Source organism: Dermochelys coriacea, chromosome 26 (genome assembly GCF_009764565.3).
Source record: "Dermochelys coriacea isolate rDerCor1 chromosome 26, rDerCor1.pri.v4, whole genome shotgun sequence".
NCBI classification, from domain to species: Eukaryota; Metazoa; Chordata; order Testudines; family Dermochelyidae; genus Dermochelys; species Dermochelys coriacea.
Window position 1 is genome coordinate 1,132,671 of NC_050093.1, and position 144,179 is coordinate 1,276,849.

The following is a 144,179-nucleotide window of genomic DNA, read 5'->3' on the forward strand; positions in this document are numbered from 1 at the left end:
GGGGTTTTTGGGCAGGAGGGAAAGGGAAAAGCCTCATGTTTAATTATCAATTGCTATTCACCAAACAGAGAGTCAAGGTAAGTGAGGTAGTATCTTTTATTGGACCAACTTACCTTGGTGAAAGAGACAAGCTTTCCGGCTTACACAGAGTTCTTCTTCAGGCCTGGTACCTGAAGAACCCAGAGCTGAGGAAGAGCTCTGTGCGAGTTCAAAAGTTTGTCTCTTTCCCCAAGAGAAGTTGGCCCAATAAAAGATATGACCTCACCCACCTTGTCGCTCTCGTATCCTGGGACCAACATGGCTACAACTATACTGCAAATATCCACCAAGGAGTAATAGATGGGGACACTGGGGGCAGAGATCGGGAGGGGAGGAAATTCCCAACTCCTGAACTGCACATTTCCAGCTCAGATGCAAGATGCTGTCTCTACAACACAGTAGGGAAAGTTTCGGGTAATGTTAAAAGTATATTTCATTGTAAAATATTAAATATATTTTGCTTCACTGGACAGATAAGTAAGTTACCAAACTGTCTGGAAATAGCATAAATTGTGCCGAACAAATGGTTATCTGTCTCCCAGCTGTATCTATAATGAGCCCTCCTGTTGTGATGCAGCATTGCTCCTTTGCCAGGGTAACAGCTATGGTACATTCATGCAGGTCCCTTCTTTTTTTAGCACCTTCTATCACTTCTCTGCATGTGTTTACAGTGAGGTGGCTGATCGTATTAATTTCATAAAACTGTTGAAAATACACAATCCTGTGCACATCGACTGGTGCCAGACAGGCTCAGGAAAGTGTCTGCTATGGAAACAAAGAACAAAACTGATGCATAGGAAGTAAGACAGCAGCAGCTGCCAGGCAGACACACGCATTTTCTTGTGAAATAATTTTGCTGTGAGCAGTGTCAAACATACCTCTGCCCCCTTAGAGCTTTTGTTCCTACTTAGAACAGTAATTATGTTTGGTTGCTTTAGGACATGTGGCATGCAACCATATAGCACTCCTGAAATGCTCTTTGACTAATTTTTTCTGTTATATAATTGATGAAATACCTCCTTCCTCGTGAATTAGTAATTCTTTTCTCGTGGGTTTGGGGGATTCTCTGGAAAAGATGTGATTTCTATAGTGCTGCTCATGATATTCATGGTATAATTAAGTCTTGAAATTATTAGACGTCCTGCTGCTTTACATATTAATAGGAGTCTGGTTTCTAATTCATATTCTCTCTGTCCTTGCAGAATAAATAGTTCAGCCGCATCCCTGATTCTATCATGCCTTTAAAACTATGGCATTCTAGTTATCTTAATTTGTTTTGTCTAAGGAACAGTCAAGTTTGTACTTAGCCCTACAAAATGAACCCTATATGTTAGAAATTGAAAGTTCAGCTCCTATAACTCATCCTGTAGTCTCCCAGGACCCAGATCAGGGCCTTGAGGGCTGAGGTGCTTGTTGTCATTTATTATGGGCTAGATTGAGCCTCCAGGCTCAGCCCCTGGAATATAGGGCAGGGCATAGCTGGGCTGCCCCAGGAGTAGCTCCTGGAGGGAATCGTGACTCAAAGGGTTAGTCTCTAAGGTGCCACAAGTACTCCTTTTCTTTTTGTGAATACAGACTAACACGGCTGCTACTCTGAAACCTGTGACTCAAAGGGGTAGATCCCGTTGCACTGCTCCAGTAAAGCTGCCCTAAGGCAGCAGCTGGGGATGCCCCTAATGTAGAGGATCCTGAGCTGACATAGGAGTACCACTTGAATCCCTTTGGCCCCTATTTCAGGAAAAGGGGCATTCTGGGATGGAGGCATGGTAGAGAAGGACAAATAAGGGCTGGACCAGAGTATGATGTCCCTCCAGAGATCAAGGCCATTGGAAGAGCCTCTTGCAGACTATTATCTGCTGGCACAAGATAGAGTAGCTCCCAGGATTGGAGAGGACAGAAAGATGAAATAAAACCTGCAATGCATTCACCTCTACACATGTGCCATATGTATGCAGCCTGTGCTCTTCCCATACCTTAACGATTCTTCGGATGAACTAGGCCTGTGTTTGGTTTTTTATAAATAGGCAGGTAACTTTGGAGTAGCTTTGAATTTTGTAAGGAACATTTTGCACAGCTTTCCTTCATCATAAGTCTGCTAAAGCCTAGGCAATTTGTGATCTCTTATACTTAAGGAACTAGCTGAAACAATCTTGGAACCATTAGCAATGGTCTTTGAGAACTCCTGGAGGATGCTGAGAAGTTACAGGGAGTTAGAGAAGGGAAACATAGTACCTGTCTTTAAAAAGGGGAACAAAGAGGATCCAGGGACTTATACACCAGTCAGCCTAACTTTGATACCCCTGAAAAGATACTGGAACAAATTATTAAACAATCAATCAATTAAACACATGCATCCGACGAAGTGGGTATTCACCCACGAAAGCTCATGCTCCAATACGTCTGTTAGTCTATAAGGTGCCACAGGACTCTTTGCCGCTATTAAACAATCAGCTTCTCAGCACCTAGAGGACAATAGGGTTATAAGGAATAGCCAGAACGAATTTATCAAGAATAAATCATGCCAAACTAACCTAATTTCCTTCTTTGACAGGGTTACTGGTCTAGTAGATGGGGTAGAGCAAACAGATATAATATATTTTGATTTTAGTCAGGCTTTTGACAGTCCTACATGGCATTCTCATTAGCAAATTGGGGAAAAGCAGTGTAGATGAAATTACTGTAAGTGGGTGCACAACTGATTGAGAGACCATATGCAAAGAGTAGTTATCAATGGTTCATTGTCAAACTGAGAGGTGTTATCTATTGGGTTCTTGAAGGGGTCAGTCCTGGGTCCAGTACTATTCAATATTTCTGTAATGACTTGGATAATGGGGTGGTAAGTAGGCTTATAAAATTTGCAGATGACATAGAGCTGGGGGTGTGTGGTTGCAAGCACTTTGGGGCACAGGATTAGAATTCAAAACGATCTTGACAAATGGGAGAATTAGCCTGAATTTAACAAGATTAAATTAAATAAAGACAAGTACAAAGTACTTCACTTTGGAAGGACAAATCAAATGCACAACTACAAAATGGGGAATAACTGGCAACGTGGTAGTACTGCTGAAAAGGATTTGTGAGTTATAGGGGATCACAAACTGAATATGTCAACACTTGGATGCAGCTTTGAAAAAGGCTAATATCATTCTGGGATGAATTAACTACTCTATGTACTACTCTACTCAGTACTGGTGAGGCCACAGCTGGAGTACTGTGTCAGGAGCCCCACTTTAGGAAATATGTAGACAAATTGGAGTGAGTCCAGAGGAAAGCAACAAAAATGAAAAAAAGGTTAACAGTCTTCAAATATGTTAAGGGCTGTTATAAAGAGGATGGGGATCAGTTGTTCTCCATGTCCACTGAAGGTAGGACAAGAAGTAATGGGCTTAATCTGCAGCAAGAGAGATTGAGGTTAGATATTAGGAAAAACTTTCTACCTATAAGGGTAGTTACACTCTGGAACAGGCTTCCAAGGGAGGTTGTGGAATCCCCATCCTTGGAGGTTTTTGAGAACAGGTTGGACAAACGCCTGTCAGGGGTGGGCTAGGTTTACTTGGTCCTACAACTGTGCAGAGGGCTGGACTTGATGGCTTATGAAGGTCCCTTCCAAGCCTACATGTCTATGATTCTGTGGTTATGACTGTAAGATATCGCAGCCCTATTAGAGAGCATTGGCACTGCTGCCTGTATTGCCAACCCCAAATGCTGAAAAATCATAAGTCAGGCCTCCAGAAATCAAGAGATTTACAAATAATAATTTTAAGTTCTTTTTAATTTTGTTTCTGGGCCTTTAGGATGCTTGGTGAAATTTGAAGCCAACATGGGGGCTAGGACCCCCCCCCTTTTTTTTGTTTGTTTGTTAATGAAAGCCAAGATTGTCACAAAATCTCACTTATCCCCAGGAGCTGGAGCTTTCAGTAAAACAGCAAACATTGCGAGGCTCATGGTAACATCAGGAGCGGTCGCAATCCTGGGCTGTCTTTTGGCAGTAGGAATATGAATATTCCTAGCCAATAAAAATCTAAAATGAGAAACCAAATCAGTTCACTTTCCATGCTTCAGAGCTCCCAGCATGAATTGTAATCACGGATTTCTTAAAAATACACATTAAATTTTTATCCGTTTCTTCTCCCACAGAAATATCCTGCTATGGTCAATTTTTCAAAAAGAGCTTCTTTGAAAATGAAGTTTTAACACTCGACACCAGCTGCCTTTGTTTAACAATCCCTCTGTCTTTAAAATATTACCTAAAAAAGAACCACAGATAAACTGTTCTCTTTTTAATTTTTAACTGGTGAGTCATATCTTAAACATTCAGAAATTGAGCCTTGGGCATTTAGAATTTCTTTAAAAAAAGAAAACAACTGGGATCATAAAACAAACATGTTTATGGCCAGGAAATGAAGACGAGGAATTTATATGTATTTACCATACAATGGGTGATATTTTTTATTTTCTCAAAAATTATTGTGATTTAGCCAGAAGGATTCCCCTCTCTTCATCTCCTGAGATATACCGAAGAATAATTAAAAGTTTCTCTGTCGTGAGAAATGGGTACCCAAGGACCTTCTGAAGCTACTATGTGTTTGAAGCGTGTGCATGGAAGAGAACCTTGACAATATGTGTGTGTGCATAGATGTATGGCAGTGAATTATAATGTAATGAAAGGTACTGGAGCTACAGCTTGTAGAGAATGAACTTCCTTATTTATCCTCAGAACAGGTGCGGCAAGCTGCATTCTTCTGGCCTAGGCTCTGATTCAGCAAAATACGTAAGCATGTGCTGAAATGCTTTCTGAAGAGGGGTCAAACTTAACCACATACTCAAAAGTGCTCCCATACTTTGTTGAATCAGAGCCTACACCTCTGTGCATGGACTGCCAACAAGGGTACCAATTAGGATTCACTGTGATTGCACTTTTGGTTGTTTTAAGAACTGAGACTCCTATATTTCCCAGAGATCATCAAATGGATGTCAGATGGCTAATTATTTTGGTCTCTATGGACCTATGTCAGCTGTAAAGCAGTGCTCTGGCAATGAAAGGTTCCATGTCCCATTGCCATTCCCCTGAGCCTTCCTGGCCTCCACTTGGCCAAAGCAGCTGTTCAGTTTATATATTTTTCATGCTGCAAAACGAAGAATAGTCCATGCAGTTTTAAAAGTACATTTTAACTATGTTCAGTTTCTCATGGAAAACACACAAAGGATCTTCATTCAATAACTTCTATTAATAGAAAGCATTATGAATATTTGAAAAATTGCTGGTGCTTTAGACATTTGAGCCATTTCTGGCTTTTTCCCATTGCAAGCTTATTTACACCATGATATTTATTTAACCTCAGAGTCACTTACAAATTTTTTTCTTCTGCTTCCTCCTCTCCTGTGGGCTGAAGGATCCTTGCACTGGTTAGGGTATAATGAATACAGCTCTCAATATGCTTGTTTACTCTCAGTCTGGGGAGTGAATTAAAGAGGTGATTCTCTCCAGCACAGAAACAGCTGTGAGATTACAGTACGGTTAAAGAGGAGCCAGCTCATAATGTTCCTCTCAGAATCTTAATCCCAGAGAATTAGTGAAATGTCTAGGTCATGTGAATAGCTATACCTGACCTGACTTTTCACCTTCCACCTAGTACTTCTGACCTCTGGCACAAGGCTAATGCAGTGTTTGCTAAATGACCTCACCTTTTACAGTACAGGCCTTATCTGATTTGTAATAGACCCTCTGAGAGGTCATGTCTGCAGCCTCAGAAAGTGTATTTCCTGCTTTTTGCCTAAAAAAAATTAGTGAGCCAGAGAAATAAGGGAAAAGCAACAAGACACCAGAATATTTCCAGCAGCTGAGTATAGTGTCTGACTAGACTAGGGTCTGGCATGCAGTCAGACACCTCCATCAGGGGAACTCTTAGAATGAGAGGTGATATCTGGGGTGCACAACCAGTTATCCAGGGAATTCCCTATTGTGACGGTGCAGATTTCCCAACTTTGTGGCATATATTATTAGCAGTGCATGCCATAATATACGAGCACCTCAGGCTATGTATACATGACAACTGACGTCAGTGTAAGTTATGTAGCTCAGAGGTGTGAATAAACCATGCCACTGAGTGACATAAATTACAGTGACCTAAGCCCTGAGCGTGGACAGCGCTATGTCAGCAGGAGAGCTGCTCCCAAGGACATGACTACCGCCACTCGCAGGGGCCTGTGTGATTAAGTTGATGGGAGAGCTCTTTCCCATCAGCCTAGAGTGTTTGTACTAGTGCAGCAGAGATGCTGTAAATTCCGTAGTGTAGCCACAGTCTCAGACCGAACCCAGCAGGGATACCACATGAATAATCCTTCCTTGCATGCCCCCTGGTCTCCATCCCAGGGAGATGGGGTTCCTTTGAACATTGTAAGTGTCTATGGTTTATTCACCAGGAGGGGTACAGTGAGGATTTGGGTCTTTAGGGCTGTCAAGTTAGCGCCTTTCAGGAGCAAAACATTCATCCAAAAACAGAAGTGAGAGAGTTTGACTTTGGGCGAAGCGGTCTACTGTCTGAGACTCTCCTGCAAGTGGAAGAAACCTTAGTCAAAGAGGCAAAGTACCAAAGTGCAAAGAATTATATATCTTTTCAGTGACTTGTTTTGCCAGTCTAACTCCAGGTGGCTGAGCTGGCTCCTGACCCCATTTGACTAGGCTTCTGAAGAGATTCTAGTTTAGATGCACAGCAATAAGGTGACTTATTTTAATTGTAGTTTTGCACCAGCCCAATTTCTAGAAAATGAATGATTTATCAGCTCAGTTCCACAGATGGTACCGTTCACACAACTGATTTGAAATGGGAGCCAGAATTAAAAACTAGTACGTTCAGTCATGGGAAGATATGATTAAATTTCAATCCTTCTGTCATAAAGGGAAGGGTAACCACCTTTCTGTATACAGAACTATAAAATCCCTCCTGGCCAGAGGCAAAACCCTTTCACCTGTAAAGGGTTAAGAAGCTAGGATAACCTCACTGGCACCTGACCAAAATGACCAATGAGGAGACAAGTTACTTTCAAAGCTGGAGGGGCGGGGGGGAAACAAAGGGTCTGTCTGTCTGTGTGATGCTTTTGCTGGGACCAGGTCAGGAATGCTCTTCAGAACTCCTGTAAAAAGTTAGTAAGCAATCTAGCTAGAAATGCGTTAGATTTTCTTTTATTTAATGGCTGGTAAAATAGCTGTGCTGAATGGAATGTATATTCCTGTTTTTGTGTCTTTTTGTAACTTAAGATTTTGCCTAGAGGGATTCTCTATGTTTTGAATCTGATTACTCTGTAAGGTATTTACCATCCTGATTTTACAGAGGCGATTCTTTTACTTTTTCTTCAATTAAAATTCTTCTTTTAAGATCCTAATTGCTTTTTCCTTGTTCTTAAGATCCAAGGGTTTGGGTCTGTGTTCACCTATGCAAACTGGTGAGGATTTTTATCAAGCCTTCCCCAGGAAAGGGGGTGTAGGGCTTGGGGGGTATTTTGGGGGGAAGACGTCTCCAAGTTGGCTCTTTCCCTGTTCTTTGTTTAACACGCTTGGTGATGGCAGCATAGGGTTCAAGGATAAGGCAAAGTTTATACCTTGAGGAAGTTTTTAACCTAAGCTGGTAAGAATAAGCTCAGGGGGTCTTTCATGCAGGTCCCCATATCTGTGCCCTAGAGTTCAGGGTGGGGAAGGAACCTTGACAACTTCAATTTCAAAAAATAGCTTAATAGAAAAAAAAACAGCTACCACGAGTCCCTGTTCAGAACTTTTTGTCGTTTCTACCACCTATGAAAACATAAATTAAATAGAGACTAGCTGCTAAAACAGCTATTGTTATAACAATTATATTCTGCCCTACTAATTTTGCTCTGTGATGTCATCTCACAATTAAAAAGAAAAGAGTGATTTGTTAACTTAGTCACTATGTAGTTCAGTGGTTTGAGCAGGGGATGCCTTTGCTAGTGCTGCCATTGACTCAGTCGGTGTCTGACCCTGAGCCTCATTTTCTCCACTTAACATTGTCCGTGGAGCGGTTGGCACTGAGAGCCTTTAATCACAGCCCCTCCAAATATTACGCAAATTCTAATTCAGCAACAGCCTCTTTGAGTGACTCAAAAGCTGGATTCTCATTTTCTCTAAAAAGCAGTCACAGCAAAAGAGGAGGGCAAAAGAAAAGCAACATGAATTAAAGGTGTTTTTGTGCCAGTAGCACAGCGAAGGCATAGATGCCTCTATGCAGGTCAGCTTCTACTTAACGGATTTACCTTTGAGGATCTTGGCCATGAGTAGATTTGAGGTTCGGGGCCATGTCCTTTTACCTGCATGATTAGTCCCATTGAGATCAATGCTTCTTAAATCAGCGGAAATAGAGTTACTCATGTTTCAGAGTAGCAGCCGTGTTAGTCTGTATTCGCAAAAAGAAAAGGAGTACTTGTGGCACCTTAGAGACTAACAAATTTATTAGAGCATAAGCTTTCGTGAGCTACAGCTCACTTCATCGGATGCATTTGGCATCCGATGAAGTGAGCTGTAGCTCACGAGAGTTACTCATGTGGTGTTTGTAGGATCGGGCCCTTGGACAGCTCATGGCCAGTGAATGATTGTGTCTCCCATGTAAGGCAGGAAATTAAGCTTTCTAAAGGAGGAGACTTTTAAGATGTTCCCGGAGTCTGACATCCTAGCAACTAGCAGAAGAACCTTGTGGCCCTAGGCATGTTATATGCATGCTGCACTTTGCATCATGATTACAGGGAATAATGAAATAAACAAACCAAAGGATGGATAGGAAGCCTATAAAAGTGCCCAGGCTCTATGATTGCAGATGCCAGAATTCTAATGTGAGATGATGCCCTTGCTGTCAAGCCCTGCAGAGATTTTGGATTTTGGCTTCCAGTGGCTTTGCATGCAAGTCAGGAGCTGGGGTGTGATATTACAGGGGTGCATATAAGACATATGTCCTTTAATGAGAGGCCTATTTGCATGGATGAAGAGGAGATGGAAGCTTTGCAGTATACCTTCCTCCTTGAGTAATCAGAATAAACCATGAAATTTAGTTTGTTTTCTTTCTTAAGGCTTCTGTTTAACCAAAGGAGTTAATCATGTAATAAAGCAATGAGAAAAGCAGAGCATATCAGAGGTACATTTGGGGTCTCACTGAGAATTAATAGTTCTTCAGTTGGCCAAACTGGACAGTCTCTACGTAAAAGAATGAATGGACACAAATCAGACGTCAAGAATTATAACATTCAAAAATCAGTTGGAGAACACTTCAATCTCTCTGGTCACTCGATCACAGACCTAAGAGTGGCTATACTTCAACAAAAAAGCTTCAAAAACAGACTCCAACGAGAGACTGCTGAATTGGAATTAATTTGCAAACTGGATACAATTAACTTAGGCTTGAATAGAGACTGGAAATGGATGAGTCATTACACAAAGTAAAACTATTTCCCCATGGTATTTCTCCCTCCCACCTCACCCCCCACTGTTCCTCTGATATTCTTGTTAACTGCTGGAATTAGCCTACCTTGCTTGTCACCATGAAAGGTTTTCCTCCTTTCCCCCCCCCCTGCTGCTGGTGATGGCTTATCTTAAGTGATCACTCTCCTTACAGTGTGTATGATAAACCCATTGTTTCATGTTCTCTGTGTGTGTGTATATAAATCTCTCCTCTGTTTTTTCCACCAAATGCATCCGATGAAGTGAGCTGTAGCTCACGAAAGCTTATGCTCTAATAAATTTGTTAGTCTCTAAGGTGCCACGGGTACTCCTTTTCTTTTTACGAATACAGACTAACACGGCTGCTACTCTGAAACCTCTAATAAATTTGTTAGTCTCTAAGGTGCCACAAGTACTCCTTTTCTTTTTGCATATATTCTCTGTTAACTGTCCTGTCATTGTGAGTTAATAATGCAGTACATGACATGATGAATGGCCAGTTACTGTAAGTAAATTATGCTCAGTTTCCAGGTTGAGAAACTGAACAGAAACTTATGATATTTTAAGAATTTTAACACACCGCTCACACACATCAGCCCTGCATGCAACAGATCTAATTAAAACCTGAAGAAAAGAGCAGTCTTGAATCTGCTTTCAGAACAGAGGGCTCATTTTCATAGACGCTCTGGTGATGGGGGCTGTATAAATATCTGTATAGATAGATTCTCCATTTGCTTTCTGTCCTCTGAAGCTTCATGTCCTTCAAAATACCAAAGAAAGCTTGCTTTGTCATTCTGCACACTTGAGTAAATAATATCCACTTGGAATAAGTATCAGGTAAAACAATATCAGTCCAGGGCAATAGGTCTGGCTCTGACCACACAGGGAATGCACTGTGGGATAAAAAATAAAATGCAAAGCTATATCCAGCCTGGAGGTATCTCCATTGCATGTTTGTGTTGCAGTAGATTCTTCTCTTCTTGGACAAAATGTTGTGTTTATGATTTGCAAGAGACAGAGGCGGAACATAGACTCAAACTGAGGAAAAGAGAGAGAAGCCTACATTGGAGAGTATGCTGAGTATGGAAGAGGAGCTGTGCTCATGGTGTTTTCTTTCACAACTTTCCTGGGTTTTAACGCTGCTGAATGTGCAATGGCAGAGCATACAGTGCTATATAATATCATATATGCACACCTACACAGAGAGCAATTGAGAGAGAGAGAGATTATTTTAGAACTGAATTAAGTGCCCATCCTAAGAACTGCTGAGATGCTGCATACAATATACAATAATTTAAACAATTCTGGCTCCAACAGTTCCAGAGCAACCAACCTTTCTTACCTTCAACAAAAATAATGAAATAAAAGAGAAGGCCTCCCCTTTTCAGGGACTTTCCTTGGGAGGTTATAAGATGGTTGAAGATGGACTGACCTGAAGAGGAAGGCTTTAAAGTGAGCTTTGCATGGAGCAAGACAATGATGAAGATCTCGCAGGAGGGCAAGCTGCAGATGGGAATTGGAACTGAATTGGAAAAGTTCAGCTCTGCCCCGTTCTAGATGGAAGCTGAGGCTGAAGAGCAAGGCTGTCCAGTCAGTCCCAAGTGCCGTGTGGGACACAGGGGGAAAGAGGGTCTCTCAAGCAACTTGTACATGAATGACCATAACAACCCCTGAAATGTTTGTGGCATTCTGCTCTGTTGCAAACGTTTCTAGCAAGGAACTCATCCCAGGTCTGAATGTTAAGAACAAGTGTCCCGAAGAATATTCCTTACAATAACTTCATGCAGGTGCACCTTCTAGAAGGAAAGAGAGAGTTGTTGACATTTCTCTAGACGGAGCATCTTCTGGTCCTGAAATAAAGAACCTCACATCTCAATCCCATCTGTGCAGCAGACCCTCCTCTAGCTGATACTCTGTGTTTTCCCCTTCAGGCCCTAACTGTATTAGGGTTGTGTTCAGCCGCCATATTATTATTTGCATTACAGTCGTGTTCAGAGGCCCCAACCAATCCTAGGCCTTCATCATTGTAACAGTTGTATAAACACATAGTTCACAGACTAACTACACTAGGCGTTGAGGTCGAATTTAGCAGCATTAAATCGATTTAACCCTGCACCCGTCCACATGACGAAGCCCTTTTTTTCAACTTAAAGGGCTCTTAAAATTGAATTCCTTACTCCACCCCTGACAAGGGGATTAGCGCTGAAATCGGTCTTGCTGGGTCGAATTTGGGGTACTGTGGATGCAATTAGACGGTATTGGCCTCCGGGAGCTATCCCAGAGTGCTCCGTTGTGACCGCTCTGGACAGCACTCTCAACTCAGATGCACTGACCAGGGAGACAGGAAAAGGCCCGCAAACTTTTGAATTTCAATTTCCTGTTTGGCCAGTGTGGCAAGCTGCAGGTCACCATGCAGAGCTCATCAGCAGAGGTGACCATGCAGAGCTCATCAGCAGAGGTGACCATGATGGAGTCCCAGAATTGCAAAAGAGCTCCAGCATGAACTGAAGGGGAGGTACGGGATCTGATCGCTGTATGGGGAGAGGAATCTGTGCTATCAGAACTACGTTCCAGTTTTTGAAATGCCAAAACACTTGAGAAAATCTCCCAGGGCATGAAGGACAGAGGCCATAACAGGGACCCGAAGCAGAGCCGTGTGAAACTTAAGGAGCTGAGGCAAGCCTACTAGAAAACCAGAGAGGCGAATGGCCGCTCCGGGTCAGAGCCCCAAACATGCCGCTTCTATGATGAGCTGCATGCCATTTTAGGGGGTTCAGCCACCATTACTCCAGCCATGTTGTTTGACTCCTTCAATGGAGATGGAGGCAACACGGAAGCAGGTTTTGGGGACGAGGAAGACGATGATGATGAGGTTGTAGATAGCTCACAGCAAACAAGTGGAGAAACCAGTTTTCCTGACAGTCAGGAACTGTTCCTCACCGTGGACCTGGAGCCAGTACCCCCCAAACCCACCCAAGGCTGCCTCTCGGACCCGCCAGGCAGAGAAGGGACCTCTGGTGAGTGTACCTTTTAAAATACTATACAAGGTTTAAAAGCCAGCATGTTTAATGATTAGTTTGCCCTGGCATTCGTGGCTCTCCTGGATATACTCCCAAAGCCTTTGCAAAAGGTTTCTTGGGAGGGCAGGCTTATTCCATCCACCATGGTAGGACACTTTACCACTCCAGGCCAGTAGCACGTACTCAGGAATCATTGTAGAACAAAGCATTGCAGTGTATGTTTGCTGGCATTCAAACAACATCCGTTCTTTATCTCTCTGTGTTATCCTCAGGAGAGTGATATCATTCATGGTCACTTGGTTGAAATAGGGTGCTTTTCTTAAGGGGACATTCAGAGGTGCTTGTTCCTGCTGGGCTGTTTGCCTATGGCTGAACAGAAATGTTCCCCGCTGTTAGCCATGCAGTGGGGGGGAGGCAAAATGCGACCTTGTAACGAAAGCACAAGTGCTATGTATGTAATGTTAACAGCAAGGTTTACCGTGGAAGAGTGTACCCATTGTTCTATAAAATTTGTCTTTTTAAATATCACTGTCTTTTTTTTTTTCTCCACCAGCTGCATGTGTTTCAAGAATCACAGGATCTTCTCCTTCCAGAGGCTAGCAAAGATTAGAAGGCAAAAAAAAAATGCACTCGCGATTAAATGTTCTCTGAGCCCATGCTGTCCTCCCACAATGACAGAGCACAGACGAATGCATGGAGGCAGACAATGTCAGAGTGCAGGAAAGCACAAAATGACCGGGAGGAGAGGTCGTGGGCTGAAGAGAGGGCTGAAGCTGAAAGGTGGCGGCAGCGTGATGAGAAGAGGCAGGATTCAATGCTGAGGCTGCTGGAGGATCAAACTAATATGCTCTAACGTATGGGTGAGCTGCAGGAAAGGCAGCAGGAGCACAGACCGCCCTGAGTAACCAACTGCCCTCCTCCCCAAGTTCCATAGCCTCCTCACCCAGACACCCAAGAACGCGGTGGGGGGGCCTCCGGCCACCCAGCCACTCCACCCCAGAGGATTGCCCAAGTAACAGAAGGCTGGCATTCAATAAGTTTTAAAGTTTTAAAGTGCTGTGTGGCCTTGTCCTTCCCTCCTCCACCACCCGTCCTGGGCTACCTTGGTAATTATCCCCCTATTTGTGTGATGAATTAATAAAGAATGCATGAATGTGTAGCAACAATGACTTTATTGCCTCTGCAAGTGGTGATCGAAGGGAGGTGGGGAGGGTGGTTAGCTTACAGGGAAGTAGAGTGAACCAAGGGGGGGGGAGTTTCATCAAGGAGAAACAAACAGAAGTTTCACACCGTAGCCTCGTGAGTCACGAAACTGGTTTTCAAAGCTTCTCTGATGCGCACTGCACCCTCCTGTGTTCTTCTAACCAGTCTGGCTGTGTGTAACCAGCAGCCAGGCGATTTGCCTCAACCTCCCACCCTGCCATAAACATCTCCCCCTTACTCTCACAGATATTGTGGAATGCACAGCAAGCAGTAATAAACAGTGGGAATATTGGTTTCGTTGAGGTCTAACCAAGTCAGTAAGCTGCGCCAGCGCGCTTTTAAACATCCAAATGCACTTTCTACCACCATTCTGCATTTGCTCAGCCTGTAGTTGAACAGCTCCTGACTACACTCCAGGCTGCCTATGTATGGCTTCATGAGCCACGGCATTAAGGGGTAGGCTGGGTCCCCAAGGATAACTATAGGCATTTCAACATCTCCAACGGTTATTTTCTGGTCTGAGAAGAAAGTCCCTTCCTGTAGCTTTTGAAACAGACCAGAGTTCCTGAAGATGTGAGTGTCATGTACCTTTCCTGACCATCCCATGTTGATGTTGGTGAAACGTCCTTTGTGATCCACCAGTGCTTGCAGCACTATTGAAAAGTACCCCTTGCAGTTTAGGTACTCGCTGGCTTGGTGCTCCGGTGCCAAGATAGGGATATGGGTTCCATCTATGGCCCCACCACAGTTAGGGAATCCCATTGCAGCAAAGTGCATCCACTATGACCTGCACATTTCCCAGGGTCACTACCCTTGATATAAGCAGATCTTTGATTGCGTTGGCTACTTGCATCACAACAGCCACCACAGTAGATTTGCCCACTCCAAATTGATTCCCAACTGACCGGTAGCTGTCTGGCATTGCAAGCTTCCACAGGGCTATTGCCACTCGCTTCTCAACTGCGAGGGCTGCTCTCATCTTGGTATTCTTGCGCCTCAGGGCAGGGGAAAGCAAGTCACAAAGTTCCATGAAAGTGCCCTTACGCATGCGAAAGTTTCACAGCCACTGGGAATCGTCCCAGACCTGCAACACTATGCGGTCCCACCAGTTTGTGCTTGTTTCCTGGGCCCAGAATCAGCGTTCCACCGCATGAGCCTGTCCCATTAGCACCATGATGCCCACATTGCCAAGGCCCATGCTTTGAGAAAAGTCTGTGTCCATATCCTCATCACTCTTGTAACCGCGCTGATGTCGCCTACTCGTCCGGTTTCGCTTTGCCAGGTTCTGGTGCTGCATATACTGCTGGATAATGTGTGTGGTGTTTAATGTGCTCCTAATTGCCAAAGTGATCTGAGCAGGCTCCATGCTTGCCATGGTATGGCATCTGCACAGAAAAAAGGCGTGGAACGATTGTCTGCTGTTGCCCTGATGGAGGAAGGGGCGACTGACGACATGGCTTACAGGGTTGGCTTACAGGGAATTAAAATCAACAAAGGGGGTGGCTTTGCGAGAAACTGAACAGCCGCCTCAAGGATAGAACTCAAAACCTCAAGGATAGAACTCAAAACTGGGTTTAGCAGGCTGTTGATTTCACAGAGAGAGGGAGGAGAAAATAAATAAAAAACAAATCTGGTCTATTTCTTGTTTTGAGCCACTTCATCTATCTTCATCTATCTATCTTTATATATCTTGCTGGCAACAGACTGTGCAGTACGACCGCTAGCCATCGTCACCTCCTGGGTGCTCGGCAGAAGACAGTGCAGTATGACTGCTGGCCATCATCTTCTGCTGGCTGCAGATTAAAAGACAGTGTACTGCTGGTAGGACTCAATCGCCATGAGACGAAACAAGGGAAATGACCTGGCTGAGTCACTCCCATGTTTGCCCAGGCGCCCGTTTAAAAGAGCACCCAGGACTATGTCGACGATAGCTACCGGTCATACTGCACTGTCTGCTGCCAAAAGGCAATAAACTGCTGCTGTGTAGCAATGCAGTACCACGTCTGCCAGCATCCAGGAGACATACGGTGACGGTGAGCTGAGCGGGCTCCATGCTTGCCGTGGTATGGAGTCTGCACAGGTAACTCAAGAAAAAAGGCGCAAAACGATTGTCTGCCCTTGCTTTTACGGAGGGAGGGAGGGAACAGGGGCCTGATAATAAGTACCCAGAATCACCCACAACAATGTTTTAGCCCCATCAGGCACTGGGATTTCTACCCAGAATTCAAATGGGTGGTGGAGACTGCGGGAACTGTGGGATAGCTACCCACAGTGCAATGCTCCGGAAGTCGACGGTTGCCTCGGTACTGTGGACACACTCCCAACTACATGCACTTAGAGTATTTGTGTGGGGACACACACAATCGACTGTATAAAAACGCTTTCTACAAAACCGACTTCTATAAATTCGACCTATTTTGTAGTGTAGACATACCCTAAGGGAAGGATTTTCAGAATGCCTAAGGGCATTAGGCATCCCCCTCCCAAGCCCCATTAACTCCCTTAGGTGCTTTTGAAACTCTGCCCCCCCAAATGGACACGGCAGACAATCTTTGCCTGCCCCTTCAGCAGTGTAATGCTATTTCCATAAGCACCAGGGAAAGCTTATGTTAAACCATGTGCTTTCATTGACCCTTTCCATGCAGGTCAGCAAAGGCTGGGCATGGCGAATGCAACGTAACTTTAGAAGTGAACACACACTTTTTCCTATCTTTCATGTTGAATTTCCTCTATGACCTTCCTGGTGGTTTCTGTGTATTCTTCCCTGCAAAAAGGGAAAGGCAGAAATATCTCCAGTTGTCAGACTGCCCATTGTCTGGTGTAGGGGAGACAGACACACAGGAAATCCTATTTTCTGCTTTGGACATTGCTATAGAGCGGATAGCGATTGCATTCTTGTAGCACAGCCCACGTGCAACTGCACCAGAGACAGAGACCAGGTCTCAAGTGTCCCCATAAGTCAGGTCACATCGCTGCGAAATGGCTTCCTTCCCTATATCACCAGCTCACCCTAGGAGTGCACAGACTGTGCAATTTGTGTCCATTTGGCCATTAAGAGCAAGGCAGCCCTTCTTCTTTAATCTTCCTCTGGAAGCCAAAAATGCTATAACTCAGGCCTTAATACAGAAAGTTCTGATGAGCCCTCATTGTGCTGATGGCCAAGGAGAACTTACCATAGACCATATTTATCAAATAGCTGCAATTCTGTTGAACCGCTTAAGAAAGCAAGCAGTTCTGTCAGGCTCATCTCGGTTTCCCAGAACAGCCTATACATGAGAACATAAGAGTGGCCAGACTGGGTCAGACCAAAGGTCCATCTAGCCCAGTAGCCTGTCTTTCAACAGTGGCCAATGCCAAGTTCCCCAGAGGGAATGAACAGAACAGGTAATCATCAAATGATCCACCCCGTCGCCCATTCCCAGCTTCTGGCAAACAGAGGCTAGGGTTACCTCCCTGCCCATCCTGGCTAATAGCCATTGATGGACCTATCCTCCATGAACTTATCTAGATATTTTTTTGAACCTGTTATAGTCTTGGCCTTCACAACATCCCCTGGCAAGGAGTTCCACAGGTTGACTGTGCATTGTGTGAAAAAATACTTCCTTTTGTTGTTTTAAACCTGCTGCCTATTAATTTCATTTGGTGACCTATGGTTCTTGTGTTATGAGAAGGAGTAAATAACACTTCCTTATTCCTTATACCTACTCCCTTCCTAAGCAGCAACCTTTTACAAGAGAAATAGAGCACAGGAAAGAAAGCTGCCGTGTGACAGGCCTACACTTCAATTAGATAGAGTCCATTGCACTCTTATTTTTCAACACACTCATTAATCACATGACCTAGGTCTCTAGTTAGAAAATATAGTTCAGCATAGACAGGTGAGTTCAAGTTTAACAGCAGATTTTTTTGTATGACAGCCCAGTATTGCATTTCTCTCTATGGCGCATCCCCCTGACAGCTCTCCATGCAAGGTGCCAGCTAACTTCTAGCAGCTTCCAAGTCCCAATGCTCCCCATTGTTCCCTATCTAGCGAAAGCCGTTCCCTCATATAACGTCTTCTCCGTCTTCTTCTCCCATGCTGGTTTTCTCTTATGTCTAGGAAAACTAAATGTGGGGTGTGTTAGCAATGCAGATAGACTGCTTCCACTGCTATGAACATATTGAAAACACCAGTTCCAAGACTATGTTCCCTAGATAATCTGCTGGTGACCTTCAGAGAGCTGGCTGCTAATAGAGAGCTGGCTCTGCTACTTGTTTCCAGCTGTTACCCCATGTTAGAGACAGCTTAAAAATTCACTAAACACTTTCCTACAATCACTCTTCTATCTAGCACTACGGTGCTAATAAGCGATGGTCACATAAACACCACCCTATATCGGAAACCTACTGACCGCTATTCCTACCTATATGCCTCTAGCTTTCATCCAGATCACACCACACGATCCATTGTCTACAGCCAAGCTCTACGATATAACCGCATTTGCTCCAACCCCTCAGACAGAGACAAACACCTACAAGATCTCTATCAAGCATTCTTACAACTACAATACCCACCTGCTGAAGTGAAGAAACAGATTGACAGAGCCAGAAGACTACCCAGAAGTCACCTACTACAGGACAGGCCCAACAAAGAAAATAACAGAATGCCACTAGCCATCACCTTCAGCCCCCAACTAAAACCTCTCCAACGCATCATCAAGGATCTACAACCTATCCTGAAGGACGACCCATCGCTCTCACAGATCTTGGGAGACAGGCCAGTCCTTGCTTACAGACAGCCCCCCAACCTGAAGCAAATACTCACCAGCAACCACACACCACACAACAGAACCACTAACCCAGGAACCTAACCTTGCAACAAAGCCCGCTGCCAACTCTGTCCACATATCTATTCAGGGGACACCATCATAGGGCCTAATCACATCAGCCACACTATCAGAGGCTCGTTCACCTGCACATCTACCAATGTGATATATGCCATCCTGTGCCAGCAATGCCCCTCTGCCATGTACATTGGCCAAACTGGACAGTCTCTACGTAAAAGAATAAATGGACACAAATCAGACATCAAGAATGATAACATTCAAAAACAAGTCGGAGAACACTTCAATTTCTCCGCTCACACGATTACAGACCTGAGAGTGGCTATCCTTCAATAAAAAAACTTCAAAAACAGACTCCAACGAGAGACTGCTGAATTGGAATTTAATTTGCAAACTGGATACAATTAACTTAGGCTTGAATAGAGACTGGGAGTGGATGAGTCATTACATAAAGTAAAACTATTTCCCCATGTTATTTCTCCCCCCACTCCACCCCCCACTGTTCCTCAGACGTTCTTGTTAACTGCTGGAAATGGCCCACCTTGATTATCATCACAAAAGGTTTTCCTCCTTCCCCCCTCCTTCCTGATGGTAATAGCTCATCTTAAGTGATCACTCTCCTTACAGTGTGTATGATAAAACCCATTGTTTCATGTTCTCTGTGTGTGTATATAAATCTGCCCATTGTATTTTCCACCGAATGTATCGGATGAAGGGAGCTGTAGCTCACGAAAGCTTATGCTCAAATAAATTTGTTAGTCTCTAAGGTGCCACAAATACTCCTTTTCTTTTTGCGAATACAGACTAACACGGCTGCTACTCTGAAAACTGTCATAAATGTCTGAGCAATTCTATCGGTGGAACAAACGAGCAGAAATCTGCACCAGGGCTGCCTCTTTTTTATTATCATAAAGTAATCAAAATACAGCCAGTGGAAACCACAACATTTTCATTTCATTCACACTGGAGTCTCTTGCTGTTTGCTGAGTGTGGGAGCATTTTTTCCATGTGCTCTTCACTCATCTTGCTCATTTTATTGATTTTGGTGTTGTATTATGTGGCATTGTTTCCCAGGGTTCAGAGCCTGGCATGGGGAAGAGTGGCTTACTCTCGTTTGTCATTTGATAAGCATCCCTCTTTAACTGTAACAGTACTGTAATTTCCATGCATGGGGTGTTGGCAGGGTACATACTCAGCTCCCCACTTCCTCCACCCAAGATGTAAAAAAAAAATTGCACACGATTTTATTGCCTTCTGCTTGGATTGCTCCAATTCCCCTTGTGAGGTAGATAAGTAGAATTCCACCTCTCTTTACAGCTTGGAACCTGAGTTACAGAAAGGTTAAATGGCTTGCCTGCAGAAAACCAGTGGCAGAGACTAGTATAGAACCTTGGCGTTTTAATTCTCAGCTTCCTGTTCTAATCACTAGGCACTAGAGAGATTGTTGGGTTGTTTTTTTTTTTTTTTTTTTGGTATTCGTGATGCATGTGTGATTGCAGAAAAGCTGAGTGCATGTATACAGTAGCAGTAAGCACACAGATTGGAAAGTATGTATCTGAGTAAAGAAATCTAATCAGAGCTCAGGAAAACACCCATTTGTGCCACATGGGGATTGCTCACAGAATCAACTGATACTTAATTCATGTGGGAGATTATGTGAAAGAACAGTGTTAGCAACCTTGTATTTCATCCCTATAACAACAAAACACCTACAGAGTGAGAGCGATTTCCCTCCTTCCACCACAAATCCCACATGTTCCTCATTTCTAGGGACTCTGTTTGCAGCCCAGAGACCTCTCTGCCCCCTGCAACACTCAGTATCTCTCACTCACACCGAAGTCATTGTGATGTGTTCACATCACAAGCATCCAACGAGGAAAGTGAAGTTGTAGGCCATGGCTACACTACAAACTTTGGTCGATGCAAGTGATGTTGGCTTAAAGCCGTTGGAGTTAGTATCTCACTTGTGCTCATGCACACTTGGCTCCTTGCGTCAGTGCTGCACATACTTACCAGGAGTGCTTGTGTCGGTGCACAGTGTGTTGCACCATGGGTAGGTATCCCAGTGTGTAACACGCCACCATCCAGCACACTGTCTTTTGGGAAGTTTTGGCAATGCACAGTGGGGCAGAAACAAGTTGCATAGGAGTGACTGGGAGCCAGGGATCAACTTCCTAGCAAACAAGTATCTCCATCCCCGAATGTCATCTATATACCATAATTTACACGCTTTAAAAAAAAATCTCACGAACCTGCACAGCCTTCTTCACTGTACGCCATCTCTGATGGAACCAGGAAGCCTGCACGGTTCTGCACTATTGTCATAAGTGTTGCAACCATCCTCTGGTATTTGCAAAACCGTAAGAAGAACCTAATCAGTGGGTAACATGACAATTTATTGAGGGACAGATTGCTGTGAGATTAGCAAGAATCAATTCAAGGTTGTTGGTGGCGTTCAGGGAGCAGCTGATGATGGTGGAGCACTGCTTCTGGGACCAAGAAACAAGCACTGACTGGTGGAACCTCGTCATCATTCAGGTTTGGGATGATGAGCTGTGGCTGCAGAACTTTCAGATGTACAAGACCACATTCCTGGATCTGCACGCTAAATTCGCCCCAGCAGGCCTTCACAGGCACAACAAAGAAGCAAGTGGTGATCGCACTGGGGAAACTTGCGATGCCAGATTGCTACCGGTCAGTGGGAAATCAACTTGGAGTTGGAAAATCCACTGTGGAGGCTGTTGTCATGCAAGTGTGTGTAGCCCATTGCGCTAGCTTGCCTTCATAATATTCTGCCTTTATAATATTCAGCAGTAATGCAAGGAACTTACAGGCCTGTATCCTGTAAGACGTTAGCATGTGCAGGGCCATTAATCGCCTCTTGCTATGCAGGATTGTGACTCCCAGTGTGGCCAGAGTGGTCAGTGTTGGGCATTGTGGGACAGCTGCTGGAGGACTGTTAGGGTTCCCATAATTAACTGAGGTGTCTATATTTGCACTGCTTCCACCTCAGTATGTCGAGCATGGCTCAACCCTGCTCAGACAGGTGGTGTTAGTGCGTGGCTGTCACAGGGCACATATCAATGAGAGACCAACTTCACCATAGACATATGCACAACTAGGTCGGCACAAGGCAGCTTACATAAGCCTCACTTTGTAGCATAGACCAGGCCACGGAAAATGTTGTTTGCTACTGAAATGACTCCCTCACTGTTTTAAACTCCTCTGTCTCCTGCTATTGTCCTTATCTCCTCAGGCATGACCCTTGGTAGGGTGATAGGTCTGTCTTCCCGGCTATGGATCCCTGACCAGGAGATTGAATGTTTCAGCCCCATGCTGATACATGGTTATTGATCTGTCCCTGGCTTGCACATACTCATAAGTGCAGCCAGACTGGGTCAGACCAAAGGTCCATCTAGCCCAGTATCCCATCTTCTGACAGTGGCCAGTGCCAGATGCTTTAAAGTGAGTGAACAGAACAGAGCAATTTATGGAGTGATCCATCCCCTGTCATCCAGTCCCAGCTTCTAGCAGTCAGAGGTTTAGGGACACACAAAGCAGGGGATTGCATCCCTGACTACCTGCACTAATAGCTATTGAGGGATCTGTCCACCAAGAACTTATCTAATTCTTTTTGAAGTCAGTGATATTTTTGGCCTTCACAACATCCTCTGGGAACAAGTTCCACAGGTTGGCTGTGTGTCGTGTGAAGACATACCTCAGTGTAAGTGCGCACTTGTATTTTGTATGATATTTACTCTTCTTTTCTGTGATGTCCGCCGTTAACCTCCCTTGAGTGTGAGCCATGATGATTAAAGTCTCCTGAACCCACTTGCAGACGAGAGTGACTGGCACATAGAGCTCTGGGCACTACAGTCCTACAGCATCTTCTCTTGCTTATAGTCATGCCACAAAAGCCAGTCAGGCCGCTACCCCGTTACTGATTCTGTTGGAAGCAGAGTAGGCCATAGACCCCAGGGGGGTCAGATTGCAGCAATTCCAAGCACTCGGTCCCTTTAGGTAGCGAGTTCTGTGGGGCTTGGAACGGGTAGAGAAACAGCAGGGTTCCTGTGCGGGAGGAGAAATCTAGTCCTGAAAATGACACCAAGGTGTCTTGCTCAAGGGCAGGCCCTCCACTACCAAACACTGCTCTGCTTCCTCCCTCCCCTCCTCTCAACATTGCTCCCTCCCCTCATTCCTGCCCTATCCCTAAAATCCTATAGAACAGGAATCTGGCTGAGGCTTTTTACAGCTCCCCTGTCATTGTCGTGGGGCCAGAGGGTCAGCCTGAATTTTTGTAAATTGTAATTTTGCCCAGTAAATTGTAATATTTGATTTATATCAGCTTCTGCACAGAGGAGCCATACCAGTTTTAAAGAGGTGGTGGCATCTTGATGCCCTAGAACAGAGGGGAAGCCGATGGTTATGGATTTCAAGCCCCTGCAAATGAATACAGAACCCCTGAGTGCTGAATAGCTCAGCAGTGCAGGAACTTGGCGGCACTTCACACCAATGCACCAGCCTAGAGGGATGTGGCTATTTGAAGCGTGGCTTAAAAACAATGATCCTGATGTGAATTATTTTTTTTTAATTGACACTTTCAAAATGGCAACGTACCAGAAGTGCCCGTACGAACCAACCTTAGCAACTGGTATTTTCCAGAAGTTTCCAGCAACATGTACTTTTACTTAATTATTATATATTCAAATTGATACACTGTTCACAGAGAAGTCATGACTTCATTGTAAAGCTCTGCTCTGGAATCATAATTAAATGGTGGCTTTAATTTAGGGATATTTTGTCTCAGGCTAGGGTGGTTTATTTATGCTCTCACAGTTCAAACAAAAAACAAACAGTCTTAGAGTTGAAAGAACAAGCCGGTAATTCTGATTAAAAGAACAAAATAAGTTGCTTATACCGAACGATTTTCAAAAAGCTGCAAACACACTCGTAGACATGTCACCACCTGGAAAGCAAACTGCTAAGTAGCTGTACGAAGTTTTACTTCTAAGACTTTGATTCTGATTTGTGAGCATTTCAGAAACAAAGTAGAAAAACAACCTGTCTTCCATTAGTGCTCTGAAGTTAGCAGCAGCTGCCTAAAAAAGTTAATCAGACTAGAATTTGCTTTTACACCTGCTGTTTAAATAGAAAGTCGCCCAGTACAAATATATGTATAGTGTACTTAGGATTGTCATCTAGCAAAGGCAGAGAGACAGGAACTGTATACACTCCCTCTACAACGTACGAACAGGCTGGGTGGGATCATAATTACACCCTGGGTTGGGTATTTTCTACTACAATTTGCTACAATTACTTTGATTTTTATAGGTTAAAAAGCTTTATTCAGACGTATAAATACAGGGCCCATTTATGCACATACAGCCAGCTCAGTCCCAACGATGTCAGGAAAGATGGGTTGGGGTGTAAAACAGGACAGAATTTGGTCCAAATGGTTTAGAAATAAAATCTGATGAAAGCATTTATGTCTTTCGGTGGCTTAAATTCCACAGGCCATTACTGCAGCATTATTACAGAACCAGTCAGCAACTGGACTTGTGGTTTCCCTACAGACATGTGGGTCTCTGTGGTTAGAGACCCTTCTACCATGTATAAGTTCATAGTCTGCACTTGGGCTTCATCAAGTTCACTGGTTAGTGGTTTAGATGTGGGCCAGATCACATCTAAGGTCAGGAGATTTAATAGTTTGGTCAGCCATATAAAGGGGATTTAGAGCAGGACAGGGAAGTTGTCATGCTCCTTGCAACTCTTGTTTGTATAGAGGACCCAAAAGAAAAATGGGTCAAAACAAGCATTCTCAAACCTGCTGAGTTCCTGGATGGCCTGGGTTTGGAATCAGATATGCAGTGACCCTCAAGAACCCTACATGGCAGCAGGCAACAGGCTTCCAGAATGCCACCATCGATCCACTTCTCTATGGTGCATCTAAGAGGCAGTGTGAAAGCCATCAGATGGGGAACTGCAGCATAAAACATCTCTCACACGGGCTGTGCTCTAGTGAGCTGAACGAGCCCATGTGCTGCTCTGTATCCATCACACTTACTCATCAGCCAGCACAATGAGAAAGCTGGCTCCTGTTTAGTCCTGGCCCTTTTCCTAAATCATAGGGCCAGATCCTCAGCAGGTCTGAATTGGTGTAGATATAGACTGAAGTCAATAGAACTCTGCTGGTTTACACCAGTTGATGATTTGCCCCATAGTAATTAGAGATGGAAAAAATATTTTATAACTTACCTCGACCCCTGGTATCCAACACAGGCTTGCACAATAGCTTGTGTTTTCTCCATTCCAGGCTGTGGCTCCTGTAACTTCCCTTGAGTGATTACGTGGCATGCCACAGCCTCATAAACCTCACTTTTCTATACACCTGCCTAGTTATTTATACATGGTGTCTGAGCAATAAGGTAATGTTTTCAGAAATTCATCTTAAATTTCCTTTACACAGGTATCAGTTAGCCAGTTTTTAATCCATTTCATGTGTACCATGTTGATTTTGTATCGTTCTAGTTTTTTTAATCAAAATGTCTTGCAGTACCAAGTTAAAAGCTTACAGAAGTCCGAGTATTACATCAACGCTATTACCTTTATCAACCTTCTTTGTAATCTCATCAGAAAAAGATAACAAGTTAGTTTGAGATTAAATCACAGCTCTTGTTCCTTGATGATGACATCTTTCAAAAGTTTACAGGTGGTGTCACCTCACTACTTAGCTAAATTATCCTTCTTTAGCGATCTTAATCTGTTGTCCTTTTAGCTCCTTTGTTGCTCTTCTCTTAAATTCCTGCAGTTTGTTGACATCTTTCTGGTATTGAGTTAATCTGAATGTGTATTCTAGGTCAGTGGCTCTCAAAGCCAGTCCCCCGCTTGTTCAGGGAAAGCCCCTGGCAGGCCGGACCGGTTTGTTTACCTGCCACGTCCGCAAGTTTGGCCGATCGCAGCTCCCACTGGCTGCGGTTCGCCACTCCAGGCGAATGGGGGCTGTGGGAAGTGGTGCGGGCCAAGAGACGTGCTGGCCGCCCTTCCCGCAGCCCCCATTGGCCTGGAGCAGCGAACCGCAGCCAGTGGGAGCTGCGATCGGCCAAACCTGCGGACGTGGCAGGTAAACAAACCGGTCTGGCCCGCCGGGGGCTTTCCCTGAACAAGCGGTGGACCGGCTTTGAGAACCACTGTTCTAGGTTCAGTCTCAGCAGTCTCTCAGTATAGAGAGAGTCCATCACCTCCCGGCCACAATCCAGCACTCATGAGAGACCCGATAACACACTAATATGGGTAGCAATGGAGGAAAAAGCTGCAAGGAAATAATTAAATTTTCTTTTCAAACCCCCAAGTGGTTAACGATGACAAAAATCTTAATAGGTCTTTCCCGCCCCCCCCCTTTTTTTTTAAATTGTAGAATGCATCAAGTACTCTTGAAGTAAAGCTCCCATGTAAATGGGTGGGGGCTGATCAAGCTTTTCTGGTGTGTGCACATAAATCCTCGACATACCGTACAGCCCCAGCTGGTGAGCAGCCTTCAACCACCTGTGGCCTGGGAGTCCTCAGAAAAGAAATTCCTGCACATTTGTAGAGTCCTTTGTTCACTTTGACCTGCACGGGAAAGAACTGAAAGTGTCATCCCCCAGCAGGCAGCAAAAGTCTGTTGCTGGAGAACAAGATTCTTGGGAACTTAATATCCCCAGATAGCAACTTTCCAAAGCAAACACTTGGACAGAAATGCTAATGACAACAGTGAAAGAAATTCACTCCACATCCAGCTGTGCATAGTGAACTATGTGAGCCAAGCAACTCTCAAGGCCTGTGGGCCACTTTGTAATGTAGAATTCCCTGTGGACCTGGGCGGTAATGTTCTTTGAAAAGGGTAGGAGACTCTGTTACGATTGGGGAAATCACAGATAGATAAGGAATAAAAAGTTGGAAATATTAACCCTATGGCCTCCTGGGTGTTCACTCCTTTTCTTCGCTAGCCTCAACCTTTGCAAAGCAGCATTGATCTCCAGTCACTCTGGGCTTGTCTACACTTACACCAGTGCAGCAACAACACTTTGTGAAGAAGCTATCTGTGCTGACAGGACAGGAGAGCTTCTCCTGTCCGCGTAGGTACTCCACCTACCCGAGAGGCAGTAGCTATGTCGACAGAGAAGCCCTCCCATCAACAGAGCGCTGTCTACATCAGGAGTTTGGTGGGTATAACTGCATTCATAGATTCATAGATACTAAGGTCAGAAGGGACCATTCTGATCATCTAGTCCGACCTCCTGCACAGCGCAGGCCACAGAATGTCACCCACCCACTCCTATGAAAAACCTCACCCATGTCTGAGCTATTGAAGTCCTTAAATCATGGTTCAAAACTTCAAGGAGCAGAGAAGCCTCCCTCCAGTCAACCATGCCCCATGCTACAGAGGAAGGCAAAAAAACCTCCAGGGCCTCTCCAATCTGCCCTGGAGGAAAATTCCTTCCCGACCCAAATATGGCAATCAGCTAAACCCTGAGCACATGGGCAAGATTCAGCAGCCAGATACCCAGGAAAGAATTTTCTATAGTAAATCAGATCCCATCCATCTAATATCCCATCTCAGGGGATTTGGCCTATTTACCCTGAATATTTAAAGATCAATTACTTACCAAAATCCCATTATCCCATCATACCATCTCCTCCATATACTTATCGAGTAGAATCTTAAAACCAGATAGATCTTTTGCCCCCACTGCTTCCCTTGGAAGGTTATTCCAAAACTTCACTCCTCTGATGGTTAAAAACCTTCGTCTGATTTCAAGTCTAAACTTCCTGGTGGCCAGTTTATACCCATTTGTTCTTGTGTCCACATTGGTGCTGAGCTTAAATAATTCCTCTCCCTCTCCTATATTTATCCCTCTGATATATTTATAGAGAGCAATCATATCTCCCCTCAGCCTTCTTTTAGTTAGGCTAAACAAGCCAAGCTCCTTAGGTCTCCTTTCATAAGACAAGTTTTCCATTCCTCGGATCATCCTAGTAGCCCTTCTCTGTACCTGCTCCAGTTTGAATTCATCCTTTTTAAACATGGGAGACCAGAACTGCACACAGTATTCTAGGTGAGGTCTCACCAGTGCCTTGTATAACGGTACTAAAACCTCCTTATCCCTACTGGAAATGCCTCTCCTGATGCATCCCAAAACCGCATTAGCTTTTTTCACAGCCATATCACATTGGCAGCTCATAGTCATCCTATGATCAACCAATACTCCAAGGTCCTTCTCCTCTTCCGTTACTTCTAATTGATGCGTCCCCAACTTATAACTAAAATTCTTGTTATTAATCCCTAAATGCATAACCTTACACTTCTCACTATTAAATTTCATCTTATTACTATGACTCCAGTTTACAAGGTCATCCAGATCCTCCTGTATAATATCCCGATCCTTCTCCGAATTGGCAATACCTCCCAGCTTTGTATCATCTGCAAACTTTATTAGCACACTCCCACTTTTTGTGCCAAGGTCAGTAATAAAAAGATTAAATAAGATTGGTCCCAAAACCGATCCCTGAGGAACTCCACTGGTAACCTCTGGTAACCCTGAGCATTGCTCAGGGGTGTGGATTTTCAGCCTGAGCAACTTTCTTATACCAACATAAGTTTGTAGTGTAGACCGAGCCTAAGTGTGTACTTATTGGGCTGCAGGGAAAAGGGACAGGTACCTCTCCCTCCATCAAAAAACACATTGTGTTCTGGACCACGGAGGCTACTGTAGGCATTTATGCCTCACCTGTCCCCATGGAGTCTGGCCTGGCAGAATAATCTACACCCATACAGAATAATGTCTGTGACCTGTTCCTATTCTAACCTCCCCTATCCAGTCCTACCTTTTCAGTTTCATCACCAGTGATGTCATCCATGTTGTAGCCCCAGTGTGGTAAGAAACAGGATAGTTTAGGCTGGATAGCAGGACAAACTTGCTGGCAGTGTGATCTGCTAGCTTGTGGCATCATCATCTCAGTGAAGAGATGGGATTTTAAACCAGATTTTAAAACCACGCTGGACAAAATGTTAGGGAATGTGTTGTAGGGAGCAATCCTGCATTGCCTCGGGGGAAGGACTGGAGGGGACTTAACCAGGCGTTTCCCTCTCTAATTTGTGTTGTTCTGTGCAATTCACAAAACCCCCCTGCACAGGGAGTCAATAACAACACGCACACACACATGGCAGGGTAGGAGGAAGCACCTGCTGGAGCAATAGGGGTCTCACTGAAACCTGACAACTCACATTTAATGTCCACCACTTCCCTCTGTCACTGGGCACCTCTATCGCTATGTGCAGTGCTGAGACAGATGCTTGTGCATGTCGCTTGGCTTTGTGGCGCAGCTGGGTGGATTATGCCTTGCTCCCAACTTCAGGCAGCCAAGACGCTCACATGCAGTCTGAAGTTCACAACGGCCTGAGGTTGAGAGAGTGGCACAATGCACTCAGGAGCATCACAGCACCACGCTACATGCATAAGCCACAGCTACATGCCATTATGGGATCTACTGCTGCTCTGGCACCATAGCCAGGGAGGGGAGACCAGCCAACTAGCTAGGCCCATGACGGGGATGGTCAAGACAGCTCCATGCTGCGTAGTTTACATTTCTCCAACAGTGCTAGCTCCTCTGTCACATTCCTGAGATAAGCTACACATGCCTGGAACCTCTTCACTACTCTAAACACTGCTTGAGAAGAATTCATGTTGCTTGCATAGGGACGCAGTCAGAGTTCTGTGAGGAAACCGGGCTTGAGGATAACAGCACCGACAGAAACAACTCCCAAATCCAGGCATAGGCACTGTGTGTAAAAATCTCTGATTCCATGACCCGATGCAGAAATTAAATAAAATAACTCAGTAAAATGCTGCTATCAGTGGAGACGAGAATACAGAGGATGATCTGAGGTTAATGAGTTACATGAGGTTTTTGGAAAGATACCATAGTGCGGAAAGCTAGTCTACCCCAACAGCACAGAGATACATTTAAAAAACGTTTGCTAAAGCAACTTTTTATTTAGGAAAAACCAGTGGGGAACGCAGAGGTTCCTGATTAATATCTAATCCCAACAAAGCCTGCCCCTCGTCAAATCTCTCTCTTCCTGTCTGCATTGGGGAGAAACAACAAAGAAACGTGCCCGTCACAAAGACAGTGTTCACAAGGTTCAGATTTTGTGGGGAAACAGTGTGCTACTCCATAGCCAGCAGAGAGAACAGGGGTAGAACAGGTTAGAATAGAAGGCAGTTACAGGATGCTGCAGTGGGCCCTGAGTCTGTAACTTGTCCATTTCTCCTCCTTCGAGATACACCCCCAGAATGCCATCGTCATGATCATAATCAAGGCAAATCCCAAAGGGACATAGAATCCTTGCAGCTCATGCATCACCCAGATCGATCTCTAGCCAGGTCTTTACGACCGTCTGGCTGAATGTTAAGGCTTTGTCAGTCACTGGTGATCTTAGTGATCTCTGATGCCCATGCGATTGCCAGACAAGCCGGGGCATTCCTTGGCAAACACGGTTTGCAATTCATCGTCTTCCATCCTACTATATCTGTACCAGGAAAATCCCTGGATCTGAACCAGTGCTAGTGGAGGCAATTTCTGGGTTCAGCTATGGAAATCCTCATTGCCGGCCTTGTCCTATCATTTAATATGGAGCCTTGGATGAAGACGGCAAGAATCTAAAACATCCATCTACTGCTCTACAGCTTTCTCCAGCACTCACGTCTCACTGCTGTGCAGCAGGGCAGGTATAACCGTCATTCTCAAGCCATGGCTTCGTAGCAAGCTTCATGTCACAACGTCTCTACAGAGGCTGCTGAAGCACCTGAAAGGTAGTGTGGTCTGCTGCTATATGAGAGCATCCATCTTTTTAGCCTCCTCCAGCACGGCCTATGACACTGCCCAAGAATTTGACAGTGGCCATCTGCTCAAAATCTCTCTGGACTGGTTAATACTGAGCTGGCTGTAATCTGGAGTTGGAGGCTTTTTGATGATACCCCCAGTTCACCTGGCTCTTTCATATCACTGGCCGTGGGCAGCTGCAGGCTTTCTCTGAGTACAGAGGTCTCTAAAAGAGAGGCTACAAGGAGGTTCTTCTTAGGAACAGACCCAGACAAAAGACTCTGATCTCCCTAAAACACAGCCCCCCTCAGATACTATGGGGAAGGGCATAGAAGCATAGAGAGAGAATCTTGCTTTGGTAAGTGCTGGAAGAGTAAATAAATTACTGCTTCCAGGACCTGTTTATTCACCCTACTGCTTCAGGAAAGGTTAATCATTTACCACAGCTAAATGCAGCTAGCAATTTAGACACTAATAAATGTGAGAGCTGAGTAATAAGACAGAGGTGAGGAATGATAACTGGAGACTGGTATGAGGACAGCCCAGTCTGGCTGGCATAAACATGCTTCTTAGCCCATTGCCAGTAAATTTGGTCAGCTGCTGACATCAGCCTTGTTAAAGCTGCCATTCTTTGTGCTTCTGGAGGTGTTATTTAGCAATCAGTGCTCTGTTCTTTGTATACGCTCATAGAGTTTGTGTCCAAAATGCAGATGAATAATAGATTCATAGATTCATAGATACTGAGGTCAGAAGGGACCATTATGATCATCTAGTCCGACCTCCTGCACAACGCAGGCCACAGAATCTCACCCACCCACTCCTGTGAAAAACCTCTCACCTATGTCTGAGCTACTGAAGTCCTCAAATCGTGGTTTAAAGACTTCAAGGAGCAGAGAATCCTCCCTCAAGTGACCCGTGCCTCATGCTACAGAGGAAGGCGTAAAACCTCCAAGGCCTCTCCAATCTGCCCTGGAGGAAAATTCCTTCCCGACCCCAAATATGGCGATCAGCTAAACCCTGAGCATATGGGCAAGATTCACCAGCCAGATACTACAGAAAATTCTTTCCTGGGTAACTCAGATCCCTCCCATCCATCTAATATCCCATCTCAGGGGATTAGTCCTATTTACCCTGAATATTTAAAGATCAATTACTTACCAAAATCCCATTATCCCATCATACCATCTCCTCCATAAACTTATCGAGTAGAATCTTAAAACCAGATAGATCTTTTGCCCCCACTGCTTCCCTTGGAAGGCTATTCCAAAACTTCACTCCTCTGATGGTTAGAAACCTTCGTCTAATTTCAAGTCTAAACTTCCTGGTGGCCAGTTTATACCCATTTGTTCTTGTGTCCACATTGGTGCTGAGCTTAAATAATTCCTCTCCCTCTCCTGTATTTATCCCTCTGATATATTTATAGAGAGCAATCATATCTCCCCTCAACCTTCTTTTAGTTAGGCTAAACAAGCCAAGCTCCTTAAGTCTCCTTTCATAAGACAAGTTTTCCATTCCTCGGATCATCCTAGTAGCCCTTCTCTGTACCTGCTCCAGTTTGAATTCATCCTTTTTAAACATGGGAGACCAGAACTGCACACAGTATTCTAGGTGAGGTCTCACCAGTGCCTTGTATAATGGTACTAAACCTCCTTATCCCTACTGGAAATGCCTCTCCTGATGCATCCCAAAACCGCATTAGCTTTTTTCACAGCCATATCACATTGGCAGCTCATAGTCATCCTATGATCAACCAATACTCCAAGGTCCTTCTCCTCTTCCGTTACTTCTAATTGATGCGTCCCCAACTTCTAACTAAAATTCTTGTTATTAATCCCTAAATGCATAACCTTACACTTCTCACTATTAAATTTCATCCTATTACTATTACTCCAGTTTACAAGGTCATCCAGATCCTCCTGTATAATATCCCGATCCTTCTCTGAATTGGCAATACCTCCCAGCTTTGTATCATCTGCAAACTTTATTAGCACACTCCCACTTTTTGTGCCAAGGTCAGTAATAAAAAGATTAAATAAGATTGGTCCCAAAACCGATCCCTGAGGAACTCCACTGGTAATCTCCCTCCAGCCTGACAGTTCGCCTTTCAGTAGGACCCGTTGCAGTCTCCCCTTTAACCAATTCCTTATCCACCTTTTGATGTTCATATTGATCCCCATCTTCTCCAATTTAACTAATAATTCCCCATGTGACACGGTATCAAATGCCTTACTGAAATCTAGGTAAATTAGATCCACTGCTTTTCCTTTATCTAAAAAATCTGTTACTTTTTCAAAAAAGGAGATTAGGTTGGTTTGGCACGATCTACCTTTTGTAAAACCATGTTGTATTTTGTCCCATTTACCACTGACTTCAATGTCCTTAACTAATTTCTCCTTCAAAATTTTTCAAAATTATTCAAAATAATGATCAACTCTTGGCAAGAAAATAGTTTGAAATTGGAGAGAATCAGTGGCCCTGCTGATCACTGCCTTAAGGAAGGTGCATCCAATGATGAACAGGTGTTGTCCTCCTTCCTTGATACAACAGCTCATTCTGTAACTTGTCTTTCACCAGTGGCTGTCGGGCTGCTGTCTGTGGAGGTAAAGATTCTTTGATCTGTAGAAGTTAAAACCATGAACATATTCCATTTTTGCCAGAATGAAAATGGCTCAGTTAGGAATCATTGGTTGATGGTGAAAATCTGAGTAATTCCTCTGTATTTCCTGAAGGTTTCCTGTTGTTCTTGCATACAGTAAATACAGAATATATTTAGAAGCAGAGCCTAGCATGACACATTATTTGAGTGCAGATGATAGCTGAGTGGCTTTCTTTTTAAGTAATCAGTCTGACATCTGTACTCTTGGGAACCCTGGTATGAATTACCTCATAGAATCTACATGTCTGCCTGAAATAGCCTTAGATTGCTTGTTGGCCCTTATCTAATGACTATTAGTATTGAGTGACTAACTTTATGAACAGGTGTTAAAGCTGCTGCATATCTGGAGCTTTCTCCAAATGGCAGAATTAAAATGCTTGTAGTCCAGGTGATGATTAAAACTCCAGCTCATGACAAAAAAGGGCATTCCAAATGTTTAGATAAATAATTTCCAGTCATCCACCCACTCGCCCTTCATTAAATGTAATGTATGTACCACAGATTTCATGTAGTTAAAGTTCCCAAACAATTGCTGATTGTTCAGTTGAGGTGAGATGCCCACACAATTTGGGGTGGGCTTTTGCTACCAGAGAAGGGCTTGTTTCGTACAGAGCAATCAGAGCATAATATAGGCTCTGTGGAGCTGGCACCCCTTATGTAATCACACCAGAGATGTTGAACTGCAAATACAGAGCAACGATGTGTAAAGAAAGCGGTGCCCGATCAGGGAGTGTCTGCAGACAGGCAGGCAGTCCCTGGCTGCGAACCTGAAACAGGAAAGAACTGGAGTCATATCTGCTTGGGTGTCATAAGAATGGGGCACGTTCATGGATTTAGTTTAAATCCTGGTATCAGTTGCGAACTATGAGTAAAGCTTAGACTGTTCAAAAAGCATTACCACAGTATTGTGCATGCAGATTAAGAACTTATTTACTGAAAATCTGTCTTTCATATCTCTGTCCTCTCTTATTGATATTTGTTATTTGTATTACCATATCCCATGGACTAGGCCCCCATTGTGCTAGGTACTGTACAAACCGAACAAAAAGACAGTCCCTGCCCCAAGGAGATTACAAACTAAGTGAAGGTATTTCTTCACTGCCTGTCTAGGAATAGGTCTACACTGCAGTACGTAGTGGCATACCTGGAAATTGCCATGCATGTTGTTACAAACTATTAAACAGCTGCTGTGTTCTGCTGCAGGGGTGGTTGCATGTTTGTGATGGAAGAAGTTCTTCCTGTGAGTGTGTTTATACCAGTGGTCCCCAAACTTTTTACCTTGCCCCTTAGCGCTGTCTGTGCCTCTCCCTTCACCCATGGATCCAGGAGTGGGGCTGCAGCTCCGGGAGTGGGGGAATGCAGACAGGGGTAATGGGGCTGAGGCTGGGGTCACAGCTATGGGTGGGAGTGGACCCTCAGCCAGGGGCTGAGGCCTGTAGCTGGGTGTGGGGCATGGTAGGCAGCCAGAACCCTAGGTGCAGGGCAGGCACGGGGCTGGCAACCAGGACCTTGGGCACAAGACAGGCAGCCAGGACCAGGAGCGGAGCTAGGTGGCGCTTCCTCCCCACCCCCTGTGGGGGCTGGTCCGGGCCCCAGCCATACCCCCCCGAATGTTACTTTGTGCCCCCCTAGGGGGGCTTGCCCCATAGATTGCAGACCTCTGGTTTATACTTCTGCACATGTGCACACCGCATGTGAAGTGCATCTAGATGACAAGGTGCATTGTTGTTGTGATAGTCTTGCAGAGTGGCACAAGCAGGCCCTGCTGAATGATGTAGGACGTTTTGATGTTGATCCTGGGATGCAGGCCAGCTGTGCTCAGTTCCGTTCAGAAAGGGGAATGAGCAAAACGGTTGTGTGCTGGTTTTGTAGCTTCCTGAATCTGGGGGTGTCGGGAACGCTGCGGAGTCCCCATCGTCAGCTACCGCAGCCGAAGAGCTGCTCCACGTTATGCTGTGCTACATGGCCACTAGGGAGCCATTCCACAGCCAGCGCACAGGTGCATTGACCATGCCTCCTCCCCTTCTGCTATTCCTCCAACATGCACCCACCCTGGGGGTGGCATAAAGCTGTCTCGTCCTGTTTACACTAGTTAAGGAATTCCCCTATGCTAAGGGAATTTCCCAGTGGCCAGTTCAGCTGGCTTTCCGGCCCCTTTGTACTAGATGCCAGAATCAGGGCTCTTTTTTGTAAGCTTATACTTAGAATGGTGTTGCCATGTCCCAGTGCACTAGGAAGGCCAGATAAAAATGCAAGATGGCTGGAGAGGTCCAGCAGAGAGTGCCACTGAGTCAGCATGGCAGATGTGGCCACTCTCAGGAGGAGCAGTGGTGTGACAAACTGACCCCATGGGACAAAAGCAACTTTGGGAAGTTGAGTGTAGCTGGGTGGGCAGGGCTAGGAACCAGTGTCAGTGCCGGGGAGACCAAAGCAGATGCCACCAGGAGTCCTTGGGTGTTTGCTCCCGTGAGCCCCACTCCGAGTGGTGTCAGCCTTCTTAGCTGGGAGTGGAGTTTCAACACTTGGCCCTACACTGACCCCTGCGGGGGAAGTTCTAGTGAGCTCCAAAGGGATGCACCCTTCATCTGCTCCTCCCCAGCTGCAGAAGTGGCTGACAGGTGGAATTAAGAGATGCTCTGGGCCCACAGCCCAAACCCCACGAAAGAACTGGTCATCCCCAGAACATGCAACCATGTTTCTAACCATGTTTCCTATAGTTTATTTAAAGGCAATCAGGTCATTGGAGGAGAAAATACAGGGAGCAAAATATCTTCCTTCCATTGGATTATGCATTTTCCAGCAATGAAGTTGTAAATACAATCCTGTTTCTTGTTATGCACTAAATCTGTCTCTGCACATGCGGGAAAGCAACTCCTGCTGTGCCCCAGAATCCTGTAAAACATTAGCTGCCAGCAGCAGAATGTCTTGTTACTGCCAACTAAGTCATTCATATTGTTAGCTGAGGGTTTAGTGCAGGACATTGGGAAATGCAGGTTTCAAAGATACCAAGCAACTTACATCACTTTAGGAGGGTAATTAGCTGCACTTGCTTAAAGGAGAACAGACTTTCACTAAGACTTGCTGATTTCTAGCTCCAGTTGTTTTTCTAAATCACTTTTTTTCCCTGCATGAAGTAATTTTTATTCCAAACCTCCACTAAATTTCAGTCTCTAGTTCCCTTCTTTCTCCAACAGCGACATATCAGCCACAATGTATTGTTTGAAATTTTTTCACAGCCGGGATTTCACTGACTGCAATATAGCCCATATCCAAAGATCATTCTGGGTAGTGCTTTCCATCTGAAAAATCACCTTTAAACTGGTGCCGTTGTTTCCAGTACAGACCATATACAAGAGGTAGATCTACACAGAATGGTTTTTCGGCACAGGCCAGCCTGTCATTTTAACTTCCCAGCTTTTGAAAATATAAAATGCTAAGAGAATCTATCTAGTAAGATTATTACTGCGCTCATTCCCCTAAAGCAGCCTGAGTGCTGCACGTCTGCCTGTCACTCTACCGCACTATTACTGCCTCTTCAGACATTGCATAAACACAACAAAAAACTGAGAACAGAGCAGGTATTTCTTCCCACTAGGAGTCAATAATCAGCAGCAAAACAGACTGGACACCATAGAGTGACTTGTGCAAACTGCACACAAAGCAAGGGTTCTCTGTACCTGCGAACTTATATGGCCTTCATCACCATAGTATCTCAGACCTCAGTCATTAAAGGGTAGAGTAGGGAAGTATTATCCCCATTTTACAGATGGGGAACTAAGGCCCGAGGTGACTGACCCAAGGAATCTGTGTCTGCACTAGGAACTGAAACTGGGTCTGAGTCCAGTGTCCTGTCCACTAAACCATCCTACCTAGACCTCAACACAGGGATCTGGCAGGATTCTGAAGAACCCCTGAAGGGCAAGTTCCCAGGGACCCTCCCAGCTGGGAGAAGATACAACAATGGGGAGTTTAACGTTAAGCAGGATTTGTAACATTACAAAACAACAAAATGGTGGTGAAACCCTCCCTGCTGTATTTGGCCCTAATGGAACTCAGCCATTGAGTGAGGGGCTTGCCTAACCTCTGGGGTCTGAGGGTGCTGACAGGGTTAAACATCCCAGTGATGGAGTAGTTTAGATTCTTTAATCTAGCAGGAAGGAGTGTGTCTGACTCTTTCTCCTCGTTTCCATTGCACTGATTATTCAGCATCTGAATCCATGTTCCTTGAAATCTCATGATGCTCAGGAAGGTGTAACAATGCCCATTGCTGTACAGCGTGTGCCTCAGATCCCACTTATAAGTACAGAGAACAAGAACAGACTGAAGAGAACAAATCCTCTCTGCCAGCTGCAATGGCAGTTCTGGTGCTGTGCAATCCACTTCCTGCCTGGAATGGCCCTTCCCTTCACAGTAAGGCAGCTGGAAGCTACTCTTTTGTGATGCTGCTCTCTCCAACCTACATCACCCCTGCACAGCTGAAGGAACAGAACAAAAGAGACAGCTGTCCTTCTACTACTGCATCAGAGGCTTTACATTGGAGGAGTCACTGGCCATGCTAATTGCTGAGAAATCCTTATACTAATTGTATGTGCAGAGACAGCTCTTCTGCTGGGTTTTTTTTCCCCTTCCACTTCAGGCATCTAGTAATTCTTGCATTCCTCCATCACTGCTCCCATGTTGTAATTAATGCTTTTTGGCCTGGCCATGTCCTTTAATTCATAAATCATAGAAGTGTAGGACTGGAAGGGACCTCGAGAGGTCATCTAATCCCATCCCCTGCACTCACGGCAGGACTAAGTATTATCTAGGCCATGCCTGACAGGTGTTTGTCTAACCTTTTCTTAAAATCCTCCAATGATGGAGATTCCACCACCTCCTGCTGAAACATCCCAGAAGGATGAATGGGTTTGGAATGGATTACTGGTTCCCAGTGAGGCCAGTAATTCAGATATCGAAGATGAAGGCCTCTACATTTCTGAGAGTCACACATGGGCCAAACGAGGCCCTTGCATTTTTCAAGAGCTGAAACAGAGCTCGGGGGATGCCTTATGGGCTGTGTCAGTCAGAGCACATTGATGGGTTCTGTTGCCTGCTCTGCCACTGACCTTCTGCATAACCCTGGGCAAGTCACCTTCCCTCCCTGTGCCTCTGTCTTCCCCTCTGTAAAATGGGGATGATAATACTGACCTACCTCACAGGGACGTTGTGTAATTAGTTGAGTAGTTAGTTTTCATTATTTAAGTGTTTTGAGGTCCTCTGATGAGAGATGCTGGAGATGGGAAAGCCACAACTGTTTAAGAGTGGGAGATGTAATGCATTGCAGTTTTGTCATAATGATGCATCCTGCAATAAATCTCCATTTGCTGGGGTTTAGGAAAAGTTGTGAGAGGACAGAGATGGAATTATAGCTACATGGTTCCAGCCCCTACTCTCCCACCTTCTGCTGTTCCAAATACATATTTTTTAAAAATCCCCCTCTCCCTCAAAAAAACAAAAAAAACAAACAATCCCCTCAGCTCCAAGCCATTTTGCAAACTGAGCACAAGTATGTTATCTCATTTTGCAGGTGACCAGATCCCCAGGCCCACTTATTCCAAGGAGGAGCAAATAAATAATACACAAATAAAGGTCAACTGAGTATAATCCAAAATGAGGGAATGACTGCACCGTGTGTGATGTACGCCCAGAACAATGGAGGGGAGAGAGTAAGAAATGAGCCAGTTAAGGCTTTCAGAGATCCAGAATCAAAGAGGCTTGCTGGTAGCCTCTGGGCCATTTCAGATTCAGCAGTGGAGGGGAAGAGTTTGACCAGCTGAGTTACTGAATGCATCTCCTGCAAGGTCCCCCCCCCCCCCCGAAATGTCACAGACTCCTCAGAGCACAGCTAGCGAGGAGCAGACCTGGGCAATAAAGGGATGGATGAAGTCACAGACTTCTGGTACGCAGATAGTTTTCAGGACAGAATGAGCGAAGAGATTGTGCAGCAGGTTGGAATCCAGAATAAGAGTAACCAGACACCTGACGCCTCTGGGCATTTCTGTAAGAAGGATCAAACCGACAGGACAAGAGCGTGGATTTAGTGAGGCTGTTTACACACAGACCTGTTGCCAGTGGCTGCTTGCCATAGAGTCACAGCAAACCAAGTGGAGCTGATGGCAGGCCTGTGTGTCAGTGCTGCATAAAACCCTGGCTGGCTAAGTGTGACCAGGACTGTGCTTGGTGAAAAGGATGGAGGATGAAGCTAGCGTTGACATACGCTTGATTTGCTACCAGTGTAACCTGTCCCCCTCTGGGCCCAATCCACAGAGATTATGGGTCTGGTACAGTTCTTAGTTTGAGTGTCTGGGTTATAGAGATCCCTGTGTCCAGTTGAAGAGGTCCCCAGTTCAATCCCCTTGGCCTAGTGTGGGCCAAAATGGCAGCCACCCATATGTGGTGGCTCATCTGGGATTCAAACTGTTGTGGGCCACACGTGTATGGGTTGAGTTTCCCCAGCCCCGAGAAAGCAGGTAACCGTGTGGGCAGTGTGCACTAGAGATCCACAGCCCACAGAAGCTCTGGGTGTGTTACAGCTCTTAGCTCAGGCTGTGAACACTTATGTTTTTAGTTCTGGAGGTCACCAGTAGCTGTTCCCCAACATTGTAACTAGGAGCCCCCTGCCAACTTTCTTTCCCTCCAGCTCCGTAATGAGCACATTGCAGGACTGGGGCCTCGGGCTGTGGCAAGCCCTGTGTCCTGGGAGGGCTTGAGGTGAGGGTGCAGAAAACCTTCTAATTTGTTTAACAAAACTCCCCCCATGCCTCAGACTCAAGAGGGAGGCAAACTATCCGGGGGCACTCCAGTGTAAATGCTAGTACTCAGTTCCTGGGAAATATGCTGTGTGCATGAAGAGCTGAGCAGCTTGTTTGGCTGGTGTCATGTGAAAGGAGGGTGTACAAAATGTGTATGTGGGTGTACAAAAGTCTTTTAGAGCAGCTAAAGAGTATCCACTGTTAGGATTGTTCTTTCTTTCTGTACCTTACATCTGGTGCATCCCAAAAGCAAATAATTTGATCCTTAAATGCGTTGTGTTTCTGGGATACGCTGTCTGGTGGGAAAGGTTTAGCAGTTTCCAAGAGGAGGGTGAGTTCTGTGAAAGGGAGGGAAAACTGCTCCTCTGTTTGGTGACAGATTCTTACCAAGCAGCTCTGGGGAGTCTCTTCCAGCCCCTCCCTGCTAATAGAGCAGAACTGCCTCCACCTGTGAGAGTGCCACAGCTGGTCAGCTTAGCTGACCTGGGCGGCCAGCAGGCTCTGGGAGCGAAGGGGCCAGGAAAGGAGGCTTTGGTGAAATGACAGAATTTATGGGTCTGGTCTCCTGGGAGAGGTGAATACAACATTATTGTTTGGGTATTCAGCAGAGTTAGAGGGGGCTGGGATTGCTCTCAGCTGGAGGAAGAGACTTTCTCGCTGGGGCTCATTGGCTTGACACCACTTCCTTTTCCTTTTCAGGGGTTACCTACTGGATCTCAGGCTGGCTGTTGTCTGAAGTCTGGAGGGGGCAAAGGATTCTCTAGGGACTCTGACCTTGTGGGAGCAAGTGACTGGTAGGAACTGTTTTCATCTATGAATAGTTGTGGTTTTACTGCCTCCATAGGTCAGCCTGCTGCTGTTGGGTGGAGATGGTGCCTTCTTCACTGGGAAATGTTTCTTACCCAGGGTTAATCAACTGAGCCCTGCCCCTGCACTGAAACTCTGTACATGCAGACTGCTGAGCCTGCCTAGACCCCTATTGAAGTCAAGGGGAATCATGTGGGATTGGGGGAGACCATCTGTGTGGAGCTTGTTGCAGAGCTGGGGCCTAGGTTTGTTCTTAGGTGTGTGCTTGTGTTATATGCCTGATCTAAAACATATAGGATGGTCAGGCTTCCTAGAGCAAGCCCCCACGTAAAGGGGCTGAACTGCATCCACAGAAAATAAATGACTGAGTTATTCTAACCTTGCTCTGAGGGATCCTCTCCAGTAGTTCTAAGTTCTTTCTAGCCATAAAACACACACGGATGTGAAGGACAAAAGTTCTCCAAAGAAAGACCTGCTCAGTGTATCTACCCTCACTCCCCATCCAAAACAGCGATTCAGCGCTGAACAGAATCACAGTGCTAGGGCTGCTGTGTTAATGTGACACGGCTCTGATCCTGCAGATTTGCAACTGGAAGTTAAGGGGAGGGTATATGTAAATCTCTGCAGGATCGGGCCCTGTGTTTGTATCAGTGCTTGACAACATGGTGGGACCTAGGGAGGGCGAGAGTGGTGCTGTGCTGGGATGGTTGTTAATGTGATGCTGCTTCTGGTTGTGGTTGCCAGCTAAGGACGCTCCTTGGCTTTTGGTAACTTTCAGACGAAGCTGCTCCTCTGCTGTTTGCCTTCTCTTGAGTCAAACTTACTTTAATCTGGACGTGTTGTATATTACTAGAGTGCTATGCACATGGATTTTAAAGCCAATGTGCTTGCCTCCTATCCCAGTGCTGGGAAGGGATGTTTGAGGGCAGCTTGGCATAAATTTCAGTCTCCAAATGGCCAAAGCCCTCGTGTGTCGGGTCCGGAGCAGCATGATGTGCTTTGGAGCATGGCTCATAGGGGCAGCGCAGCTGCGGAATATCTCCTTTCCTTTATTCTCTGAACCGCCGCCGATCGCATAAGGGCTGGGCCATTCTGTCAAGAATGGTGCAAAGGCTACTAGGAAGGTTAGAGTCTCAAATGATTCATAGATATTAAGGTCAGAAGGGTGCACTGAAGACTAAAGGAGCAAAGGGGCTGTAATGCATGTGGCCATTCTATGCTGCCATGTGTGATTCTTCTGGAGGGACAGGCAATTGGAGGGGAATAAAATCAGTTTCCAAGCAAGTGTTTTACTAGCTGGTAAAAGTGCTTTTGTACAACACCCCCTACCTCCTTCTTGGTATTTCTGGTATTCTCTGCTTTGGATAAGGTGGGGAACCACTTTATTGACCGTGAGCATCACTCATACTATAATGCATTCAATGAAATTTGGGGCAGGACAAATAGATGCTTGGGCAGCAGCCCTTTTAATTATCCTAATCTCTTGACGGAGCTGGGAGTCTAACTTTCCCTGGCTGTTGAGTACATGACCGTTCTAGGCAGGCACTGCTACCTTCACATCTGCACTGCATTGGAAAGTAAACTGGGAGATGCTGTGGCATATGTCTTTACTGCATCCATTGCACTGATGAAGTGTAGCTTAATGGGGGAAAGGCTCTGAACAGTGCCCAGGGTTTGATTGGGAAACACTATTTCACTAGGAGGGTGGTGAAGCACTGGAATGGGTTCCCTAGGGAGGTGGTAGAATCTCTATCCTTAGAGGTTTTTAAGGCCCAGCTTGACAAAGCCCTGGCTGGGATGATTTAGTGGGTGTTGGCCCAGCTTTGGTTGGACTAGATGACCTTCTGAGGTCCCTTCCAACCCTGATCTTCTAGGATTCTATGACCCTCAATACAGCCCCTTTAAAAGTTGAACAGAATGTGGTATATTGCAGATGTGGAAATATATTGCGTGGAGGGGATTTTCAGGCTGGAAAGGATCAAACTTGGTGATTATGTATGAAAAAGGGATCTTCACTCCCATTCATTTTCCACCAGCCTCTCAGCAAAGTTGTCTCCGAGGCCCCTTTGTGACTGTCTGCTGGAAATGTGATGTTAGTCATGCTGCTGGCCTGGGACTCACAAGGAGGCTTATTTCAAACTGAAATCACCTCTCTGCTTTCTGAAAAAAGGAGTTAATGTTCTAGCCTGCTTTCTACTCAGTTGTTGTCATCCTCTACCAGGGATGACACAGAGATGGTTGTTAGTTAGTCTTTGTGCTCGGCCAGGAATCCCAGCCCATCTTAATTAAAGAGGCAAAATGCTATCCAATGTAACAGTCACAGTGCAGCTCCTGGCCACTGTGCTCTGTGGCACTGGGCACTAGAGGAGCTGGTCTGGTGCCACAGCTGCTTTAAAATCGAAGCGTGACACATTCTCTTGTTGCTCATTTGCTTCACGATTGAAATTCTGCTCAACTTCAGTCTCCGGTTGGTGGGGAAAAAGGGGGAGTGCTGTTGCTTGCTGAGAAATTTCCTATCCCTAAACTAGGCAGAGTAAGGTAGAAAAGAAGTGAAGGGATTGTGAGGAGCTGGCTGGCATAGCAAGTACAGAAATGAATTTGGCTGAATAATTCCAATGCATGTCAGAAGCACCGCTGGGGAGTGGTTATGTGATAATCACCCATGCACCTGATTGTCCAAGTGGAATGCCACAAAGAAGAGGGCAATTCCTCTATCAGGTCACACCTACACAATGCCTTGCTCTCTGGTTAGTGAAAGATTTAAGAGCTGAATACATGCTAGGTGTGGGAGCGGATTGCTTGGCCCAGAGTCCTTCATGTGAAGTATTGGTCCTTTGTGACAATATGCAACATTAAAAAGGTCCCAGGCATCGAGTGTGGTTGTGACCAGTTTGTGTGTGTGTGTGAGATCACTTACAGTTGACCTAAATGAAAATTTTATATGGTAGTTTGCGAAATGGCTCATGCACCATAGACAAAGCATAGTGTCTTTGTTAAAGTTTAAAATACTTTGTTTCATGGTATTTTTAGGCATAGGGCCCCCTAAATAATTTACCACTGTGTATGTACCTTCAATCACAGCTCAGCTGAGACCTTGTGATGTCTGGATCTTGTGATCAATGAGAGAGAGCAGTGGTTTGAATAGAAGATAAAAGTGAATCAAAGCTCTAGTGAAGTAGCTGTCCCAAAATGCCATGAAAGAAAGCCAGGTGAGATCTGTGCAAATCTTCTTTGTTTGAGGATGTTATCAAAATCTCAGCAGCTGGTGAGTCTCTTTGCAGGAACTGAATCTGATTGAATTGTCTGTGTGTAGTTGAAGAAATCTCTCTTCTATGTACTTGGTAAACAAGAGCCAAATTCAGTAACCTCTCTGCTTGGCTTGTGTACATAGCAAAGACACATGGAGTGGGGGGGACATGACAATTTGCAGAGAAGGTGGAGAGATTTTAGCCATTCTCTCCAATAAAATAACATGTTACAAGGCAAACTCTGCATGCACGTACACTGCTTAGCTCAGAAGCAGTAATCACAATTCTTTTTTAAAAAAAAAAAAAAGCTCATTGCAAAGTTGGTTGGCAAAAACTAATGGGCTGTTCTGGGTTTGGATCAGGTCCATTTCTTGTCTTTTTTCTTTTGGTTTTGCTTTTTTTTTTTTTTTTTTTTTTTAAAAAAAAAAAACAAAAGCCTCCGGCCCTTTTTGAATAAATGACTTTAATTTTCTCCCATCTTTTCACGTTTCTCTATCTGCCTTCTCCTTCTCTCTTGCAGGCTCCAGAAACACTTTCCTGATACACCCACCTCCCTTTCTGAACTGGAAAAATACTTTCTGAAGTAACTTTGAAACTCTGTACTGCTCTTTTGGGAGGGCTTTTGTTCCCTTCCCTGGATGCTGTAAGCACAGAGCTGTCTGAGGAGCACTTTGCGTTAGAGCTGCTGGCAGTATTGCTTGAATTCAAAGGCTCCTGAGGCAAGAGAAGGCCTTTATAAAGAGTTAGTGAGGATGCAGTCCAGTTTGCCTCCTTATTGGAGACGGGCAGCTGGTGGAGAAATGACTAGTGCTTTTGGGGGTCAAGGGGAATGGGTATCCCCATATCAGGATGTGTCTGAGCTTTCCTAATCTAGAAAGGAAGGATTGAGTGGTTATGGTGTCAAACCTGTTTCTCCCAAGCCCCAGACTAATTCCATGTGTGACCCTGGGCCAGCCATGTAGTCTCTCTGTGCCTCAGTTCCCCATCTGTACAACGGGGATATTAGCACTGCCTTACCTCACGGAGGTGGGGGGAGAGGGGTGAGGATAAATACATTCAAGACTGTGGGGCACTTTGGAGCTGTAGTGAATACATTCAACAGCACCAATATGCTCTCTCCTATTCCAGTCTTGGGATTCTTTCCTGACACTGTGATTGCTGTTAATCAGCTGTTTGTTCCACAATTTTGCAGTACATGTGGATGAGGCTGACAGCGCTATACATCTTGCTTGCAGTGCCAGTCTGCATGAGCACCCTTAGCATACTTTTTATTATAGGTTTTCATTTAGTTGGAGTGATTTTTTTTCCCCTCTCTCTCTCTCTAGTTCATGCTTTTTTTTCCTGAAAGGGGCTGAAATCTAATAGACCGAGACAATCATCAGTATGAAATATTTCCTACATAAAACATGCAAGCAGCTAGTCTCAGCCTGAGATCTAGCTGAATGAGGTTTGGCTGACAACGACTGAAAGGAGTTGTCGTCCGTAAACAGTCTATAGAGATGTCCTCTTTTCCTAAGCCGCAGTTATAAGGCAAAAGAGGGCACAAAATGAAACTTATCAAGGAGCTGTAATAATTCAAGCTGCCTTGTGCTGATCTCTTGGCTGCCCTTATGGGAATAAAGCCTCGATTTCAAAGGACCCTGACTGATTCCTTACGCGGCAGAAAAGGTGGCCCTGCCGAAAAGATGGCCCTCCATGTTGTGGCATGGAGAAGTTGGCTGGGGGTGAAGATGTCGTGGGTGGCAATGTCAGCAAATGGAACAAGGGGCACCGATGGCAGGATTTTTTTTCCTAAAAGTGCTGATCATCTGCAGCACCCATTCACTTCAGTCAGACATGTAGGATGCTCAGTGGCTCTGCAAATCGAGCTGTTAGAAACTCAGCTAGAAATCCTTTAAGAACAACATAGAAACGGCCCTATGGGGTCAGACCCAAGCGCAGTGTCCTGTCTTCCGACAGCGGCCAATGTCAGGTGCCCCAGAGGGAATGAGCAGCACAGGGAATCGCCAAGTGATCCATCCTGTTGCCCATTCCCAGCTTGTGGCAAACAGGCTAGGGACGCCATCCCTGCCTATCCTGGCTAGTAGCCATTGATGGACTAATCCTCCATGAACTTATCTAGTTCTTTTTTTGAACCCAGTTATGGTGTTGGCCTTCACAACGTTCTCTGGCAAGGAGTTCCACAGACTGACTGACTGCTTTGTGTGAAGAAATACTTCCTTTTGTTTGTCTTAAACCTGCTGCCTATTTGTTTCCTTTTGTGACCCCTGGTTCTTGTTTTATGAGAAGGAGTAAATAACACTTCCTTATTTACTTTCTCTACCCCAGTCATGATTTTATAGACCTCTGTCATATCCCCCCTGAGTCATCTATTTTCCAAGCTGAGAAGTTCCAGTCTTATTAATCTCTCCTCATATGGAAGCCCTTCCATATCCCTAATTTTGTTGCCCTTTTCTGTACCTTTTCCAATTCCAATATATCTTTTTTTGAGATGGGGTGACCACATCTGCACGCAGTATTCAAGATGTGGGCATGCCATGGATTTATACAGAGGCAATATGATATTTTGTCTTTTCTCTATCCCTTTCTTAATGATTCCCAACATTCCGGTCGCTTTTTTCACGGCCGCTGCACATTGAGTGGATGTTTTCACAGACCTATCCACAGTGACTCCAAGATCTTTCTTGAATGGTAACAGCTAATTTAAACCCCATCATTTTATATACATCGGTGGGCTTATGTTTTCCAATGTACATTACTTTGCATTTATCAACATTAAATTTCATCTGCCATTTGGTTGCCCAGTTCCCCTGTTTTCTGAGGTCCCTTTGTAACGCTTCACAGTCAGCATTGGAATTAACTATCTTGAGTAGTTTTGCATCATCGGCAAATTTTGCCACCTCACTGTTTACTCCTTTTCCCAGATCATTTATGAATATGTTGACTAGGTCTGGTCCCAGTACAGACCCCTGGGGGACACCACTATTTACCTCTCTCCATTCTGAAAACTGACCATTTATTCCTACTCTTTGTTTCCTATCTTTTAGCCAGCTACCAATCCATGAGAGGACCTTCGCTCTTATCTTTGCACAGAGAATATTCCTTAATGATTCTGTCTATCACAGGCTACTTTATGGTCAGCTCGTACAAAGAGGCATTCACAGAAGCCATTCCAATGGGCCAGAGGTGGACGCTCTGCATTCCCATTCCGGCTGTGACCTCCTTTCAGTGGGTCGGCTTCAAAGGGGAGATCATTTGAGTTCTAAACCCAGGAGGTGGCAGGCAGGGCTTTGGTGGTACAAGGGGGCTGGAATTCTCAGGCCTCTGCCAGGGGTGCAGGAGACATTTTTAAGGAGAAATATTCTAGGGTAGAACTGACCTCCGTGCAGGGAGCAAGCCTGCAAGGGGTCTCTTTCCTGCTTAAAAGTTCTCCTGTAGCAGGGGACCACAGTCTTAAACTCTCATTCAGCTGTGAAATCACCACCCTTTGCTGCATGCAGTGCAAGTCTCAAAGCCGAAGGACAGCAGCTACCTGCACTTATGCTGTGACTGTCCGTGACAATGGGCAGCGTAGCACCCTCCGTGGCTCAGTGTGAGCTGGTACAAAATGTCCAAGGGGAAGGCCCCAGAGGAGATGCAGTAGATAGCGCAGTTTTCCTCCTTATTCTAGGGCATCTGTCCTAGTGAAATGACACATACCCAGAACTCCATCCTTACCAATGTGTGGCAAGAATAACTTGGGGTTTTATGGTTATCCTGCTAAGATCTTAATGCTTATTTAATCAACGCAGTTCAGACTGGAGGGAGGGTGTCAGAGCATTCAGGTGCTTAATGGAGCATTTTAAAACTAATACCAGACTCCCTGACAACTAGTCAATTGTTCTAGCTTCTTCCCACATGGTCTACTCATTTCTCTTCTCTGTCATCATGCACTGTCCTCTCTCAGGACAGTTTTGAAAGACTTGAGCATAATTCTTTTGACTGAATAATTACAGTGTTTGTAAGCTGGCAAAGGCTGTGAGTAACTATGGCCCAGTTGCAGATGTAACATCTATTTACACAGACTTTGATAGGTAATCACTAGATAAAATTGTCCATCAGCAGCACATAATGAAATGCAGAGCGACAAGGAAACCTCTGTTTTCAGACTGGATTGCTGCTGGTACCAGCACAAGTACAGGGTCTAGTCTGAAAGACTTGACTTGACCTGGTGGTTTTCCCTGGAAGAATGTTGTCCTTTGGTGATAGCTTGCCTGGATTAATTGGAACACAAGCATAGAAGATCTTGCTTCCATTGCTTCCTCTCTTCCTTACCAAGGAATTTCCTTTTGTGCACACGTGTGTGTGTGTGTGTGTGTGTGTGTGTGTGTGTGTGTGTGTGTGTGTGTAATATATATTATATATATGAAATGCTTTATTTTTTTTTCTGTTCATTTTTAATTCATGCCATGAATGATCCCTAAATGCACTTGCACAGCTTGGAATCGAGCAGCTTTTCACCCTCAATTTAAAAAAAAAAACAAAACACAAACTGCTGCTGCCATCTGGTGATTGAAAAGAAAAGATTGCAAAATGCTATTTGCATGGAGGACCTGGGGGAGCAGGAAGTGCCACAGGTATCACTGCATCAGATTTGCAGCTTGAAACAGCAAAGCACTTAATTTTTTTTAATGCAATGGTAAATGCTGTTTTGAAGTGGCCTGTATGCAAGACTGACTGAATTACTCACTGTTTATGCTTGAATTAAGATTAAGGTGATTATTCTTTAAAAATTCCTAATATAGCAGTTTGCATTGGTTTGATATCTGCTTTTTACCTTTTAAGTAGCTAGTTGTGAGTAATTTTATTTAGAAAAACTGATTGCCTGATTTACAGCTTTCCCAGGAAACGTAACAGATACATTCCATCAGAACAAGCTAATCTAGCCTGAACAAAGCACTAGGCTATGTACTGTAGGGAGCAATCCTCCACTGGGACTGGGTGATCAAATAGGCATCTTCATTGTCCTTGATGAGGCTTTGTTACTATTGCTTGAAAGCAGGTGCTAAACTAGACAAATTACTTTAGCAATTACACTGGATTTCCTTATTAGTTGTAATTAGTGTACAATGAACACTTCAGTGTTGTAATAGCCATCTTCTGAAAGTAATGTAAACAGCACATCTGTGCAGAATACCCACAAGAGAAATATCTTCCTAGCCTGCTGTGTCCTAAGAGTTACAAAAACAAAATGAGAAACTAAGTACCCTGATGGGGAGGGGAGGGGGAATCCCCTCATTACAACCCCCTAGCAGCTACATTAAACGGTTCCCACAGAGAATTGTCCTACTTTTTGCCACTTTCTCCTAAATCCTGCATGCATGCTCACAAATCTAGACAACACCACAAAAGATAAAGTTGGCATCTCGGCATATACAATGGGAGCCTTTTAGCAGTGTTTAAAGCAACTCCTGAGAAGCAGAGACCAGACCTGCAAGAAACATTGAATTATAATAGAAATACTCTGCATACTGCATATTTTAAAGACTTCCCTTCTGAAGGCATGGAGCTGATCATAAAACTTTAAAAGGGTATGTGGGGGGGGGGATGGAATTTAATAAAATTTTAGTTAAATTCCTGGAAATCTCCCTGATAACAAGAGGGTTATTCAGAGCTCTTTCCAAAAGATCTGATCTTTCTCTCCTTTTGACAACCATTGCTGCCCCAGAACAGTTTATAATGCAGATTGTTGTAGCTAAGACAACTACCTATAAAGTGGGAAATATCTCTTGTTTTGAAATCTACTAAATGTGCCAGAATTGCAGTGGCTTCCTCCCCACCCCTTTTAATGATTTGTCACAAATGTATTCTGATTTATATTTTACATCTGAAAACTATTCTGTGAATCCAACAGTCCTGGCAGCATCAGGGGCCAGTGTCTCCACTGCCATGTTTCTTGTGCAATCGTTTACACTAGTGTAAAGTGTCTGTGAAATCGCAGCATTTTAACACCCATCTTGCACTGGCTGAGATAACTGTGCACACGTGGGGCAAGGCACCAGAGAATCAAGTCCTAAGGGACTTACTGTCTCTTTAGGTTCCAAATGAAATACATGGAGACAGGTTGTACAGCACTTGCTAGTGATGTGGAAGGCACTTGTTGGCAAGATAAAATAACCAGGCCCCAAGGGGAACCCCTTTGTCTGCTGTTTATCCTTTGTGAGGTCTGTATGTGAGTTTGACAGATCAAGTCCTGGGTTTGCAGACTTCAAAGCTGGGGACTGCACATGTTCAGATTATTGATTTGTCTGTCCCACAAAATGTTTTTTCCTGGCTGATTTCCAAATAAGTCCTGCTACCCCGTGAGCTCTAAACATGATCTGGGACCTCGTTGTGACGTGCCCCTCACCCTGACATCTAGAAGCTCTAGGAACACATTGGTAGTGATGATACTTAAGTGCTGACAATCTGCTCAGCCTCTACATTATGGGTCTTGACCCCAGGGGATTTATGGCTCACAGATAAGATGTATGGGAGAGTAAGAGGATGGGTTGAATTTGACATTTCTCTGCTCTTCCCTTATCTGCGCTCTGTTGGGTGGAGAAGGCATCGTTCGACTGACATGGTTAGTGCTTGCTACCTGATGCAAGAAGTGAGTGTTTAGGAGGGATTTGGATGAGGAGACAGGGTGATTGCTCTGTGTGTGGAAGATGGCACAAAGGTGGCAGCCGGAGAAGGAAAGCAAAGGGGCTGAGCCTGGCATGATGGGCAGAGAAGGGATATGTTAAACACTAAACTCTATCTGAATGATGGAGGGTGACCGATGATGACATCCCTGGGGCAGCAGACAGTGCAGACAGACCCATGAGAATGGAATCTGTTGTCCTGTGGAGAGCCCAACAAAGCCAGTGGGGTGTTTCATGGATGCAAGAATCCATTTGCTGGACCAGGGCTGAAATTAGCAAATGAGACTATAGGTCCATGGAGTCAGGACTTTCAGATTCTGTGTCCAGCTTCCACTGAAGTCAGACTTCGCAAGACCCCCAGAGAGAATTGCCAAGCTCCTTTATCGAGGAGAACTGAGTACCCTCTCCTCTTGTGGCAGACTTGGGTTTCTCAGTGACTTCATAAGCGATAGGGGTACCTTTTTGGACTTACTGCTTTAACTACAACTGCGGGAGCAGGGAAGAGGCAGGGTGCCAGTGCCATCGGCTTCCACAGAGATTGCACCAAAAGCACCAACAGGATGTGTGCTGACCCCCACTGTGCCAGAACAGGCTCATGTGGACTGATCGTACCCAGAGAGTAGTGAACTACCAAGACATTCTTCTTTCTGACCCTTTTAATGGGTGCCACATTTGCTCCATATCTTAGGCTATAACGGTCAGTCATGTAACATTTATCAATTCTACCCAAAAAAAAAAAATCCTTGAGGAATTTAGAGATGCTCCCCTTATTCTTCTGAACCTCGCAATCTGGAATGACTTCCCCCAAGGACATGGATCTGTCTTTATTATTATTACAATCAGTATTGTTGAAGCTCCTGCTGAGCCATGGGGTGGAAAGTAATGTTGCTGGCAGCCTGAGAGTGGGTAGAAAAGGTTCCAATCTGCTCAAGTACTTGCTAGTATTAAGAAAACAGTCAGGATTAATGTTTGTTTGGAATACTGACCACATTTCTCAAAACTGGGTATCTAATACTTGGATCCCTTAATCTGTATTCAAGCTCCTAAATAAATGGCCGGAATTTTTGAGTCTCCCTCTCTTAGCCCCCACCAGCAGCTGCCTCCGGCCACCTGTGACTCATGTTACAACGTGGTCATCAGGCAAGGGACTTCTTATCTTGGGAATTTCCAGGCTGCTGAGAGGCGGGAAAGTTCTGCAGTTACCCTTCACTTCACCTTCATTCAGACAGGAAAGTCCACACAGGGATAAAAAAAAAAAAACAAAAACCTGTGGCTGGCCCAGGTCAGCTGGCTCAGGCTCGCGGGGCTTAAAATTGCTGTGTAGACATTCGGGCTCGGTCCCAAGCCTGAATGTCTACACAGCAATGTTTAGCCTCACAAGCCCCAGCTGTGCCATGCTGCAGGCCTTTTATCCCGCTGTAGGCATACCCTATGTGTCAGATGGGCAATGGTTTTCTTCCAGTGAATCGCCCCAGAGTTCACATATTCCCAACATTGAATGTCTTTTGTGTTCATAGGATGCTCTACCTAAGATGGACCTTTCAACTAGGGCAATCCCAGCCAGATCTTGGCACATGCGCTACACGCAAATATTAAACAAAAAGCTCTTTTGGTCTTAAGCTTGCGCACGCCTCTCATCCCTAGTGAAACGCATGTGGCACGACAGCGTTTAACCCTGGATTATCCCTGCTTTCGTTGTGTCCCTGACACTCTTCAAGAAGCTCAGGATGCCTGAGCCACCAGTGCCCCTCTCTTGTAACGATGAAGGTGGGTTAATCTGAAGGCTGCCCACCCAGTGGCTTGGTTTTCCTTTCTTGGCTTTTGCATTAGCAGCTGCTGTGGTGATGTACTTGGTGACGATAGCAATGTGATAGGTTCTCAAGTCTGCCAGGGCAGACACACACTGGTTGTAAGCTATGCGTAGCTTTTCATTTCCAGCGGACAGTATATGTTGTTTCAGTGAAGGGGCAGAATGGATTTCTTCTATGAAGGCCCTGTGGTGGGGTGGCATGTAGTCCCTCATCCTGTGTAGAAATGCAGCTGCAAAAGACCAAGAAAGGAAGAGGTGAATCACTTAGCCAAAGATGAGAGGGGGGGAGCTATTTAATTATTAAAGCTAACCTTGACAGTTCCCAGGGAATAGTTTAATATTGGTACTTGCATAACATCTAACCTGCTATGATTCGTTCTAGAGTGCTTCCGACAGGTGCTCTCCTGATGTTCCCCAAAATACCCTGCCAGCAGGTCTCAACCCTGACCTGCCAAGCACTTGCTGATGTCTCCGAGCAGAGAATGCCAGCTGTGTAGAATTGACATGGATCAATAAGGGACTAGCTTGAAATCCACCCAGCACTTTTGCATTTGTGACCTAAGTCAGATTTGCCTGCAGATCCCAAGCATAGGAAACAAGCCCATATTCTCAGCTGCACCCAGAACTCCCATCCATTGCTTCCTATCAAGATCTGTGGCTACTGGGGAAGGTAGTGCCGAAGTCTCTGTCTGCCCCTTGACAGTAGTAGTGATGGTGACTTGCTCTATATAGTAAGAGGGCAATTGGAAACGACAACTTTTTTTTTTTTCTGGGCCTGGAGGCTCTTAATCAGTGGCACCTTACAGTATCCATCATATTGATCCTGTTGCAACTCTACTCAAATTACAGAGCACACTAGAGACACTTAATGTAATATGGTCTCTCTTCGCAAATGCATGTGACTAAATAACCCCAATGAGTAATATTTGCTCTTATACCAAGAAATAGATCCCTAATAAACCAAGTTCATGCAATAAATCTGGAGAGATACTGTAGTTCATTTAGCCTTGCTTAAGATTAAAACACTATAACTTTACATTCTTTGTTCTTTCAAGGTATATCTGTGTAAATGGGGGAAAATAATAAAGCGAATTTAAAAACATTTAAGTGCCTTTAAAAAAGCTGAAAAATTGCGGTTTTCAGCATGAGCATATTTGCATGAGGCCTTATTTATAGTTCAGATATAAGCAAATGAAAAATCACTTTGAATATGTTCAGCTCAAATCTGCTCAGATTTTAGAATAGTCTCTAGTAAAACTTTGCTCTTTAATAATTAATACTTCACTCTGGTAGCATGCTTCATAGTGCTTTGCAAGGTTGGAAAGCCTCAGCATCTCTATTCTACACATGGGGAAACTGAGGCTGGGGCACACTGTCATTTGCTTACAGAGCTAGAAAACGAATCCAAGAGTTTCAGGTCCTGTGGGTGAAATTCAGCCCAAGGCCAATGCACCAATGCTCTCCTCAAAGGAAGGCTTAAAGCCAACTTAAGTGGGGCACTGGATTGGTGGTGGAACTCTGGAAGGGGTGAATTCTACCCAGTGTGCATTTCCCAGTCTGCCTTCAGAGGCTGAAGAGTTGCTGCTGCTGGGACGGTGTTCATGTCTTACTGAAACGAGTGCAGCACAAACCTCCAGCATGTGTAAAATCCTTTTCCATCTTTGCTACTTCTCATTCCTCATGCATCCTGTTTATCTCCATGAGGCAGGGACATCAAGCCCTTTATTAACAACAAGTTTCAGAGTAGCAGCTGTGTTAGTCTGTATTCGCAAAAAGAAAGGGAGGACTTGTGGCACCTTAGAGACTAACTAACAAATTTATTTGAGCATAAGCTTTCGTGAGCTACAGCTCACATCATCGGATGCTTCATCGGAGCTGTAGCTCACAAAAGCTTATGCTCAAATAAATTTGTTAGTTAGTCTCTAAGGTGCCACAAGTCCTTCTTTTTTCTTTTTATTAACATGTACAAGAAACTTTACTTTCCCTCCCTCTTCATCTCCTTTCAAGAGAATAGGACTAAATGGAATGTGAAAAGAACCACCCACCTAACCCCAATACTGCAGCACACCACTAAGGTTACATATTTAACCCCAAAGCCATTGAGCACTCCTAGCCTATCTGTCCTCGTTTCAGTTCCTAGTTAGGCTAATTATAAAATGTGAACGTGGGTGGGGGAGGGTATGAGTTACTGGCAGAATCTGAACTCTTGCGCTTCCTGCCAGTGCTGTTTCCATATATAACCTAGACAGACCTGTTTGGTTTGAATTAGTCTATTAAGTAGGGCATGCCTTTGGGATTTGGTAATGGGGCTGTCAGAACCTGGGTTTAATAGACATCCTCCCACAATGTATTGAAGGGAACTTCTTCCCAGCTGACACAGAAGCAGGTGGATTTTGAGACGGTCTGATTTACGCATGGCTTTATCCGTTTGTAAATATACCTGATACAGAACCACCGCCATTTGCTTAAACAAATAAGCGAAGTGTTGTTTGACTTACTGCTTTCCTTGCTATGATGAATTGCTAATAATTCATCGAAGGCATGAAGTACTGTGCTCTGTGCTGCGCTCCCTCCAGAATATGACATGGGCTCATCAGAAACTCCTTCATATATCAGCCCTCCTGGCATTGCTGGGTTATCTTTCCACCTTAACGAGAATGCAAGGCAGTAAGAAATGGTGCTTCAGTGAGCTAAGAACACTGCTTTCAATAAACAGGGCAAGACTTCAAAATACTCCATCTGGCCTGTGTAGGGTCAGCAAATCCTCCTAGGGATGCCTCCATCATCATAATCTTGGTGCTAACCCTCTTTTCAAGTCAAGTCCTCAAATGTTAATATATTACACTGGAAGAAACTGAACATAAGATGTGTCTGTAACAAGTTCTTCTCATGCCTCATCCTTCGATACTTCCCTTCCCCATCCTGTGTGTATTGTCATCCCGTGTAACGCAGACTGCAGTGTCTCGGATTAGGGACCTGCCATTTTCCTGTAAAGTGATACGCACAACTGTTGTGCTACATGAAAAATGAATACAACAAACCAACAGCACCAATACTGATTTTTTTTTTCTTGGATTAAAAATATATCCCATCTCAAGAAAATTCAGCAGGAGAAATAGGTGATGGTACTGAGGATAAGCCATCAAAGACTGCTGCATAATCCTTGTACACCATCCAGACCTGTCATCATCTGCTGGGTTAAATGCCGCAGAAAATGCGCTCTGGGTAGAAGAGCGTTGTGTGTGTGTGTGTGTGTGTGTGTGTGTGTGTGTGTCTAATGACGCTCATGCTGTGCGCTTTGTTTGTAAACCATCATTTAGAACCTTCAGTAGCCAGATGTTGGAGATGCTCATGAGATCAACAATGCCTATTTTAAGCCGTTTGTTAACGATCGCATGAAGCAGAATGACAACAGCTCAGATTTTCTCGGCTGCCTGGAATACTCGGGAGAAGCATCAAACTTGCGCAAGGCTACAGTGTGGTGGGGGGAGGGTCTCTAATGAAACAGGATTTATATAAAATAATATTTTGGCAGTGATCGGTATGGTGGTAAGCATTTTAGCAAGATAAACTCTTGGCTCCTGGGATTTTAATTCCATTCTGTATAGTTCTTTAAGAATTAAAAGGGGAATGGCTTTTTAAAGGGGGTGTGTGTGTGTGTGTGTGTGTGTGTGTGTGTGTACCTCAGCAACGGAACATATAATTGCAAGGAGCAAGCTCTCAAGGTAATATGCAGGGATTGGGCACTCAATTATCATTAACCTCCAGGGCGGTTACTCTGAAATGACTGTGTAGTGGTCTTAAAATGTAACCTTAATTGTCTGATACCAAGAGCGTCCTTGTTCATTGTAGCAGCCCACTGGACTGCTGCATAATCGTGATCGATCCATTCCGTGGTTTTGAAACCAACCTCTCTCTCTCTCTCTCTCTCCTCTCTCTCTCAAGTTCTCCTTTTAATTTACAGTGCAGAGCTTACAGCTTTGCTATGAGCTAAAATTTTCTAAATGACTCTCTACTTCAGTATTGAATATTGAAATGTCATCATGCCTGTTAGACTAGGTGGCAAGGGGGAATTATTAAAAGATACAAAGGGCAGTTAGGCTCCTGACTGACCCCCCCCCCCCCCCGACTTTCAATGGGGAGCTGGAAACCTAGCTGCACTTTGTCTTTGGAATCTCCGCCTATGTTCTTTGTAGCAGGGACTTGTCTTTTTTTCCTATAAAGCACCAGTATTTCCTATAAACACTGACTATGTGATGGTGTGAACCATGGTAGTGGAAAGCATACAGGCTCTGTTGCCTGAAAACAAAACTGTAGTGGTACCATCCCAAGCCCCATCACCATTGCTGGGAAACTTTTGTATTTGGTTTTGCTAAAAGGAAAATAATAGCAAAATAACATTGCTGTATTATTCTCAGACCTGCTGGGTTAGGAGAGCATTTGAGGCAGATGTTACTAAGTCCTAAAAGTTTTTTTCGTTTTCTTTCTTTCTTTTTTGTCACCTTTCCTTAGCATAATGATTCCTCTGGATACAGAGTAGGGACAACTTTCATTTCCTGGAATGGAGTGCAGAGTTTTACCTTTATGTAATGTAATTCCCCTACCCTCACAAAAAACACTAGTCTTCAGCAAACCAATAAACTGGTCGGTTGTGTTTTTTCCTGATCTGATGTGCTTTTTTCCACCACTCCTCTAAACCCTGCAGTGTTTGCTTTATGCATCGCATGTTTACAAATGCTAAAAGCTCTGAATGGATGGAAAAGGGTGGGGGCAGGAATCAGGATTCTGGAAATAACTGTGCCCTGCCCTGAAAATGTCTCCTGGCTTCTGAAGAGTGGATATATTTAGCTGTTTATACTACTGAAATGTTGAAATTTGGGGGTTTCAGTTAGGTTTCTGGGGCTGACCCTCCCCCTTACATTAACTTCCAGGAGCAGCCGTTATACAAATCTAAGAGGGAAAATAGTTTTATCATCAAACTTTGTTATTTTAGCTCTCCCAGAAATGCATTTTATAGTAACGTCCAGTCCTGTGAAGTTCAGAACAGAATTTAAAGCAGGCTGACAACCTTCAAGACAAGGTCAGCTTAGATGGGAAAACTGAAGAAAATTTAAGATGCAGCAGGCCTTTACACTTGGGAACACTGACACCTGTTTTAAAATTAGAAACCCCCAAATAACACTGATATTAGAGTAACTTTGAGGGTTCTGAGCTCTCCAAGTGAGGATCTGGCATGACAAAGGCATTTTGAATGAGACTTCAGTTATTCCTGAGATTTTTGTTGTTGCTTTACACACCTGAGTGGTGATGGGGTTGTATGTTTGTGTGTTCATTAACGAGTGGCATCCTGTTAAAACAGTGGCAAGGTAATTTGTTAATGTGATTCCATGGAGAACAGCAGAAGAGACCTACTGACTTTCCAGCAATGTCTATAGAGACATATATAGTCTATATAGAGACTACATAGCACAAGGTCAGGAAGAGAGAACTGAAAGTATGTAGATTGTAATCTCTTTGGGGCAGGGACTGTGGTTTTGTTCAGTTGGACAATGGGGGCCCTGTTCTGTGACTAGGGCTCTGACACAGTACAAATAATTTAACGTGTCCAACAAAAAACCACCCATTTCCTAGGGTTGCTAGCTGGGTCAAGAACTTTTCATGATCTATTTCCGTATGATTGACGCTAACAATGTTCATAGTGCAGAAAACACCTGGGGGTGGGCTGGCCTTTTGAAAGGCAGGGACAGATCCTGGGAAAGGCAGAAGCGGAAATCTGACCAGCCATTGTGCTGTGATCTCTTGCTGATACAGGCTCCTGTGACCACTGTCTCCATATACGAGAGGTTTAGGATTGGGGCAGGGTGAAACACACCTGAGTCTCGGGGACCTCTTCATCCCATGCGTTCGGCTGGCCCAGCATGGATAAAGCAAACAAAACATTCCCTTTCCAAAAGAAGGCTCTGAGGCAGTACAAATAATTTTACTGCCTCGTGTCTAGGCACAAGGGCATCGCTCATTATAACCTGCGTTATCCCTGCTGCACAAGAGACTATGGCACCTGATGTATCTACATTAGGGCTGCCTTCCTCCAACAGCCTCCTCTCTACCCTTGGGAATTGCTGACCTGATCATTCCAGAGGGAAATGCACACCACATACTTACCCAGACAGAAAGATCCGAATCACGGCATAAAATATTGCTGCATCCACATAGTCTAGGAAAGAAATCAAAGTGTGAAGTTACTCCAAGCCAATGGCAGTTACTTACATCTGCATCAGCCTTCCTTCATCTCTTCCTTCTCAGTCTGAGCGAGAAATTCCCTAAATCTTAAGAAAAACAACTTGCGGAGGAGGCTGGAATGCTGTGCACTGCCTCCATCCCCCTCCCAAATGTGACCTGGCCCCTTTAATGCTCCCGTGAGCTTCATTCATGGCACTTAATGGAACTCCAGGTACTGGGAGCTGTTGCACCCCTTGACTGGCTGATGTAGCAGAATTAAGCTGTCTCTGGCCAAGACCTTAGCAACTTGGGCTGTTCCTCATATTGTTGTATGGCTTCTTCCCTGAGTGCTGTGATGCTGGCTCTGCCATCCTGCTGAGACCTCAGTACCATCCCTCTGCCTTGGCCCCCACTGGCTGAGAGCTGGAAATGCTCTCAAGGGCAGGTTTCCCCCATATGGACCCATTTAGTTCTGTCTGTCACCGTGGCTGCCTGAGCACATCGCAAATGTGCTTTGCGCAGAAAACGTGCACTCCCCACCTAAGCACGTCATGGTAACTTCACTTGAAAAAAATGCATCACAGTGTCTATGCCTGTCTGTGTTCCTTGTTGATGCAGGATCACACCGCTGCTGGCAAAGTCTGATTACAGCCCGCCAGTGACAGTGGAGAATCACAGAAGGTTCAGAGGTCAGCGTAGCTAACATTACCACCCACTGTACTTGTATCTCAGTAATGGAGAGGAGGGGGCATGAACGTCTGGTAAAGCCAGGAGCTGTTGTATTAAAAAGAACTGGTCATTTATAAGGATGTGGAAGAACAGAGGTGCAGTCTGAACTCCTCTCACATTGAGACCAGTGGAACTCCCATGAAGAGCACCACGTTGTCCATCATGGAGATGTGAGAGCTGGGTTCTAATCCTGGTTTGGGCCCTAACTGGCTGCTGTATCTCAGACAACTAACAGTAGCTGTGTGTGTTCCTTTCTTCTGTAAAATAGTCTTCTGCTTCACAGAGCTTAGTAAAAAATATGTAGGGACGTGATTTGAGATCCCTGGGTAGAAAGTGCCATGTTATCATTAAGCATTCACTCTTCTGGAATTCCCTATTTCCATACCAGGGGACAGACACCAGACTAACCATTCACTCCAGCTAAGCAAGGCTGGTCACAGCTGTTCTGGAATCAGAGGGGAGTTGAAGAGCGGTGAGAGGCTTTTCAGTGTTGCTACTCTGATTGTCTCACTTGACAATCAATGTCACTTGATTTCATTTGGGACTCTTGCTGAGGAATACATACATACACACATCCCTGCACTGTCCTGGGAATATCTGTCTTGCATTTGATTTTCTCCGAGCCATGACACCTGCAGCCCTGTCCCTGCCCAGAGTCTTTATACTCTGCGTGCAAATGTATTTCCACTCCTGTATCCCAATGAATTAATATTTGTGCTGTGATCTAAAGACATCCAAGTGTGAAGTAGTAGTATTACCGTGCATCCGTTTCAAAGCATCGGTCATCTCTTTAATGGCCTTTGCCAGCTCTTGCAAGGCCTTATGCAGGGCTTCTTTGTCAGGCTGCAGGATGGCATTACCTGCCTGAATAACTGCCTGTAAGAGAACAGTGGAAAAGCTGTGATGTATTGGAGAAACTTGAGTTTATGTGCCCTTGGTGTGCCTCTGGGCATGCTGCCCCCTCTCTTTCGTTGGGACAGGCTCTCCTTATCTTATTGGCTCATCCTGAGCTCACCTGGCAGGGCTTTCTCACCTTGCCATGGTAAGAGAATCCTAAGCAAACTGCCATCATGCTAGAAGGTGCAGATTGTTCTAAATTCCGACCCCTGAAACACTGGCAGATGCTGGGACAGGATCTCCCAAAGCACAGGAGAGATGGTGGTTCTGTGCCCATCCTTGCCCCCAACACAGGATTGCACAATACCTCCAGTCCAATAAGTCCAGATGTGACTTCCTGACCAGGGGCAGGCATTGGTCTCCATGCCTGTGTTTGCGACATTCTCTGTTTATCGACAGCATGGGGGGGGGGGAACGTGGGCGGTAGCAGTGCAAGCATCCGTATATGTACGTTCTACACAAACACAGAGAGAACCTTCCCCTGGGGGAATACCTGTTAGGCAAGTTCATTTGATATATCCCATTCAGTTGTTTACCAAGACTGCTAACAAAGTGGCCTATGTCTTCTGAGAACAGCCGCCCCTCCTGCTTCTAGGTGAGCAGCCATTTGTCTGGCTGGGGTACTACAGATCTAGGCCACGTGATCTGGGCCCTTCATCTTTATCTTCTGTTTTAATTCCTAATCAGTCTGACCCGGATTGGAGTGTGGTGACTGCAGGCCAGACTCTTTTTTGACAATAGTCCATTCCGTGATACCTCTGAAGTGACGACCTACCCGCTTTGCCTTTGCCTGCAGAGCTGAGTGAATTGCACCGGGAGTTGTAAAGCATTAAGAGAAATGTTTGTCCGCCCAGGATGGTGCCATCTGAGTTGTACTGTACCTTAACCCCAGGCGCTGCTGCCTTCTCAACAAGGAGAGTAACTAGAATGAATCCTCTCAAACTCTCCCCTCCGGGCAGGGAAAAGATGGTGTCCAGATTCCTTTAAAGATAACTTTTGAAATCACATAACGTGGAGATTAAAACAGTCTCATTCCTAGAATTTGGGTAACTGGCCCTTCACACTCCCTCCACTTCACTGCTCTGAAGAGCAGTCAGCCAGGTTCTAGCCAGACCCTGCAACACAAGTGTTGTTTGCACTCGCTTTGGTCAGGCTCTAGTACGCTACAAACCTTGCTGCTGGGTAGGTAGCAGTGTGGGGATATAAAATGCCTTCCTCCTCTTAATCCCTTTCCCCAGCCACCACATCAGGATTGGGGAGAGGATGCCACACACTGAGAACCCACCTGAATTTTTCAAGTCTTTGGGCATTCAGAGTGAAAGACATCTGCATTGCAGAAGGCAGCACCTGCCTCCTATGCAAATTGCAAGTTGCTTGTATGTCCTACTCCCAGCCCCTCAGATCAAAATGGGGCATGTAGGGTCTGATTTTTTTTTTCTTTCAAAGGAGCTCCGCACCCCTCATGCACCCAATGAGCTGAGTCCATCATCTCCACAATCCATACCTGTGTGTGAAAGATCACAGCTGTAGTCTGGGGGTCACATAGAGGCCACCCAGCTGCTGCTATGGGGCATTGGAATTCCTCTGCCCAAGAGTGAACTGTTATGTTGTGCTCATGTAGCAGGAGACAGATGTAAACTTAAAAAGAGCCCTGAGGTGATGGAGCAAATAATTGAATTGAAACAAAGCTAATATAGTTAAAAAATAAGCAAGCATATTAGATACTTACTCTATTTCCAAAGGGCTACAGGAGTTTCGGGTATTGACAGCAAATGTGCGAGAAAAGGAAACAGGAATAACAAATCACTATATAGAAATGGAATCTATTACCAAAGATATGTGTGTGCTTCCGAATGAGATTTTGTCCTAACACTGATGTTAACAGTAATGTGGCTCTAGCGCCTGTTTTTCTGTGTGCGTGCACTCCACCTCCCCCGCTCAGTTGATAAAGAACTGGACTCTCCCACCAAACCTGAAAAGATCTTTGTAGAGAATATTTATCTTGCATGCCAGCCAGGCTCAGAATGGAGTAGGACAGGGAATATTTTAAAGGATTATCAAAATGTCAGAGCTAAAATCTAAATGGACAAAAATGGTTTCAAACCTTCCTGCTAGATTGACCAATGGTTGCATTTGTGCTGATTTGATACCTAACACAACCACTTTAACAATTCAATGTTGGTCTGTCCAGCTGTAGATTTCATTGTTCTTACATTTACCCACTAAGATTCTTTTTCTTCCAGTTCACTAGCACAAAATCCGCGTGGACCAGGATAGGAGGTAGCCCAAGCATCTGTGAGATCTCCCAGTAGGGAACAGCAAGGTTTCGTGGCAGAAGCTGGAAGACATAAACTTGTGCTTATTCATTTTCTCCTGAAAATGATCCAGTTGGCATGTTCGCTGTAGCAGGCTCCTAGTCAGTAGGGAGCCAGAGGCACACTGGCCAGCATGCTGTGGTCTCAGACCCCAAGAGTACATCTATGCTGCAAAAAAAAGTGTTCTTAACTTGGGTTAAAGTTAAAGCCTGCAGGGAAGCTGGGGTTTGAACTCAAGCTGCCAACCTGAGTGAAAAGCAGAGTTGCCATGTCTTTGCTGCTATTTGAACCCAAGGTAAGAAGGTTCCTTTTTCTGCAGTGTAGACGAACCCTCAAGCTGCACTTTGCTATTGGTGCTGACGGATGTCAGGTAAGCTCAGAGCTTTGTACCTGTCAATAACGCAAGCAGTTCCCAGCTCAGCATGGATTTTCCAGCCCTCTGCAGGTACAAACATTTTACCTGAAAGGGGCCATTCTGCTGCCTATTCTGGTGGCATTTATCTGAAAAGAGCAAATTCTTCTTGGTGTCAAAGAGCAAATCTGTTTTGGTGCAGCTTTTACCTTGATGGTCTCCTCCTCGCCTTCTTGCCAGACGAACCCCATCGTGATGAAGCTCAGTGCCAGGTGGGCCAAGTGCAGCTCTCGGTGCCCTTTGAGATGCTGACTGCTCAGCTGGGGCATCTGCCAACAAAAAACTTGTGAATAAGGCATTTTATAGTGGCAAAAATTACCACCACCAAAGATCTCAATGCACCTGACCAACTCCCAATGCCTTGTGGAGATGTTCTCCTCCCATAAACCAAGGCACTGAAGCAAAGTAATTTGCCTTGCATCAAAAAACAAGTCAGTCTGAGATCAAAACAGGACCCAGGCATCCTGATGCCCATCCCTGTGCTCTGTCACATCTGTGACATATCCTTGCCATTTTCAACACAAACGATTTCTCTGCTCTGCTCAGCCTTTTCTTCTTTCTGCCTTTATAACAGGGCTTATTACACTGATGGAACTTCTCATTTGTGGCACTACTATATGGTAACCCCCCTGGTCTTTTTAGAGCAGTGGCTCTCAACCTTTCCAGGCTACTGTACCCCTTTCAGGAGTCTGATTTCTTTTGCATACCCCAAATTTCACCTCACTTAAAATCTACTTGCTTACAAAATCAGACATTAAAAATACAAAAGTGTCACAGCACACTATTACTGAAATTGCTTATTGTCTCATTTTTACCATATAGTTGCAAAATAAACCAAGGGTTCAGAGTAGCAGCCATGTTGGTTTGTATTCACAAAAAGAAAAGGAGTACTTGTGGCACCAATTGGAATATAAATATTGTACTTACGTTTCAGTGTCTAATACATAGAGCAGTATATACAAGTCATTGTCTGAAATTTTAGTTTGTACTGACTTAGCTAGTGCTTTTTATGTAGCCCTGTTGTTAAACTAGGCAAATATCTAGATAAGTTGATATACCCACTGGAAGACCTCTGCATACCCCTGGTTGAGAACCACTGTTTTAGAGAAGCTTTGCAGAAAGGTGTTCTTCTGTCTCGCATCTACTTTGAGATTAAAGCTAAAGCTCTAGATGCAGGAATCTGGAATAGTTTCATGTTATGATTAACTCCCAACCTATTTACTTTCTAGCTGAAATGATGAGTTCTGGCCCATCTTTGTGCTTTACCTCTAGTGACACCTGAAGAAAATCTCTCTGTATTACACACTGTATAGGAGAAGCTGTGTGTTTTTTTTTTTTTTTTAATGTAACTTTTTTTTCTTCCCTTTTTGGTTTTTTTAATCCCTATACATCAGGATCTGTATCTTCCTAAATGTTTGTATATAGCTTGGTTTGAAGATGAGGCTCCAGTTCTGCAGGTGCGGAGGTGACTGACACCAACATTAATTTGAGGTTAATCCCTAAGAATCTTTAATCCTCTGCTTGAATTCTATAGGCACCTTGTAAACTTGTGAACGGAGCTGATGGCTCTGGATCAGGTGAGGCAAGTTGTTGGCAATCTCCATCCAAGGCCCATAGGGAGCAGGGAGTTCGCTCTAGAACAGACAAAAGGCCTTAAATCATCAAACAAGTCTGTTAGGAGCTGGCACAATTAAAAAGTCATTGGCTGTATCTCCCCACCGAGCCTTAATTTGATGGGCAAGTTCATGATTGGTGTAGTGATGGATGCTATGTGGCAGGAGTGAGGGACATTTGCAGAGTTCAGGGAGGCGGGACTGCCGGGGGGCATTGACAGGCATGACTGGTAGAGCAGCATGTTCAGGAGGGAGTCCAAGACTGGAGTAACGGCAACTGAAGTGTATCTGAGGAATTGTGCTGGATGCTTGCAAAGTGCCTCACCTGGCCTGCGTCCTCATTCTTCTTGTTAAATATTGTGGTGCTTAAAAAGAACAGTGAGGTAAAGGGGTGTGTGTGTGTGTGTGTGTGTGATATTTCTGAGGGGAAACAGCTGCCTTTCTTCAACTGGAGAATCCTGATCCTATCACGGTATTTTTGTATTCACTGATTTTCATGAAGAAGAATTCCCTTTGGGGCCACATGGCTTTTATATTTTATCTGGGATCAACGTAAATTAAGTGGCTATTTAATTGTGTGGGATCTGAACAGGATGAAGGTGTAATGGAGGCTTTTTTCTGCTTTTAAAAACTTCGTTTTAATGACCCACTGATAACTGATGTGAAACAAATCCCTTGTTCTCTCACCCCTTTGCCTCTGGTGATGGCAGGCGAGGCAAAGGAGAGGACAGGCTCATTTCCTGATGTTGCCCAACGTCGCTCCTGTTACTTCTGCCTTCCCCGGATTCTAAGGCATTTCCCTCTTCCTTGCAGGGGGGACCCAGACAGCGTGATAGTAGCTGACTTGCAATCAGTTTAGATTGGCTTCTTTTCTTACTTCGTTCAAGGACGGTTGATGGAATTTAAAACACACAGACCCAAAGTAGGGAGTGTGTTGTAGAGGTGCCCAGCAGGTAGGGAGGGGTGTTCCCCATGGAGCCAGTGGGAGAGTATGGGGCTATTTTAGGATCCCCCAATGTCAGTCCCTTCCATGGCCATTAAATTAGAATCGAGACTTGGTTTTTGTTTTTTTTTTCCTTTTTAAAGCACAAATGGAGTTTCTCACTGCTCTCCTGCGAGTGAGGCTTTATTTGGGAATAGCAAAGAGATTCGCATGAAAAACTGAGTAGCAATTTGGCTGCACTACCCAGCTGAGATTAGCCAGCTTCTGAAAACAGCTTAGCTGAGCTCCCTGCATAATCCAACCCCTCTGGTGCGTCTGTCCAGCCATTATGGTGCACAAGATATTCAGGATGTGTTATCTCTGGGGGTGGGTGGGGAACTTCTTACATTATCTTTTATGTGCCAAAAGGGGGAGAAAATGAGCTGCTTCTAAAAGTACTTTTGTGGTGATTAGTGGCCTGCAATGAGCAGATGGGGCTGAGGAGCTGGCTTGAATTGAATTGTTTTTTTGTTGTTTGTTTTTGTTTTCTGGTATTGCTGAGCACTTTCCAAACAGAAACAAGCACAGTCCCTGCATGGAGAATATACAACTCCTTCCCCAGCAGAGATGCACACACCAAGGGTGCCACTTTGTTAGTGATTAGGTATATAATTATGATTACATTACCATAGCAGCATATTGTAGCTTGGCTCTAAAACAGTCATTCGCCATGAGATGCAGACAAAGAACAGGCCTGAGCAGGCAGCAATCCTTGCATTGGGAGCTGTTTGGCTGTGACATGTTCAACGCCTCAGCTAACACAGTACTGACAAACCCTAAGCATTCAAAAGCTGAGTCGGGCCCCAATATTTTAAGAAATCTCATGGTTTTATTTGGCTTCTGATCTTTTAGCTTTTATATGGATTGCTTGTTCAGACTTACTCTGTCAAGCTTTTGTTGCTGTTGTGTTTTTTAATGACAGATTCTTGGGTAGTAACATGTCTCTGAGAGCAGCATGTGAGGGAAATGGAGCCGCTGTGTAATAATTGTTGAACCATGTATGTTGACCTAGTTATTGGGATATTATTATTGACTACATCAGCTTAGATTAATGAGGAGGACTGTAAGGAAACAGAATGGCTCAAGATAAGCCATCCCTTGGTAAACACTTGTGGGTTCTTGAGAGATGATGGTTGAACTATTAACTTTGAAGAGTGACATCCTGGCTCCAGGCATCTTACAAAATGAGTTTTGATGAGCAGGGCTAAAGCCTGGAAACCAGAAGATCAAAAGGGCTGTGGCAGTTTAAAAAGGGAGTCTAAGAGGGGGAGTGGTTGTTTCTGTCTGGGCAGAACCAGACTGATGCATAGGACCGGTTGATGTGTCTGAAGAAGTGAGGTCTGCTTTGGGGATAGTTAAGCCTTTTGGTAAGATAAACGGGTAGAGGCTCTCTCTTTCTTTAAAATCCCTTTTCTCTAAACGCTTTTTGTTCTGGCTGCAAAATAAATATTGTGGTTTTCAGAAAGCTGTCTCCAAAGGGGAGTGGGTGTTCATAGAAACATGGTGTTGGAAGGGACCTCTAAGACAAATCATCAAGTCCAGCCCCCTGCGCTGAGGCAGGGCCAAGTAAAGCGAGACCATCTCTGACAGGTATTTGTCCAACCTGTTCTTAAAAAGCTCTAGAATAGGGAGGTTGTACAGTCCCCATCATTGGAGCCTAACTTCCCTCGTAGGCTAGATATTAGGAATAATACATCTACTACATCTCCCTTGCTGCAGTTTAAGCCTGTTACTTTATTTTTTCTTTGGTGGACATGAACTGATGATCCCCATCCCCTCTGACAGCCCTTCAAATATGTTAAGACTCTCTCTTGTCTCCCCTCAGCTGCCTTTTCTCAAAAGTAAACATGGCCAGTTTTTTAACCTTTCCTCATGGGTCAGGTTTTCTAAACCTTTTATCATTTCTGTTGCTTTTCTCTCCAATTTGTCCATGTCTTTCCTAATGTGCTGTCGAGTGTGTGCAGAAGGCAATCAATCCTGCTGTTCTGGCATTTCACTATCTGTGGAACGTGGTCTTTTTCCAGCTTGGAAGGAACTGGAATGTCAGTTACCATCCTAATGACTGTAAATACAACTTTAAGGACCAGATTCTGAGCAGGTGAAGCCAGTGGGGCTGTCAGTAATTAGTGTTAGAATTTCGTACGATTGGGCCTTTTAAGTGCTGGCACTGTGATTTAAACAAGTGTAGCATAATATCAAGTAGCTCGTGTTTAACTTCCCAGTCTGTATCCTGTTTCTCAACATTTTACTGCATAATCTTGAATTGATTTCTTGGCATCCGTGCAAGCTTCTGCTCAAGGAGTGCCATTTATAATTTTGCTATCACCTTTTTTTTTTTTTTTTTAAAAAAAAGGTTTAAAGCTGAAAGTCTGTATTCTAAAGCTCACTGTCCCCTGTACTCAGACTCACGAACAATCTGTAAATACAAGATCAATTCTTTGTGTCTTTAATTTCCCCTCTCCTCGCAGCTTGCTCCTGGCATTTTTATTGCTTTTTAAGAATTAGAATCTTGTCCTCTATTTTAATTTTGTTTAAATATTTAAGCAAAAAACAAATTTTATTTGTGTTTATAAATAAATAAATAAATATTAGTAAATGAGTGAATTATAAATAATTGCTATAGAATAAGACAACTGCCCACCAACCCCTCTGTTTGAAGGTATTGCGTTTCCCTTGACATGAATCTCTCAGAGAGAGAGAGAGAGAGAGAGTGTGTCCCTACCAGAGGATTTGGAAGAAGGAAACCATAATCTTCAGAAAGCTGAAATCTTCTTAAAGTAAAAAGCAGTGGTTTCTCCTCATTTTCGCTATTAATCTCCATCGTTAGATAGCTGAACTCGGCCTCAGTCTGGGAAAGTAGAACCTACTGCATAAGAGAAGTTTCAGACTCTATCTGGGCGCTGGCCCTGCCATAGGAAGCATCAAATAAGCACACTTGTAATGTGCTGAGTAAGTGAAGCATTTTCCCTGGAATCCAGACGTACCGAACCTTTGTGCTGGGCGTAGAATCCTCACTGTCCAATGGCCAGTGGGTCTGAGTAAACATGATTAAAGGTTGCTGATAAGGCAGTGTGTGGAGCAAACCCTAATCTAATCCCCTTACAGAGAAGTCCCAAAAGAGAGGTTCTCTTTCTCTGTTAAGATGTCTCTTTTCTGGATACTCCTGTGGAATTCAATAAAGAGCTCTAGACTGACTTGGGAAACTTGTTAAAAAAAAAAAATCACTCTAAATCCCCACAGATTTTAATGGGGGGAAGGGAGGATATCTATCAAGTCCTATTGGGTTAATTCCAATTAAATCCAATTGGACTTTTCCAGAAGGTCTATGTCCATTTGTAACAAAAAAATGAACCCATCAGAGCAGGCGCTTGTCTCCATTGCACTAGGGTGCTTGTCGTTTCCTATGCTGTAGTAAAAGATGGCCTGTAGTTGATGGTGGCAATGACTTGTAAGTCACATCCTCTGATCTGCAGCCAGTGCAGTCTGCAGGCACTGCGGTTTCCAATAGATAGAGGTGCACCTTTATATATGCATGTTGCCATCCTAGCTATCTCAGTATAAAGAGATGCATACACTCTGTGCTGTGTGGATGAGTAGAAGGCCAGGATCGTGTGTATCAAGATGCCTGGGGACAGTCTCTGCCGGCTGAGTGTTAGCACTATGATACGGGTAGCTGATGTGAAGCCAGGAGAGAGGGAAACCTAGAATGGGAATGCGTAAAGTTTGAATCACTAGACGGTTTTAAGCAGGGCCTTTGCTTACTGCACCCTAGGCCATCTGAAAGCGGTTTAAGGATCTGTCCTTGAATGAAAAGGATCGCATCCTTGGCTTGAACTTCTGAGTGGTGGTGCAGGGAGACCATGTTGCATTGTGATTTTGCACAGGGCTGGCAAGATAAGCAGGTCAGGCTGAGTCAGTGGTTGCAGGGGAGACATCATGAGGGACCCTGAACTTCCTTTGGAAACGATATTGGTGATCAAATAGGCAGGCAGTTTCCTGCTGTGAGTCAGCTCTGCCTGCCTGCCCCATTAGTCACCTCAGCTGAGGGTCCACCCGTTCATGCTCTGATGTAAGATCCTGAGGCATGTTCCATTGTAGGCAACTATGTTCTGCTTCTCCCTAGCCGTGGCCCTGTGCTCCAGCCTTGGATACAAGAGTCCCCTCCCCTCCTTTGAATGGCAGTCGTGCAGGTCTGGGCTGGGCAGCAGCTGCTGAGTTTCAGGGTGTAGGAGTGTTCTCAAGGAACTGCCTGGGAAAGGAGTGCAAAGCCTCTCGCTCCTCTCTTAGCTTAGACCCTACCCCCGCCTTGTAGGGAAACCACCCCTGTTGCCAATGCCACAGGCCCTGCGGCCTCTGTTCCTGTTCACTTGTGTCAGTTACAGTCCCCAGTGTGCTGCTGTTATCCTGAAAATCTGACCCATGTGGCTTCCGCAGTCTGCTCTGCAAAACCGGGTTCTGTAGCGCTGCCTTTCCTGTGTCTCCTGGGTGCTCTTTCTGATAATAGCCAAGGGGGGTTTCAAATATTTCCTCTCCTCCTCCCACACAGTAGTCAACACAGCTGCTACTGCTGGCTGAGGGCTGTGGTCACTACCTATACATACACACATGCCAGCGGAATGGCCAGCAGCCCTGCCTTCAATTTCTTCCCCCACGCTCCAGTGCAGATGAGCTCCAGCACCCCCATACAGGATCTGGGAACCCTGCCTTCCCTCTGCTGCACAGCAAACCTACGGCTTGTGCTTGCTGTGGCCAAAGCACGACTTCGCCTGCCTGTAGCCACAACCCCAGTGAACCAGCTTATCTCAGCCTGTCATGCTGAAGGTGAGCTCCCAGCGAAGGAAACTGTGCACACTTCTCCATTGCACATAGGTTGCTTGTGGCTCAGCAACTGGGCACCTTAGATATTCAAGTCTGTCCTATTACTGGTCTTGGCTCTAACTCCGAAGAGACTCTCTCTTCCTCTGACTATGTAGACAGCACCTGGAGGGGTCATGAAGTTTGGGACTAGATCCTTGGTGAGTGTAAATTGGCACTGCTGCATGGGCTTAGCGGATTTACACAAGCTGAGGGTCTAGCCCTTGGTATTTCCATTTTAACTCCCAAATAATTACCCCACAGGGACTCTGAGCATGTTCTGGACTATTGGAGTTGCATGGACTCATGAGGACACTAAACTAGCATCACACCACGTTCATCTCCCATAGGAAAAGGGAGAGCAGGTTCTGTTGTCTTTATTTAAATAATAATTAAAAAAAAAAGTAGAACTAAGGACCATTTACCTTCAGGCTTCCTCTTGCTGTCTAGAATGTGATGGGTCCCAGTGGTAACTGTTGCATTGTTAAGGAGATCTACACCCCACTGGGGGAGAGTGGGGGGTGTTTTGTTTCTTCTTCTTATTATTATTTATTATTTATGTATTGCAGTAGCACCTAGATGCCCTGACTGAGATCGGGGGCCCGCTGGGCTGGGCACTGCACACACGCATAGTGAGACAGTCCCAGCCCCGAAGAGCTCACACTCTGTAAATACAGAAACCAGACAAAAGGTGGGAGAGGAAACAGAGGCACAAAGAGGAAGTGACTTGTCTGAGGTCACAGAGCAGGTGGGGGGCAGAGCCACTGCAATAACTTAAATAGAAGTTATGGGCTTGAAGCAGAAATTACCAGGTGAGGTTTTCTGGTCTGGGTTTTATACAGGAAGTCCGACTAGATGATCATAAGAGTTCCTACTGGACTTGAAGTCAATGAACCTAGGTTTCCTGACTCCTAGCCTGGTGCCCCCATCTACTGATCCAAGCTGCCTTTCCTCTGGTTGCAGGAGCTCTTAATCCAGCTCAGACACTGCACTGAAATGAAAAACCAGAAGTGACTATGATGCTAGGTACAGATCCTGTCAGTGCTGATTCCTGTTGGCTATTGTTCCAGCAAGGCCCACAGTTCCCTTCAAGCAGCCCTTGACACCAGCCAGGCAGAAAGAGTGCTAAAGTAGTTTGTTCTCTTCCCCAAAGGGAACAATGTATGCTGTACTAAGCACAGGCTGTATCTTAGTCTCTGTGCTTGGATAAGGTGCTGCTGATTGACCTTGGCTGTGCCAAGGATATTATTGGCACATAAGTTAATGGAAACTAAAACTGAAGCTGCTGTCGCAAAAATAAGCACCTCATAGCAGGGAATAAAATAAGTGATATGAAACGTGTATTAGGAAATTAAGGATTTCTTTGAGGTTCCAGCTAACTTCCTAATGATTAAATGTATGCTAATGTTATGATTTTGCCAATGCCAAATAGAGCACAAGATCCTAATGACTGTTTTAATTTTGCATTAGTAAATTACATGCTGCTAATATGCTTGTCATTGGAGCGTAATATGCATCTGTACCTACTGCATGCACCCAGCCAATGGAGTATAACAAACAGGTATTTATGGGAGGGTCATTAGAATAAGGCTATGTTAATTTCCAGGCTAATTGTTTCAGTGATACATGGGAACAAAACTCCCTGCCCACTAGGTGGTTAATGCAGACAAGGCTAAGCCTGCTGTCTGATTAGACAAATAAGACCAGACCCAGTAAACCATAAAGAGCCCAAGCAAACTCTGCCTAAGTGCAGTCCTGCTCAACATGTCGCCCACTTAGAATCGCCTAGAGTTTGTCAGCATTACTGGGCTCGTTTCTATAAACCTTCCATGGAAAGCCACCAAAAAACTGGGAGCCAGGACTCCTGGGGTTCTCTGCTGGTTCTGCCATGGAGTGGCACTGTGCATGACGGACCTTGGGCGAGTCAATTTGGCCCCTAAAGCTGGCTATCCAAGTTCGAATATTCAGGTCCTTATGCCTCTGGCCAAACTTTTTAAACTATCTGCCTCTGCAAAATGAGAATATTACATATGCCTCCTGTGGACTGACTGAGGGCACTTTCCCACAGAGCCCCAGCCTGCAAGCATGGCCAAGAAACTCTGCTTCCCCCGGCTCTTAAAGTGACAGCTTGTGATTCTAACACACTCCTCAGTAAATCAGACCTCACATCATCTTCAGGTGGCTAAGTAAGTTCCTCATATGAAAGATAATGCAACAAACACAGGGAAAGCGTAACTTCCATCTCTGGCTTAGAATGCGGTTTCATGATGAGCCCATGGTATGGTCGGGGTTCTTATCTCATCTCAGCACAGCTTACTGAGTCAGTTTGCCCTTGGAAAGGGGGCCTTAGGGTACACACCAAATGCTGAGTTCTTCAGAAAATCTGGCCCTATGTGGCTTGTCCAGGGTCCTGCAGGAGGTTGGGTTCAAATGGTCTGGGTTCACCTTGCACTGACCCTGAGAGGGGATACGCACCCTGGGGAGGGCAAGCAGGCAGAGTAGGGGTCTGCACCCAGGAGACTAAGGACAGCTTTAATTTCCTGGCAGGGCTCAGTTCCTAGGCAGCTCCCTGGGAGCTATGCTGGGCTAGGGTCCTATCTGAGTGCCCTATCTCCCCCACCCCACCAGTCTGGTGGGCTAGCAGCAGGCCCCTGGGGTTGTGAGCATCTTGCACCCATGCAACTAACCTGCTCCCCTACAAGCCAGAGTAACCGGAGGCCAGATACAGACCCAAGTATTTAGCAACTTGCATTATAACTTTCTTCCCCCTGCGGCTTCTCATCCTGTTTGCACTTCCTCCTTTTTGGGGGATTCACAAATATCACCTGAGTGTGAGGGAAGTTAGAGCTGGAAGCAACGCGTCTGCTCTCAGCAACCCCAGCTTGGGGCAGAGCTCTAATAACTGCCAGGTGGGAAGGAGACTGAAATGTGCCATGACCAAGATGCCATATGTAAGACAGAGGTACAGAGCACTGTGCTTTCCTGCCACTCCCTGGTGCGATGAGTGTGCATGGCTCTTTACACCATCGAAATAAATACAGCAAATCCATGGCTTTTGAAATTGGCTGTAATGTCTGGATTGTCCTTACCCATGTTGCAAAGTGTGCAGTTGCCATTCAGGGGCACCAGCCAGTCCTTGTGGTTTCGGTGGATGCTCCCTCCATGCACCCATATGCAGTGGTCCACAGATCAGGCTGGGTGCTGCCTTCCTGCTCCCCTTGACAGTACGGGAGAAGGCCCAACCTTCCCCATGCCCCGGCAGTCCCATCCCATCTCAGGGTCATGGCTAACACAAGGTTGACAGCAACAGGAAAGGGGCCCATCCGATTATGCCGTCACCATGTCCTAGTCAGTGTGATAACACCGTTGCCTCCTGCTCCGTGAGCTGTGCCTTTCGAGTGGTGTCTCTGACAGCTTTGAGAAAATGCATGAACTCTGTCCCACCAGCTCCCCTTTCTGAGAGCACTGACATGCTCTCGTGGACACAGCCCCCGAGCTGCTGCTGCTGCTGCTGCTCTGCTCGGCACTTCCCGGCCGGGATGGTGATGTACTTGGTGGCGATCTGTATGTGGTAGCTCCGTAGGTCCACCAGCGCCGACACGCACTTGTTGAAAGCTGCATGCAGGCCTGCGTCATTTGTTGCCAGGACAAACTGCCGGAGGGATGGGCCAGAAGCTAGGGTCTGAATGAAGGCCCTGTGAGCTGCTGGCATGTAATCCCTCATGCAACCGAGGTACTCTGCCGAGAACCCTGCAACAGCAAGGTAAGAGCATTAGTTTGGGAGATGCAGTAAAAGAGAGCTCGGCACTGTCCCCCACTAAAGAAAAGACGCTGGGTCAAAATGGTGGTGGTGGTGGTGGTTACCCAGCTCAGCCCTGCTCTGTCTCCATGCTGTGTGACCCATATCACTCCTCTGAGTCATTTACAAAAACTAATGTAAATTATTGGCCACCTGGGTGACTGACTCTCTCCCAACTCCAGTGCCCTGCTCTAAACTCTTACCCTGGCAAGTGACTGCACTATTGCTGAAGTACTGATTCCCCCTGAAAACTAAAGCGGCAATGGGCTCGGATAGAGTTCCACCCTTCGGAGTTATGTGGGCCAGGCAGCTGGCAAGCGGTGGGTGCGCACGTGGGGTTTCTAATAACATGTTGCTAAGCTGAGGCTGGTGGCCCCACTGTGTTTTCTGGCTCTGGCCCTCGTGTGGTTTGTTTTTGTTCTGTTCTGTGGGGAAATCCCTTTCTGGGGAGACCCCGGTCTCCTGCCCATGCGTCTGGCATGAGTCTTCTGGACTAACCTGCTGACTAATATTCTAGTGGCTGGTGCCCCAGAAATGAAATCTCTTGGTGAAAGGCTTGTGTATTAGTCCGAGAATAACCGCAGCTTCCAGCCTCTGCTATTTCCACTTACCCTGGGCTGTGCGGTGCTGGATTCCTAGCAGTACGTCAAAGCACTGTAACGTAGAGCTCTGTGCCGCACTGCCGCCGGAGAACTGCTTGGGGCTGTCCCACACCCCCTCGTACACCAGCCCCTCCGGCATCAGGAAACTGTCTTTCCAGCTAGTTCCAAAAACATGAAGCGAGAAGCAACAGCATGACCTGAATGTGCTAACTGCCTGTTTGGAGTTTCTGTGTGGCTTGACTCGCCATGGTGATAGACACTAGAGCCTTGCAGCACAGGTAACTTCTGATCAGACAATTTGTTCCTGGAAACAGTGGTTCTGCAGTAAAGCCGCCCAATGCAAGATCTGTGCTCTGTTAACTCGGAGTAACCTTAGCACCACCCAGGCCTACCCCACCCCCTAGTTATCCCATCATGGAAGCACTGTGCTACCTGCAGGAAGGGGAACTTGGCGCTGCAATGCAGGCTTCCAGGCAGTGCCTGTTGGACTGGGCTGGGAACATCTTAGTTCTTTATACAACATGTGATGGACCAAGTTTCTCATGTAGTATCACGGTAGGGTGACCAGATAGCAAGTGTGAAAAATCAGGGTGTGTGTGTGTGCAGGGGGGGAGAAATAGGGTCCTATATAAAGCCCCTAATATCGGCACATCTGGTCCCCCTACGTTTCGGCTCACTAGTCCAGTTTTTTGTAAAGTGGCCACCGCTCGCCCGAGAGGGCGAGACATAGACAAGAAAAGGGGGAAAGGAACAGAGCTAGTATCAGCAGCCTCCAGAAGGGGGAAGCAGAAGGGTAAATACCCACTCCTGCTGGGAGGCGAGAACTCGGTGTGCATTTATAAAATGATGAAGCAAATGCTATTGCTTAATGATGACGGCTGTTTTTTCCATTTTATCTATATCAAGTGGATAAATTCTCCCTCCTTATCCCTAATTGGAAATTACAAACCCCCTGCTTTGGGGCAGGATCAACCTCTAACTGAGCGGTCTCGGAAGAATTTTTTCTGTAGTAGGCAGGTTATGCTGTAATTGCTGTTTCTTACACCATCTGGTGCCGGCCGCTATGGGAGGCAGGATATTGGTCTGATGCAGTCTAGTGACGCCTCTCTTCCTAATAAGAGAGAGACCGACCCAGAGAAAGTACATACCCTGAGAGGTAGATGCGAAGGGATCTGAAAAAAGCTCCTGGATTTACACACTCTGTGGAGAGACGGAACGTTCATTCAGGTTAATGAGTGCAGTGGAGCCATAAGCAACATGTGAAATGAACCCTTAGAGCCCTGGCTTTTCAGATATTATTTGGCTTGGAGAGATTCCATGTGTCCCTTCCTGATTGGTTTAAAGTATTTAATCTGTTTCGGCTGAGACATTTTAGAAATGCATCCATTACTCCTGAACCCAGCACTGCACAAACTTGAGTGATCACATTCAGGGGAGCCCCTTGCTTGCTTGGCCTCTCCACAGGATAAAGTACAATACATGGCGGCCCACTGGGAACTGGCTCTGCTGCTGGCACAGAGGATTGGCGCGTTGCTCTGCGGTGCGATGCAGCAAACCTCTCCTCCTGCCAGGCAGGGCTCTGCCCCAGCCATGCACAGGGAGTAGTTTGCAGACATCCCTTGCCCACAAATACTTGGGCAACTTGAGTGAAGTAATGCTACTGGCAGTTAGTGGTACTTGCAGTTCGCTTCATTTAGTGAGCCAAAGTGGTTTGCATAAGAATTCCCAGACTGCATCATGCTATGGCTTTAGCACCAGGGATGGTAACCCGTGTACAGAATTTAGTGATGTGGATCCAGTTCTGAACTTCCATCTCCTGCTCATTTCTATGTGTAACAATGCTACTGTCTATTACTTGTCTCTGCGATCCCTCTCACGGGCATGCTGGCTGGCATACGTGCTAAAACGTGTATTTGGTGAGACGAGCTTAGAATAAAGTGCATCTCATTTCAGCAGAGCACTATCTGTGGGATGTCTTTAAGGAAGGAAATTAGTTCTTTGGCTGAAATAACTTGTGCGGATGCCCAGTCTTGGACATGTGGGAAGGATGCAGGAGCTTCCTCAATCAGCACCAAACTCCATACATCCCTGGGAACCATTCCACACTCGTTCTAATTGCCTATCTGACCACAAAGGAGACTGTGCAACAGACTCAGGGACCCTGAATATTTTACTCCTAACTACAAACTGTTGGGGTTCTCTCTACCTGGAAGTAATAAAATGGGAATTGATTGTTGCATTAATGTAAATTTTGTTGTGGGATTTTTGGTCAGAATTCAAAAGTGCAGCTATCCAATCGAAGCACTTACCGTGAATTAGTTTGAAAGCTTCACACATCTTGCATATAGACAAGACCACATCCTGCAGTGCTGTTTCTAAGGAGCAAAGGTCACGGTGCAATATGGCATTGACTATGATTGGGATTGCCTTAAAGGGAACAGAGGGAAAAACACTCTTGGTATCCAGAACACAAGGCTCAGACTTTCTGAGGAAAGTGACTGTAGAGAGTCCCAGGTCACTCCCAGCTGCGATACTGTAGGGTTGTCCAGCAGGAGCCATCACGGGGATTGGCGGGGAATGAAACTGGGTTCCTAGCCCCGGTGCCTCCTTGGCAGATGTTCACTTACAGTGGGGTCATAAATAATGCCATCCTCTTAAAGGAATGGTGTCCAAACCCCTTCTCCACAGCTCTGCAGCTAGAACCCTGCAGAGGGATGCTGAGGCTACTCCAGTAGTCAGCAACAGCAGGGAAGGGTGGAAAATAACACAGCTAACAGCAGACTGAGGTTTGGGATCCATTTGCTCTTGTTTGTGATGGGGGACTCCCATCTGTGGGCAAATGAGGGGGAAAAAAAAACTCTCGGCCTCTGCTGGGTGAAGGGTGCAAAGTGACTTCTACAACACAAGGGTTTAGATGGATGGTGGAAAAACCTGCACTTGTACTTGGTCATCACGTCCCAGAAGTGTTTGATCACTTTAAATTGCCCTAGAATCTACTGGACAGAACGCTATGTTCCTGTGAGGTAAACTAAATTGAGTTTGTAAGCAACACTTAGCAGGGCAGGGGGCTTGCTCGCTCACAACTGGACTGTTTCATTAGGACTCTGTACCTTGATTCCAGCTGCAGCTGCTGCTTCAACAAGAAGAGAGACTATGAAGAAACCTTTGTTGCTGTCCCCTCCAGGGAATGAAAACAGGATGTCCAGATTCCTAAGGGAAGATAGATACGTTCCCCAGGGTTAGGTCAGTAAAATGAACTCATTCTAATAGCAATTTGTAGCTGATGCTGAGAAACTGTATCCAAGGAGAACTGTGCAATGTAAAAATATCATTAACCAGAAGCTCATGTGGAATCCAAAGGAAAACATGCAGTGGCTTTTGTGTGCAGCTAGATTGCCAGCTCTTCAGATGAAAGATGCATGTAGAAAAGCAAAGCACTTTGCAAATCTGAATTAGATTTCATAACACCCATTGAGGCTGACATATAGAAATGGCTCTGAAATCAGTTGTGCAAGGTGATGCGTGAACATTTGCACGTGCTCGCTAAACTACCCTGCAGAATTGAATGGTTTGTTTCTTTCCCATATCTGTTTATATGACGCTGGTACTCTTTCAGACAAGTCACTCCATGAGCATAAACCAATCAATCCCTGCCTCCCTCTCTCCCCACCAAAAGTAGTTTTATCCAAGTTTTATGATGGAAAAGATAAAACACAGAGGTGAAGATCCCCCCAACCTGTTTTGGGGTCGGTGGTGCACTCATTAGTCTGTGCAGGTTGAGTTGGGGATGCTGCTGTAGCCGTAAGACCAAGCCTTCTTTCCTTTCCTTGCTCTCACCATGCCTTCCTGGGTGTGTCTGCACTTCCCGCTGGAGGTGTGACTCCAGCTCGTGGAGACCTACCCACACTAGCTTGATCGGCGTTACTATGCTAAGAACAGAATGTAGCCATGGTGGTGTGGGGGTGCTGCACCGAGTACGGACCTGTCCAACAAGCTAGGCATGTGCTTGGGGTGGCTAGCCACTCCCACCCTTCCCACTTGCTGCGGTTATGCACTATTTTGAGCGTGCTGGGTATGTCTCCTTGGGTCACTCTGGCACAGTGCTCTACAGACCTGTCATTCGCCAAGACAAACAAGATCTACTTACTCAATATTCAGGGGTCTCCAGGCACAGCCGGGGTGGAGCAGCAATCGAGGAAGAAAAAAGAAAGCAGTGAGAGGGAGGAAAAATTTTAAAGCTGCATAAGTGAGTACAACTCTGCGCCATTGAGTGGCCATGACATGGGTTTTCAGGGTTAGACAGGAAGTGGTCACCACCCAGGCGAAGAGAGAACCCTAACTGGGGCTGCATAGACCGTGGGGTGTCCAGCACCCAGTCACAGATGGGGGCTCAGGGTGGGAATTTATCTTGTATCTGGGTTCAGCAGTTTGAAGAGAGCAGCCCTACTTGGGGTCACACGGTGTCTCACCCTGCCACTGCCAGAGCTCGAAGTGTCTAAGCAGTCGGTAACTGAAATGTCCTATGAGGAGGGTTGTACCAGATAGGAGGATGCCTGGATCAGTTAATGTAGCACCAGCAGGTGAAAGCATCTGGACAGCACCTGTATGATTGCACTGACTGGGGTCACTGTAATGCATTTATATGCATTCAGGTGACCTGATCTGGGCATGACTTACAGGTGAGACCTGCCTATCTACACATCCAACCGGTACAGGGCAGTGGTGGGGTCGCTGCTATACATAAAACTCTGTGGTGTCTGACAGAGGTCATCCCGGAGCTCTACATACCCACAGGGGTCTCTCTTCTTCCAGTTTGCCAAAACACAGTCTGCATAGACGAGGATGGGCGGCAGGTCGAGAAGCTCTGAGATCGTGCAGTAGGGCACCGCAAGCACTCTGGGAAGGATCTAGGTTAAACAAGAGTGTTGCAATAACAGCAGAAGGTTACTGTGCTGGACAGCGAAACAGAGGAGAACCTGGGGAAATCTGCTCCTAACAAAGGCAGTTTTGCAGATCAGTGCAGAGTGGGATACGGTGAACCCAGGGCACTGTCAGTCCCTACTTTTCATCCACTGCCTTATATTGACACACCAGTTCAAGAGGGTGGTACCCAGGCTCCGCGATCATGCTTTTTGCCACAGTTTGTTTGTGTCTTCAGGGACAGAGGGTGGGTGGTTAGCTGGGCTTTCTGATGCTTGCTCTTCATGCAGCACAGAGGAAGAGAGCTGTATGTTATTGAGCATCGCATGCTTTACAGGTAGGCGGGCTAGTAACATTCCCCAGCACTTGCTCCTCAGTCTCTGACCCGCCCTAGTGAAATGGGAGCCAAGCCAGGGACTGAGTTTTGGCATCATTGACGCTGCAAGATCAGGACGTAGAATAGCAGAGGGTAATAAAGGCGCTGACCTTCACTGTCTGTCTGCTGCCTCCTTGCCATACATATCCCATTGTGATGAAGCCGAGAGCCAGGCGAGCCAGGCGCAGCTGCCTGTGTCCTCGCAGGTACTGTGTGCTGAGCAGTGGCATCTGCGAGGGGAAAAGGCATTAATGCATTAGCGCAGCCCTGGGGGAAGAGTGAGTTAGCTAACCGGTGCTGCACGCAGCAAGTTATATATCGAACCTTTGCTACTTCCCTGCGGAGCTGATGTCCCTCTATCAGGTGGGGCAAGTTGGCTGCGACATCCATCCAGGGAGCATAATAATCTGGCAGTTCTGTCTGTATGAAAGAAATCTAAATTAGGCCGTTCCTTTTAACGACAGAATGTTTTCCCTGCTGCAACCCAGCTTTCTTCTGGGTCTGAACCAAGTAGAATCCCGCATGTCCGCTCACAGGCCTTCCCAGATCAGCACAGAACTCCCACTGATTGTCCCCCGGCACTCCAGCGGGAGACTGGCAAGTTCAGCTGCAGGCCATAACCGTTGAAGGTCAGGTTTTCAAAAGAGCTCGGCATCCTGGATACCCGTTGGGCACAAAGCACTGCTGAAAACCTGGCCCCAGTTGTGGGGGCTGAGCAATTGGCTGTGACCAGGAGCCCTCTGGGAATTCTGGCCCTTTGGAGATCGGAACGTTTCTCTGGAGACATCCTCGCCAGGAAAACCTGAGTTTAGAGGAGAGCTGGAAATAGCGATCGCTTCCCTCTTGGTCCCACCCCTTTCCCAATTCTCCCTGCCCAGCATCTTCGTGGGAGCTGTGGTCCGAACAGACATGGTCACAAAATCTGGGAGTGCTGCTCATTCTCTTGCCAAGGGAAGAACAACTGGAAAGACTCTCACGAGGCCTAGGGCCTGAATATGCGTTGGGCAGCTAGTTCTTCCTGCTTCTGTCTTTTGCTTCTGCAAAGTTCCGCTATTTTAAAGACTGAGGTATGTCTACGCTGCAATTAGCCCGAGCCCAAGACAGCTGGCAAGGGCCAGCCATACGTGTCTAAGGGGCTGTTGAATTTCAGTAGAGATGTTCGGGTTTAGCCCAAGATCTGGTATCCTCCCACCTTGCAGGATCCTAGAGCCAGGGCTCCAACATGAGCCTAAACGTCTACACTGCAATTAAACAGCCTCTTAAGCCAAGCCAGAGTCAGCTGGCATGGGCCAGCCGTGGGTTTTTAATTGCAGCATAGGCACGCTCTTCGCGTCTTGCCGCTAGTCCTCGCTCCAGCGTATCGGCTTGGAGCCCAGCCAACATGCAGTGTGCACTCAAAGGGGCGTATTGGGGGAATATTCTGCATCTGTAGCATCTTCCCCCTTTCAACTAATGATTAGCTGTCAGAGTGAAACGTGCACAGCTGTGAAGAATTTTTTTTTTTTTTTTTTTTTTTTTTTTTTTTTTTTTTTTTTTTACAAATCAAAATTCCATTTAACTGAATGGCAGACAACAAGATATTCGCTTGTCCAGCCGTGCTCCCTGGGCATGGGCAATTTGGTTTGGCCAGTGTAAAGAGAACAGACAGAAGAACCAATCATGCTTGACAGATGCATCTAATTTGGGATCAGCCAGACACTACGTAAGCATCATGCGAGACGGAAACGTTTTGGTTTTATTCACTTATTGATGCGGAAACTCCTATTTTAAAACCACCATGGCCTGCTGGTGCTTTTTAGCATGCTGTGCGCGTAGATCTGAGGCTTAGATGCACGTCTTCCTATTTATTGGTCTCTCACTGTATGTTTTGTGGAGCCCAAAATTTGGCCTGATGTCATACTACAGCAAGGCACTATTTCTACAGAATTTTTGCACTATTAGTGCTCAAATATATAATTTTAGGAGAAATAGTTTGGTGGCTTTTTCCTCCTCACTGGCATGATGAAAACCCTTTTTTCGGTGGCTTGAAAATAATACAGGCACAAATAAAAAGGAAATGCAGAGAGAACAGAGATGGTATTGCGTCAGGAAAATAAAACAAGTTAATTATGTTTCTCATATAGCCCATGGTGAAGTGATACTTCAATCTATTACTGACAATTTATGTCGCTTGCTCATGAGCTTTCCAAGTTTCTGTCCTGCTTGCTGGACATCTTGATCTTGTAGAAACTTCACTGTATAATCACAATAAGTATCTAGGGATGCTCTGAGGTACAACGTGTATTCACAAAAGGTATTTTAAGTCAAAAATTTCAGTCCATGTAAGTAATTTCTCTAAGTATTTAAAAACAATCCATTCTAACTGTGTGTGTAATGTACACTTTTTAAATCTAAAAAAGAAAAGGAGTACTTGTGGCACCTTAGAGACGAACAAATTTATTAGAGCATAAGCTTTCGTGAGCTACAGCTCACTTCATCGGATGCATTTGGTGGAAAAAACAGAGGAGAGATTTATACACACACACACACACACAGAGAGAGAGAACATGAAACAATGGGTTTATCATACACACTGTAAGGAGAGTGATCACTTAAGATAAGCCATCACCAGCAGCAGGGGGGGGAAAGGAGGAAAACCTTCCATGGTGACAAGCAGGTAGGCTAATTCCAGCAGTTAACAAGAATATCAGAGGAACAGTGGGGGGTGGGGTGGGGGGTGGGGGAGAAATACCATGGGGAAATAGTTTTACTTTGTGTAATGACTCATCCATTCCCAGTCTCTATTCAAGCCGAAGTTAATTGTATCCAGTTTGCAAATTAATTCCAATTCAGCAGTCTCTCGTTGGAGTCTGTTTTTGAAGCTTTTTTGTTGAAGTATAGCCACTCTTAGGTCTGTGATCGAGTGACCAGACAGATTGAAGTGTTCTCCAACTGGTTTTTGAATGTTATAATTCTTGACGTCTGATTTGTGTCCATTCATTCTTTTACGTAGAGACTGTCCAGTTTGGCCAACGTACATGGCAGAGGGGCATTGCTGGCACATGATGACATATATAACATTGGTAGATGCGCAGGTGAACGAGCCTCTGATACTGTGGCTGATGTGATTAGGCCCTATGATGGTATCCCCTGAATAGATATGTGGACAGAGTTGGCAACGGGCTTTGTTGCAAGGATAGGTTCCTGGGTTAGTGGTTCTGTTGTGTGGTGTGTGGTTGCTGGTGAGTATTTGCTTCAGATTGGGGGGCTGTCTGTAAGCAAGGACTGGTCTGTCTCCCAAGATCTGAGAGAGCGATGGCTCGTCCTTCAGGATAGGTTGTAGATCCTTGATGATGCGTTGGAGGGGTTTTAGTTGGGGGCTGAAGGTGATGGCTAGTGGCGTTCTGTTGTTTTCTTTGTTGGGCCTGTCCTGTAGTAGGTGACTTCTGGGTACTCTTCTGGCTCTGTCAATCTGTTTCTTCACTTCAGCAGGTGGGTATTGTAGTTGTAGGAATGCATGATAGAGATCTTGTAGGTGTTTGTCTCTGTCTGAGGGGTTGGAGCAAATGCGGTTATATCGTAGCGCTTGGCTGTAGACAATGGATCGAGTGGTATGATCTGGATGAAAGCTAGAGGCATGTAGGTAGGAATAGTGGTCAGTAGGTTTCCGATATAGGGTGGTGTTTATGTGACCATCGCTTATTAGCACCGTAGTGTCCAGGAAGTGGATCTCTTGTGTGGACTGGTCCAGGCTGAGGTTGATGGTGGGATGGAAATTGTTGAAATCATGGTGGAATTCCTCAAGAGCTTCTTTTCCATGGGTCCAGATGATGAAGATGTCATCAATGTAGCGCAAGTAGAGTAGGGGCATTAGGGGACGAGAGCTGAGGAAGCGTTGTTCTAAGTCAGCCATAAAAATGTTGGCATACTGTGGGGCCATGCGGGTACCCATCGCAGTGCCGCTGATTTGAAGGTATACATTGTCCCCAAATGTGAAATAGTTATGGGTGAGGACAAAGTCACAAAGTTCAGCCACCAGGTTAGCTGTGACAGTATCGGGGATACTGTTCCTGACGGCTTGTAGTCCATCTTTGTGTGGAAAGTTGGTGTAGAGGCTTCTACATCCATAGTGGCTAGGATGGTGTTTTTAGGAAGATCACCAATGGACTGTAGTTTCCTCAGGAAATCGGTGGTATCTCGAAGATAGCTGGGAGTGCTGGTAACGAAGGGCCTGAGGAGGGAGTCTACATAGCCAGACAATCCTGCTGTCAGGGTGCCAATGCCTGAGATGATGGGGCGTCCAGGATTTCCAGGTTTACTGTTCCTCTGATCTTCTTGTTAACTGCTGGAATTAGCCTACCTTGCTTGTCACCTTGAAAGGTTTTCCTCCTTCCCCCCCCCCCTGCTGCTGGTGATGGCTTATCTTAAGTGATCACTCTCCTTACGGTAAAAAGAAAAGGAGTACTTGTGGCACCTTAGAGACGAACAAATGTGTATGATAAACCCATTGTTTCATGTTCTCTGTGTGTGTGTATATATATATAAATCTCTCCTCTGTTTTTTCCACCAAATGCATCCGATGAAGTGAGCTGTAGCTCATGAAAGCTTATGCTCAAATAAATTTGTTCGTCTCTAAGGTGCCACAAGTACTCCTTTTCTTTTTGCGAATACAGACTAACACGGCTGCTACTCTGAAACCTTTTTAAATCTAGATTGTCATGGTAATAAATACATTTGACAACCTCCCCTTGTCCACGGCTAGATTCCAAAGCCAGATCTAATTTTGTACAAGATGTTGGGCCGCCTACTGACTTTTTCTGGAGTGAAATCGGAATCTGGCCTGTTATGACCATGTGAACATATTTGTAGAGTATCACGTCAGTCTGCTTTGCTTTGGGGCTGGAAAACCAGCTTTGCAATGAGGCTTAAGGAGCTCAAGTCCTCTCTCAATTGATTTAGTTTACCTTCTCTTTTTGATAAAGTACCGTATCAGTAAACAGCGATCACCAGTGTGATAGCAGGGGCTTTTCAACCTCTCTGACACAGGCATAACCAGAATCAGTGGCAGGAAGTTTAATTTTACTTTAAATAACTTCATCTACTTCCAGCAATGGTGATTCCACCCCCTCCCCTGCTAAGATCTTCATTATTTAATCACCCTCACAGCCAGGAAATAACATCTTAAATTCAACCTTGAAGTATCTTGTTTAAAAAATAGGCCATAGAATTTCTCCCCCTGCACACAGATGCTTTATTCCACCCAACTCGGGGGTAGTAGTGCCCCTACTACCACTGCTTGCGCTACCATGGCTACATTGCTGTTTATATGAGCTCTAGCTCAATGAGAGCTAGTTTGAGTGTGGGTACACAAACGGGGCTCACATTCCATCTGGCAGTGTGGACATAACCTTCATGATATAGGTTGACTAAAACAAGAGACTGTATTTTACCCAGCTAATAGGGGATGGGGGCAGATGTTTGAGTTGGGGTTTTCTGAACTCTGTTAAATCTATGCCTTTGAAATAGGTGTTCCTCTAAAAAACGATAATTCAGATCTGAGGAATTAAATGTGGATTTAAAGAACAATTAATATTTTAAAGAAATTATTTTAGGTCTCTGCCTCAAATACCTGTTTGGTTTTTTTTTGGTTTTTTGTTTCAAAGGCTGTGGTTTGTTTTAATTGTGGGTAGGAGGAGCTGTTAGTGGGGGCTATTTACATAGTTCAAAAGAAGGCCTAAATGGGAATGGATGTGTATGTTAATAAGCAAGATGGCTGAATAATGAGCAATTTCAAGCACCAAAATGTGTCCCTGATTTATCTGAAAATCTGGTAAAGCTTTACGGATGAGCTTTTCCAAGCTACAAGGGGCATTTGCTGATCATCAGTTTCCATTCATTTTAATTGGAAATGGGTGTCCAAATTTATAGCGGACACATACAGCTGGGCACCTGACAGTCTGTTCATTTGGACACACAGACATGCATCCGATGAAGTGAGCTGTAGCTCACGAAAGCTTATGCTCAATAAATTTGTTTAGTCTCCAAGGTGCCACAAATACTCCTTCTTTTTTTCTTTTTGCGAATAGAGACTAATACGGCTGCTACTCTGAAACAGACATGTAAAATCACTTAATTCCCAGTGCTGAGAAGGCCAGATCATCAGGTGGTGTAATCCAGCATAGCTGAACAATTCTCACTGAAGTCAAATCGAGCTACCCTGATTTATATCACCTGAAGATGTGGGCCAATGTGTTTGAAGTGCACTTATGAAAATAAGACCATTTATTTGCACATTGATCTGTGTCCTTTACATTTTTTTTTGAAAAATTAGTCAATATAGCCTAGGAAATAGAACAGTCAGGGGAGGCAGGATTATTGTCTGTCAATAGTGCACTGTACCATCAAAGCCATTTAAACCACAGTTTGAGGACTTCAATAGCTCAGACATAGGTGAGGTTTTTCGTAGGGGTGGGTGGGTGAGATTCTGTGGCCTGCGCTGTGCAGGAGGTCGGACTAGATGATCAGAATGGTCCCTTCTGACCTTAGTATCTATGAATCTATTCCAGCTGCTGGGTCAGGCTAGTCCATTCTAGCCTTGGAATCTGAATGAACAGTGGGATTCATACATCTCCTTTCCTCATGGGCCATGGGGAGAACAGGATTGCCTGCATTGCCATCAATGGATTCATAATGCTTACAGCTCTGAATTAAGATAGTGATTATAATCAAATCTCATGTTTCAGGATTCAGCTGGTTCCCTGCAGGGGTCAGGAGGGAACACCCACCCACCTCAGTTGGCCAGATGTGTGCTTTTTTTTTTTTTTAATCCTTTTTTTCCTCCTTTTCTGTGAAGCATCAGAAATTAGCTGGAGAAGGGGGATGGGTGTTCTGAAGTAGTACAAAATTCTTTCCAGATAGGGGTTGATGGGTCTTGCTCAGATCTCGGGGTCTAACCGATCTTCCCGCCCCCCCTCATTTGGGGGTCAGGAAGGAATTTTTTCCCAGGTCAGATTTTCAGGGACCTTGGAAAGCAAAAAAAAAAACACCACCTCTACCATGTGTGGGTGTGCTGGTTGCTTCCTCCAATTATCTGGGCTTATCTAATCAATTCCCTGCCACTGCAGGCCCTAAGACAGTGGTGGTACCTTGGTCTCTCCCATTCTTTCCCTGAGGTCCACAGTTTAGTCTCCTGCGGACTGAAATTCATTGGTCTGACTAAAAGTGTTTGGGGGTAATATAGGGCTATCTGGCTAAAAAATAATGGCCTGTGATATACAGAAGGTCAGGTGGGATGATCTAATAGTTTAGAGTGTAAGGCCAGAAGGGACCAAGAAACATGAAATGCTTAGGCTCCATTGAAGTCAAAGGTGCCTTTTGAAAAGTATAGAGTTTCACAGAATATTCAATTCATCTGCCGAGTCTCTTAAACCAACTGCAAGTGTGTAGCTGATAGCAAATTACACCCATGTGACAGGACAGGCTTTCAGATCCTGGTTTAAGGTATAATGTGAAAGTCAGGTGTGTTTGGATGTGGTTTTTTTTTTTTTTTTTTTTTAAGTTCTCAACCATTTTTTTGGCTGTTTGAAAGAGACAGTGAATCCCAGTAAGGATGGAACCTGGCGCCATTCTAAAGAAAAAGAGCACTCAGCCAGGCTTGAGGCTGTTGCCATCACTTCAGGCTGACTCTCAAACATTCTCAGCTTCAGCATGATGATTACGTTACTGCAGGTGCTGGTTGTGGTGTTACATGGGTGGTGAATGAGGGCTGTGCGCTGCAGTGAGGGGGTCTGTGCCTTTGGGATATTTGTCACATGGATTTGGCAAATGGACCAAGAAATCCACCATCAATGCAGTCTCCCTTGTACAAATAATGAAATTGCTGCGTGCAAAGTAGCTGAAGGGTAAGGGTGGTAATTTTGTTGTTACTTCTGATATCACAATGGTCTAGGACTCTTGGAGTGACACAGATTCATGCCTGACCATAGCTACAAACTGTGCACAATTTCTGATAACTTAAAAATTGGACAGTAGCAGACAGCAAAACCCATTGATTATTCAACCTGGAGAATTCTGAGCAAAAAGAGCTCACAGCCATGTTGGAGCTGTTTCCAGTGCTTCACACTGACTTTACATACAAGCTTTCAGGTAAGTCACTCTGAAGCCTTAAATGTCTGTTTTGTTTTAGTTAGAAATGAATTTCTTAAATATACATATTACTTGTAGCATTAAATATGTTTTACACACACCATTCCTTATAACAAACAATAGTGTATTACACATACCCTAATGAGCACTTATCAATTAGCATATAAAATTGCAATAATTACTAAGCAGCAGCTACTTTATATAATAAATAATAATAGCAAATATTTTATATTGTGATAGAGCAAAAATATATTCGCTCTATCGGTTTAGCAACCAGGCAAATGTGCTGCGTAAAATTTTAACTTGCCACTGTAATACTAGAACTCTTACCAGTGGGTCTGGGAGAACAAAGCCATATTCTTCTGAAACATGAAACTTCTCCAGGTTCTGCAGACTCTCACTTTTGTCTTCATGTTCCATGCCTGTGATGTAGCTTCTTAAATTCCCTGCCCATCAGCCCCTGAGCAATGAGAAATTATTGCTACATCAGGAGTAGAAACTGCCCTGTCTTTTCATTTACTTATCTGCTCTTTGGAGTTTAAATAGGTTGTAATGTATGGGGGAGTTTTTTTTTTCCCCAATGAAAATCACCTGATGGCTTACTATTTTCTATTTGCTGGCTACACAACGGAAAATAGAAAGTATCACTTCTTCCTCCTAATGCTTCTCTTTATTCATGAGGTTTGAGAAGTAAGAGCTGAATCAATTTCTTACCAAATATAGCGTGTAATAGTCTTTCGATGCAAATTAACCCTGACCTAAGGAACAAATGCCATGTGATCAGGACAAAGTCAGTTTGTTTTTCTCTCCAGGCTAATAAATATGGAACAACTTGATGGCACCCAGGCACAATTTCCCAACAATGGTTCCATCTTGGTGCCTTTCATCGTGAAGGATCACATGATGTTGCAAGCTTAACAGACTTTTTGTGAAGTCACCATCTCTGAAGAGCAGCCATTTCTGAGATGAGCTATGGCAACTATTAAATAGGGTGCAGCAATATTAAAAAAAAGATTGGGCAGGAAGTGTGTGTGTGTGTGTGTGTGTGTGTGTGTGTGTGTGTGTGTGTGTTGGGGAGGGGATTTAGGAAAGCAGAATTCCTGGACAAATTCCTTTTGGACAACGTGGGTTCAATTTGGCTGGCAACTGGCAGGCACAGCAAGTTTCTTCAAGGACTGTTGAAAATGTTTGCACCATAACACGCCTTGTAAGAGAAGTCATGTTAATGGGCAAGCGATCCAGACCCTGGTTTTACCTCAGTCCCTTGGGACTTTAGCTGAGTTACTTCCAATTAATTGAGCCACCCCACAATTAGGGGAGCAAGCACCTTCCAGGTGATGCTCCTATTGGTGTTTGGGTCTGGGTCCAATCTGTCTTGATTAGCAGATCTCTCCGAGCTATTTTTCACCTCTGCCGATGTGAACAGGTCACTTTATGTAAGGCTTTGAAAAGCAGCTCTGTTGCAGACTTTCAAGGGTATGAAAAATCAACACCCCTAAGGGGTAGTGTAGACTAACCCAGAGAGCCCAATGCTGATCTGGCGCCTGCTGTAGGCAGCACTAGATCAGTGGAAGAATTTTTCTTTGAGGACCTAGCAACCTCCTCTTGGGGAGGCGGATTAACTGCAGCAACAGGAGAATCATTCGCATCGCTGTAGTAAGTGTATACACATAATGCTACAGTGCTTCCAAGCGTGGATGTCGTCTTTCGGCAGATGTTATCTAATTCTTTACAGGAAGTCAGAGTAGCAGCCGTGTTAGTCTATATTCGCAAAAAGAAAAGGAGTACTTGTGGCACCTTAGAGACTAACCAATTTATTAGAGCATAAGCTTTTCTGAGCTATAGCTCACTTCATCGGATGCATTTGGTGGAAAAAACAGAGGAGAGATTTATACACACGCGCGCGCGCACACACACACAGAGAACATGAAACAATGGGTTTATCATACACACTGTAAGGAGAGTGATCACTTAAGATAAGCCATCACCAGCGGGGGGGGGGGGGGGGGGGGAGAAAGGAGGAAAACCTTTCATGGTGACAAGCAAGGTAGGCTAATTCCAGCAGTTAACAAGAATATCAGAGGAACAATGGGGGGTGGGGGGTGGGGGAGAAATACCATGGGGAAATAGGCTTGAATAGAGACTGGGAATGGATGAGTCATTACATAAAGTAAAATTAAGTTAATTGTATCCAGTTTGCAAATTAATTCCAATTCAGCAGGCTCTCGTTGGAGTCTGGTTTTGAAGCTTTTTTTTTTTTTTGTTGAAGGATAGCCACTCTCAGGTCTGTAATTGAGCAACCAGAGAGATTGAAGTGTTCTGACTGGTTTTTGAATGTTTTACATAAAGAATTATAAGAATAAATAGACAAATCAGACATCGAGATTGTCCAGTTTGACCAATGTACATGGCAGAGGGGCATTGCTGGCACATGATGGCATATATCACCATCATTGGTAGATGCGCAGGTGAACGAGCCTCTGATAATGTGGCTGATGTGATTAGGCCCTATGATGGTGTCCCCTGAATAGATATGTGGACAGAGTTGGCAACGGGCTTTGTTGCAAGGATAGGTTCCTGGGTTAGTGGTTCTGTTGTGTGGTGTGTGGTTGCTGGTGAGTATTTGCTTCAGATTGGAGGGCTGTCTGTAAGCAAGGACTGGCCTGTCTCCCAAGATCTGTGAGAGTGATGGGTCGTCCTTCAGGATAGGTTGTAGATCCTTGATGACGCGTTGGAGAGGTTTTAGTTGGGGGCTGAAGGTGATGGCTAGTGGCATTCTGTTATTTTCTTTGTTGGGCCTGTCCTGTAGTAGGTGACTTCTGTGTGTGTGTGTGTGTGTGTGTGTATATGTATATATAAATCTCTCCTCTGTTTTTTCCACCAAATGCATCCAATGAAGTGAGCTGCAGCTCCCGAAAGCTTATGCTCTAATAAATTTGTTAGTCTCTAACGTGCCACAAGTACTGCTTTTCTTTTTACAGGAAGTGCTTGACAATTTCTGTGTCTCAGACTGCATCCGATGAAGTGGGCTGTAGCCCACAAAAGGTTATGCTCAAATAAATGTGTTGTGGCACCTTAGAGACTAAGTCCTCCTTTTCTTTTTGCGGATACAGACTAATGCGGCAGCTACTCTTAAAACCTGTCATTTTGGAAGTGTAATTCACTACAGTGCTCATTTTGGCCACAGGGTGGCAATGCTGCATGCAAAATGAACAGAGGACACCAGCAAGGGGGAATTTCATATGGTGTTGCAATAAAGAGGGAAAGGAGGAATTGTGGCACCGTAGAGACTGACAAATTCATTTGAGCATAAGCTTTTGTGAGCTACAACTCACTTCATCAGATTCATTCAGTGAAAAATACATTGGGGAGATTTAAATACACACACGGAACATGAAACAATGGGTGTTACCATACAAACTGTAACCAGAGTGATCACTTAAGGTGAGCTATTACCAGCAGGAGAGCGGGGGGAGGGGGGGGGGAGGTTGAAGGGGGAGACTACCTTTTGTAGTGATGATCAAGGTGGGCCATTTCCAGCAGTTGACAAGAACATCTGAGGAACAGTGGGGAGGGGGGCAATAAACATGGGGAAATAGTTTTTTACTTTGTGTAATGACCCATCCACTCCCAGTCTCTATTCAAGCCTAATTCTATCCCGTTTGCAAATTAATTCCAATTCAGCAGTCTCTCGTTGGAGTCTGTTTTTGAAGCTTTTTTGTTGAAGAATTGCCACTCTTAGGTCTGTGATCGAGTGACCAGACAGATTGAAGTGTTCTCCGATTGGTTTTTGAATGTTATAATTCTTGACGTCTGATTTTTGTGTCCATTTATCCTTGTACGTAGAGACTGTCTACGTACAACAGTGGTTCCCTTAACCCACCCAGCAATATTGTTAATCTAGCCAACTATACTCTTAGGACAGATTCTTCTGCTGGGCTATCTCGGGGCCTTTCCTTCTACCCCTCCACCCCCACGAACATGATACAGTTCTGTGGTGACCTAGAATCCTATTTTTGACGTCTCCGACTCAAGGAATCTTTCCAACACGCATCTGAACAACATACTAATCCACAGAGCCCTTCCTTCCAACAGTACAAAAAGAAGGATTCTGGGTGGACTCCTCCTGAAGGTTGAAACAGACTGGACTTCTACATGCTGCTTTAACACAATTTCAGCCTGTGCATGTCTGCGGAAGCACTATCACCTGCCCCATAACCTCAGCCGTGCAGAACACAATGCCATCCACAGCCTCAGAAACAACTTTGACATCATAGTCGAAAAAGCTGACAAAGAAAGTGCTGTCGTCATCATGAATAGGTCTGAATATGAACAAGAGGCTACTAGGCAGCTCTCCAACACCACTTTCTACAAGCCATTATCCTCTGATCCCACTGAGAGTTACCAAAAGAAACTACAGCATTTGCTCAAGAAACTCCCTGAAAAAGCACAAGAAAAAATCCGCACAGACACACCCCCTGGAATCCCGACCTGGGGTATTCTATCTGCTACCCAAGATCCATAAACCTGGAAATCCTGGACGCCCCATCATCTCAGGCATTGGCACCCTGACAGCAGGATTGTCTGGCTCTGTAGACTCCCTCCTCAGGCCCTACGCTACCAGCACTGCCAGCTATCTTCGAGATACCACTGACTTCCTGAGGAAACTACAATCCATCGGTGATCTTCCTAAAAACACCATCCTAGCCACTATGGATGTAGAAGCCCTCGACACCAACATGCCACACAAAGATGGACTCCAAGCTATCAGGAACAGTATCCCCGATAATGTCACGGCAAACCTGGTGGCTGAACTTTGACTTTATCCTTACCCATAACTATTTCACATTTGGGGACAACGTATACCTTCAAATCAGCGGCACTGCGATGGGTACCCGCATGGCCCCACAGCATGCCAACATTTTTATGCTGGCTTAGAACAACGCTTCCTCAGCTCTCGTCCCCTAATGCCCCTACTCTACTTGCGCTACATTGATGACATCTTCATCATCTAGACCCATGGAAAAGTAGCCCTTGAGGAATTCCACCATGATTTCAACAATTTCCATCCCACCATCAACCTCAGCCTGGACCAGTCCTCAGAAGAGATCCACTTCCTGGACACTAGGGTGCTAATAAGCGATGGTCACATAACCACCCTATACCGGGAACCTACTGACCGCTATTCCTACCTACATGCCTCCAGCTTTCATCCAGACCACAATACACGATCCGTTGTGTACAGCTAAGCTCTATGATACAACTGCATTTGCTCCAACCCCTCAGACAGAGACAAACGCCTATAACGTCTGAGCATTCTTACAACTACAATACCCACCTGCTGAAGTGAAGAAACAGATTGACAGAGCCAGAAGTCGCCTACTACAGCACAGGCCCAACAAAGAAAATAACAACGCCACTAGCCATCACCTTCAGCCCCCAACTAAAACCTCTCCAACGCGTCATCAAGGATCTACAACCTATCCTGAAGGACGACCCATCACTCTCACAGATCTTGGGAGACAGGCCAGTCCTTGCTTACAGACAGCCCCCCAATCTGAAGCAAATACTCACCAGCAACCACACAACAGAACCACTAACCCAGGAACCTATCCTTGCAACAAAGCCCGTTGCCAACTCTGTCCACATATCTATTCAGGGGACACCATCATAGGGCCTAATCACATCAGCCACATTATCAGAGGCTCGTTCACCTGCGCATCTACCAATGATGGTGATATATGCCATCATGTGCCAGCAATGCCCCTCTGCCATGTACATTGGTCAAACTGGACAATCTTGATTTCTGATTTATGTCTATTTATTCTTATAATTCTTTATGTAAAACATTCAAAAACCAGTCAGAACACTTCAATCTCTCTGGTTGCTCAATTACAGACCTGAGAGTGGCTATCCTTCAACAAAAAAAAAAAAAGCTTCAAAACCAGTCTCCGAGAGCCTGCTGAATTGGAATTAATTTGCAAACTGGATACAATTAACTTCGGCTTGAATAGAGACTGGGAGTGGATGGGTCATTACACAAAGTAAAACTATTTCGCCATGTTCTTTTTTTTTTTTTTTCCTCCCTCCCCCTGCCCCCCCACTGTTCCTCAGACTTTATCAATTGCTGGAAATGGCCCACCTTGATTATCACTACAAAAGGTAGTCTTCCCCCCTCCACCCTCGCTCTCTTGCTGGTAATAGCTCACCTTAAGTGATACACTGTAACCAGAGTGATGGTAACACCCATTGTTTTGTGTGTGTGTGTGTAAATCTCCCCACTGTATTTTCCACTGAGTGCATCCGATGAAGTGAGCTGTAGCTCACAAAAGCTTATGCTCAAATAAATGTTAGTCTAAGGTGCCACAAGTACTCCTTTTCTTTTTGTGAATACAGACTAACATGGCTGCTACTCTGAATCCAGAGGGAACCAGTTTCAGCCATTCCATTCAGGGAAACTGTTCTCCCCACTCTCTGTCCAAAGGCCATTTCCACGCAACTTCCCTGGCTATAGAAATCAAATGAAGGGTTAAAGCTGAAAGTCTCAGCAGAATTGTCCTCTGTGCCCAAAGTGTTACTGTAAAATCATATCATTGTAGACCTATCTTGAAATGGGAAGTCATCAGCCAGTGAGTTGTTTGTTTTTTCTTTCTAGTGGGGGATTGGTTTATGGCCCCATGCTATTTTTGTGATGATAAAATTTTTTACATAGTCACTCATATCTGCAAACTATATACCACTCCCCTACCACTTTTGTTTAAGTGCGTCAATGGCCTCAAATAAGCAGAGTGAGCAGATTGCTGAGTGACCTAGACCAGTGCTACTCAAAGTGACGGTCCGTGGATCGTTGCCGCTCCGCGAGCCATCGGCCGCTGGTCTGCGTGCACATGTGGGGCACTGGCATTTCTCTCCCCCTCCCCCCAATCAGATCACTTTTAATACGGCCAAATTGATGTACACATGTCCAAGTGTTTGCTTGAGCTCAGCTTGCCTAAGGATGTAGGCTATACTTACAGAATGGGGGACTTTAAAAACAAAAAGGGGGAGTTGTGGTGGATAGTCACTGCTTCCCAAGATAATTAGCTGAACATAAGCTCCCAGTGTTTTCTTTAGTAGCAGCAGCAAGAACATTTCATACAAAGTCCAGTTCCAACAGCTCTAATACCATGTAAAAGAGAAGTGTGCTTTTTAGCCCAACACAACTAACTGTTGTTACTTTGGGGGGGGGGGGGGGAAGACGGTCAAAGATGAGGGTTTTCCTTGAAATTTATAAAAATAAGACTCTCTCAAGCATTTAAAACCTTATCTTCTCTAACAATCCTTAGTTTCCTTAGTCTAGGTAGTTTTTTTGTTGGTTAAGAAGGGAAAACAGAGGGTAGGTACCGGTAATTAATAAAATGGTGCTCAGTAAATAAAAAGAAAGTTGACATGCCATTGGACTGAGGTCTTAGTGGTATACAGTTTGACTCTTTTTGAGTAAAACTCCAAACTTTAATATTAATATTGGACAGTGATTGGTTTAACAAACACCTTTGTACGTTTATACCTTTGGATGGTGGTGTAACTTTGATAAATATTTATTTGTTTGGGCCTATATATTCCATCTATGGGCTCTTCAATCTAGTAATGGCTGGAAGTTGAATTGAGATGAATGCAGCCCAGAAAAAAAGGTGTAAATTTGTAACCGTGAGGGTAATTCACCAGTGGAACAATTTAAACTTACCGGTGATGGAGAATCCTTCACAACACCACTTGATAAAGTCCATTATTTTTTTGAGATTTGATCTGGCATAAGGAATTGTTCTGGGAACATTCTACAGCCAATGTTATGCAGGAGGTCAGACAACATGATCACAATGGTCCCTTCTGGCCTTGGAATCAATATGAATTATGCACATACGTGTGTGTCTGCCCTTCCCCACCCCCAATCTCTCAAAGCGTCTCCTGCTCCTACAGTTATTGTAGGAATGACCATGTAATGCTGGACAACAGTACCTGAGACAGGCGGTGGGGGGGGGGAAGGGGGTCTGCTTTTAACCTAATTACATGGTTATCTGCTGTATTCTTCACAGCAAGCCAGGCAGGGACCTAACTAGCAGACCGTTCCAGGGACAAAACCACAGCTCCATGGCGCGTTGCCCCAGGTACAGAGAATAGAACATACCTGTTTGGAGGGTAGGGGGAAGAGCTGCGGTTCCCATACCTTGTTGCTTGTTATAGTGACCCAGATTTTATCAAGTTCTCTCCCCACTTGTTTTTCTCTTCAGTAAGGTGAAAGTGAGCAGTAGGGTTATCACTTTTTTCTTTGTTAGCCCCTTTACCATTAAAGTGAGCCATATGCGCAGATGAAGCCATGTATATTGTGCTGGAATGTCTCCTCCTGAGTTGTTCAGCCTTCTCAGATCAGCTTCTTCTAGCATGGGGGTGGGGGTGGGGGGTGCCTGCACTACTTTGACATCAGCAAAGGGATTTGTCATTGGTGGTTAAATTTTAACTTACTACCCCCACTGAACAGGCCTTTCCAGTTGGGAGTCTGCATGCCTCACCTATGTTTGGGAACTAAATCAAAGAAGTATTTGCTGTGCTTTCTTTTGCCTTTGTAGAGGTAGTGGCTTTTCCTTTTAGGAACCGCTGTTAAAGCAACCCCAGTATGTTTCATAAGGAATGTCACGTGCTGGATGTTTGTTCTTATATAAGAACTGGCTTTGTGCTTGCAGGGGGATTTGTGTGATTTCAGTCCTTCACTACTCGTGAATAATGCCTGCCATCTCTTTTAGGTCTGATACAACAATTGTTTCCCTCCTCTCCCCCCCCCCCCCAAAGATCCGCTGATATCTTTTAACTTTTGGCTCACTTCTCTACGCATGCAGGTTCTGCTAGCAGCAATGCTGTGATGCTAAAAAAGGAAATTTATTCTGAATCAGACAAAGCAAGACACCCTTTGCGTAACTTCCCTACCTTATCGTAACTGGAGCTCTTTGAGATGTATGGCCTCTCTCAGTATTTCACGAGCTGCCCTCCTTCCCTTCCGCTTCAGATCTTGGCAAGATTTGTGATAGAGACAGGGCTTACGAGGGGTAGGGCGGATCAACTCAGTGCAGAGCATAAGGGGGCACGGACTGGACAGGGTGCAAGCGTGGACCAATGGACGCTGCTTGCAAGTATTCTTGTCTCGGGCACATGGAGCACATGCATACCCACGCTGGAATATGCAGAGCGACCAGCACTCCAAGAAGGGGAACTTTACACAGGGACGAGCACTGAAAGAACTCCAGTTTTTTCCTTATTGTATATTCCAGTGTGGGTGACTAGCAGTACTCACTGTCTCTTCCTCAGTAAGGATGCTGATGGGATTGCTGCTTGTAGAACCATTGTTCCAAAGGATGCCTCGGCAGAGAAGTGTTGGACCCATGGCGTAATGTCTTGCAAACGTGTGGATGGAACTCCACATTTGCTTGGTATTTAGAGGGCAGCAACCTCTGAAAGTAGTGCCACCGAGGCAGTTTGTGCCGTTACCCTGTGTAGAGGAGGAAGCTGTGCCAAACTGAAACGGAGGCTTTCTTCTCTATGGAGTTCCTGTCCAGGGTAGAGACTGCACCTGTGACGTGTTCAGCCCTGGTTAAGATCAGTTTGGCAAATGAGGTCACGTGGGCGCATGCCACTACCCGACCCAACAGTGTCGGGAAGGAACAAACTATTGTTTTGAGGGCTGAGATGGCTTTGGACACTGAGGTTCCTCAAGGGTAGAAGCCTGTCCAGTGGTGAGTATGGTTTGTCCATGGTCCAGTCCAGAGCTGCTCCAAAGAACACTCTGTTGGCTTACCGGACGCACCCTAGAATGACACTGAGGCCCTAAGGACTGGCACGGGCTCAGTGGGGTGCTCGTTGCCATCTGTTCTTGGTGGGACTGGCCCTCGAGGAGCCAGTTGTAACTCACATGTATTCCCCTACCTTGCCAACTGTTGTGAATAGCCCCGATCACTCCTATGGTAACCCTGTGCTTGCCTTTGGGAAAATAAGCTGCAACCAGCCAGCGCATCTCCCGTGGGCCGGGTGCATATTTCTACACGCATTGCGTCTGAAAGATGCATGAGCTGCAAACCGGTCACGTTCGTTCAGTGACAGGATTATGGCAGCTGGTAGAACCACCCTGCATCTTGTAGGACAGAAGTCTGAGCTCCAGGAGTGGCCTCCAACCCCATTTGCCCATCTTCTTGTTAGTTCTGAAGTAAACTTTCTTCTCCCTTCCATAGGTTAGGGCTCCTAGAAGGATCAAGGGGTCATCTTGGTGATTGTGGCATGGTTGGAGGTGGGTAGGGGTCAGCTTGTCAGAGCTCTGCTAAAGCTGGGGATAAGGGAGTAGCATAGGTGGCTGGACGGTGTTTCAATTTCTTGCACAGACACTGTGTCCATCAGCATGGAGAACTCCAGTGCTCTCTAGAGGGGAGCGGATTGTGGTTGCACCAGAGGAGAGCTGGCTGAGTCTTTAGTGTCTGTCTGGACCAAAGGTGGAGGTTCAGGTGTGCACGTGCACTCGACAGCTCTGCCATGCTCAGAGGATGGCTTCAGAGCACAAGCTCATGGTACTGTTGCTGCCTGCGGGTCTCACCAGGAGTGCCACAGGAACTCTGCACCCTGAGGGGGCGGGAAGCTGCTCTCCTCTTCGAGGACTTTGCTCTGCTCTCTTGCAGCTTAGGGAACATGGCCCCTTGTTCTCCAACTCACAGCCCAGCACCAGTGGTGCTTGTATCTGATCCTCCATTTATATCAAATTGTGATATTGCATATAAAGCATGCCATGTGAGGTATCGGGGGGGGGGGGGGGAGATTATGATCTGTTAAAACTTCATATGCAACACATTTAATAATGCATAAGTCATTTTCTACTTAGATATGTGTTGTATGGTTGTCACTGAAAAATGCTGTGGGTTTAGGAGGCACCCAGATACCTCCCCTTGTCCTAGTCTCTGGAGAGCAGGTAACTAGCGCCCAGGTGAGTGCCGAACAAAAATCACCAGCCATCGTTCAGCAAGGGAGCTACAATTCAGCGAGTCATCTGCATCAGGCCCTACCAGGGGAATTGCTCAACCGTGCCTGGGGACTTACTCGGCAATGCCCCCAAGACATGCCTGGACTTCTGTTTTATACCCTCAGTCCACGTACTTGGAGAACACAACACAATGGCCACATGCTGGGCCTTTCTCCCGCCCCCCCCATGGCAAGCAACACAGCCGCTCCAAAGAAGACTGAAGACTCTAACAGAGGAGCCAAAACACAAGTTTGTCCCTTAAACCTGGGCCAAAGGACTGCAATATCCGGGGGGGGTTGAGAGATTTCAAATTAACCCCGTCTTAGATTCACTTAAACTGACTTTTTGCCTAAACTAGATGTTGCGCAGTCTAATGGTGCTTGAGAGTTTGCCTGAAAGATGTATGTGCTGGTCTAAACAGTTTGGTATTGATCTTTTGTAGTAAACAAAGTTTTTACCAGTGAGTTAAAAGAACATATAAGCAGCAAACAGTAAAGATTGTGATAGGCTGGACTCCCTCGGCCATCCCCTGGTGTGCCGGGAGGTCACCGAGAGGGGACCCAGGCTGGCAGATTAGTCTTACCTGGTGTTGCTGGGCTAGGCTCCCCAGCGTTTTCAAGCCAAGCACATTGTGCAACTGGATGTGGCCCTGCCTGAGTGACGGACATCTGCTCTGGGAAGGCTCAGCTTAAAGGGCTTGCCATAGCACCCAGGTGCTGCTGCTCCCTCCCTCCCCCCCCCCTAGAGTGCAAACTGACAATGTATATGAAATTCACCTCTTCCCTCAATGAGGAAGAGGGTCCACACAACTTCACTCCCCCTGCCCCCGTTAGAAATCACATGTAAATTACACCTTACTTAAGCTTATTTTCTTAGAACAAGGCAATTTAACCTGGATTGTATGAGTTAAGTTTGCTTGCTCTGTTTTTTATAGGGCAGAAATAAATACCTCCTATTTAAAAGTGTCTGCTAACTGGTTTTTAGAACCCCATTACATGCAAGTTCTCACCCTGAATGTTCTTCAGACTTCCTCCAGTTCAGTCTTTTCAGTTCTTTCTTACCCTTCCAGCCTGGTTCCAGCAAACAACTTTCATCTTGGGTGGGGTCACGGGAGAACTGATGACCTGGATTCCTAATGTAAATCCTATTTCAGAGTGGGGAGTGAGGTAAACAGCCTCTTGTGGAAAATGGGTAGACTCTTCCCCCCCCCTCCGCCCCCACACCAAAAGGAGTCCCAAGTACAGAATGCAAGATGGGTTCCAGTATCAGGGGACATACATGGTCATATGCCTCTGTAGGCCCCCCTGTAAAAGACCTTGTCTCTTGGTGATTGGCCAAAATACAGACAGTGTTTGTTAATGACTAGAATATTTCTGTATGTATCTGTCATTGTTGTACCTGAAGTGTTTATGACTAACTTCAAAGCCAGACAGACATACAAGTAGGCTCATATCAATCATAGATTCTCACAAAGTAACGTGAGTTCTGAAAATAGCGGGGGCCTCACCCATAGGAATATTATCTATCTTTCTTTCTTTCTGCAAAATAGTTTTGGAATGACATTGCATTCAGTAACAACTATCAATCAATCATATCCATCTCTAATGATACTTATCTCAACCTTTCCAGAGCATGCAAACCTGAGCAGATGATTGGGACATGTCATACCAAGATAAAGTCATGAGCCAATTTCCATTGATGAAGGCTGGTGTATATCCAAATAAATAATAAATTTGCACTGCTTGTCTCGAACAGCACAAGATGGTATGTTCCTGAGGTAGAGAGCCAGGAGCTGGAGGGATTTGGGCGGTGCCTTTCTCCGTGTGATTTGTAAGCAGGTGCTCTGCATGAATGCTCCCAATGTAGCTAGCAAGCAGCGTGCGGGGCTCCAGGTGCGGTTGTGCTGAGCGATCACAGTGCCCTGCTGCTTGTGTCTAGCCTGGGCTGTTTCTCACAATGCTTTGCTAGTGAGTTAATGGGGCACAGCGGTCCCACAGTCCCAGGCTACATTCTGGAGATCCTGTCACAAGGGGTACTCACTGGGAAGAGCCATGGGGAAGGGGAGGCAAGGTTTGACACCTGGCCCTCTTAGGGGTGGTTTCTTCCCCCTGACACAAGGCCCTTACCCCAACTACATCATCAGTTTTTGCTTAGCTACATATTAGACTTTAGTTTAATTCTCTGTATTTCCATATACGTTACAGGTCAATGTTGAGTGGAAGAAGTCTGCTAAAGGTAGATGAGGAAAAGACACTGGAATGGAATCTTCCTATTACTAAGGAAGAGGAATTTCCAGTCCTGGGTGGATTGATGACTCACAACTTAGTCAGCTCTTCTTTGCATGCTGGTTGAGTAAAGGTGCCCTGAAGCAAGGTAACTGCTGTTGGTTGTGAATTGGACCCAGCTCCTTTATACTTTAGTTTTAATTTGTACAGGATGGGATTTAATTAGCTAGAACAGCTTGAATTTGTCTGTCTGTTAAACTACACTTTTAGTTGTTGAATTAATTAAAAAAAAAAATCTTCATTTCTAACACATTTGTATGTCAGATCTCATTTGTACCATGTGGTAACTTTGATCAATTTATGAGTGGTGTTTGGCATCTACATAAACAAGCATGTGCTACAAGTGTTTTGAACAATTTTATATTTCTAACAGATGTGTTTTCATATCTGTATTTGAGATCTGTTAGATGTACAAGATCAAGCCAAGTGTTCTATAGCGAAATAAAGTTAAACAAATTTGTTAATAACTAACAAGTGTTGCACAAAAACTAGTTAATAATCAGACAATTGTTATACTTTAGATTAATCTTCTAAAGATCCTAGTGGAAAAAAACTACATGTAAGATTTAAAGTAATTTCTACTACCTCACTCCTTCAAACAGATGTTATACACTTACCAAAAGAACCAAGATCGAACAAAACTTGTTCAACCTACCTAACAAAACAGAAAAACATTGTGTGTGTTTGACTTGGATCTTATTCAAGAGTCTCATCTTTCAAGCATGATGTAATTAATTTGAGATTAGAGTGAAAAACATAGCTCTCAAGTGCGTGATATCAGACATGTTTATTAGATACTGAAAACAGGATTTAATGACTGTCTGTCTACTACAATCCTAGAATCACAGTTATTTATGTTTTCATTAAGAAATTATAACTAGATGTGTAAGACATGATTTACTGTTCACCCTACATAATTTGTCTCAAAATAAAACATTTATCGGATGATATAAAATGATCAGGTAAAGATTTGTCAACTCTTAAACTCCTTGTCACTTGAGCACCAAAAAGATGGTTTTTGTAACTACAGTTAACAAAACATGTTTGACTATTGTTTGGAGTTTACTGATAGGAAATAAATCTTACATTATAGCAATTTTAAACTTGACCTGATAGGTGTTCAGATATGGAGATTAATGAGATAATGAGCTGAATATCCTTATCAAACTCATTATCAAAGTTTGATTGGTGAACAAATTTGAGACAGTTGTTGTACCATGTCTTTAACAAATACCACTTCAGATGCAATAAGAGTCCGGTGGCACCTTTTACCAGTAGTTAATCCAGTAAGGTATTTAGCTCTTTTACCCACAAAAGCTTAAGTACTGGTAGCAAAACAAAATATGTATTTAGGCATCTGTTGTTAACTGTTTTAACCATCAACATCAGGATCTAGGATAACAATCAATCATGTTAAATACCGAATATGGACAGTGATTGTTCACTAACATCCTGTCATCTGATGAGGATGTTTAAGATGTTAGAGAATCTGTTTTCTAGAGAACATTATGGGCAGATTGTTTCAAAATGTTGTTTGATTTGAAGTTGTCTGAACTCAGAGAATCTAGGATGTTTGATTTACATATCTGATAAACATCCTAGATTCTCCATATCATCTGATGACATGTAAATAGTGAACACTGTTTGTATAATGTAGAGTTAGAAAAACAGTTTTCCAACCAAGATTAAAGATTTTTAAAATTAACTTTGGTGAGCAAACAAACAAACCTGTCTGTGTGAAAACTGACAGTTATGATCATGAGAAAGTTAATATTTAAAGATTGGTATACCATTTCTTTTATAAGAGTTTCTTAAGTGCACTTTAATTGAAACTACATGAACTTCAAACTATCATTCAGATTTAAACATGTAAATCTTGAAACTGAGACATAACATCCAACTTACTTTCCCGATTGGAAGATTAAAGATATTACTAGTGTCAAATCTTAATAAATTGTTCTTTATTCAAACAATAGTATCAGGAAATCAACTATAAAACAAAGCAATTTGTATACTCCTAGTCATTAGTTTGCTTACCACTTGTGTTTTCAAACTGTTACCAAGGTTTCAGAATAGCAGCCGTGTTACCAAGATAGTCTGTACTTTTGTTTCTGTTACCCTGTCACTTCTGTCAAAGTAAAGAATCATACAGAATGCTACTAAAGTGATTAAATTTAGACAAAGAAAGGGTGTCAAAACTAAGCATAATCTAAACTTGTAAAATAGTTAACTGTTCATTCAAGCAGAAAATATAACCCTGTCCTGTAAAACAGTGTTCATAGTTCTGACAACTGAAACCTTTTGAGAAAGTTTTTATCTGCTTCTTAGGTTTACAAACAAACAAAGTAAGTCACTGTTTAAGTAGAACTTACTTACTTAATCAGATTTCCAAAGTTTAGTTGAAAGTTCTACTCGAAAGTAATCTCATTGACCTGAATACTTGGTTTTGACTAACTATTTATAGTATCTGTGTTTAGGTGAAATTTTTACTTGAGTCAGCAGGGATCAAAATGACAGGTTTCAGAGTAACAGCTGTGTTAGTCTCTAAGATGCCACAAGTCCTCCTTTTCTTTGTAAGCTAAAACTGGATCTCACTGAAGCAATTTAACATTTTGATACCTAAAAAGTGGTCAAAACTTTAATAGTTTTAGTATTGTAAAGTTTTTGGTAATATGAGTAACTTTCAAAACTAAGACACTAACTCTCTCATCTATCTTCTTGAGGTAATTGAGATTGTAATCTGTGACTGTGAAAAAAATCTTTTTTTAGTAAAGACAAGATTCTGTGAGATTTATTAAGTGGTATGATAAAGTGTACCTGTACACTTGTTTAGAGTCTCAGTTTATAGTGTTTCTATCTGGATGCAGAGAGTACTCTGGATGAGGTGTAGATAACAAATGTGAACTAAGTTGAAATTAGTACTGACAACTGTATTTCTCAAACTCAAATTTTTACAGAGTTTAATCTGAGTTTGCACTTTGATCCAAACAAATCCTTGATTGAGTAGATATTGAAACACAGTCACTGTGAAGTAAAATAGAAGCCTCAATTACTGCTGGATGATCAGTTTGACCAAAGATGTACAACAATACTTGTACTATGTTCTTGTAGGAGTGGGATTTTATAATTGAGGTACTAGCTTTACAGCACAAGATTAATGTCCTGATTTTATTTTACCAGCCACCCTTTTTGAATAGCAGAATGGCAGTCTGGATGCATTCCTATGTCTGTACTGATAAGGGTGACCATAAAGATTGTTCTGGTCTGTCTCTGCCTTTTGTTTTAATTTCTTATTTGTAAGACATTTGCCTACTAAATTAATGTCTATAGACATTAATCTCTATGACAGATAACATTTCTCTAATCTATATTGTACATTTACTTAGAAAGATACAAATAATCCAAAGGACCTGAAACCCTGACGTGAACTCTTAGTTTATCTTTTATGTATTCTGTAGACTTCAAAAGGGTCTTTAGTCTCTCCCAAAAAGAAAAGGAGTATCCATGGCACTTTAAAGGTTTCTGGGAGAGACTCTGTTTGTGATGGCTTTCATACCTTATCTTTTTCTCTGATGTGTGTGAATGAGGGAATGCATGCATCAGGAAAAGTGAGAGACTAGCCTTGGATATTTTCCTAGTGTTTTTCCATTGTAGACAAACATGTTAGCAGCGCCAATGACTGACCTCAGGTGAGGCAGGCACCCCCAAAGGCAAGACAACAAATTGGTAATCTTTGGGTTTTCTGCTGTTTAATGATGGGAGATATTGTCCAGATTCCCAAGGACTCAATAACTGTCAAATTATTACATGTGCATTTTGCAAACTCAAAGATGGGGTGTTGCCACAGAACTCCACGTTCAGTTCTGCAAAGCCTCAGATCACAACTGACAGAGCCTAGCTCCTCACTTGAGCTACAAAGATTAGTTAGCAGTCTATAGTTTAATGGCCAGTTTGAGCACAAGTCAATCTACAGAACTTGTGGGTGCATGTTGTATGACTGAAAAGCATACGCTAACTATTGTATTTTCAATAAATACACCATATTTGCGTTCTCTCATGCTATATGAAGCAGTCAGATATTTGATTTAAAATAATAGTGAGAGTTGTGTTAAAATATATGAACTTAGCACAGGGGATCTTTTAAAAATACCTTCCCTTGCTGCTAGAGACAATAAACTTCAACTGAACACCCATTTGTCTCTAATCTTGTTCATGTGTTTTATCTGTCAGATCAAGTGTTTGAAACTTAGATTATGAAAAACATGTTTGTACATCAGATGCTGAGAATATAACAGTTCCTCACTGTGAGTTAGTCTGGCAAAAATTCAAAACTAAACAATCTATGGACTTTGTTCAATGTAAAGTGTATCTTCACTCTAAAATTTTCAGTCAACTTTTTAAAACATTTAACACTCTATATAGAGAAATTTTTTTTAAACAGTTGGAGACTAGGTTGTTTTGGTTTACTCAATCTAAACATGGTTACAAGATTCTCTTGAATGAAATTGTAAAACAAGTGTTTTTGATTTGTTAAATCAATTCATCTAACACATGAAACTAAACTAGTGTTGGTGTAAAGTGTTTCTAGTACATTAAAGTTTACTAGTTTACTTGAACTGTGACATCTAGTCTTTAAAGTTTTGGCTTAAAACTCTTAAAGTGTTACTAGTTGAATTGAAACATATGATTGTATTAAACTATACTAATAAATTGCCTCTAGAAAACAGTAGTGTTTTCCTCTAGTTGAAAGTTCAATTAGTTGGTGTACAACACATTTGTGTTTTCTACACTTACAAATTTACTGAAATCAAAGATTTTATTAAACTAGATTATACATTTACGTAGTTTACATAATTGTTTACAATCCTTACAAATTTATACAGTTCTGTTTCTTTGACAACTGCTAAAATTTCTAATACAGTTTGAAAAGTTTTGTATAAACTCAATTATATTAACTAGATTCTCAACCCTACTTCCACAGATCTACTACTGTAGATTTTGGATTTATAGTTAAAGATTAATGCTTTTAACTTATGTTCAAGTATTCAGATTAAGATCTAAACCTTGTAGTAAGTGCTTTTTGTGTACAGTTCTGGACATTTAGTTATTAGATCAGTTTAACTAATTATATACCATAATCACATTTTACAAAGCAGATATAATCAAATTTAGACTTATGAAGCAGTTGGATCTATATATTCTAATGTAATACAAACTGTTATTAGATCAGTCTAAGGATTTAAATTGTTAATCAAATGTCACTTCTACTTCATGGAATCCAAGGACTAAGTAAGATATTAAACATTTGACATTGTACAAAGATTGATTAGCTGAAAGATTTTGTACAAACAAACTTGTTTAAAATATTTACTCATAATCTAAACAAGTAAATATTCAGTTTATATAAAAGTATAGTTGTCTAAACTAGTTTGCTTTCAAACTCAGTTTGACTATTCTTCAGTTATCATTACAAATTTATATAATGTAACATTTATAACACCCAAGTCTAATTGGTTTAGTTTTGGTCTGAGTCTCCAGACATAAGTAAACAGTCTATGCTTACATCTATAAAGATCAGACGTGAGTGTTAATAGATTAAGATCTTGAGATTCAAATTTAGTTGAGTTGCATTGTTTCATGTGTAAAGTTGACTAATAATGCAACTACAAAATTAGTTTGTCACATTACAAAAACTAAAGTCGTAAAGTGTTCTCAGTTTATAATTAAAGCCATTCTGGTAGTTAACTGGTTGTCAGGCAAAGGAAGTGTTCTCAAACTGTCACCATCTAAAGAATGTTTTTAGTAGAATGACAGTTATAGAATATCTGATCTAAAAATCATGTATACACCTCTGTTCTAACTGATTTGATACTGATTTTCATAATCTGTTAAGCTTCTTTCTAAATTGATCATGATTAGAAGAATCATAAAACTTTTTCTTTTACAATAAAATTACAATATGAAGTTAAGTTGATTAGAAATTTTAATGATCAACTTTATCCTATTCCATAATTAATTTAAACTTTACTAAGTTCAGAATGTTTAAACAATTTTAGTAAACATAATGAACTAACCTGTAAACTAACTTTTATGTAATTGTTTACAGTTAGAATGTAATACAATTTGTTTCTATGATCATGATTACAATAACACATCATGTTTTATTCTAACTTCATATAGAATAAACTTTCTGATCATGAAAGTTAGTTGGTTTTTGGTATCAATACTATTCTAACAGTATAAGTAACAAATTTGTTTAAGTGAAAGTTTGTTTTTTAATACTAAACTAAAAATAATAACTTTAAGAAATACTACCAAAGGATCTTCATGATATTTTAGTCAAGTATACGATTATAAAACTAGACACAGGTTAGTTAAACTGTAGTAGTTTTTTTAATAAAGATTGTATCTTTAGTTTCTAATTTGTGAAAAGTAACTAAGTTTCTATCTTTAAGTAAAGTTTAGGTTAGTTTTTGATCAAAGAATGTCAAACGTTTAATGTATCCTAAACTAGATAAAGGTAAGACTAACAAATAGAAAAAGTTCAGTTTACTCTTTAACACGATTAAACATCAGAACATACTTAGTATTTCAACTATAGTTCATTTTAGTAAGTAACCTGTATACTAAGTTTTAGAAAACTGTTTGTCTATAAAGGTTTAGTTTTTCAGATTATTCTAACCTAGTCATTCAAACACTGAACCTTTAGGATAGTACTTGAAATATACTATTACATTAACCTGATATTCTAACATCAGAACATAAAAGTACTGTTTACCCCAAACCAACAATGAACAGCTACAAGTACAGTAAGTTTCTAACACCAGAACATTTTTTAAACTAAAAAATGAACTAATTTTAAACGAAATACTAACTTGTTAAAACTGTTTTTAAAAGCCAAACTTTAACTGAACTTTTTCTAAACTACTGTTTTTAGTATAGTTTGAACTACAGGACATTCTGCACTTAACCTGGTCCACTGTGGGGTAGTGTTTAACCTGTTTGTAGTTTTGCTAAACCAAGCTTTAAAGTACTTACATACAGAAACAATTAACAACTTTAGTTTAGGTTAATTCCACAGAGAGTAAGCCAACTACTGTTTACTCTAGAGTAGTTTATTCTTCACTTCATGATAAACTAAGTTCAATCTCAAAAGCAAACTAACTACTCTACTCTGTGTGGAATAATATTCCACACAGAGTGAACTTTAGTACTCAAACTAGTTTACTCAGTTGTACTTTTTACTAGAGTAGTTATAATTTCACTATGAAACTTAAATTGGTTTTGAGATTAGAGTACTTTAGTGAAATTAGTACTCAAAGACTTTATTATTCCACACAACTAATTTCACTAATAGTGTTCAAACTTAAATGAGAGAACTTTAAGGTTGTTTAGTGTTAGAGTACTTCAAATGGTTACTTTTAATCAAGTTTAAGTTTAGAAACAGTTAACTCTAAAATTGGCTTTTGGTTTATTCCACCCAGAGTAAAGACAGCAAGGACAAGTGTTGTGTTAAACAAACACTAAGTTAATTAATAAGTTTAATCTAAAACACATCAACTTTCAACTGAGTTTAAATTTAACCTGTACAGTTTAGAGTGAAGGTAAGTTGTCTATAGAGTAAATGTAACCCTACTTTAGGTTGACAGGGTAAGACAAAAGTCCACTTTAGACTGTGACTATGTTTTAAATTCAGTTTCCAAACACAGTTTTATAAAACTAAACTTTGACTATACTAGACTGGAAACAAAAGTCAAATTGTTTGGAAACAGTAGTTTATAAAGTTTGGAAACAGTGTTAAACTTTAGAAACTGAGTACTAACAGTTTAAACACTAAATTTGTTGTTTTTTTTTGGTTTAGTTTCCAGTCAGTTTCCAAACAAACACACACTTTAATTGGAAACAACACACTGTTTTGAGTAAACTTAGTTAAACTGTTTCCAAACAACAGTTTCCAATTATAGTTTATAATTGGAAACTGACTTTAAACTGGTTTTTATACTCAATTATAATTGGAAAGTAAACTTTGGAAAAAGTAGTGTTTCAAATTATAAAGTAATTATAAACTTTGTGTTTATAATTGGAAACTGGAAATGTTACTTTACTTTATAATTGAGTACAGTGTTTCCAATTGGAAACATAGTGTTCGAGTAGTTTCCAATTATACAGTTTTATAAACAGTTTCCACTCAAACAGACTGGAAACAGTTTACATTTTAAAACACTATAAAACTTTTAGTTTCCAAACACTAACAGTTTGACTGACTAGTCAAAGTTTACTAGTAAACTCAAGTAGTTTCTTCTTCTCTTAGTTTTAGTCAAACCAAGTTTATAAAGTACTTAACAAATTTGTCTGACTAAAGTTTAGGGTTAAAGTACACTAGTATTACCACTGAAGTGAAAAAAAATCAAAGTATAACTTGGTGAACTGACAACACTAAAGTAATGTTTGAGTTTATATAAACAGTGTTCTTTGCTTAGGCTTAGTCTAAGGTGCCACAAGTCCTCCCTTTCTTTTTGCAAATACAGACTAACACAGCTGCTACTCTGAAATCAGACCTTCAAACTAACAAATTTATTTGAGCATAAGCTTTTGTGAGCTACAGCTCACTTCATCGGGTGCATTTGGTGGAAAAAACCACCTTTGGATCTCCTCTGTTTTTTCCACCAAATGCACCCGATGAAGTGAGCTGTAGCTCACAAAAGCTTATGCTCAAATAAATTCGTTAGTTGCTAAGGTGCCACAAGTACTCATTTTCTTTTTGAAGGTCTGAGTTTGTTTAGTATTACCAGTTCAAACTGAGTTTATTACCAAACTTATGTAAACAAATGAAACTACTAACAAGTGAACTTGAGTAACCATTTGAACTTTAATTTTGAATAGTACATGATACTTTTTCTGAACATCACAACTAGAGTTGTGAAAGTTTTAGTACTTTTAGACATCTAGTTTAGAGTAAAAGTTCATATAGAGTCTAACAAACATTTGTTTCAGTAGCATTAAACAATGTAGACTAACAAAGTGGACCTTAAGCAAAGTACTTTTAATGTAGACAGATGTTCCATTTCACAGTAAGAGTACACTTTTTTTACATTTCTAAAGTTTTGTGGTTAGTACTGAAGTGTCCTTTTGTAGTTCAGTTGTATAAAGTACTTGGGGAACTTTTAAAGTAGTTTCTGTACTTCGCTGTAAAGTCTTTTTACTGAAGAACTAAGTCACTTAACCTACTTAGTTCTACTCTGAAACCATATGGTTTCAGAGTTCTGTAGATTTAGGGTACTGTATATAAAATTAAAGTTTACATATATACTTTGTACTTAAAGTACAAAGTATATGTTTATGAACAAAGAAACTTTGTTAAAGTGACCTTATTCACATGACCTATGTAAAGTAAATCTGTTTGAAAAGTAACAGTTTGAAACAAACACTACACTTACATTCACTTGTTGCACTTCATGGTACTATGTTAAGTGACCTTCAGTACTGAAGTTAGGGTTTTATAGTAAACTAACTTTAGTTTAGGTTTTGGGTAAACTAACTTTAGAGGTTTTTATCAAAGGTCACTTACTATAAGTAAACCCTAAAGCAAAACTATACTTCACTATAAGTAAACCCTGTTTGTTTGTTTGTTTAACAGTGTACACTGTTAAACAAAGTGACCTACCACAAGGGAAGGGTAACCACTTTCTGTATACAGTGCTATAAAATCCCACCTTGCCAGAGGCAGAACCCTTAAGATACTTTCCCCTGTAAAGGGTTGTCAGCTCATTGGAAGTAAAGAAGCTATCTCACTGGCACCTGACCAAAGCTGGAGGGGAAGAAACAAATGCTTTTGCTGGGAACGGATCAGGAATACAGACAGACCATCTCTTAGACAGGTTCTGCTAGCTCAAGGATTTTTACTTCACCTGTACAAATTAAGAACCATCAGGTATGCAAATTGGTAAAAATCAGGATAACACATACCCACCCCTTTCCTGGGGAAGGCTTGATAAATCCAAGAGTTTGAATCTCCAAAGTAGGCTTGTTCCCTGTTGTTTGTTAAACCCTGTGCTGCCACCACCAAGCTTGTTAGAGGACAAGGCTAAATTTGTGCCTCAGGAAGTTTAACCTATGCTTGTAAGAAATAAGCTTATGAGGTCTTTCATGCAGGTCCCCACACCTGTCAAGGTTCCTTCCCCAGTCTGAACTCTCCATGTACTTTAGGGTACTAAACATTTTAATTATGGAAATGAAATAAACTAAAAAGTATAGTTAATAACTTTAAAGTGAAAGTGAATTTACTTTACAAAAGTTTCAAGCAAAAGTTAATTTTGAGCACTGGTTTCTAGTTTAGTGTTTTTGTTATGGTATTGTTACTTAAGAACTAAATGTTTCAAAGTTATGCATTAAAACTAAATATTGAACAGTACTTTAATTTAAATTTATGGTATTCAACAATTTTATTAGATCTGTACTTGCAAGATAAATTTGCAAACAGTTTAATCTACAGACTTTCATGAATCATAGAAACTCAGATTAATTTAAACTTAGTAAGGTGCTTTGTTTGTTCATGTAACTGTTGCAGTGTAGATTACAATGCATTGTAAAGTTCATCTTCATCTTAATATCTGACAGGTTAAGCTGTCAAACAGATGGTTAATCTTAAAGTACTTAAATTTCTTGCATTACATTGCTTTACTAAAGCTGTACATTATTGTAAGTGACAACTTGCATTACAAGTTCAAGAGTACTTGTGGCACCTTAGAGACTAACAAATTTATTAGAGCATAAGCTTTCGTGAGTCTGTATTCGCAAAAAGAAAAGGAGGACTTGTGGCACCTTAGAGACTAACACGGCTGCTACTCTGAAACCTGTCAATAAAGTTCAACAGTACTGTGTTTACTAAATAATGCCAGTTAGTTACATTAAAGTGTTAAGCTACATTCATTTAACTTAAATCTGAGAGAGTAAAAGACTAACACTTAGGTTTTAGTGTTTAGGTTTTACTTTAACACTAGGTGTTAAATCTTTAGATCTAAACTGAACCAGGAGATTTGTATATTCAGTTTTTGCACATTTGAGTAAAAACTAAGTGCTTGCATCCAACACTTCATGTTTGAGTACTTCAGTTTTACTCAAAACTATACTGTACTGATCTGAAACTTCATTAGAAGTTACTGTAAACAGTATGTTACAAAGTACTTTAAAAAGGTGATGTTTAAGTACTTGATTGATGTATAAAACTGATTGTATCTAAAAATTTTAGATAGTTTTATACATCAATCAATCAATCATTTTTTAATGTTAAACTTTGATCCACTTTGAACCATACTGTTTAATCCACAACACTGGAGTTCAATTGTTTGGTTCTGAGTATGAAACAAATTCAAATTTATTATGAGTAGCAGCCATGTTTGTATCTGCCAAAAGGAGTACTTGTGGCACCTTAAACATGTAAAAGTACTAATTTGAGCATAATGTTCTAAAGTGTACTGTAAGCTGTAGCTCATGAAAGCTTTACAACAATGTTGTAAACACTTATCTACATTAAATATTCTGTTTAAATGTTCTTAGTTTAATTAAGATCTATAAAGTTCACATCACTTAGTGTTATGTTTATCTACTGATTAGATAAACACTGTGTACATGATTAATGTTAAATACTATACATGTCTGATAGAAAGTTAGTTTCTTAGAGTACCACTATGTTAACATAAATAGTTAAATACTGTTACTTTGTTTAGTTGACTAACCATATTTGTCAAGTTTGACAATCCAAAGTGTTGTACATAGTCAAGTAACTTGACTAACATTTTACTGTCTTTATCTAGTGTTTGTGTAGTTTTGTACATTAAGTTCTATGTATACTTGACTGAGTAAACTTGGTTAATCTAAAGTGAGTATGTTGAATTAAACATTGACATCATATGTGTAAAAATGTTCAGTTTTTAATGTTTAGTTACCCAGTTTTACAGTTTTTAAACTAGATAGTAAGGTAGTTTTAACATAAGTAAATGTAAGATTAAAACTTATATAATGTGTGCACACATTTAATCTTGTAGTTGTACATGTACATTACAAACAGTTAACTAAATCACAGGTTAATGTGTGCACAAACTATACACTTCATGAATGTCCAGTTTGAAATTTGCACACATTAACCTAAGATTGTATATAAAAGTTTGTGTATCTTTATCGATTGTGCACACATTTAGTTTGTTCACACTAAGATTAACAATCGATTAAAAGGTTTAAAGATTATGTAACTGGACATTCATGAAGTTTTATCTTTAAAAGGTTGAACAAAGTTTAAACTTTATAAGATACACATTCACGAAGTTAAAGGTAGACAAAGATTAAGTCACGACAATCGTTTAAGATTTAAACTGTGTAAGATTTAAGATTATCGATTAAAACTTACACAAAGTTTTTTAAACTATGAACACAGTTTAAGATTTAAACTGTGTAAGATTAAACTATGAACACAGTTTATAAACTTTTAATCGATAATCTTAAATCTTACACAGTTTAAATCTTACACAGTTTAATCTTACACAGTTTAATCTTACACAGTTTAACTTTAAGTCACGACAATCGTTTAACGATTGTCGTGACTTAAATCTTACACAATCGATAATCGATTGTGTAAGATTTAAGATTAAATCTTTAAATCTTAAACTGTGTTCATAATCTTAAATCTTACACAGTTTAATCTTAAATCTTACACAGTTTAAAAGTTTATAATCGATAAACGATTGTCGTGACTTAAATCTTACACAGTTTAAGTCACGACAATCGTTTATCGATAGTTTAATCTTACACAGTTTAATCTTACACAATCGATAAACGATTGTCGTGACTTAAACTGTGTAAGATTTAAGTCACGACAATCGTTTATCGATTATAAACTTTTAAACTGTGTAAGATTTAAGATTAAACTGTGTAAGATTTAAGATTATGAACACAGTTTAAGATTTAAAGATTTAATCTTAAATCTTACACAATCGATTATCGATTGTGTAAGATTTAAGTCACGACAATCGTTAAACGATTGTCGTGACTTAAAGTTAAACTGTGTAAGATTAAACTGTGTAAGATTAAACTGTGTAAGATTTAAACTGTGTAAGATTTAAGATTATAAACTGTGTTCATAGTTTATAAACAATCGATAAACTGTGTAAGTTTATATTCATAAACATTTTAAACTGTAAGTTTAAAAGTTTGTGTAAGTTTATAATCGATTGTGTAAGATTTAAACTGTGTGTATCTTTGTTTAAGATTAAGTTCAAGATTATCGACTGTGTACCTTATAATCTTAAACTTTGTACCTTATAATCTTACACAATCGATAAACACAGTTTTTAAATCTTTGTGTAAGTTAAACATTTTAATCTTTGTGTTTAAGATTACCTTAAAGTTTAGTCGATAATCTTTAAACTTAAACGTTGTTTAGATTAAGATTTATATTCATGAACTTAAACTCTTTAAAAACAGTCGATAAACAAGGTTTAAGAAAGTGTATCGACTGTACCTTTAAATCTTTATCTAAACTTTAAACTTAGTTAAACACAGTTTTTAAATCTTTTAAAGATTTTAAAGTTTAAATAAATATAGTCACTGGACATTCATGAAGTTCAAAGTTTACCTTACACATTCATGAACTTTAAATAAATAAAGATTTAATCTGTGTACCTTACACACTATCGATTAAAGATTGTGTAAGGTAGATAATGATAAACTTTAATTGTGTAAGATTATCGATTAACTTAGATTGATATCTTAAAGATAATCTACAATTAACAATCAATTGTTAATCAACCTTACACAATGTTACACAAAGGTACACAAAGATTAAGATTGTAAGTAAGATTGTATAAACTCTTATCTATCTACCTTACACAAAGTTACTGTAACTAACTGAGTTTGAAGAACTGAAAGTTCAACATCCAGTTACATAAACTAACACGTGTTCATCTAAGTTAAAGTGAGTTTCAAACTGTTACACACACAATGAATGTTTTTAGTTGTAAACTTTGAAACAATGAAGTTTTAGTATGTTCAAACATTAGTTTACCAACTACAACTTATAAAGTTCACTAATGACTTAAACATTTTACTGTAATGTACACTGAAAGTTGACTTACAAATGTTTTATTGTATAAGTTTTAAACATTAAGTTCTTCACATTTAAAGCTCCAAACACTTAAAACACTAAAAACTTTAACCTGTAGTTAAGTTAACTCTAAAATTTACATAACAGTTTGAACAGATTATGTGAATATAAATGTATTAATACTATAAATCTTGTTACTGTACTTTCACAGTAAAACTCAGTTTTTAGGATTAGATATGAAAACCAACATATACTTCTATTTAGTAGTTATGTAGTTTAAGAGTAAACAATTAGCTAGTTTAAGGTTCAACTATTCTGTGCTTTCAAGTTGTTCAATTAGTTTCAAGTAAACCTTGATGAATTGGAAACCAAGTTGTTTATTATGAACCAACCAAACTACACATATATAATAATTTCTTATAGCATTTAAACAGCAACAAAGTACTGAGGACTAACAACCTTCAAACTAAATTTGTATTTTACACTCAAACCTACTTTTAACAAGTCGTTTATGAAAGTACAAGTACTATTTTAGTGTTTATGCATTAAAGTAACAGTTTATTACTTTTATGAACTGCATTCAACGAAGTGTCAACATAAGTGTGCTCCTTTAGTGCTCTTTACCCGACTGACAGTTCATAATTGACAGACAAAGTAATTTAAAAGCATAAGAATGTTTACACTGCAGAGTTGTCTAGAAATGATCAAAGAATGTGTTTTTCCAGAGGGTAGTAAGTTTTGATTGTTAACTATAGATATGACTTGAGTTGTATAAACTTAGATTCATCCTTGGTATAGACCATTTCAGTATAGTCTGAGTAAACAGTTGTTTAATCTTATTCAACAAAAACAAAAATTACTCTAGCGTTTGAGTACATTCTACAGTCCCTCAGAGTAATTTGATTTCAATGTGTTCTAGTGTACAACTCCAACACAGATTTTTAGTGTAGTTGATATAAACTATACTCAGGCAAGTAAATAAAATTTGGAAATTACACAATGAGTATGGATTAGTAACTAGTATTGTACTGAACAGCGTAAACTCAAATCTCTCTAAACCTGCAGTCTGAGTTTTACTCAATCTAGAACACTATACTGTAATCTAATTTATAGCTATTGAGTATACTGATCCACTCAGTGTATATGAAATCCTCTGCTCAATTTTAGATCACAAGAGAAGTGAAAACGGTTATAGAAATACAGTGCAGAGTACATATTGAGTACCCAGTTTTAGTTGTTTAGGGTACAAGGTCTATAAATCTTGCAAATTGATTTGTTTACATTTTTATTAGAAATTTAAACTAAGTGTAGTTCATTTATACATCAAAACCTTTTTTTATCTATTTTTAGTACCCAAAGCGTACAAGCATACCACATTGTCAGTAACTTGAAGTATTGAAGATTTAATCTATTTAAAAACACATTAGTTAACCTAGTTACTATGCAAGTGGAAGATCTGTAGGTTAACTGTTTACTGTCTTCCAGTTTCTTCATCTAAATGCATAAGTCAGTTAATCTAGTAAGACTTTTAGAAGTGTGGTCAATTAAACACCAGGTTATAATTAACCAGTGTTTTATCAGGTAAGTTAATGTTGTGTTTAGGTCTACCTTTTAACACTTTTTCTCCTTCAACTTGTTCAAATACTTGAGTGGTCAGTTTTGAGATTTAACCTTACGTGTGAGAATCTCTATTTGCCTAATCACAATACACAAACATGTCAAGGAAACATCTACCAGTGTTCTAAAGCATTACTATCTCAGGTCAAACTAAACATATGACACTTACCCCCCAATACTCAAACAGGTCTTAGGGACTACCTCAAACTGACATGTTACCCAACACCCAAACAGAGAGACGTACACCTCTAGGTAGAATGTATTTTTACCTACTGTATCGTAGGTAATTTGTCAACTACTCGTCTGAGCAGCTAGTTAGGAATCTACCAGCTGGATTGTTTGGTACATTGTAATCCATCTAGAAGATTTGAGGAATATGACACCTAGAGGAAATCAAACTAATCGTCATGGTACATAGTGGTCAGAGTTACTTTGTTGATGAAACTACTGGAAGAAATGTTCCATTAATAAATATCTAAGTTTAAACAAACATCTTTGTGACTAATCAGTGTACAAATCTTGGTTTCCACAGTACTAGATGACTAACAGGGGTATCATACATCACTCACAGATTAACTGTCCCGCTGTTTTCTTCTGATTAGACAACTTCATATAGCTCACTGAATGCACAAGTAGCTGTCAATTGACAGAGTGTATTGCCTCTATGGTTGAGTTTCTAACCAACACATTGCATATTACCAATATACTAGTATATTGGTAATATGCAATTAAGTCAGGTTTGAATTCAGTATTAAGATTGACAGTTAATATCAAAATCAGTTATGCTAATCGCTTCTGTGATTATTGGACAACAAATCTTTGATCTTTTTCATAAACAATTTTTGCTGAGAAATCTGACACTATCTCTCAATCCAGTTAGAGTGCAAGTGATCTGGTGCACTACTCCATAGTAGGGTTGATGCTTTATATTCAATTAAGTGCATTAACTATGCACATACTCTAGTTTGTTATTCTTAGCGGTTCGGTGACCAGGCTAAGACTTCTGCATGTTAATTTAAGGGTGAGCATACAACGTAACACAATCTTGGCAATTAGTAATTGTTTTAATCTGTTTAAGAACTGAGTGGGTATGAAGTAAGGTTGGTAACAGACTTCATTGATGATCTTACCTATGCAAACAAACAGTCACAGTGGTAACATTTGTATGCTAGTAGTCTGAGCGATTAAGAATCGCTCATTCATCTCATCATGCTTAAGAAAGTCACTGCTTTCTTCTAAATACCAAGACCTGTCAAACAGTTAGTGATTCAAAAGACCTAGATTGAGATCAAGTTCACTACCAGAAAATGCATCCAATGAAGTGAGCTGTAGCTCACGAAAGCTTATACTCTAACAAATTTATTAGTCTCTAAGGTGCCACAAGTCCTCCTTTTCTTTTTGCAAATACAGACTAAAATCCTAAAATCTCTTTTCTGGTAGTCAGAGTAGCAGCCGTGTTAAACAAAACAGTTAAGCAATGCAGTGATAGCATGTAGTTGACTGTTTTGTTTGGTGTTCAACTTATCGCTTTATCAAGTGGATGAAATTATGCTCATTTTACAACCATGTAGTTGATCACACTACACTGTCTCAGTCAGATTGATAAACCCACCACAAAGGGAACTATCCAGTTGAGTCCATTTACATGATGGAGATAACTTTATGAAGTAGTTTGAGTAAACTAACAACTTTAGTGAGTTTACAATTAAAAACAAACAGTTCACATACCCGTTTAAAAATGCAGGGGTGGATTAAACAGTTGTGATGGATTTTTCATGTACATTAGTTAGTCTCTAAGGTGCCACAAGTACTCCTTTTCTTTTTGCAAATACAGACTAACACGGCTGCTACTCTGAAACATCCCATTTATGCTATCCACTTTGAGTGATCTGCATAAAGTCAACTCAGATTGGAGTAACTTCCATCCCAATTATCCATGCATGACAAATTTGAAAGAACATGACACGGTACCCAAGTATAAAAATGTTTAGTGTTAAATACCTAGCGGCTAATTACTCAGTCTTTTACACTTACTTTACATGCTTACTGAGTAACTTGGCATGTTTACACACACACACACGAGGTAGTAAATCTGTCAAACCTAAAATGGGATACACACAAAATTACCTCTCCTCTTTCACACAGTGAGAGAAAAATCTCAAGATTTTCTGGGTAATTTGCTCACTTCGCATAAAAAAAACCACCGTACTTATGACTGAAAAAGCAACCTCACACTTAGAAAGAAAGGCCAAAAATGGCAAACGCTCCATGGTCAGAATAAAGGGCAACTGCCAAGGATGCTGCCTGAAACACAAAACATGGCGTGTGCTGAAATCTTTGAGGAAGATGTAGCAGAGCAGCAATTTCCTTGGTCATTGGACCAGTATGCCATATGTCGCTATGCTGAAATTGTTTCTACGAACATTCCTTTATCTACCACCTTGGCTCCATTACAGCTACTCCCACCTAAAATCTTTTACAGTCACATTTCACATCTATATTTGGCTCTAGCTTGATAAGTGGACTCCAACTGTATACAGCTGAATGCCACACACATTTGAATCCTTGTACAAAAGTAGGTCAAGTGCTTTAGCGATTCCGTGCATCGTTGTTGGTTTTTTTTTAAAAAAAAAAAAAACCAACACTAAAAACCTGAAGAAACACCTCCACACCTAGTTTGCTGAGCCTGCCAGAAAAGAAATCTCATTAGTATGTAGGCCTGTCCCCATTGTCATTCATAAAAACAGCACAAAGTACAAAATTAAAGCCATCTTCCTCAACATGTACCCGTTCGACAGGGAAGGCGTTCTAGCCCTCCTTAGCATACAACCGAGTCTCCCACAGTCCAAGGAGCTTCTAGACAGATGCGGGCAAAAGACTCTGCCCCTACTTCCCTGGCTTTGGAAAACACCTTCTTGCTAAAACAGGCACATTGCTCTTGGGGGGTCAACAAGGAGAGAGCACAAAAACCAGCATACAGTGCCGTGTTCCGCTGATTGATAGAAACTGAAATCTGTGAGGCCATGAAGAGGAGGAGGACGTCAACTGTCAACACTGCCTCCCACTCCTTTGATTTTACAGTCTGGGAGGGCCCAGCCACACTCCCGATTGCCGTCGCATACTGGCGGTATATGGGAGGGGGAAGGATGCACAAATGGATCACATCAGGAACAGGGAGGTATATTTTTCCCCTCTCTTAGATGAGCATGTGAATCTTCCCCTTTCACAACCCATGTTTTTGGGGACCGGGCAGGTCAATGACGCCACTATTTTCTCATTAAGCAAAAAGACAGATGCACCGGGCTTTCCTCCGGCTCAGTATGGAGGGACGCAACTGCGAGGAGAAGATCGAACTCTCTCACCCGTTCACGGAGGGGGAGAGGAGTCTCCCCATACTTCACAACTCCACCCCCCCAGTAGATGAACTGAAAAGCTTACACCAGCATGTGCCCCCCCTCCCCCCAATTTGGTATTAAAGTAATGAATTCTATTCTGATCAGTCACACACCAGGGAAAATAAAGTAACCAGACGGTCAGTAATATTACCGATCAATGACCCTCGTGGCCAAATTTCACGTAACAAGTTTTTCCCTACACACAGTCCTGCCCCATTGGACTACAACAGAGGCCTGCTATGGGGGTATGAAAGCGGTGTAATCTTTAAGACGCTTTGACAATCCCCCCGCCCGCAAAACAGCGAGCAAGAAATTTTGTTTTCTTGTGCATTGGAAAAAAAAAACAAAAAAAACAAAACAAACCAAACAAGCCTCTCTACCAGTGGTGCCAAGTCCTGATATTTTACTTCCTACATCTTCAAATCTGCACTACTCACACCTTTCCCACTGTGTGTTTATAGAGGACAGGCACAAGCCTATGAAATCTATTATGCGCACACACCCCTGAACATGGATTATAAGGCTGTGTGCACGCGTGCACACTTAAGTTCCATTCAGACTCTCAATTTCAGGGAAAGCGGTTGTCAGGGTACACAGTGTGACAAGTTGAGGCACAGAGACGCCCCCCCTCCTTTGGAAATGCCACCTGCTGTGCCGAGACTACCTCTGAGCCTATTTTCCTTGGCATCTTGGGACTTCAGTGCCCTGTCCGCCTCATTGTGCCCGCAACAAAACGGACCCAGGTCGGAACGCCGTCCCCAAAAACCGCAGACTTAACGGAAAACAGCTTAGAAAGCACTCCCGTCTCTAGCGCCCAGCTTCCCCCTGGGATCCAAACCCCAATCGCTACATTAGTGTATTTGATGAAATTCCTGGGGGAGCAAAGAATTCTGTCCACCTTCTAAAGCTTTATAACCCAGAGCAAGTAGTTTTATATATGCACAGTTGTCAGAACCAAACATTATAGAGAGGCTTTTACCTGCGTTCGGTTTAAGCCCAATACAGTAGGAGACTTGTAGCGTTTATTCTGTACAAAATAAAGCAGTACAATTTGTACCGCTTTATGAAACAAAGCGAATCTCACCCTCGGAGATGTTCCGATAAGCTTCTTTGATAGACTGGACGCCTTCCTGGTCTGGATCGCCCCTGTAGTTACTGTCCTTTGTTCCAGGCATCTCTTTGGGTGCGGAGGCTATCTTCCAAGCCAGCTGAAGACCAAATGGACGGGTTTCCGGGGCCTTTTATAATCTCTCTCGTGCAACGTCACAGCCGCAAGATGGAGTCTCTACCCACCTAGGCGAGTCACACGGCCTGCAAAAAGCCCAATTGTTCCTAGACGACGCCATTTTACATGTTAGTTTGGGAGTACTTAAGACAGATTTTGTCAACGATTACCTGAATGACCCCCTTCACCCTATGCTTATATGTAGAGAACACATGTGCTTCCTCTGGCAAAGTCCACTGTTACTTATGAGCATTATGCTCGTGAGTGTTTGGGAGACATCAATGCTCATCTGAGCTTTCCTAGGAACATTCAACCTTCATAGAGCCAACTGGAATATCTAGCATAAAACATCTTTACATGCATACAAATAGGACATATTTCTATATATTCATCCTAAACATGACCCAGTTTGTACAAGTGTCAATATTCATCCTATTGAGTAAGGCACGACGGATGACGAAAAAAATTGGCTCACTGCCTGTGAAGTTGCACCCCATAATGCTTTGTTAATGAAAATGGACTTGAATATGTCCAAGTTTTAGTAACAGTCTCCATTTAACGTGAACTAAAGAACGTTAGTTATGGGAGTTACATAGCATAAATGACAGATAGCATTTATTACATTGTTCCTTGCTCCTGCTTCAATAAATAAAAATGGTCTACTAAAATGTCCGTTTCCCAGAAGAAAAGGGTCCAAACTTTGTTCTCATTCATTCAGGGACTGGTATAAAGGGAAGCTCTTTGTGGGGAAAAAACTGCACAGTTTTGCTACTCGGGACTCCTGTACTAGTTTCCCCCACCACCTCATTCTAACCAAAACCAACAGTGCATTGCTGAAATGCTTGGAAATTAAAGTCCATTAGTAGCAGAATACACCCCTAATAAGGGTGGAATTCACTGACCACCTAATGGCTACAATTTTGAATGGGTTTTACTTCTGTACATTGATACATTACAGATAGAAAACACAAGGATTTAGGGCTCGGTAGTCAAATTTGAGAGGCCTGTTGAAACAAAGCTTTGCACATAGTACTTAGGAAAACCAAAATTTCCTAATATTTTTTTTCTCCCCAACCAGCAGTAAAAGGTAGGCTTCTGTTATAAACAAATCCAGTTGGTGCAGCAGGAAAGTGCTTTCTCAGACTGATTTTTAGTCACTCCCTGAGGCAACTGTGTATGTAATTGGATCATGCAATTTAAATGTAGAGACTTTTCTAAAGAGAAAAAAAAAGTCATACATTAAAAACAAAACAAAAAAACCCAGCACCTCCTCTCCCTCCCAGGTGGCATTTTATTGTACCAAAGAGAAATGATACCTATGTCACAGCTACTGTTAGACAGTCCCTCTTTCAGAGACTTGCGGTAGGAATACCAGGTGTCAGGCTCGAACCACCACAGAGGTATATTGACAGACTCCCTTGGGCATCAATGCAGTTTTCCCGATTTACACTAGCTGAGGATCAGGCCTATAGACCCTCCCAGAAAGAGCCCACTACACATGGGACTATAGGATGGACTTGACATTGCACTCCGCCACAAAGGACACACTTGAAGAAACAAACGTGCTACCTAACACTTGTGAGAAAGTTCACCGTCCCTGCTGCCACCTATAGCCATGTTATTTTAGTTCAAGGAGGTAAGTAAAGATGAATTTAGTTCTGGTTATCGTAGGACACGGAGATGGAGCAGGATTTATCCAAGTGTGTTGCTTGCTCATATCTATAGGTCTCATGATTTGCCACCCCCCAGCTATTGCTCTTGATTTTACGTGAAGGGTGCTCTCAGATACCGGTCACTACTAGACTTCTACCCCCTCCCCCCCCAAAAAAAAACAAAAACAGTCGATGGTCATCCATTTATAAGGAGGAACTGAAACAATCCATTATCTGTAATTAAGGAGAGCCCAACCTACGGAAATGACTCCTCAAACAGAGATCTTGCTTTGTCATGATCTTGGAATTTTTTTTTTCTTTTTTTACACTCCAAACTTACAGTTATGTAACTAGGTAAGACGATCAGAATGTATAATACACAGTAGTTAGGCATCCTACAGCAGATTTGCGCCGCTACATAAATCCAGGGAGGGCGAACGAGCTACTTATCGATACGTGGGTATAAGGGGAGATACCAGAAACTCCAAAGCCATTTAGGAACGGGCAGAAGACAGACCCGTGTGACATTTTGAAATCTGAGAGTAGGGAAAAAGATACCTCTGACAAGCAATTTTGATTTTGAATGACTACAGGAGCTCTGACTGGAAAAACACTTGTGCTTTGTCTCAGGCTACAGAACTATTTTCAACTATGCTTAATTTTACATTAGAAATTCAGCCTTCATCCAGCTTCTCCCCCCTCCATTGTCATAACCCTACAAGCTCTCCACCTGTCCATGGCTTACATTGGTCCTCAAGGCAATGAGGATGCTTGTGAAAGGCTGCTAATAAATCCAGTTTAAAATCATTTAATTAAGTCTGAATAAAAATTCTACTAAAACATGTTGGAAGGAAAGATCTGAGTAAGACACACGCTCGAGACCACATCACACCTTTTGTTCCTCACGTTTCTTTCTGCTTATATACTTAAATTTGGGTACACGTGTCTCATATTGGCTTCCTTTACACACACACACCCCGCCCCCCACAGGTGAATGTAGCCATAGATTTATACCTTTTTTTGGGGTGCTTTAACCCAACTCATTCTCTCCCCCCCCCACTCGTAACCAAGTTTTCAATACAGTGGTGCTCATAACTCCAAGCTTCTAGAGTTACAACTGACCAGTCAACAACACACCTCATTTGGAGCCAGATGTATGCAATCAGGCAGCAGCAGAGAGTCACCCCGCCGCAAAAAAAAAAAAAAAAAAAAAAAAAATTTCCTTTTAAAAAAGAAGTAGTCGGTTTAACACAGCGCTATAAAGGGGAAGCAGCATTTTTCATCAGCGGAGTACAATGCTCACTTGTACACCTTGGAAAGAACAACCATAACATTTTGACCACAGTTCCAACAACCTCCATTCCCAAGATGTTCATAACTCTGGTGATAACAGAGAAGTACAGTAGAACTTCAAATTTCCTGGCTGTTAAAAGCCTAGTATGAGGGAGGGGAAAACAAAATTTAAAAGGGGGGGGGGGGGAGGGAACCTCAACGCTGACTGCTTCAGGGTTGTAGGGAGAACCGCTGGCAACTATGAGAGCCCTTCTGGCTCCTGATCCTTTTTGACGCTGAAACATCGAGCTAAGAGAAGCTGCATCTCCGAGTTACTGTTCATACCTAAGAGCGCCATAAACTTTTTAAAAACTCCAGACTGTTGCCAGCCATTTGAATATGCAGTCTCCCCAAGATGAAAGGCTACACAATTAATGTATTCCTACCGCTGTTCTTGTTACGGGATATGAAAGCATCGATCTCACCACGCATGCAATCTTAACTTCCATACTTTTAAGAACAAATTCACACCTCCTTACCAAAAAAAGAGATTTATTCACTTACAACCCCACACTGTTTCACAGATGCAATTCACTGCTTGCCACTACAATTCTCTTTATAATTAAAGATTTATTCACTCTTTAAAGGAAGTAGCTCTTCAGCTTTCCAGTACAGCCGACCGATTAACATGTAAAACCTACGTGAGTTTACCGAGAGCGGACGTGCATACAAGAAATGTAACGCCGCAGTTGCCAAATTGGTCCCTTTGAGCGTTTGCTTCTCTGAAGCAAACCCCTGGAACTTGGTTTGTGCCTGGCGGCGGCGGGAGCAAAGCGAAAGGGTAAGCGACAGGCGAGACAAACCGGCGCGTTATTCAGAACGCCGATTAATCCGGTCCTTTCCGGCGACCGCGAGGAATTGTCCGAGTTTTGGGCCGTCCGGTGCTATTTCGATACGGACGGGCCCATTGTTACTCTACGGGTTAATTGACACCGGTATAAGCCGCAAGAAGCTCGGGTAAACTGCAGAAAAGCTTAGCCACCTCCTGCTTCCCATCAACACTCCCTCTGACGGGACACAGGTCCCGTCAGAAATCTGTGCTCCATGTCCATTCTGTTTTCAGAATCCAGACCCATTTCCCCAAAGAGACTCAACGCTCTGCTCTTGGCCGCTTCCGGTCATTAAAGACCCCTTGGTGTTTTTGTAAGTAAAAACCTATGTGACATTTGCCTACTGTACCGATGCAAATTCTGGCGGGACCCAACCGAGTGCGCCGATTCAGGACAAATTGCTTAAAGCAGGGCTGTTCCAGCCAAAGGCTGGGGTTCCTTTTCACATCAAGGCAAACCGAACCAGCCTAACAGAGAAGGCCTCGGTTTTACCCCACTGGCTAACTAAGTCACACGAGCGATTCCCTGAGACGCTCCGGTTTCCCAGTATCGCCACCAGCGCTGCTTGTTATGGGGATGAATGGTTATGAAAACCAATACCCCAGTAAAAGGGAAAGAAGAAATTTAAAAAGGTTCTCCCAATCCCAAAGGGCCATGCCCCAGACCCACCTCAATATACGAATCACGCTATTGCTAATCCTTTAGAATCTAAACTCTAAAAAGTTTATTCATAAAAAGGAAAAATAAAAAGATATAGATGAGAGCTAGATTTCACTAAATGGAATCAGTTACATACAGTAATGGCAAAGTTCTTGGTTCAGGCTTGTAGCAGCGATGGACTAAAAACTGCTGGTTCAAATCAAGTCTCTGGAGTACATCCACAGACAGGATGGGTCTTTTGGTCCTTTGTTCACAGCTTCAGTTTCTAGCAAGACTCCCCCAGAAGCAAGACGGGGACAAAGAAAGCAAAGACCACATGGCAAGAGACTATAAAAGGCTGATGCATCTCCCCCATCTGGCCTTCAAAGACACGCTATCCAGCGCAAGGCATAAAAAAAAAACCTTAGAATTCTGTCCATAGGCGAGTCCCCACATACCTTGCCGAGTCACAAGGGCCAATTGTATAGCTGATGGTCCTTAATTTGGCATCGGCACCGCGCAGCCTGCTCGATGGCCCATTGTCTGGGGTGTCACCCAGAAGCATAGCACAAGTTTGAAATACACAGTATAGAGCCAATACTTAGAACTTCATGCTCTCATTTTTGTATTCAATCATAACCAGCAAACCATAACCTTGTCTTAGACACCTTACTTGACCCCCTTTGAACAAGATTTGGCACCACTACAGGATCTCGGTCGCACCAACAATGATCTACACGGTCCTAGTTCACATCAATAACGTCACACCTACATTCCCCCTGCAGCTTCCATAAGACACAATATTATTTGTATTTCCCCGTCCCACACGTTTCGCTGCACGTCATTACACAGCTGCACCTGCACGTCAGCAGTGGATGTGGAAATCCCTACCTAAGATTACACATCAGTAAGCACAGAGGGCTTTGGGATCCTTCAAAATGAATAATAGTACATATAATGGAAGCAGCTGCTATACAATACGATAGGCAACTATAAGACACGGTAGCATTAACAGAAATGATACCATAATCAGCAGTGTGTTAGTGGTACAGTACCTATAGGACAGACAGTATCTGGCAAAACCCGTTATTGTTGCCGTACTTGGTCGGACACCGTGAGCCTTGCCTTTCTGAAAGAGAGCCGCACGGTATCCGTTTATCACGGGAGATGGAACTCCATGCCAAAGCCACTACTATATTTACATCTGGGTATGATGAAACATCTTCTTGGCACCACGCTGAAAATCTATTGCAATATTCTGGACTATCACATTCAAGACGACTTGCTTGGCATACTTTCCCTTGTGGAAGGGATACAAGATAGAGAATTCTTGTTCCTAGAGAAAGGGGTCAATTTCCTGGTTGCTGTAGTTTAACAGGGGTTGCCTTTGGGGACCCCTTCTGCCCCCTGCCGTAACACTGGCCTTACACGGGTGGCTTGTTTCCCAGTGCCATCCTTCAGGATTTGCTGCTTTGGGCCATATGAGGATGTGCTTTAAAGGCACCCAATGTGCTAGAGCCAGTGACAAGTGGAGGATAAAGGAGTCTTGCCCTTTTGATATTTAGGTACAGGCAATACTATGGGCACATTCTGCATGTCTTTTAAAATAAACGGCTAAAGTGTAAACATGCAATAATGTGAACCAGACTTCAAAGACAATAGAAAAGTCTTTGTTCCGTTCTCCCGAGTAGCGTGCTCCCATTTCAGTTCTGGAATTACCTGAAAAAAAATGTTAGAAAAAGGCAGGCTCTGAAATTAATAGCTATAGGAATCAGTTTCCGTTTGACTATTTAGTATTTGGCTTTTTTTAAAAAAATATCAACAGTGAAAGTTTACATAATATTGTGATTTTTTTTAACCAAACATTCTATTTAATGAAACAAATACAATATGCTTTTTGGTCTAAGCAACACCTGGCTTCAATTTACAATTGGGTTGCTAAGAAGGACCCCTTTGACAGTCCTAAGAGCACGCAATACGATGCCACCTCATCGGTGGTCATCCTGTTCGCCTAGCCTGGAATGAAGCTCTCCTTACAACTTTTTAGTCCATTCATAAAAATAAAGAAAGCCAGGAGGTTATTATTGGTCAAAATTTCCCAACATGACCAATGCTGTAAAATATAGAGCGCTGACTTTTTAAAAAAAAAATTAGCTCTTTGGAGGAGGTTTTCAGGGAACTGACTTTGCCCTCCTTACAGGGGTATTTGGTTTTAAGCGGGCAACATTTTAAGAACCCATCACCGCATTTATGGTTTCAGAGTAGCCGCTGTGTTAGTCTGTATTTGCAAAAAGAAAAGAAAAGGACTTGTGGCACCTTAGAGACTAATAAATTTATTTGAGCATAAGCTTTCGTGAGCTGCATCCAACGCAGCGAGCTGCAGCTCACGAAAGCTTATGCTCAAATAAATTTATTAGTCTCTAAGGTGCCACAAGTCCTCCTTTTCTTTTTGCGCATTTATGGCATTTCCTTTTGTCATACTGCAGGTCTTTAGTCCCATGAGGCCACTTGTGCTCACATATGCTTACAGCATGGTGGCGAGAGCAGCAGCATTTGGAACTGATGCACACTGCTGTGCAAAAGACCAGGCTCTGCAGATGTTCAGGCAGCAAGCTAACTAGATGTCTCCACGGGTAGGGCCGAAATGGCCTTCCATCGCCGTAAGTTTGAGGCGGTTCACCAGCGTATTCTGGATCCCGGGAAGAAAGGACGCTACCGGGTGAATGAAGAACTCCCACAGTCGAATGGCTTCTTGGCACAGGAGGGGGGGGGGAGGAACGGCCCCCCCTTGCTTGTTGATGTAGAACGTGACCGTGGTGTTGTGCCGCAGCTCACAGACAAAAAAAAAAACAAAAACAAAAAAAAAAAAAAAACTACACAGGTGCGCCTGGAAGGCTTGACAAGCAAGACGCACTGTCATCGGCTCCCTCGTTTCGATATGGAGGGAGAGCTCAAATGCAGACCACAGCCCCCGACTCAAAAGGTTTCCCAGATGAGCGCCCTACCCCAGAGCTGACGCATCCACGACCAGGGACAAGGAAGGCTGCGAAAGGGGACTCCCTCGCACGCCACCCAGGGAATCGAGCCACAAGCAGAGGGAAACGAGGACCCGCTCTGGGACGGTGACCACTGAATTCAGGCCGTCGCACCCCAGGCGGTAGACCGAGGCGAGCCATGCTTGTAAGGGCCGAAGACTGAGCCAGGCGTGCTGGGTCACGTACGTACATGAAGCCACGTGGCCGAAGAGACTCGGGCAACCTCTTGCCGTCAAGGTCGGAAAGCTCTGAAGGCCCCGAATGAGGCCCGCGATACCTTGGAAGCGAGGGTCCGGTAGGATAGCCCGCACCTGAATGGAATCCAGGACCACCCTGATGAACTCTATCCTCTAGGTCAGTTCCAGGGTCAACTCTGCTACATTGAGGAAGTATCCCTGACCAGGCAGAGGGGGAACTGCACCCGCTCTCTGGTGCAGCCCCAAAGCAGCGAGTCTTCGAGGTAAGGATATACTTGCATCCGCCGTCGACAGAGGAAGGCAGCCACGACTGACATACACTTGCTGAACACCTGGGGAGGCTGTGGAAAGGCCAAAGGGAAGAGCCGTGAACCGGTAATGTTCGTAATTGACTACAAAGCACAGGAAGCACCCGTGCGCCAGATGAATCGCTATGTGGACTCAAAACTCAGGACTTTAAGGTCAGAAGGGAGCATTCCGATCATCTAGTCTGACCTCCTGCACAAGGCAGGCCACAGAATCTCACCCACCCACTCCTGTAACAGAGCCCTGACCTATGTCTGAGCTACTGAAGCCCTCAACTCATAGTTTAAAGACTTTGAAATGCAGAGAGTCCTCCAGCAAGTGACCCGTGCCCCATGCTGCAGAGGAAGGCGAAAAACCCCCAGGGACTCTGCCAATCTGCCCTGGAGGAAAATTCCTTCCCGACCCCAAACATGGCGATCAGCTAAACCCCGAGCATGTGGGCAAGACTCATCAGCCAGACACCCAGGAAAGATTTCTCTGTAGTAATTCAGATCCCACCCTACCTAGTGTCCCATCACAGGCCACTAGGCATATTTACTGCTAACAGTCAACGGTCAACAGTCAACAGCCAAAATTAGGCAATCAATCTTAGTCTTGAAGCCAGATGTGTCCTTTGGCCTCCACTGCTCCCCTCGGAAGGCTATTGCAGAGCTTCACTCCTACGATGGTTAGAAACCTTCGTCTAATTTCAAGTCTGAACTTCCTGATGGCCAGTTTATATCCATTTGTTCGTGTCCACGTTGGTACAGAGCTTAAAATAATTCCTCCCCCTCCCTGGTATTTATCCCTCTGATATAGATATATATATATATATATATATATATATATATATATATATATATATATATATATAGAGAGAGAGAGAGAGAGAGAGAGAGAGAGAGAGAGAGAGGGAGCAGTCATCTCTCCCTTTAACCTTCTTTTGGTTAGGCTAGACAAGCCGAGCTCTTTGAGTCTCCTTTCATAAGACAGGTTTTCCATTCCCCGGATCATCCTAGTAGCCCTTCTCTGTACCTGCTCCAGTTTGAATTCATCCTTCTAAAACTGCACACGCGTCCTTCATGTCGAGGGTGACATACCAGCCTCCCAGATCCAGAGAAGGTATGATTGTGCTCAGAGATCCTGGCTAACTTCAACTTCACCATGAACTGGCGGAGTCCTCGCAGGTCTAGAATGGGTCCGAGGCGCCCCTTTCCCTTGGGAAGAAAGGAAGCATCAGGAATAGAATCCCTTGCCCCTTAGCTCCCAAGGAACCTCCTCCACTGCCCCTATGGCATGGAGCGATTGCACGTCCTAGATAAGGAGTTGCTCATGACAAGGGTTCCTGAATAGTGACAGGGACAGGGGGTGGGAGGGAAAGGAGGAGCAGAACTGGAGAGAATATCCCACTTCTACCGTGCAGAGCTCCCAGAGGTCCGACATTGTTATTTGTGACCAAGAATGGTAGAAGTGGGACAAAATTCCTGAAGCACAGGGAAGGATCCAGCATCGTGGCAGGTACACAGTCCTCTAGCATCCCTTCAAAAACCTTGTTTGGAGCCCGATGATGGCTTGGTCGGGCCCTGTCCCTGTCCCGACAGACAGTTTGAAGACTTGTGCCTGTTATTTCTGCCCCTAAAGGCAGTAGGGGTCCTGTCTTGGGCAGGGCTGATGCTGGAGCTGAGGCGTGAAATGCTTGTGCTGGGCAACTGGCGTGTCCATCAACTTAGTAGTTGCCCTAGAGAGTGTTTCGGCCTGTGCAGCTTTGAGTCGGGTCTGGTCCGAGAACAGTCCTGCAAGGACTGTTTACGTCTGGAAGTAACCTAGATCTTGGAGCCAGGAAATTCTTCTCATTACCACTGAGGAAAGGGACGGGCAGCTGAATTAGCTGAATCAAGGGAGGTCCTTGCTACTGCCTCCCCCCCCTTGACTATGGTGGAAAATTCCCCCCTTGATTCTGCTGGAAGGAACTCCTTATACTTAGATATGGAAGTTCAAGAATTTCAGTTGTACCTGCTGGTTGGCTATCCTCAGCTGGAGGTCCCCTGCGGCATAGATCTTTCTGCTGAAGAGGTCCATGTCTTTAGCCTCTGTAGAATTGGGCGCCGGTGCCCATCACTCCTTTTCATTTACTGCCGAGACCACCGGGATGCAAGGGTATGGGTGCAAGAAGAGGTACTCGTAGCCCTTAGAAGGGACAAACTACTTCCTCTCTATGCCCCTAGTGGTGGGTGGAATGGAGGCTAGACTTTGCCACACAGTGTTTAGGATGGTCTTTATTACCAGTAGCGCCACCCAGGAAGGACCTTCTGGGGCAAGAAGGTCTACCATAGGGTCCTCTGCCTCGACCATTTCCTCCACCAGCAAGCCCGTGTTGCGGGCAATGCGAAGGAGCAGGTCTTGGCGTGCCCTGTGGTCAACAGGCGAGATCCTGAGGCTGACGCTCTTGCTACCGCCTCATCGGACGAGGAAGATGAGGTGGAAAGTGGTGGTACAGGGCCTCCAGACCCTCGAGCTGCCCGGGTTGCTCCTGGACCGTACCAGGCTCTGCCACTGGCTCAGCAGGGGCGACTGTTTCACGCATTAGCAGCTGGTCCTGAGCTGGTTCTGGCCCTGCCTCTGCACTCTGAGCGGGTGGCCTGGAGAGGGCAGCTTCAGCTCCCTGTGGGGCAGGCCTCTCTCTAGGAGACTGGGAAGGGCGGTGTCCCGAGTTCACAGACCTAGAGCCCCTAGAAGGGGTACCCTGGACCTGATGGTAAGCCCAGGGGGATCTATGACTGCCATTGTGGCTTTCAGACTGCACACGCATGCCCTCGGCATCTGCCCGACCCGTGTCGACGGCACCGACTCTTGTTGTCTGGGAGCCTGGCCTTCCTCGGGTGCAGCAAACCATCCCCTGGCTGTCCTGCAGCTGTGAGGCAAGTGTCCTCTTTTTATGGTGCTTGTGGGGCACCGGGGAAGTAGAATGGTGCCAGCCTGCTGCTCCTTGTTGCGGCGCCAGGGATCACCGACGCCAAGGGTCTCTCACGCTAAAATCCTTCCTCGGCCCCGAGTCGCGAGCCAATGCCGGAGCGCTCTGCCTGATCCTTGGTGCTCTGAAGCCACTCGACAAAGCGTGGATTCCATGAGCAGGCCGCAGCTGCTTCAAACAGAAATCCTGCTTCTTTTTCATCCTACGTTTAAAAGCCCTGCAGATTTTTCAGCGCTGGGTCTGATGCACTTCCCCCAGACCCCTCAGGCAAGAGAGTCATGGGCTTGTTGCCTGCTCTGCAAGACTTACCCCTTCTTGGGCTCTGGGACATGCCGCGAGCCCAAGGTTGAGGGGGATAGGGAAATATCCCACTCACAAACACCTAGACTAACTATACTAACAACTACTAGACTAGATAACTATGGTAAGGCAGCACTTGCGAAGCAAGCAAGTCACAGTTCCAACAGCCGCCAAGAAGGAACTGAAGGGGGAGGGTGGGTCGGCAGGGTCATATCTTGAGCACTACGAAGGTGCCAGTCCAGGGGGCTCCCTCGCCGACCCGATGGGAGCTGCTAATGGAAAACCTTTCCGGCAACCGTGCACACAGCACACACCTGATTGGGATTGACGTAAACAAGCACTCTAAGAACTCTATCTGGTATATATCCAGGGGTGACACCGTTTTTCTAAGATTAAACAGTTTCATACTAAGGATACCATTTCTAACACCTTTTTTGGAGAGACAAGGTGGATAAGGCAAGATCTTTTACCGGACCAACTTTTGTTGGAAAGAGACAAGCTTTCGAGCCATACAGAGCTCTGCTTCAGATCACCAACAGCAGTTGGTCAAATGAAAGATATTACCTCACCCACCTTGGCTCTCTAATATCCCGGGACCAAGACGGCTACAACTACATAGCGTAAGGTGTTTATGCAAAGTGGCATGTATCCAGAGATTAAACTGTCTGCAGCATCACTGAAATTCAGCACTGCTCCCACACTCTCCTGTATGACAACACTCGTATGCCATGCGAGTCAGCAAAGTAGCACTTTTACTGGCAGCAGCAGCAACATGAAACTAAACAGAGCTTCCTGGTACAAAGCCACACTCTTGCACACAGCCCCTGAATTCTGAGCTTATGAACTGAACAGTACCAAGTTGAATTGGTACAAATGAGAATGTAAGATACTCTCAGTACTCAAAGCATAGCTGAAGGCCTAGTCAGACAGTCTGGACTTGCTGGCAGCTAGTGAAAGACAGACAGGCAGAAACAAGAACATGAAACAAGTTAGCCAGGTAATAACAAACCTATTTGTCATTCTCCAGGCTAAGTTATTTTGTGATCTGTCCCATTGAAAAAAGAAGTAAATGAGCACGCTAGGAAACAGAGGGGGAAATTGCTGGGGTGGCAGAAAAATGAACAGAGGGAAAAGAGCCAGCTTTCTGACTTCAGTACCTGCAGCTCAGCTGAGGAGTTTGGAGCACGAAAGTTCCAGGATGTTGAAAAGGTGCCTCCTTCACAGCAGTTAGGCAGGAATGCCATGCAGTAACCCCCAAACCTATGGATGAATAAACCATGGCCGAACAAAAAGTTTATTTGAATAACGAACATGGGTCTTAAAACAGTTTAAGAATAATTATCTGCATCCAGGCAGAATGGATGGATGGATGTAGAGCACACTAAACTAATTTGTTCATCTTTGTTCCTTGAATATTCACTATCATGAGACTATAAAGCCCCAGCTCCTACAGTCAAGTGAATATATGACAATTTCAGCCTCCATTCTTAAAGAAGATAGAACTTTCTAGCCCTCATGGCTGTGCAAAAAGCTTCAAAATGTGTCGTCAGTGCACCCTAAAAGGTCAAAAAGCAAAAGGCAACTACAAAGACCACCACATCTATTATTTTTAGAAAACCTCATGATTTTTGGTGAGCCCGACAGGATTATTCAACATTTGGGGTTGGCAATACTATACACTAAAGAGCTCAACTAATTCAGGCTGGATTGCTTCACCACATTGCTTCACCATATCACCTGGGTGAGCATCCAGCTTCCTCTGTAAAATAAAAGGAGGAGGAGGTGTTAAAATGTGAAGACTTTTTTTTTTTTTTTTTTTTAAAAAACAAACAAGTTCAATTCCATAGTTTAACCATTTAGTCTGCAGAACACCCCTGGGAATATAAATATGGTATCTAAGAGAGACCTAAAAATAAACCCAAACACATACCACCCACCACCTTCTTCAGTATATAAATAGCTTAAATGTCAAAAAAGGTTCAGTTATTTAAAAAAAACAGTAAGTCTGGAATAGCTTTTTGTGACAGATTTGAGATTTAGAAAGGGTGTGTCTTTTCAAAGGATTTACCAAAATGCAATGATAATTTTACACTATACTTTAGTGTACAAATGTTTGTTTAACAACTCAAAAAGATGATGAAATTTTGTATGGATAAATATGACTGATTTAATAGTTTTATTATTACTATCAAATCTGATGCCTTCTGTTAAAAAGTTCCTTTTGTTCCTATTAAAAACATTTAACAGCAGCAAATTTTTGACATTAGTTCCATATGTATTGAGTTTTAGTTCTTTTGAATTGAAAGATAATACTAGAACTACAAGCATTTACAAACATCCTCCTTCTAAGAGGTATTTGGTTTTTTGTTTTTTTTTTTAAAAATACGACTATAAAAAACAAAGGCCTTCACTTAAAGTAATAATGCCAGAGATCAAAAAAATTGGTTCCATATACCTCGTGATTCAAATAAGAAAAAAACCAAAATACTTCAATTGCCTAGTATAAAGCATAAATCATAGCAACGTATAGTATCTGTGTGTCCATAGAGGATTTATCACAGACATTTGTTACAAACACAAACAGGAAAAGGGGTGAAGGCTTGAACCAAACCTTACATTTGTGAGCAGTTGTTGCAGACTCCCTGGACTCAGATGATCAAAAGCAAGGCAGAACCCAAAAGGCGTCGCTGCAGAACCCAGGGCAAGCTTGAGCCCATTCCAGAGGGCCAGGACTGTGCCTGGAGCGTCAAAGGGGCCGACGTGACTCACACCCTAACTGTGGAGGAGGTCCCTCTGCTGACACTAAAGGGCCATAATCCCACAAAAGCAAAAAAAGGGAGGTCCCAAAGACCCACATGATTAAGACCTCAATTCACCCCATAAGCGAGAAGGGCATGACCTGAGCCCCAATTACAGAATGGTCACTCTGGCCAGCCTGCAAGAGCAGCATAATGACTAGAGACCAAAATCCTAAATTACAGGGAGCTCTCAGGGGACCAAGACAGCCCCCTAATCCCACAAAAACAAGAAAGAAGTCAGGGAGGTCACACCAAGCAGCCTGTCAAGGGTTCATAAACCCAAGAGGAAAAAGAAGGGAACGATCTGAACTGTGGTTACAGGGCGGTCTCGCTGATCTAGCTGCCACTGGCTCCCGATCCCCCACTCACGTGACCTGTGCCCTACTTACAGGACGGTCACTCTAACTCAGAAGCCAAAAAGGAGAAGAGCCACAGGAAAGCAAGAAGGAGACACCTCTGAACTGCAGTTGCAGGCAGGTCTCGCTGCTCTCGGCCCCCAAAGGGCTCACTAACCCCCCGTAAGCAAGGGATGGGACCTGCCACCTAATTACAGGGAGGCCACTCAAGGCCAAGGTACTAAAAAGAGCCGGGAGGGCCAGGGACAAGACCTAAATCCTTGAGACAGAGGGCGGGGAAAGAAAAAAAAAAACCCACTAAACAAGCTGGCTAATGTACCAAAGGGACAAAGACCTGAAGCCGAATTACAGGGATGTCATATTCTGCCCCCCCCCCCCACCCAAAGGTATTAGAAAGCTCTATACTCCCCTTCCACCGAGGCACAGAGACGTGACCAGGGCTCATCTTTACAGAGTGGCCACTCTCAGTGGCTGGCTTAATGGAACATAAATACCAAGAGACCTCAACCTTGGTTACAGGGAGGTCCCTCAGACCTAAGGTTCTTGGAAGTCCATCATTCCCCCAGAAGGGAGAGGGACATGATGCAGGGAGATATCACGGTCTACAGGAACTTAAGCAAGAGGCCCAAACGCCTTTTCAGCCTGGAGGCACGAGACCCAAACCATCAATCGTGCCACTATCTGGGTAAATGAGGGGCATAAAAAACAAAGTTCTTTTTCTATTTCTGGGAAGAGCTCATTCAAACCAACCAAAAAAAAAAAAAAAAAAAAGCTGCAGCAATGTACAAATAAATAAATAAACCAAAGACCTTCCACACCCACATCACATTCGCTCTCCAGCGCAGACATGACAGCTCTTCCCAAAGCAGAAAAAGAGCGAACTGGGAAAGGCTATGGGCCCAGCGTATTAAAAAGACAACAAAAGGTCACCCTGCTTATGCCACAGGTGAGAGGAATGAGACCAGAACCCTACTGACAGGGCACTCAGGCCGACTAGCCAGACAGCACAGTTTGTCACTTACAGCTCACAAGGGGAGAAAGACCAGAACCCTACTTACAGGGCAGTCACTTGGTCTCAAGGTACTTAAGGGCTCAATACCCTCTGTAAATGAGAATCAAGACCTGAACTCTTGTGAAGCGAGCGCTCTTCCCGACTGCCGTGCCGGAGCAGCACAGTGCCAAGGAAGCCGAAAGGGGAAAGAGGAAAACCCAAAGTTACAGGCAGGTCACTGGCATCCAGCCTAGTAAGTGAGCCCTAAACTCCAACTGCAGGGACGTGAGCGGGACCCCGATTACAGGGAGGTCACCGAGTAGCATGCCAACAGTTCTTAAACCTACCACAGCAAAAGGGGAGACCTGAACTCTACTCACAGGGAGGCTACATTGCCCATGGGGATTAAAAAGCTCGACTACCTCACCGAGTCACAGGGGTGTCACATGCACCCGTTTTACAGGGTGGTCACTCTCTCCAGATGGCTTATGGAGCCGAAGGGGAAAGGAGACCTGCACCCTAGTTATAGGGAGGCCTCGCTGCTCAAGGTACTACCGGGTTCAGGCTCGCTCTCCCCCCCCCACAAAGAAAAGGGACTTCCACCCTAGTTACAGGACAGTCTTTGTGCCCGGTGTGTATTTTCTCCTCCTCTTCCATCTTCTGCATCATCTTTTCTTTCCTCGTTCCCATTTTCTTCCTCACGTGCTGGAAACGGAGAGAGGGAGTGTGCAAGACAGGTTACGACAGGATTAAGAGAGTCCTTAGGTCTTCAAATATAAACAGTGCGCATTAAAGTCGCTACCTTGTCTTCTTGCCTCTGCAGGCAGCCTTCGACCTATAGCTGGCAGGGAATTCTGAGCTGTCCCCATCACGCACTTTGATGGCGCACTCGACGCCCAGGCCTCCAACTCTCCAAGTGCCAAAGACTCAACTGATGCTCTACCGTGGAGCCAGGTTTCCAGCTTCCTCGCTACGAAATACGTCAGCAGCACATTATGCCTGGGGGCAGTGAGAAACGCACTTTAATAGCAAGAGTCACAGACACAAGGTGCCGTGTACTGACTGGTTTAACAACAAACAGATAAAGGGGTGAAAGTTTGAACAGAACCTTGAATTCGCCAGCAGTTGTTACAGACTCCCTGGACTCTGACAATCAAAAGCGAAGCAGAACCCAGGAGTCGTCGCTGCAGATCCCAGGGCGAGCTTGAAACCCACTCCAGAAAGCCAGGACTGTGCCTGGTGTGTCAAAGGGGCCGACGTGACTCACACCCCAACTATGGAGGAGGTCCCTCTGCTGAGACTGAAGGGCCATAATCCCACAAGGATTTAAAAAAAGGATCACAACCCTGATTACAGGGAGGTCCCAAAGACCCATGCGATTAAGACCTGAATTCCCCCCATAAATGAGAAGGACGTGACCCGAGCCCCAATTACAGAATGGTCGCTCTGGCCAGCCTGCAAGAGCAGCATAATGACTAGAGACCAAAACCCTAAGTTACAGGGAGCTCTCAGGGGACCAAGACAGCCCCCAATCCCACATAACCAAAAAAGAAGTCAGGGAGTTCACACCGAGCAGCCAGTCAATGGTTCATAAACGCAAGAGAAAAAGAGGGGAAGGACCTGAATTGTGGTTACAGGGCGGTCTCGCTGATCTAGCTGCCACTGGCTCCCGATCCCCCACTCATGTGACCTGCACCCTTCTTACAGGACGGTCACTCTAACTCAGAAGCCAAAAAGGAGAAGAGCCACAGGAAAGCAAGAAGGAGACACCTCTGAACTGCAGTTGCAGGCAGGTCTCACTGCTCTAGGCCCCCAAAGGGCTCACTAACCCCCCGTAAGCAAGGGATGGGACCTGCCACCTAATTACAGGGAGGCCACTCAAGGCCAAGGTACTAAAAAGAGCCGGGAGGGTCAGGGATGAGACCTGAACCCTCAAGACAGGGGGTGGGAGGGGGGGGGAAAATCACTAAACAGGGTGGCTAACGTACCAAAGGGGGAAAAAAAAAATAAGAGACCTGAAGCCGAATTACAGAGAGGCCATATCCCCCAAAAGGTATGAAAAAGCTCTAAACTCCCTTTCCACAGAGAACCAGGGACGTGACCAGGGCTCATCTTTACAGTGTGGTCACTCTCACCGGCTGGCTTAATGGAGCATAAATACCAAGAAACCTCAACCTGGGTTACAGAGAGGTCCCTCAGACCCAAGGTTCTTGGAAGTCCATCATTCCCCCAGAAGGGAGAGGGACGTGATGCAGGGAGATCACATGGTCTAGAGGAACTTAAAGGGGCCCAAATGCCTTTTCAGCCTTAAGGCACGAGACCCAAACCATCAATTGTGCCACTATACAGGGGACATAAAAAGAACTGTTCTTTTTCTAGTTCTGGGAAGAGCTCATTCAAACCAACCAACCCACCCAAACCAAAATACAAAAAACAAAAAAAGCTGCAGCGATTTACAAAAAATAAATAACCAAAGACCTTCCACACCCATGCACATCACATTCGCTCTCCAGCACAGACATACCAGATGACACAGCACTTCCCAAAGCAGAAAAAGACCAAACTGGGAAGGACTATGGGCCCAGCGTATTAAAAAAAAAAACAAAAAAAGTCACCCTGCTAGTGCCATTGGAATGAGACCAGAACCCTACTTACAGGGCGCTCAGGCAGATTAGCCAGACAGCACAGTTTACCACTTACACCTCATAAGCGGAGAGACAAGAACTCTAGTTACAGGGTGGGGCATGCTCACTAAAACCCAAGTAATGTAGAATTATGGCTGGCTAAAGGGGAGAGATGTGAACCGTAGTTCTAGGGTTGTCACACCAACTAGCCAGCCATAAGTGTCTATGACCTAAAGTAAAAGGAGAGGAGCAACCTGAACCCTTGTTGCAGGACGGTCATACCAGTTCACCAGCCATAAATGTCTATCACCTAGATGAAAGAAGGGAAGAGACCTGAACCCTAGTTCCAGGTGATCTGACTTGTCAGACAGCAGGGTGTAAGGAAACAGACCTGGACCCTAGTTACGGGGTGGGCCACGCTGACTAGCCAGCCAGCAGGGTTTAGCACCTGGAGCTTGCAACGGGAGAGACGAGAACCCTACTTACAGGGCAGTCACTTGGTCTCAAGGTACTTAAGGGCTCAATACCCTCTGTAAATGAGAATCAAGACCTGAACTCTTGTGAAGCGAGCGCTCTTCCTGACTGCCGTGCCGGAGCAGCACAGTGCCAAGGAAGCCGAAAGGGGAAAGAGGAAAACCCAAAGTTACAGGCAGGTCACTGGCATCCAGCCTAGTAAGTGAGCCCTAAACTCCACCAACTGCAGGGACGTGAGCGGGACCCCGATTACAGGGAGGTCACCGAGTAGCATGCCAACAGTTCTTAAACCTACCACAGCAAAAGGGGAGACCTGAACTCTACTCACAGGGAGGCTATATTGCCCATGGGGATTAAAAAGCTCGCCTACCTCACTGAGTCACAGGGGTGTCACATGCACCCGTTTTACAGGGTGGTTACTCTCTCCAGATGGCTTATGGAGCCGAAGGGGAAAGGAGACCTGCACCCTAGTTATAGGGAGGCCTCGCTGCTCAAGGTACTACCGGGTTCAGGCTCACTCCCCCCCCCACCTCACAAAGAAAAGGGACTTCCACCCTAGTTACAGGACAGTCTTTGTGCCCGGTGTGTATTTTCTCCTCCTCTTCCATCTTCTGCATCATCTTTTCTTTCCTCGTTCCCATTTTCTTCCTCACGTGCTGGAAACGGAGAGAGGGAGTGTGCAAGACAGGTTACGACAGGATTAAGAGAGTCCTTAGGTCTTCAAATATAAACAGTGCGCATTAAAATCGCTACCTTGTCTTCTTGCCTCTGCAGGCAGCCTTCGACCTATAGCTGGCAGGGAATTCTGAGCTGTCCCCATCACGCACTTTGATGGCGCACTCGACGCCCAGGCCTCCAACTCTCCCCAAGTGCCAAAGACTCAACTGATGCTCTACTGTGGAGCCAGGTTTCCGGCTTCCTCACTATGAAATAAATCAGCATCACGTTATGCCGGGGGGGGGGTGGGGGGGGAGAAGAGAGGAGGGTAGTGAGAAATGCACTTTAACAGCAAAAGTCAGACACAAGGTGCTGTGTACTTACTGGTTTAACAACAAACAGGTAAAGGTTTGAACGTAACCTTGAATTCGCCAGCAGTTGTTGCAGACTCGTGATCAAAAGAGGCAGAACCCAGGGCGAGCTTGACACAGTCCCAGCCCTCTGGAGTTTGTGTCAGGAGCATCAAAGGGGCCGACATGACTCACACCCTAACTATGGAGGAGGTCCCTCTGCTGAGCCTAAAGGGCCATAATCCCACAAAAGCAAATAGAGAAGGATCACAACCCTGATTACAGGGAGGTCCTGTAAGAGCAGCATAATGACTAGAGACCAAAACCCTACATTACAGGGAGCTCTCAGGGGACCAAGACAGCCCCCTAATCCCACATAAACAAGGAAGTAGTGATGTAAACCCTGCTTACAGGGAGGTCACACCAAGCAGCCAGTCAAGGGTTCATAAACCCAAGAGGAAAACTATCTGAACCGTGGTTACAGGGTGGTCTCGCTGCTCTAGCTACCACCGGCTCCTGATCCCCACTCACGTGACCTGCACCCTTCTTACAGGATGGTCACTGACTCCGAAGCCAAAAAGAAGTGTCACGAGAAAGCAAGAAGGAGACACCTCTGAACTGCAGTTGCAAGCAGGTCTTGCTGCTCTAGGTCCCTAAAGGGACCACTAACCCCCCGTAAGCAAATGATGAGTGACTGCCCTGTAATTAGGTGGCAGATTCCAAGGCCAAGGTACAAAAAAGAGCCAGGAGGGTCAGGGATGAGACCCGAATCCTTGAGACGGGGGGGTGGGGAGGGGAAAAAAAAAAAAAAGAATCGCTAACCAAGGTGGCTAACGTACCAAAGGGAAAAAGAGACCTGAAGCCGAATTACAGGGAGGTCATATCCCGTAAGGTATTAGAAAATGCTATATCCCCTTCCACCGAGAACCAGGGACGTGACCAGGGCTCGTCTTTACAGGGTGGCCACTCTCACTGGCTGGCTTAATGGAACATAAATACCAAGAGACCTCAGCCTTGGTTACACGGAGGTCCCTCAGAGCCAAGGTTCTTGGAAGTCCATCATTCCCCCAGAAGGACGTGATGCAGGGAGATCACACGGTCTAGAGGAACATAAGCAAAGGGCCCAAACGCCTTTTCAGCCTTAAGGCACGAGGCCCAAACCATCAATCCTGCCACTATACAGGTAAACGGGGGGCATAAAAAACAAACAGTTCTTTTTCTAGTTCTGGGAAGAGCTCATTCAAACCAACCCAAACCAAAATACAAAAAACAAAAGCTGCAGCGATTTACAAAATAAATCAATAACCAAAGACCTTCCACACCCATGCACATCACGTTCGCTCTCCAGCACAGACATACCAGATGACACAGCTCTTCCCAAAGCAGAAAAAGACCAAACTGGGAAAGGCTATGGGCCCAGTGTATTAAAAAGGCAGAAAAGGTCCCCCTGCTCGTGCCACAGGTGAGAGGAATGAGACCAGAACCCTATGACAGGGCGCTCAGGCCGACTAGCCAGACCCTGCAGTTTACCGCTTACAGCCCCAAGGGGAAGAGACAAGAACCCTAGCTACAGGGCGAGTCAGGCTGCCTAGCCAGCCAGCAGGACTTAGCACCTGCAGCTCACAAGGGGCGAGAGCAGAGCCCGACAGGGCAGTCACTCGGCCTCAAGGTGCTTAAGGGCTCAGTAGCCTGTGAATGAGAGTCGAGACCTGAACTCTTGTGAAGCGAGCGCTCTTCCCGACTGCCGAGCCGGGGCAGCACAGTGCCAAGGAAGCCGAAAGGGGAAAGAGCAAAACCCCAAGTTACAGGCAGGTCACTGGCGTCCAGCCTAGTAAGTGACGAGTAGGGTGCCAAGGGTCCTGAAACCCGCCCCAGCGAAAGGGGAGACCTGAGCTCTACTCACAGGCAGGCTACATTGCCCAGGGAATTAAGGAGCTCGACGACCTCACTGAGCCACGGGGTGTCGCCTGCACCCTGCTGACAGGGCGGTCGCTCTCTCCAGCCGGCTCACGGAGCCGAGGGCGAAAGGGACCCGCACCTAGCGACAGGGGGCCTCGCTGCTCGAGGTACTACCGGGTTCGGGCTCGCGCTCTCTGTCCCCGCACCCCACAAGGAAGAGGGGCCTCCGGCCCGGGCGCTCGGCGCTGCTGCATGGAAAGGGCTGGAGCCGCGCCGGGAGCCTGGGAAGCGCGCGGCTGTGCGGGGCCCCCGGAGCTTTGGGGCACCACGTTTCCCGGTGCCCTGCGCAGAGCTGCCTCCTGCTCCTGCTCCTGCTCCTGCTCCAGCCCCGGCTCCGCCGCCGCCACTCCCCTGGAGCCCGCAGCCGGCTAAGTGCTGCCGCCCGGGCCCGCCGGCGAGTGCTGGGGGCGGGGCCCCGCCGGCTCCCGCCCCCGACGGCCTGGGGCCCCCCACGGTCCCTCCGCGGGGCCAGTCCCGCCGGGGCAGGGGCCTCCGCGCTGCCAGCCTGCAGGCGGGCGGGCGAGGGCTGCTGGGGCCGGCGGGGCTCGTCTGCCCCGCGCCCGAGGAGACCCGACAGCGGCCGCCGCGCCAGGCCTCTGCCGCCGTCTGTGGCCGCGGGCGGGCCAATTTCTGCAGGCTCCGCCCACCGCCCACAAGCCCCCCAGGCTCCCACCCAATCGGAGACGCCCGTTTCCGCGTTCGGCCAGGTCGCCTCCTCCTCTCAGGATACCGCAGCTGCGTCCCGCCCGCCCTGCGGCTCCAGGTCCCCGACCCGAGCTCCGCCCCCGGCTCGTGCCGCCTCACCCGAGCTCCGCCCCCCGACCCGAGCTCCGCCCCCGGCTCCTGCCGCCTCACCCGAGCTCCGCCCCCCGACC

At 44.1% G+C, this 144,179-nt stretch overlaps 2 protein-coding genes and 2 long non-coding RNA genes across 7 annotated transcripts; 1 reads left to right on the forward strand and 3 right to left on the reverse strand.

The window, feature by feature from the left end:
• Nucleotides 1–40,298: 40,298 nt before the first annotated feature.
• Nucleotides 40,299–103,457, forward strand: LOC122457559. The gene is made up of 4 exons (XR_006277147.1): nt 40,299–40,410; nt 40,536–40,630; nt 100,867–101,058; nt 101,442–103,457. It is a non-coding gene; the product is annotated as an uncharacterized LOC122457559 (long non-coding RNA).
• On the reverse strand, nt 52,076–73,721 carry IDO2 (indoleamine 2,3-dioxygenase 2). 2 transcript variants are annotated; one of them, XM_043503107.1, is made up of 10 exons: nt 73,477–73,721; nt 64,477–64,572; nt 63,088–63,207; nt 62,431–62,549; nt 61,941–61,955; nt 61,093–61,192; nt 60,073–60,190; nt 58,529–58,580; nt 54,865–55,013; nt 52,076–52,596 (listed from the first exon to the last, which is right to left on the reverse strand). In XM_043503107.1, the coding sequence occupies exons 1-10, from the start codon at nt 73,501–73,503 to the stop codon at nt 52,226–52,228; spliced, it is 1,167 nt and encodes a 388-aa protein (XP_043359042.1). In that variant the 5' UTR covers nt 73,504–73,721; the 3' UTR covers nt 52,076–52,225. The 2 variants fall into 2 exon arrangements, with proteins under 2 accessions (XP_043359042.1, XP_038240452.1); XM_038384524.2 differs by lacking the exon at nt 73,477–73,721 and adding an exon at nt 68,256–72,805.
• On the reverse strand, nt 73,737–97,087 carry IDO1 (indoleamine 2,3-dioxygenase 1). 2 transcript variants are annotated; one of them, XM_038384525.2, is made up of 11 exons: nt 96,373–97,087; nt 88,539–88,668; nt 80,409–80,504; nt 80,195–80,314; nt 79,577–79,695; nt 78,936–78,950; nt 77,899–77,998; nt 77,098–77,215; nt 75,937–75,988; nt 74,798–74,946; nt 73,737–74,137 (listed from the first exon to the last, which is right to left on the reverse strand). In XM_038384525.2, the coding sequence occupies exons 2-11, from the start codon at nt 88,626–88,628 to the stop codon at nt 73,737–73,739; spliced, it is 1,260 nt and encodes a 419-aa protein (XP_038240453.1). In that variant the 5' UTR covers nt 88,629–88,668; nt 96,373–97,087. The 2 variants fall into 2 exon arrangements, with proteins under 2 accessions (XP_038240453.1, XP_043359041.1); XM_043503106.1 differs by lacking the exon at nt 96,373–97,087 and having other exon boundaries at nt 80,418–80,504; nt 88,539–88,806.
• A 32,480-nt stretch (nt 103,458–135,937) lies between the features above and the next one.
• LOC119848800 lies at nt 135,938–142,085 on the reverse strand. 2 transcript variants are annotated; one of them, XR_006277151.1, is made up of 6 exons: nt 141,380–142,085; nt 141,092–141,261; nt 140,902–140,994; nt 138,349–138,476; nt 138,043–138,210; nt 135,938–137,945 (listed from the first exon to the last, which is right to left on the reverse strand). It is a non-coding gene; the product is annotated as an uncharacterized LOC119848800 (long non-coding RNA). The 2 variants fall into 2 exon arrangements; XR_006277150.1 differs by lacking the exons at nt 140,902–140,994; nt 141,092–141,261; nt 141,380–142,085 and adding an exon at nt 140,262–140,732 and having other exon boundaries at nt 138,349–139,964.
• Between the last annotated feature and the right edge of the window lie 2,094 nt (nt 142,086–144,179).

What these genes read in the sequence shown, in the direction of transcription:
- IDO2 (XM_038384524.2), bottom strand. Translation starts at nt 68,354, where the DNA reads ATGGAGATTAATAGCGAAAATGAGGAGAAACCACTGCTTTTTACTTTA. An exon ending in GCGAGGAGGAGACCATCAAG is followed by an intron (nt 62,550 to 63,087) that starts GTAAAAGCTGCA and finishes TATGTCTTCCAG; the next exon opens with CTTCTGCCACGAAACCTTGC. An exon ending in TCATCATAGCAAGGAAAGCA is followed by an intron (nt 52,597 to 54,864) that starts GTAAGTCAAACA and finishes GGTCTTTTGCAG; the next exon opens with CTGCATTTCTACACAGGATG.
- IDO1 (XM_038384525.2), bottom strand. Translation starts at nt 88,628, where the DNA reads ATGGAACATGAAGACAAAAGTGAGAGTCTGCAGAACCTGGAGAAGTTT. An exon ending in TCCGCAGGGAAGTAGCAAAG is followed by an intron (nt 80,315 to 80,408) that starts GTTCGATATATA and finishes TTCCCCTCGCAG; the next exon opens with ATGCCACTGCTCAGCACACA. An exon ending in GCAGCAGACAGACAGTGAAG is followed by an intron (nt 79,696 to 80,194) that starts GTCAGCGCCTTT and finishes TGTTTAACCTAG; the next exon opens with ATCCTTCCCAGAGTGCTTGC.